General features: G+C 43.3%; 1 protein-coding gene across 2 annotated transcripts; it reads left to right on the forward strand.

The window, feature by feature from the left end:
- Positions 1-22,601: 22,601 nt before the first annotated feature.
- CA8 (carbonic anhydrase 8) lies at positions 22,602-108,924 on the forward strand. Of its 2 annotated transcripts, none has more exons than XM_006270727.3 (9): positions 22,602-22,811; positions 23,680-23,871; positions 28,874-28,998; positions 64,719-64,814; positions 68,261-68,323; positions 73,035-73,083; positions 78,009-78,121; positions 93,497-93,668; positions 94,860-108,356. In XM_006270727.3, the coding sequence occupies exons 1-8, from the start codon at positions 22,733-22,735 to the stop codon at positions 93,629-93,631; spliced, it is 852 nt and encodes a 283-aa protein (XP_006270789.1). In that variant the 5' UTR covers positions 22,602-22,732; the 3' UTR covers positions 93,632-93,668; positions 94,860-108,356. The 2 variants fall into 2 exon arrangements, with proteins under 2 accessions (XP_006270789.1, XP_019354216.1); XM_019498671.2 differs by lacking the exon at positions 94,860-108,356 and adding an exon at positions 108,363-108,924 and having other exon boundaries at positions 22,603-22,811.
- Positions 108,925-144,179: the final 35,255 nt, after the last annotated feature.

Here is a 144,179-nt window from a genome sequence, read left to right on the forward strand (position 1 = left end):
GGAAAGCTGCTCTATTCAAAATGCCCCGAATGACTAGGGAAGATGATCCCAAAGCTTATATTGAAGGTTTTGAGAGAACCGCTATCCAGACGGGGCTGGACTGTAGTCAGTGGGGTCATCACCTAAGGGCGCTAGTGATAGATCAGGCTCAAGCTGCCTACCGGGCCCTGTTGAGAGAGGAAGCCTGGGATTATGAGACAGTCAAGGCGGCAATCCTCTACAGGCTCAAGATTTCTCCAGAAAGTCACCAGCAGGCCTTCAGGGCCTGAATGCCCAGGGAGGCTAAGTGACCCTGGGGCTTGTTGCAAGCTTTAAAAGATTCGCTTAATAAATGGTTACCAGCAGGCAAGTTTGACTGGGAGGGGATGATGGACCAGATCCTACTAGAACAGTTCCTCTGGGATTTGGAGGAAGACACCCAGAGATGGGTACGAAGACACTAGCCGCAGTCCAGTGAAGAAGCACTCCGCTTGGCCGAGGCCTTCACTAATTCAGAAAAGGAAAGAGGACATGGGTGAGGCTCATGAGTCTCGAAGGAGGGGCAGCCAAATGAAGGGGAGAGGCAGACGGGCCTGAGACGAGGAGCACTGAGAGGGGTGGTGTGCTATCGCTGTGGGCAAACAGGACACATCTCCTGCGAATGCGGTATGGGCCTGAGCAAGTTGAGCCATACACCATCAGGCTATCCTCCGTCCCATGAAAGAGGCAAAGAAACGGAGAAGGTGGAGCCTATGGATTGCAGTTTTGGGTTTGCCACCCAAGAAGGTGGATGGAACCGACCCATAGTAACCTCCTGGATCAGAGGCAAGGCAGTCAAGGCAACGTTGGACACAGGGTGTTCCCAGTCGCTACTATGCGCAGACCTCGCCCCACAGACAGGACAGAAGAACGCAGAACCCCTGACGATAACCTGTATATTAGGGGGAGAGATGTGGTCCAGAGTTGTTACGTGCCATTCCGGGTGATGGAGTTGCTGCCCCGACCCTTGCTTGTGAGATGATCCTGGGGTGAGAATGGGGGCCATTCTACACCGTTCTCAAATGAGTGAGAGCGACGGAAGAAGAAAGGAAATGCTCAGGAGGGGAGAGGGATGGGCCGGCAAGGGCTTGGCCCATCCAAATGAAATAGTGCCAGGCAGCATCAACCTGGAGCAGCTGGTGAGCATGGCCCAATTCCGTAGGGCCCAAAATGAAGACCCAGAACTCCAGCGGCTATGGGACACAGACCCCGGGGGAGGATCGTCATGGAGTCATCCTGGCTTCGAGGTAATCGGGGGGTTATTATATTAGGTCCAACGGGGCGAGGAGGGCACCACAAAAGGGAGGCACTTAGTGGTCCCGTCTTCACTTCGCCGCGCGGTGTGGAGATTGGCTCATGACTTGCCATTTGGGATGCACTAAGACCCGGGCTAGGCTGGCCCAAGAATTCTTTTGGCCACGTCTCCAAGAGGATGTGGAAAGGTGGGGGGCCGTGTGCCCGGAGTGTCAGAGGGAGCAAGAGTGGAGACCCCCAAGGACACCCCTGAATCCCATGCCAATAATAGAGACACCGTTCTCACGAGTCGCACTGGATATAGTGGGCCCGCTCCTGAGGTTCCATAATGGATATCAATATATTTTGGTAATGGTGGATTGTGCCACTTGGTTCCCGGAAGCAGTTCCCCTGAGATCTATGACAGCTACGCGAATAGCGGAAGAGTTACTCAAATGGATAGCATGGGTGGGCATACCGTGGGAAATACTCGCAGACCAGGGGACGAACTTTATGTCTGGGGTGATGAAAGCCTTATGTAAAACCCTTGGCGTCACCCAGTTAAAGACCTCGGTCTATCATCCCCAAACCAACGGTTTTGTGGAAAGATTAAATGGAACCATCAAGTGTCTGTTCAGATGTTGCTCTCAGGAAGACCCCCGGAGGTGGGATACCATCTTGATGCCCTTGTTGTTTACCCTGAGGGACGCACCTCAAGAATTGACACAGTACTCTCTATTTCAGTTGGTGTACGGCCACAGTCCCAGGGGGCTGCTACAGGTCATCAGGGAAGAATGGGAGTGGCCGATTAGATTGGGAATATTGGCAGAAAGGTACCGCAAAGAGTTGCAAGAATGAATTACCAGGGCCCAACAGATTGCCAGTCAAAATCTGAGGAGCGCCCAAGATCAGCAGAAGACGCACTATAATGAAAAGGGAAGAATGCGAACCTTCCAGCTGGGAGAGAGGGTTTTGGTATCACTTCCAGTCTCTTCAAACAAACAGCTGGCAATGTGGCAGGGCCCGTTTACAGTTGCTAGACAAGTGGGGCCAGTGGATTACAAATTACTCAAACTGGGTCACCACCGAGAGCGCCAGATTTACCATGTGAACCTGCTTAAGGATTGGAAGACTCCACAGGGCTGGATGGCACAAGAAGAGGATATGGAGGAGGACCTGGGACCACTCTGCCCCAGGTTGGGGAGATCCCCAGAGGAGGGGTCGGTGCAAATAGGCAAGGAGCTGAATAGCCAACAACAACAGGAACTATTAGCCTTGATAGAAGATTTTCAGGCGGTGTTTCAAGAAGCCCCGGGACGGGTAACGGGAGTGGAATATGAGATCAGAACACCTCAGGGGGCCCTGGTTAGGGAAAGGTGGAGGCTGATACCCCAATGTTGGCAACAGGTAATAAGGCAGGAGATCACGAAGATGCAGGAACAGGGGATTATACGACCATCCCGTAGTCCTTGGCGGAGTCCCATAGTGCCCGTGGTCAAGCCAGATGGGTCACTGAGCATATATATAGAATACAGGAAGCTTAATGCCCTGACAACCTTTGATGCCTTCCCGATGCCACATGTCACTCACCTCGTTGGGAAGATCGGCAAAGCACAGTATATATCTACGCTTGATCTAGCAAAGGGGTATTGACAGATCCCTATGCACTCCATGGATGTGCCAAAACAGCCTTTGGAACCCCATGGGGCTTATTCGAGTTCACACAGATGCCCTTTGGCCTCAACGGCGCTGCCGTGATATTCCAAAGGTTGATGGATAACTTGTTGGCACCACATGCGGCATATGCAGCAGTGTACATCAATGATATCATTATATTTTCCCCCAGTTGGCAACAACATCTTAAAGCCCTGAGAGATGTCCCAGGAGAATTCCAAATGGCGGGGCTGACCGCCAACCCCAAGAAATGTAAGCTAGCAGCAAGAGAAACGGCATACCTGGGATTTCGAGTAGGCCGAGGGACAATTCGGCCCCTTACCAACAAGATTGAAGCCATAGGGCAATTTCAGGAACTGCGAACCCACAAACAACTGCATTCCTTCTTGGGGCTCGTCAACTATTATCGGCAGTTCATACCCTATTTCGCAACTCTCTCCGCACCTCTCGTGGACGCATTGGCTGGGGTGTCCGTAGCTCCTTTGAAATGAACACCAGAGATGCAGAGGAGCTTCCAAGTCTTGAAAGACGCAATGCATCATGATGTTATCGTGCACACCCCTAACTTTAATGCCCCTTTCATTTTACAGACAGATGCATCAGGCTGGGCCCTGGGAGCAGTATTATTCCAGAAATGTGGGCAAGAAGAGAGCCCGATTGCGTTCGCCAGCCAAAAACTCAGCCGTACGGAGACCAGATATGCCACGGTTGAGATGGAGTGTCTGGCAATACGCTGGGCAATAGAATACTTTAAGTACTACCTAATGGGGAGGGAATTTGTGGTAGTGACGGACCACACCCCACTACAGTGGTTGACACAGAAACAAAGCATGAATGCGCGGATCACCCACTAGGCCTTGGCATTGCAGCCATTCAAGTTCACTGTGGTACACCGTCCGGGCAAAGTAACTTTGTGCAGATATTTTGTCCAGATGGGAAGGCCTGGACAAGCCAGAAGAAGGATTGGGTCACATTCATGGGGAGGAGCATCAGGTGTTACAAGCCATCGCACGAGAGAACCAGACGCCACGAGGCAACTTAAGGGGGGAGGTCTGTGGCAGCGAGGCACCACCACAGGCTCTCAAGGGGGAGAGAATAAACCCCATGGGCCCCATACCCTGAGAACAGGCCCCCAGCAGAGCTAACTCACCTCCCACAGGGCAGCCACAGCAGGAGCCACAGCCACGGCCGCAGCCGCAGCCACGTGAACCAGCATTACGCTGGCCATTGAATCAGCTGTTTCCTGTGCCGGAAACAGCTGAGCCAGTCCCAGTGGCCGTGCCGGCCACTGCGGGAAAGTTTAAAAGCCCCACCAGATCTGAGGCGGAGGGAGAGACAGAGAGAGAGAGAGTGGGCTGGCAGCTCGTTAGGTGGGCTCCGACATGGGGAGGAAGCAACCCACCCTGCGTGGCTCTCTCAGGCAGCACCAGGGAAAGCTTTAAGCCTCCTGTAGGAGGCAAAGCAGGGGCACCCCCACAGCCCCTGGAAGAAGCTGAGACTGAGAAGGCAGGGGAGCTCCCTGCTTACAGTAGGAGGGAAGAGGCATCTGAGATCCCTACAGGGGGCTGGGATAAGGAAGGCAGGCCGGCAGTCCCCTCCTACTCAGAGGAATATTTTCTTTGAAGTAAAATGACTCCCGAGAGGGGAGAAAGAGCGACTGGAACCCGGTAGACAGGCCCTTGGCCATCCTACAGGGCCAGAGATCATCATCAACACATCAACTGGTTGGCAAGTGGATGGGGTGTAGGGGAGGCGGAGACCCATGGAACATCGCGTCCGACGATCATAAGTACCGCTGTCCATCGGGAGGGCCCACCCAGGAAAGATCTCCACTGAAGACCCCTCTTATAGTAAGTTTAACATCAAAGTCGTGGCAGACGAGTTGAGGCGAGGGGCCACATCCTGACAGGCCGGGCAGCCAGAAGGGTGCAAGACGTCACAGGGTGCTTCAACTAAAGCTTGTTTGACGAGTTTCATTTAAAGTACCCCCACTGCCATTTTTCAGCACGGGGACGCTGGTACACGTGATGCTCTGGGTACTTTTATTAGAGAAGCTCTCAGAGCAGCTTTAATTAATGTGTCCCCCACTACCTCCTGAAGCATGTGTATAAACACCCTTTGTCTTGCTTTCCTGCTGGTTTGCTACACTGCATGGAAATTAATTTTTTTTAACTCTTAATAGCATATTTAAAAGCATACATTTCTTCATAGCAACACCATTGTAAATACTAGGGAACATGGAAGCAACAACAAAAACATTTTCCATGGAGATGATGGTAGTTTATCTTTCCATTAATATCTCCTTAATAGTTTTCAACATTTTTCACATGATCCAATGCTTATTTAACTCAAAAGCAAAGCTCCCTCTGTTTTATACGAGCTAGGGCTAGTCCTTCACATGGGAGGTGCTACCTGTGGGTTGCTGACAGAACCTTGGTGAGCTGACTTAATCCAGGGTTAACCCAGCTCACCCTGTGACATACTGGGCATGTTTACACAAGATGCTTAAAGGTGCAGTAGACTAATTCTACTGAGGATTAGCATGTCATGGCAAAAGCCTTGTTAATGTGTTCATGCACAGCTGAATTAGTCTACTGCACATTAATGTCACTAAAAATGTGTGCACTGTTACTACTGCACAGTAGTGCCATTTACTGTGCATAGAGTTAGTACCTGTAATAACAAGTACTAAACTTAATGTGCTGTAATGACGGTGCATTAATGTACATATAGACATTCCTACTGGGTACTAAGAATATACATTTTTAGTTGAATTCAACAAAAATATAATAACAATGAAGAAAAGGAAAGCATTGGTATAAAGCAGGGATTGGACTACAATGATAGGGCAGATTCTGTATTTGTGATGCAGGTTTCATTTTTTTTCTCTGGTAGGCTTTATTTAGTCTACCATTTTCAGGCACCAACTGTGATTAGTGCCACGAATAAACTGGAAGAAAAGGAAACTGTAGGCAAAAAGTATTTTGAGGTTTTATATGCTCTAGAAAGCACATATTTTATTTGGACATATTGAGATACATTTAATAAGAGTGGTTTGAGGTGTAATCAGGACTGATGACACCTCTTTATATAAAGGCAATGTATCAAGTAAGAAATCAATTATGACTTTCAAAAGGAAACCGGTTGATCATGCTTTGGCAGAAAACATATGTAAAAAACAAGATTTTAGATAAATTCTTAGCTGGTTACGTGTGGCAGAGATTTTTTGTAAAAAAAAAGAAAAGTCCCATTTATTCTGGGGTGAATTAGATTTTAGTGTTGTTCTGCCATTTCTCTTAAGTTCATTAATGCTTCACTGAACTGCTTTAATACCATTAGACTGGGCCAGGTCACATGTGTTCTGGCTATGAATAGTTTCTTTGTCTCCACTGCTGGAGTGGAAAAAAAAAGGCACTAGAGTAGAGCTGATTTTCCATGCTGAGTATCCCTGTGATGGTGAATAAAAGTACTGCTCACTTTAACATCCATTGATTTTTTTTTCCTGTTTAGAAACTACTGTAAATATAAGGAAAAAGCAGATGTGAGGTATCTACTGAAGTTGCTGTGTGAAATGAAAGAATACAGTGCTATTGGGGAGGGTAGTACATGTTCTATATATACACAATTTAAAAGTGGGAATGTTTATAGCATCTACGTATTTATTTCTGAAGGATTATTTAAAAGGAAATGTTTTGGTAACTGTTAAAATCACTTGTTAGATTATCAGAAAGACCAATTATAAGAATAAACCCATTTCCATATATGTTTATATTACCTATGAAAAAGCTGCATTTCTAGAACTTCATTAAGATTTCAAACTCATCAGTCAACAGTTAGCAGATGCCAGGGTTAGTTGCATGTGCACTGTGTGTCAAGCTGCCTTCTATAAACCCACAACAGCTCTCAGTGTGAACACACCTATTTGTGTAAATGTCCTGTTGACTCTGGAATCTAACAATGACAGCACAATCACTGATAACTATTTAATTGCTGATTAATTAAGTAGCTATATCTACTTACTATGAGAAATTAATTAGCTTGCATTTTGGATGAAATATTTTACCAATTGCGAGTCCAACCGTTCACAAAGATATTTCAGATGTGAAGAGTGGTTTACATAGTCTCTGACATTAAACTAATCAAAATATGCTTTTTTTCCCCAACAGTGTGCTATTCCCCTTCCCCCCTGCCACACACACACACACACACACACACACACACACACACACAAAAGGTTCTAAAGCCTATTTTAACATGATTTAGGTGAAAAGTTAATGCTCCTACATATATGAGAGACAAGTTTGGGGACTATCACGCTACCAAGCCAGCTGCTGCGGCTACACCAGCCACTGCTGCTGCCCAGGGCACAAGAACTGCTTGCTATGGCTCCGAGTAGAAAGATGCCTTATTTAGTATGGAATTGCCACTTCATAGGATTGTAGGACCATAGGAAATTAGGGTGGAAGGGACTTGCAAGATCATCCAGTCCAGCCATCTACTCAATGCAGGATCATCCCTGACTGAACCATCCCAGCCAAATGTTTATCATGTAATAGTTCATTTAAAACACACTACTGCAGTGACTTCTCAGAAAGGTGGTAGGCTTTTAATGAAGGATCAGATTTTTCTTCTTTGTAAATGTCTTCAATGCCACAGCCTGCATTCATTGAGGACTCGGACACTAACATCATTTTCCTTCCTACAGTAGAAAAAACTAAATATGTAGACACATGGCAGCTGCTCCAGATACTGTATGTCAGCAATAAGCTATACAAATAAGCCTGGAATTTTCTACACTTTTATTTTGCATACACTTTTCATTTTCACTTTCAATTTTATGTTGCATAAGTATGAGTATGAGTTTTGTCCCAGGATGGTCTCTAGCAAAGTTCAGCATCAAATAAAAACAGTAATGAAGTGAAGACAGAACAGAGAACTAGTTGTTGCAACAGAGGCTGGGAACAGAAGTTACACATGAACTGTTATAAGTTATCAGAAACCAGTTCAAATCTGTAACACGAGAAGTTCAGGGTACATAAACTGCTTTCAAAATGGCTGAAACTAGTTCAAGATAAACCTGGATGGATGTAGTGTCAGAATTAACTGATTTAGGTGAAATAAATTTATTGAACTTCTGTCCCAGATCCTCTCCAGATTCAAGTTGACTCATAATCCCCCAGCATCCCAAGTTGTTTTGCACCTCCCCTGAAAGTCCCCCATAGGATAGGCAGGCTAGCCTGCTGTTTGCTGCAGCCAAGCAGGAAGGTGTGCTATAGTGCCCCCTGGTTTCTGGCCTAAGCTACTGCAGGCATGTGGCTGCATTTCCGGAATCAAAAGCAAATGCCCGTTTACTTGCTTATTGATTCAATCTGTGTAGCTTAGACTAACCTGCAAAGATTGAATTGATTCAGCCTCAGGTTTTTAGACTGTCTATACTTAGCCATAGAGAGGTTTTACTTCTAAACACTCCACAGGTTCTTAGATTTGGGGAAATCAGTTCTATTGCTAAAGGTGCACCTTGGAGTGCCATGCACAGTATATTTCAGATACAGAAAACTTCAGAAACTGATAGTTGCCAATATTTATGTCTTTCTTTCCCCCTCCATATTCTCCATAACCTGAACCTTAAAACAGTTCAGACAGGCCTCAGGTACATTAACATCCAAAGGAACAAAGCACCTTGCAAGGAGCTTTCAGAATCCCTTTGAAGGATCAGGCCTCTGCTGAACAAACTACTGGTGAACCAAAATTAACAGGTAAAAGAGTATAATGGAAAAATCAGAGAACATTTGGCAAATTGTCTTACCAATTGGGATGGCAACGGGGGATGACATGGTAGGAGACTTACAGATCGGTGGTCACCTGGGGGACAGTGATCACCTAATAATAGAATTCGTCATAAGACGTTGAGTGGGTAAGGTAACTAGTAGGGTGAAAGTGCTAGACTTTAGGAAAGCAGATTTTAATGAACTCAGGCGTTTAGTCAAGGACGCAGTGCAGAGTAAGAGTTTTGAAGAGATGGGAGCCCAGGAAGGGTGGCTGTGCCTTAAGGAAATGATCCTTAGGGCACAGAGGGAGATGATCCCGATGCGGGGAAAAAGGGGGAAAGGGGCCAAGAGGCTTCCTTGGCTGACTAGAGAAATCCAGAGCAGCCTATGGGCAAAAAGGGGGGCATATAAAAAGTGGAAACGGGGAGAGATTACTAAAGAGGAATATACCTCCTCTGCTCGCGCTTGTAGGGAGGCAGTTAGATGGGCCAAAGCTACCATGGAGCTGAGGATGGCATCCCAAGTAAAGGATAACAAAAAATTGTTCTTTAGATATATAGGGAGTAAAAGGAAGGCCCAGGGTGGAATAGGACCTCTACTAAATGGGCATAAGCAATTGGTGACGGACAGGGGGGACAAGGCTGAACTCCTCAATGAGTTCTTTGCCTTGGTGTTCCTAAACGAGGGGCAAGACAAGTCTCTCACTGGGATTGTAGAGAGGCAGTAGCAGGGCGCCAGACTACTAAGCGTAGACCCTGAGACGGTGCAGAGGCACTTGGAGGAACTGGATGCATTTAAGTCGGCAGGCCGGATGACCTCCACCCGAGGATACTGAAGGCACTGGCTGATGTCATTGCGCAGCCACTGGCAGGAATATTTGAACACTCATGGTGCACGAGCCAGGTCCCAGAGGACTGGAAAAGGTCAATGTGGTCCCCATTTTCAAGAAGGGGAGGAAGGAGGACCCAGGCAACTATAGGCCAGTCAATCTTACCTCCATCCTTGGCAAAGTGTTTGAAAAAATTATCAAGGCTCACATTTGCGAGAGCCCAGCAAGAAAAATTATGCTTAGGGGAAACCAGCACGGGTTCGTAGCAGGTAGATCATGCCTGACTAATCTAGTCTCTTTTTATGACCAGGTTACAAAACACCTGGATGCAGGAGTAGGGGTTGACGTCGTTTACTTAGACTTCAGGAAGGCCTTCGATACGATATCCCACACCATGCTAGTGAACAAGTTAAGAGGCTGTGACTTGGATGACTACACAGACCAGTGGGTGGCGAAATGGCTAGAGGGTCATACCCAGAGAGTCGTAGTGGATGGGTCAGTATCGACCTGGAAGGGTGTGGGCAGTGGGGTCCCGCAGGGCTCAGTCCTTGGACCAATACTCTTCAATGTCTTCATCAGCGACTTGGACGAGGGAGTGAAGTGTACTCTGTCCAAGTTTGCAGATGACACAAAACTGTGGGGAGAAGTGGACACACCAGAGGGCAGGGAACAACTACAAGCAGACTGGACAGGTTGGACATATGGGCAGAAAACAACAGGATGCAATTCAACAAGGAGAAATGCAAAGTGCTGCATCTAGGGAGGAAAAATATCCAGCATACCTACTGCCTAGGAAATGACCTGCTTGGTGGCACAGAAGCAGAAAGGGATCTTGGAGTCCTACTGGACTCCAAGATGAACATGAGTTGGCAGTGTGACGAAGTCATCAGAAAAGCTAATGGCACTTTATCGTGCATCAGCAGATGCATGACGAATAGGTCCAAGGAGGTGATACTTCCCCTCTATTGGGCGCTGGTCAGACCGCAGTTGGAGTATTGCGTGCAATTTTGGGCGCTGCAGTTCAAGAGGGATGTGGATAACCTGGAGAGGGTCCAGAGAAGGGCCGCTCGTATGGTTAAGGGCTTGCAGACCAAGCCCTACAAGGAGAGACTAGGGCACCTGGACCCCTTCAGCCTCTGCAAAAGAAGGTTGAGAGGCGACCTTGTGGCTGCCTATAAGTTCATCACTGGGGCACAGAAGGGAATTGGTGAGGATTTACTCACCAAGGCGCCCCTGGGGGTTACAAGAAATAATGACCATAAGCTAGCAGAGAGCAGATTTAGACTGGACATTAGGAAGAACTTCTTTACAGTTAGAGTGGCCAAAGTCTGGAATGGGCTCCCAAGGGAGGTGGTGCTCTCCCCTACCCTGGGGGTCTTCAAGAGGAGGTTAGATAGGCATCTAGCCGGGGTCATCTAATCCCAGCACTCTTTCCTGCCTATGCAGGGGGTCAGACTCAATGATCTATTGAGGTCCCTTCTGACCCTAACATCTATGTATCTATGAATCTATGAATGCTGATTCCAGACCTAAAGGTATACTGGAGAGAAAAGCAGGAGACACAGACTCACTGCTGTGAAATAACTAAGAATAGAATTTAGAAATCCTGACTCTCAGTTCCCTGCTCTAAATACTGGATCATACTACTCTCTCACACACACAGTCAGGAGCCAAAAGTAGGGTATCTTTAAGAGCCACATGCATTTGTAGGACATGGGAGGCAAGAGGCAGTGGAGGAGGCTTGACAAACGTCAAGGGTGTGTCCACACATGCAAGCACGTGCGCTTGCAGCAGCTCAAATAGAAGCAGTGCAAATTTGAGCTGGGGCTTCTTGGCTCAGTCCACATGCTCAGATGTGTACTTTGTTGTGGAGAAAATTGTGCCACTTGGGGCAAAATAACCCTGCCTGGCTCCTCCTGGATCTGTAGCCAGGGGGAGCTATGGCCCGGGGCCAGCACCTGTGCTGTCCCCAGCAGTATAAAAAGCTGCCCTGTCCTGGCCCCATTAGTATGAAAAGCTGCCCTGTCAAATAGCTCAGGGCTACTCACTCTCCAGAACTTCTGGGGCTCAGCCACTTGGTATCTGGGGACACTACCCCTTGTGCCAGCTGGACGGCTGCAGCACCATCCCAAATCCATTTTTTAAAATATCCCCAAATCCATGTTTTTCCACAATTAACACAAAAGACCACTCTACATACACACACACACACGCACACACACACACAAATATATATATCTAGAGAGAGAGAGACAGAGAGACAGAGAGAGAGAGAGAGAGAACAATCAGTTGGACAGTACTTTATTGGTATATTTACAATATTAAAACTATGTGGAAGCCTACCAGTGTGTATCGTCATGATAAAATAAATTCTAAATACCCATATGTGTTGATTTGTACTTTTGGTTTTCTTCACACATGATGGGTGTGGATGGGGGGATGTGGTGTTTGCAGGAAGGGGTGGGAAGGAGTGTGGGGGAAGGTGGATGGGTGTATGGAGGGATGTGGGTTGGTGTGTGGGTAGGTGTGGGATGATTGCTGTGGGGACTGTGGAGGACCTTCTGGGGGGGCTGCTCAGGAAGGGTGGGTCCCTTGGCCCCCACAGGGTACAGCCCCCCCCGCAGCACATGGAATTCCCCCCTGCAGGGCCCCAGCTCCTCCCTAGAGGGCCACAGCCCCTATGCCCCACAGGGCCCCAGCCTCACCGCCCAGGGTCCAAGGCACCCTGGAGGGCCTCAGCTGCCCTGCCCAGGGCCTATAACTTACCTTTAGCAGCAGCAGTGGGAGTAGGGCACTCTGAGCCATGGTGGCAAGACCCAGTGCGGCATGCAGGGACAGTGCACCGGGCCCAGCCGGGTCCTGGGTCCTGTCTGCTGCCAGGCTGGGCCCTTGGTGGAAGGACCTGCCACCCTCAGGGCCCCTCTGCCGCCTGGCCGGGCTTGGTTCTTGTTGGCAGAACCCGGCACGGTGTGTGGGGACCATGTGCCCTGCCCAGCTGGGTTCTGCCAGCCCTGGGGTCCCTGTGATACCCAACCGGCCCTCAGCCAGTCCTCCCTCATGGCTGTTCTCCCCAGCTCCCTTCCCGGAGGGTTGCTGTAGGCTCCAGGAGGGAGCAGCAGGCTGCAGGCCCCTGGGTGGACTTGAAGCAGGCTCCATCCACTCCACGCGGCTGCACTTCCCAGGCCTGGGTGCCTGGGGGTAGGCACCTTCCGGGCCCTGCCACCCCGGGCTGCCTCAGGCAAGCCCCCAGCCTGATCCCTGCCCAGCCCCTCCTTCCGCTAGTGTCCCAGACCTCTCCGATCTCTGCCCAGCTGGGTCCTGCCACCCTTGGGGCCCTTGCTCCACCTGGCCGGGCCGGGCCAGGCCCAGGGCAGCAGGACCCAGCGTGGTATGCGGGAACTGCACGCCATGCCCAGATGGGTCCTGCTGGCTCTGGAGCTGCTCCTGCTGGGTGGGGACCACGCACCCCACCAGGTCCTGCTGCCCTGGGCTGGGCCTGGCCTGGCTGGGCGGCCCAGGGCCCCAGGGCCCAGCTGGGCAGGGATTGGGGGGATCTGGGGGGCTAGCGGGGGGAGGGGCTGGGAAGGGATTGGGGGGCTGGGGGACTGGCAGGGGGAGGGGAGGGGCCAGACAGGGCTTGGGGGGGCTGGGGGAGTGGGCGGGGCCAGCAGGGGTTCCCTCCATGGTCCCCTCTCCCCTCTGACCCCTTACTCACCAGCACTGGAGCCCTGGTTTCAGCATCAGGGCAAGGGACCAACCACTCTGGCAGCCAGAGCATCTCCCTGGAGGACCCAGCCTCCGGTTGTCTTAGGGCACAGTACGGGACCGTGCCCTGCCCCGCTTTTTTTTGTTTTGTTTTTTTTAGACCCCTGCATATCCAGGGGTCTAATTTTCTCCCTGTGCTGCAAACTTGCAGTGCAGGGAACATTTTTTTGTTCCTGTACATGCCTCTTGCCCCGCCTCAAAGGATTTTGAGGCGGGGCAAGAGGCGTGTGTGCACTCGTCTGGACATATCCCAAGAGTCTTTTTTTGTTCATCTGAGACTGCTCTCATTTCTGGAACCATAACAATATCTTGTTATCCCTTGGCAACAGCCCTCTATCCCTTCTCCAAACGGGGACGGTCCCAGTTTATCTGCTTAGCTGATGCAGAAACACTAAAGCATACAGTTCTACTAACTAAACTCCCTTCCTGTTGAACGAGCAGGAAAATAGTATAAAACCACCCATCTTGTAGATTCAGTGTAACACAGAAAAAAAGCTGTTGCTATTTTTCTGTAAGAAGTTTTACTCAAGACACTTTTTCCTTTATGCTTTTAACTTTTTATAACTTTTTATAGTTTTGTACCTTTCATCAGTAATAGAGAGCTTATGGATTTTATTTTTTATAGAAAAGTAAAATATGCTTTGGCAAACCCTCCTCTTTTTCTTTTACTATTTCCTGGTTAAAGCGGTCACTGCCTGTCCTTCAGCCTAGTGTAATGTGGAATGTGGAGGTATGAACCATTTTGAGTTTTTTTAAGTGGTAGCTTTTCACAGATGCTCAGAGGCCAGAAAAGTTGGAAGCACTTCCTCTGAACTCCTGAATTTCTGTAAGTGGAGAATCAGGGTTTTTAGAACTTTGGTACATTGGATTAAAAATGTAAGTTCTTTTTACTGCAAATCTTATTTTAGTGCAGGTATTAACACCCCATAGTTCTATGGCATTGTGGCATTAAAACCATATTAATTTAAGTAAGCTGTTCCTAATCCCAATCATGGAAATGAGAATAAAAATTAACAGCTTCTCCTGACTTCTCCAAATTAAACTATGACCAAGTTAAAATAAAGGCTAAGCCCAGACAGAATGTTAGTCAAACAATTCTTAGCACTCTGTCTTCAATACAGCTATTCTGATTTATACTAACTGATGATATTCTCCATTTTTCTTTGCAATAGCATTACACTGATCCCATACAATCTGCTATCCTACTCCTACCTGGTCATTCTATGGAGGTTTCCCCTTTCAGAGTTATTACTTACAATTGCCTGGTGGACATTTATAGATACAGATCTATAAACACTGCTTGCTGTATCTGATTATTCCTATACATTTCTCTTGCTTATGCTGAATGCTTCAAAGAGCTAATTTCCTGAAGCAGAGGAAGTTATGAGAAAAATTATTGGGCAAAAAAAAAAATTGACAAATTTGAATGAGCGCTGGGAATTTCAAAAGGTGAGTTTATTAGTTGGCAAAAAACCCCAACAATTTTCCATTCAGTAATGGAACAAGTTTGGCTAAAAATCCATGCTGGATCAATGACAAAGTAAAGACAGTCCTTAGAAAAAAATGTAAAGTAGGAGCTGTACAGTATAAAAATTTAAAAGGAAAACAATAAAATTTCAGGGAAAAATCACTGACTGGCATGGCCAAGTATAATAATAAGTAGTTTTACAAACATGTAGAATCAAAATCTCTTAAGGACAAAAGAAATCTTAGATAGGTTAAATGGATAGAAATGATAAAACTGTATAAACAGAAAGGCAGTGAATAGGAGCATGGAGGTGATTTTATGTCTGCATATAACATTGTTAAGGTCAGTACTAGAATACTATGTACAGTTCTGATATCCACATTTTGAAAAATTGGAGAAAGCACAATTTTTTCACGTGCTGGAGAAAATGTCATTCAGTGAGAGGCATAGAAAGCTCACCTGGTATAATGTGTCAAAAAGAAGATTCAGAGATGACTATATTGCAAGATATAAATATGATCATAGAGACAACATACTGAAGGAGTCTTTATTCTAGTAGAGAAAGGATTCAATTTCCAGGTCTTGGTTCTTGTTAAGCGAGGCAAATTCAGTATAGAAATAGGATTTTTTTGTACTGGAATGAACTTCCAAGGATGGAAGTGAAATTTCCATTTCTTGTTTTTTTCCAGATCAAAACTGTATCCCTTTCTAGAAGATATGTTTTAGTCAAACACAAGTTATTAGACTTAATAGAGAGATAATTAGTTAAAAATTGAGTGGCAGATGATGTATAGAAGGAAGGACTGTATAATCCTCTGGCCTTAAACTCTATGAATGTATGAAACCATTGCTTCTTTTTATATCTATCTATTTATATATAGATATAGATATATAAATACATATATATAAATTAGATGGCTATATATAAAAGATATACAGAAAATGTTTGGAGTGGACACCATGTGCTGTCTTCTCTTCAGGTGCTTCAAAGGTGGATTCCTTTAATAAAGCAACATCTGGTCACCCTTCTCACATGAAAATTTCAGTGACACTTTTCCTTTTTAGTATGGTCAAAATTTCACTCCTTACTGCACCTTATTTTTAAGATCTGCCAAACATAATTGTTACTACTTCCATTTTTTTTTTGCCATGGAGTGATTCAATGCCTACTGAATTCAGTGTGAAGACTCAACTTGCCTTCAGTGGACATTGGATGAGGATCATGCCTAGTCTTAAGGATTTGGGTTGGTTAAAGTTAAATGAAAACTTTTTTCTTTTTTTTTTTTCTTCTTTATCAATTCCCTGGTCTCACCTCCAAGACCTGTTAGAAACCCCAGGCCCTCAGCTCTGGGCATTCCTCGCAGTGGGCCCCTGGCCCTTTTGACTTTTCTGGTCCTGGCTTCAGCATTGACCAGTTGAGGGTATTTTGAGTCAGGCCTCTGAGCTTCCAGCCCACTCTCTCTCCTGGGTCCACTTTCTTGGCCCTACTAAGTGTAACCCACCCAGTTGTGGGAGCTGGGGTTATTAAGGTGCCCCAACACACCTTTCACCGAGGTGGTAACTGGCCTGGTATTTCCTGGAGGCTCCTGTGCCACTGGGAGCCCCACCAGGCAGGGTGCAGTTTTAGGTCATACCCAGGACCAGGATCCTCCAAACCATCCCCTACAGCTCCTGCCCTTACCTCCAGGATATTGCAATCAGCCTTACAGCCAGGCAATGTCACTGCCTGCCTGCCAGCACCTAACTGCTCTGTTTTTATAGGCGGCCAGAGATCTAAAATGGCCACCGCAGTCAAGCACCTGCTGGCTGCTTGGCTCGGCCCTTAAAGTGGCAGGCACCAACAGTGCCCTGCCATACTCTACTATAGTCTACAGGATTCTGCTGTATTTTTAAACATCTCTTATTTTTTTTCTACAGTTCTTGGTGATAGTTATGCATTTTGCTTTTGATATTACTTCTGATATATTTTCCCTAAATCTAGGGCCAGATTCAATGCTAAATCACATCAGTATAAATACTCTCATGAGCTTCAGTGTACAGTGTTGGATCAGGCCCTTAAATTCTTTATTATACCTCCTTTCACCCATGTTTTATTTTATTATTATTTATCATGGTTTGTCAAGGATGATCCTGTCTTGAACATGGGGTTGGACTAGATGACTTGAGGTTCATTTGATCCCTACTATTCTATGATTCTATGGTTTCCTTTTGGTTACAATTATCCCTGTTCAGATTGTTTCTTTTTGGTCCTAATATTTAGTTGCCTCTCACCTTTTTTTAAAGCATATATGACTCCTCCTCTCTCAGGTATATTGTTTTGTAGTTGCATGTGTGATCTCTAATTGGTAACACAGTCCTATTATTATTCCCCTTTGAACATATGACTCTCATATCCATTAGGTTAGCAATGTCAGTCGTTTAGCATTTATCTTCCTCTGCCTATAGAGTCTTGACAGGGATGGTTTACACATAGGAGCATTTATGCCTGGATCTTAGAAATGTATATGTTCAAGTGATTGCAGGATGCAGGCCCTTAATTCTGTTGGTTGGTAAAGACGTCTTACTCTCTACCTGCAGGTCCAAACAACATTAGCAATAGATACCCAAGTTCACATAGGAAAACAGGGCTGAAGATTAATAGCAGTGATAATTCTACATGGTAACTGTTTTTAAGGTTAGCTTGCAGAACCAACATATCAAGGAAGTAACAGGCTTTCTCCTTCTTTCTCTAGAATGCAAAGCTTACACAAGATTACACCAAGAGCCTCAGTTGAAACCAATATTAATCTTTAACAATTTTGTTTATGCAGAGGAGAGGGGATAGGAATGTTTCTTTAAAATTTGAATCAGACAAGATGGTCCTGGAGCAGCAAAGATGAGGCAGAGAACAGCTTTAGGGATAATAAAGTTTTGCACATTTATAGAATCATAGAGTTCAAGGTTTACTTAGTCTAAGCCCCAGCACAGGCACAGGATTCACTATTCTAAGCCATCCCATTCCAGTGAAGAGGAACACATGAAAAAAGAACATTCCCTCTCTGCTGATCCCACCCTACCCTTTCCTCTGTAGGTCACTGTAATAGAAGAGGAGGAAGAGAAACCCTTGCAAGTTCAGCGTGCCTCTGCTTCCCTGGTGTTTGTTTCCTGAAGGATCCTCACCAGAGTTCAGAGCTCTACATTCTGTAAATTTGTGGACTGACAGCTATTTTTCTGAATCTCAGAAACAAATGCTTTGGCTCAGAATAGAAACAATAGGTGACATAGCTCTTAGCTTCACAGCCTTTAAAGTCAGTTGTATTAATCTGATGACCTGTAAACCTCTTTTATGTGTTTACTACAGAGATTGGCAGGAGGATTGCCCTATAGCTCAGCAGAACCAGTATGGATCTTTCTAATGAAGGTTTTCTTAACAATTTGTACTGCTCTCTCCATCAGCTTCTCCACTTGGCAGTTGTACAACCTGGAAGTAAAAGCTTGAAATTATACTTTCTTTCAAAGCTTGCAATTCAAATCTACAAAAAAAAAGTGTCTTGTTGACAGTTACAATTTACAGATCCAAACTTTCCAAAGTTATTTAGATCAAATGGTTTGGTTCATGGGCAACTGGTGCCTCCCGAGTCTGCAGCATCGTAGCATTCATGAGTTGCCTGCTACCTAGAGGTATGTAGAAAAAACATTTAATGTTGTGTCTATGTTCGAATTGCTGAATCTTTCTGAATCTCTCCAAATCGATTTGGAGGGTACCAATTCGATTCAGAGAGATTAAAGGGTTCTGTGATTCAACCTGGATTTAGAGATTTGGCTGCCGAATCTCCGTCAAATTAAATCAAGGACTGAAGCTTTGCACAGCCCTAATTGATAGCAGTTTAATAATACCGTAATTTCAGAAACTGAAAAGATTTTGAAGTACAATCCTTCAGGTAGCAAAAGCAAATATTAGATGAATGGAGACTCAGCTGCCTTTGGTCTAAATTTTCTGTACAGTTCTACGAAGTTCAAAAAATGAAATAGAAATATAAACCAGAGTTAGTCAGAGTTAGGTCATAGAGTTCATCATAGACCCTTTAATACTGATTTCAGCAAATAATTCTTTAATTCATCCAATCTGAGATAAGGTATCCAAGTTAGCTGCCTAGCTAGGATATTAGAAGACAGGATAGAACACTGGATTAGGACTCAGGAGACTAGAGTTCTATGTCTTACTGTATTAATGATCTCCCTGATACTAATGTATTCCTGTTTTTGCCCCTTTCTTATTTACAGGATGGAGGCCTATCTTTCATTTTGTTAACAGAGTAGCACATAAGATGCGGTACCAGTCCCAGGTGATCTAAGTTCTACTGTGACAAAAAATAAATAAATCAATGAACCATGGAACAAAATACCTCACAGCTTTTGCTACCATCATAATAGTATAATATTCACCTCACTTATTATGCTGATCTCATGTAATATTTATTCCTGCAGTCCCTGAGAAAAAATCCAGCTGAGATTCACTGGGTATTTTGACTAAGGATTGCAAAATCCACTTCTTTCATGGATAGTTATTATACTTTTATATTAAAGTCAACTACTCCCCTTCACCAATAATCGGGAATTCTAAAAATCTGTTAAATTGAAGATCAGTGCAAGGTGGGCTTAAGAGATGAGTGGCAGATGCCCAGCTGATACAAATCACTGGACGCCTATAAATAAAGTGAAGATAATAATTAAAGTAATAATTATAAATAATTATGTATATAAATAATTATAATTAAAGTGAAGATTCTGAATTTTGAAGAATAAAGTGATTGTCATGGGATAAAAATAATATTAGTTAATAGTGTAAAGTATGTTAATTTCTAGCTTGTGTAGAGCAATTTACAGGATATTTGCACTTCCTGCATATGGATGGTGTCACACTTACTAAATACAGTTAGAACATGAGCAGATGCACCTTCAAGTAGTTTAGCATGTGTTGAGGACCCTCATGGTGTTGCAAAGCTGTTTACTTTCATGGTGGTGGGGGAGGGGGGGAGGCATCTCCTAACATGTACTGATTTTAATGAATCACTATTCCAATGAGTTGCAACTGCTGTAAGTGAGTGTGTGACACAATCTTGTTATACATAGGTCAGAGAACTGAACTGGCTGTAGAGTGTAAAGTTGTAAAAAAATTAAAAATTACTTAGCTAAACCTAAATCCCATTGATTTTCAAGGTGACTTAGGACCCAAAGACACTTAAATCCTTTTGAAATTTTATCCAGCACCTTCAAATGATTCACAAATAATTTAACAGAAAAGGATTTAGGAGGTGCATGTATAGAATATCACAGTTCCTGGCAGCAGCCAACAAAGTAATAGGCTATTTGGATGTATGAAAAAACCCAAGTATGCAGTAGGGAAAAATGCAATGCCAATTATTCAATAAAACTTTGCCTACAGTGCTCAGTTTTTCAGAAAGCTATTGAAAAAAATGGAAAGGTAAAAGGAAGGGCAACAAATGTAAGTAGCTTAGTTCTTAATTTCAGTTATGAATGAGGACTTGGAAAACTACTCCTAGGTATTTATTACAAAACAGGAAAGTACAGATCCGATCATGCAGCTCTCCACCTGTGTAAGATTCTAGCACAGACTCCCTACAGGAAAACTACTGCAGGGGCAGACTTAATAAAGGACATGGATGAAGTATTGTATCTTTAAGACATAATGGAACGAGTCTAGACCCCACAGAATTATTTTTGATGTATTCCATTCTGGAAGGAAAGAGATGTGAATTTTCAGTCAGGGGGTCAAAAAGCAAAGATGATTGATGAGGAACTTGATTTTTCACTGGGCTGATTAATTTATGGAATGAATTGGCATAAACAGTAATAGAAATGATTAGGGTATATTAAAGAAATGCTTAAAGAGGAAAACAAACTACTAGGTATAGCCATTGGCATGTGAGAGAGACTTGCATGGATAACTTCTCAAGTGACAAAAGTTCCTGTTATATAATGTGCATATTTTCTTCAGCCTGCTTTCAAGTTGCCATTAGATGGTTTCTTTATAGACATTCTGTTTGCAAAACTATCCCTGTAGTCAAACAAAATGCCACCAAGCATGGCAAGAGTCCTTCATGTTATATTAAGAAGATAATAACCTCTTGGTTTAGAAAGAGTCTGGCAAGACTGTTACCAGATTTCTCACATACCATGCATAACTAAATAAGACCCTCACCTTGTTTTAGGGAAGGCAGAAAGAAGAAGAAAGCAGGGACAGAGCCTAATCTTCAGCTTGCTCACACTCCCTTTCCTGCTCAGGCAAATGCTACAGTTTAACCATTTCACAGCTGAACTGAGAGCAGCTCTTAGTTACTCAGCCAAAAGCTGAAACTATAGCTGCTGCTGAAGATTGGACTCCATGTATCCAGGATTTGGAAAAGAGCTAAAAACAGTCCAAAGGGCTGTGAAATAGGGGGAGAGACACCTTGAGTAGCTAATATACAGCAAAATTGCTGAAGAAAGCTTGATTAATGGAACATTAAAAGGAGAGTTGTTGATATCTGTAGACTGAAGAGCAATTAGCAAGAATCAGGTATAAAGAGCTATGAAGTCAGCCCTGCCTGAATAGAAATGCTATGGCTGCAGCCAGGCAGTTGGTTTTAAATTTGGGTGGCGCAGGAATCAAAGTGGGGTGCAACCATGCCACTGTACCCCTCTGGATCTGTCCCTGCTGGACTTTGCCTCCCCCTCCACATGGCTGCTAGAGGGAAGAGAAGTAATAGCCATCTTATACTGTGTCTTCATACTTCTATTTTGGGCAGAAAAATTATCTTCCTCACTTAAGATACATACCCACTGAAGATATACATGCTACAGGCAGTGTTTCCTGGTCCCAACCTGCTTTTAGCAATTTGACAGCAGTGGAGGGTGACCATATTAATCGCCACCACTCCCCCACTGCCAGATTTCCTGACTCTTGGGGAGCCCTGTGGGCTGGATGCCATGGCTCCATGGGCCAAATTTGGCTCATGGGCTAGAAGCACCCCGATCTACACTGTCTGTCTGTGCAGCCTACATGGTCTTTCTCCTCAGTGTTCCCCAAATACCAATTTCTGTAGTGCATAGCCACCCATAGCCTCTAGGCCAGCGGTTCTCAAACTGTGGGTCACGACCCGAAATAGGGTGACGTCAGCTGATGGGGTCACGGGGGTGGGGGGCTGTGGGTTGGGAGTGAGGGGCTATGCTGAGGAGACGGGGCCATCAAGGGGGTCATGCTGAGGCAAAGTTTGGGAAGCGCTGCTCTAGGCCAACGCTTCTCAACCTTTTTAGACTTGGAGGTGCCCCTTGTTCAACTCAATCTGCCCCTCAACGGATGTCAGCCTTTAGCCTCCACTCCTTTGGTGCCTGCAGAACAATGGTGGAGCAGTGGCTCCCAGGCGGTTGAGGTGGCAACATCAGTGGATGGGGGGCTGTGGGTTGGGAGTGAGGGGCCATGCTGAGGAAAGGAGGACCATCGGTGGGGTCATGCTGAGGAAGCAGGGCCAGCAATGGGGGTCATGCTGAGGACAAGTTTGGGAAGTGCTGTCCTCCTCTCCCAGCAGGTCTTTTCACTCTGCCCCTTTCTAGTTGAAGGCTCTGGGTTGCTCTTGCAGGGGTGTTGCCTGGTTCAGGACACAGGCAGGCAGCTGGGATAGCTTTCATTAGACCAGCTGAGTACTTGGAGAAAAAGTTCTCTGCGATGCCAGGTTGCTCTTGTGCTGCTGTCGGCGCACCTCCGGCCCGCCCGGGGTGTCGGGAGCCCCGGTCCCCGCCTGCGAGAGCCCGCCCGGGACTGCAGCCACACACCCCTCCTCGCTGCTACGTGTGTGTCACACACACACACACACACACACAGGCACGCGCCGGCTGAGCCTCCAGCGGCTGCCTGATCCGCACCGGACGCAGGGAGGGAGGGAGGCAGAGCGGCGCCCTTCCCGGCCACAGGCAGAGCCGAGAGCGGGGAGCCTGCCCATGGCTGACAAGAGCTTCATCGAGGAGTCCGAGCTATGCCCGCGGAAGGACGAGGCTCTGGAGTGGGGCTACGAGGAAGGTAAAGGCGGCGGCACTCGCCCCCGCCCGGGGCTTGCTCCGCAGCGCGGTCCCGCAGTGGCTCCGGCGCCCACCTGCAGGCTCCCGGGCGCGGGCAGCGGGCTGGCGCCGCTCCGCCGCCCGACCCGACCCGACCCGACCCGACCCCAGCTCCAGCTCCAGCTCCTCCTAAACGAGCCCCCACAGAAGGGAACCCGGCTTGTTTCAAGGTGCCCCCAGTGTCGCTGCGCCCAGGACCGGCCAGCCCAGCCCATGGCTTAGAGCACCAGAGCCACCCGACTTCCTAGTATGGCTGGAGGGATGGGTCTGCTTTGGGGAAGACCCCGCCGACAGCTTGCTAGATGCTTATTTCTCATCCGAGAACTTGATTTCTGGCTTGTCTTGCACAGGGGGAGGAATTTTCCTCACATTTTCTTTTGTGCAGAAGCAAACACTAGTGGTGGACTGTTGGGGCTGCAGTCGGTCTCCTAAATGGACCCTCCCATGTTTTGAAAACTTGTCTTTAGAAAGCCTGTGGGAGCAAGGGTGGCTTTAAAGAAATCCAATGTTTTAGGGTAGCGAAGCACTGGAGCAGGCCACCCTGAGAGGTTGTGGGATCTCCTTGGAGGTTTTTAAGACCCTGGTAGACAAAGCCTTGGCTAGGATGATGTACTTGGGGATGGTCTGGCTTTGAGCAGGAGGTTGAATAGATGACCTCTGGAGGTCCCTTCAAACCCTAATTTTCTATGAATCATTTGGGTTTGAGGCTGATACTGAGGGAAAGGACTCACGTGCCTGTCATTATTTGCCTTTGTCCTAATCCCCCTAAGATTGCATCTCCATCACGGCAAAGCTCTCTGAATTTATTTCCACATGATTACATGTTGCAGGAGTGGAGTGGGGACTGATCTTCCCTGATGCAAATGGGGAATACCAGTCTCCGATCAACCTGAATTCGAGAGAAGCCAATTATGACCCTTCTCTCCTGGAAGTGCACCTGACACCAAACTATGTTGTCTGCCGGGACTGCGAAGTCATTAACGATGGGCATTCGATTCAGATTGTCCTGAAGTCAAAATCAGGTATGCTCCAACAGGGTTTCCATCTTTCCTGCACAGAGCAAAACATCATTTTATGGTTTTTATTGGTGTATAAATGTGCAAGGTGTATTGTTCATGAAGCAATTGATCAGAGAAGCAACACTTCCTTCTGTGCAACTGGGAGGCTGATCATCGCTCATCCTGGCAGCCAATGGGAATTTTGCCCCTGACTTCAAAGAGAGCAGGTGGAAGTCTTGTGCATTGATTATAGCCCAAAACTGGACTTTCTTTTTGAGAACCTGTTAGAAATCAAATCATTCATCCTTAAGACAAGGACCTTTGTTGTCAGTTTGTTTCAGAGGATGATGCATTGCTGAAAATAGGCACTTCTGGCCTTGTGACCTAATTCCCTTCAGCTAACAAGTGCCTGTAGTTCAGAAATAGCCAAGAATATAACGAAGATGTTGTCCAACCTAAATTGTATCATGTAGTTTAGTTGATTAAGATCTGTGAACCTGACCTAAAGCCCATGTAAGTCAAGAGGAGTCTATATTAATTTAAATGAGTGCAGAATGAGACAATGTATGGATACTGTGGACTATGATTTGATCTAGCATAGATGATTTGGAATGAAACACTTACAGTGCTTCTGCTGAGAATATTGACAATGAACACATTTTCCAGATGCGAATGGATGTCAGTTGTAGTGGCATTGCACCACTATTTACCTCAGAATTAATTAGAAGGCAATAAAGGAAGCATTTCCAGGTGCAATTCTGGAAGAATTCCAGGGCCAGAACATTGACTCTGGATGAGTTGTCAGTTTTGCAGGACTTGAGGTTCAAGAAAGAAGGGGGAGAGAGGTAATTCTTTGTGCTTGTCCTATTAGTCAGGGGTCAATTCAGCTCATGTGTAATTCAAGGAGTCTTAGATTGGTTCTAACCTATGCTGGCTGATAAAGTGTGTTGTGGGGTCTGTTGTGTACCTGACAGTTGCCAGAGTACAAGATATTCCAGTAGTGCCTCCTCCTGGCACTATCAGGCTCCCTAGATGATATCTCCTGGTTTCCCATGCTGAGGAGATCTATAGGCACTCCTTGTAGGCAAAGAAAGATGACCAAAGGCACAACCTCTAGCCCTGATGCTTATGTTCTCCAATCCAATAATAGAGATGAGAGATTTGTATGTCAACAGAAACAGGTAAGCACTCTACATCTTTGATATGAGCTTTAGTATGTCGTGCTAGCATTAGGGATTAATGTTAATACCCAGAAAAGATAATATTGTTGGGGGTGTTTTCTGCTTTTTAATACAATTTAGCAGCTGGGAATAAAGATAAAAGCTAGCACTGTGTGTCAGCTCTCCACAGATCACTAGAAAGTGTTTGGAGGACCGTCCTAGGTACATGGGCCTCAGCTTGGAAACCTCTGCTGTACAGCAGTGTCTTTGCCTTAGAGGCAAAGATCTCAGGACATTCAGCCTTCTTGGGGGAAGTCTGTGTAACTAGGAGCTCTGGCTCTAGTTGGAACTTGGCTCCTGATTTCACAGGAAGAAGCTGAAGCTCTGAGGATCCTGGCTGGAATTGGAGTACTCCAAGCTTCTGTGCTCCTTGACAGAGACTGATGCTGAGATCCTAGGAGGCCTGAGAACCATAAATGAGCCAGGAGTCCTGCAGCTTGAGAGAAAAGCTCCCATATTTAATTTTGCTTTGAAGTTTTACAATGATCCTCCCCCACCAATTTTCCATTTCTTGATAAATTTAATTTTATTTGTCTATTTTAATTTATTTTTTAAACTTTTGGTCTGATTGAGACCACTTGTCCCCAGAAATTTGGAATATCCCACTAAATAGAAATTCTGACTTTTGACCATGATGAGGTGAGGCTTATGTACTTAGACGACGGGCCTGCCCTACACCTAGTTTGACAGGTTATAAAGTTACTTTGCATGGGAAACAAGAATGATCACAAACTTCACCGCTTGCATGTTTAAATGCAAAACTCACTTGAACCTAGTGTCCCCACAAAAGCAATTTTTAGCATTATAAAGAAAGAAGGGAGACACAAAAATCCCATATCCTGACATACATGCATATGTACACACATACATGCACATGTACACACATTCACCTTTTCATCTAAATGTGAAGAAAATCTTATTTTTTTAATTCTGAAGACAGTGTGAGCCTCGACTGATGACTGTTGCATAGAAAATAGCATGGAATAGAATAAAATAAAGGAGAAGGCGGGTGGCTTGTTATTTGGATACTGGATTAGGGTACAGTACCTCTCCATTTTCTTCCAGCTCTCCCGCAGCTTTCATAGCAATTAATCTCCCTGTTCTCCATCTGTAAAATTGGTGTAGCTGTTCCATTATAGGGGGAGGAGATGAGAGAAAAGAGTTAATAAGTTGTGCCTTATTCCTTAAGTGGGCCAAACCTTGACCTTGCTGGAACTCTTATAGCTTTTTACTTCACAGGGGTGTTTTGAGGACACTTAGCCTGATTTTCATAATGGGAACTGTTAAACTCTAGGTACTTTGGAAAATCCAGTTAATTAATGTATGAGAGGTAAACAGATACTGTGGTGATAATAGCCACAGAAAAGATTTTACAGCTGTATAAAATAGAATGATTTAATTTAAAACATATATTAAAAAATCAACTCATCATTAATGATAGTTTTTTAAATTCTTAATTAAGGATGTATATCTCAGATGAAATTTTGATTTGGCTTAGCCTTTAAAATGTTTAAAAATGAAAGGAATGCTTCTAGTTTGATCACTCTGGCTGTGTCTAAACGAGTGGCATACTGCGCAGTTATTACTGTGCTGTCACTTAGTGCTTGCATAACCAAGTACTAAATGAGTGCGCAATAACCGGTGTTATTGCACAGTAGCATCCCTGCACAGGTTTTTCTGATGCTGCTGCACAGTAGCTTGTTACTATAGTGCAGTAGCATTTTGTGTAGTCATGGCCTCTGTGTATGATGCCTTAGCTTAGGAAGGCTTGATTAACTTTGCAGTGGTGTAGAATATTTCCTAAACAACTGGAATATTGAGAAGTATTTTAGGAGATACTCTACTAACAAATGTTTCTCATGTGCTGGCAGTACAGGTCAAAGGGCCTCCATCATGACTTTTTTAATAAGATTTTCCAATGGGGATCACACTTTCCTGAGAAGTAAAACATGTTTTGATGATATTCTTGCTACATGTTGATTGTTGTGAATTAAGCCTCACAAATTCATGTGGTAATGGTCATATATTTCCAAAACAATATTTCTACACAGAGCATTTCTAAGCACACACAGAAGGTAGCAGTATTTAAAAAACACAGTAAAATATTTCACTTACTAAATAAATAATATTAATATGCACAGAATTTTCCTTTATCCTGGACACCTTGGTTTCCTTAAAGTTTAACAGATATGCAAAGCTGACAGCTAGCACTGGGTCTCTAGGGATGTAGTTAGGAATTCAAGATGCACATTTTAATGTATTTTAAGAGTGTTGCCTCATTTTAATTGTGTGTATATATAGCCTTTATCACCATAAGGATACTTATTAAAAATTGTGTTCTATCAGTGTGGAAGGAATACTTATCAGGATAGGTTACTTCGTCTTCTGCTTTAACTTATTACAGATATTTTAAATGATGAGTTTTACTCTGGACATTTTACAATTGCCTGTCCTAATTTTAATTTTTGTTGCTATTGTGTGACAAACTGGACAATACCATGTAGCTGGTGGATTTTACCACTATTTTGTCACAATGACTTCTTTAAACTGAAGGTGAGATCATATCTGGTTAACACACAAAAATGACTTAAAGCTGTGAATCTCTCTGTAAATACAGTGCCCTGTGCACATCCTTTTCAGCATCTGAGGTCTAGCTCATGAAAGCATATGCTATATATGTAGCTCTAATATGGTCTCTGCAAATTTACCCTGTTTTCTTATTGCATAAATCCCAATAAAATGTAATTGAGAAATATTTAATGGAATCCTGGAGGGTCTAATCCAAAGTCCATTGCAGGATATCAGAGACTTGAGTTTTAATGTGCTTTGTAGCAGGTGCATGAAACCCTAACCTTGAGGCAAAAATCTTCCACTGGTATGAACCCACAAAACATTTTGACTTTAGTGAAGGGATGCATGCATTTGCCAGAATGCAACATTTGATCCTAAGCAGCTTCAAGACTCACTGAACCAAATTCTTCTATAGAAGGAAGCAGGGCAGAGTTTTTAAATATGTACAACTAACTACAACTATGCACTATTTATGCTTGAAAAGATGAATTTAGGTAAAATATCCAATTTATCATTTATTATAATTGGAGCTGGATAGCTCTGTTTTACTTTTAAGACATTATCCCAAATTCACAGAAGTGGGTTTTAGAAAGTAGGAGAAAGAAAATGTTGGAAGGTGGGTGGTCTGTTCTGTACACAAATGAGGTATATTGCTACTATTTAGGTTTGATTAGTTTGAACATAAGGCCTTGCATATCTTGCAGCCTGATAGGTGGCTTATGACAAAATATCATGACTTAACAAAACACTGGCATCTAAGAGTTTCTATCCTATTTTTATTGATAAATTTCCTCACAACAAAGATAGGTGTTATAGTCTATGTATTTGCACAACCGGGAGGCAATTATTAGTGTTACACCAGAAGGAAACCTCATCATTTGGTTAGAACAGAGACCTACTGTTTGGTTATCAGTCTATAAACCTATTCACTCTCTGGAGTGATAAACATACAATGCTTTTTATCTTGCATTACGACTACCTGTTCTGCCTCATAAAATCAAGATTTCAGCATAATACAATTTCCATTGCAGTATATAATTGAGAATGAACTGGGGTTCTGCAGCTGGGTGATAATGCAGAAGAAAAGGTAGCAGGCATGCTAACGTTGCTTTGCTTCTCTCAGATGGCTCATAATAAAGAAGTTTTCAACAATCTCCCCATTGTTTGTAGAGAATGTATTCAGCAGCTTCTTTTCTTGGAAAGTTAAGTCTGTCACCATTTGTGTTCTTTTCCAGTGTTAGTAGGTGGGCCATTACCTCGGGGACATGAGTTTGAACTATATGATGTTCGATTTCACTGGGGAAGAGAAAACCAGCGTGGTTCTGAACACACTGTTAATTTTAAAGCTTTTCCCATGGAGGTAAGAGTGACACTGCATTGCACAATGCCTTTTAAATGCACAAGATGTTAAATCATTGCTCGAATACCTGGTAGTTCAAAAGACCTTCTATTTTAGCTCAACATTATATTGATTTATATTCAAATCAAAAAGTTTCTGGAGTGTACTTTAATGCTAGTAAATTGATATTTGTGTCTATAGTAAGATGCCTCTAGCACATATAGTATTGCATGATTAATTGGCCATAAAGTTAACTTGTAGAATTATTAACTTCTGTCTTAATAATATTAGCATTCTAACAAGATTTGCTATTTCAACACTCCCTATGTCACCTTGACAAATAGCTCTAGTTGAGGAAAAATAGCTGCAGGAAACCTTTTTGTGGTAAATAATAATCTGGGTTAGACTTGTTTAAGAAGCATAAATTATTTTGTTCATAAAAACTTTAAATATCTGAAAATTGAAGAATATGTGATATTCTTTAGCATTTGGTGAAATACCACTGTGAAAGTAGGGCAAAAGCATAACACAATTTGAAAACTTGAGCTGTACATTAGATATACAGCCTGTTGTCCTAGGACTGAATTTATGCAGCAGGTCATTCATTTTCTGTGCATTTCATAATTTACTTTGTCAAGAGTTTTTCCATTCTTTTCATAGGTTTAAAAAATTATTCCTTGTTAGTTATGGAAGCTTAAAACAGAATTTCATTTTTATTTGCACCCTCCTTGTAAAGCTCTAGGATACTTCTGGTTGTAGGGTTATTCATGAACTCCAGCTGGCTGGAATTGAGATGTGGTTAAAAAACCCCCAAACAAACCCCCTCCCTCCTCCAATGGATTAGAGCATTTGTTGTAAGAAATAATTAAAACAATTCACATGGACTTGTGAAATAGAAACAAATTTAAGAGGTAACTGATGAGGGTGCAGACAGAAGTGATAATTTTCACCCAATCTGGCCACAGGATGTGGTCTATAGCTATGGTCAATCACAAGTGCACAGCTGCTGACTGCTTCAAAATGGCTGATAGGGAAAAAATCTGAACCCTTATTGCATATGGGGTCAGATGAAGATGTTTCAAAACAGCGTCTTCTATAACTTCTGTCTGCGTTGCCTCCCAGCCTTCAAGCTGTTTTCAGAATGGGAGGGGGGGAAAGGGAGAGGAGGGAGTTCTGTGTGTGGTTTTTTTCAGGCCCCGCTGGAGGGTGGGGCAAATATATTGGAGCTCCCCGCAAGGTGGGGGACCTCTATTTCCCCCACGCCACCCTCCAGCATGAGCTGGGGAACCCCTACAATGAACTCCCTCTGCTCTCCCATTCTGAAAACAGCACGGCTGGGCAGGAAGGAGGGGCCATTGCAAGGGTAAACCAGCTGGGGGCTCAAAGCCAGCAGCTCAATCCCCCTCCCTCCTAGAACTTCTGTTTGGCCCAGGGGATCACTGTAACTCAGAACTACAAAAGTGTTCTGAGTTACTTTGGGGAGCTGCACTTCTGTCTGCACCCTGAAGTATTTGAGTTAAGAATGTGAGGTTAGATGTTGTACTCTGCTGTGGTTGCTTTGTACCAGTTCATCAGCACAAAGCCAGATGTAAAGGTAGTAGATTTGTTTCAGGATGCTGCAATAGCCCTCTTGAGGCAGTGGACAACTTGTGAAATACAAAGAAGGGCTGAGGCTGCTTAGAAGGCTTAGATCAACTGTAGTATCTAGAGGGAAACCCAGTACCCAGTGACCACACTAGAAGGGGTATAAGTGTGAGTTGTGTTAGGCACAGAAGGCATTTAACACATCAAAACTACCTTTACTGTTACGTTATTTATTAAGGGATACTTAGAGAACAGTACAGATGGTGTTTTGAACCTCCTTGCCTCACCAGTCAGAATTCCCAGAACACTCCCCCATCTCAATCCAAGGGTAGACTTACCTCTAAATGCTTGTGAACACTTAAAAAAGGCTGAACTTAAAAAAGAGGACAGAATTGAGATAGATCAGAATGCAACTCAGAGATTTGTCAGAGAAGCATCCAGAAATGGATCCAATGCTTCCCTCTTTTAAGGGCAGCACAACAAAATAGTTGAACATTTCTGACAGTGAGGGATGTCATGTAGCGAACAAAAGGCAATCTAGATCCTACCTTGCCTTTTACATTTTTGGCTATATCCCTATCCAGCAATCTTAATTACAGGTGATAACAGCATGGGTCTAGAGAGATGGAGATTTTTTTGGAAAAATATTTGAGTTCTTACATTCTGTAGGAGCAGTGTGAATGTGCAGATTTATGCAGGTGTGCAGATTATTTTTTTAGTAGAGGGGCAAGGGGGTGGTATAGTAGGAGCAGATATCACAAACATATATGTGGGCAGACTGGACCCCCTTGTCTTCTAATCCATCTCTTCCGTGCAAGAGATACCAAGGACAGCCTATGGAATTACTTCTTTGCATTTCTTTTGGGAAGATCAAAGTGCTGGAGGAGACACTTTGTGGAACACGCCTACTCTTTACTAATCTCTACTTTTGCGTTTCCTTGCCATATGCTTATCAAGTGGCTAGATTTTGGTTCAAATTGCATTTTATAAAGCCTGAGAAGGGTTAAAAGAGTTGTTTATGACCTCTTTTCTTCAATAGTCTGATCCATGTCAAAGCTTACAGAATACCAGATTCTATCTATCCTCTTCATTCCAGAGATTTCCCTAATTACTTTCACAGAAAACTTTGATCAGGAGAGCACAAAAGCTATTTTCTCACTTGTTACACTGGTGTTTTTTGGCAGTAGCTGGTAGTCAGCTTATCCATATTAGGACTGGTAATTGACAGTGATAGGTACCGTCTAAACCACGTGCATGCATATCCTCAGACTTTGTCCTTTCATTCTCAAATGCACCCATTGCATGTTCATAAATACACTGAAAAGCCCCAAGAGCTATGCCTGTTCATTCAACTAGTAGGGAACATCTGCGCTTGCTGATGATTTTTGCTTTACAAACTGGAAATATATTTCCATTAATAAAAAAACCGACTTTGAATAAGGCTTTGAGGAGGAAACAAACCAAGTGGCTGAATATTCAGATGAAAAATAAAACTGAAGACTGAGATAAGAAATTAAAACTATTAGCAATGCAAGAAACAGGTGACCAGATCATGCTGTATACTACATTATTATAAATCCTGCGTAATTCCATTGAAGCTGAGGTAGTTACTTGGATTTAAACTGATATTGCTGAGATAAATATCTGGCTACAAATGACGTGAGCAGCAGTTTGATTTTGAATGGACTCTATGATTCAGGGATCTGTTCTATAAACCTGTGTATTATTACATTGTGCCAGATATTTCCAGAATAGCTACAACATATTCATGTAATGACCCTTGTTAAGTACACCTTCTTTTAAAAGGAATGTTACTTCTCAAACTTGGAGAAGACATCTACCTAGTTCCTTCCTGCAGTTCTTGACCTTTGATATCACATTTTGATAGAAATTAAACAATATCCTCTATTTCTCAGTGTAATAACCCATTATTTACTCATTAAACAGCTGGGGATCTTGCACAAGGTTAGGACATTCAGGTTCATGGCTAACTAGACTGTGAATTAAGTTTATACCATGACCTTTGGCACAGCCACTTGAGATATTTTACACGGCTTTGAGAAAAATGCTGTTCGTGTGACTCGAAGGCCGAGTTCATTGCTATTGTTATTATCTGAAATTCATTAAAACCTGTTTGGAATCTTCCCTGACTGAAGAAATCAAAATGCTGAAGTTAATATACACATTATCAGTGTTATTGAAACATTTGTAGTTGCCATTGTACTGAAAAGCCGGGCAGAGCAGTAAACATTACATTTTGTAACACCTTAAAAAAAAAAAAAGAAAAATATATATGAACTGTACATGTTGTTACAATCCTCTTTTCTTTGTTCCAAGAAAAAAGTACAACACCCAATTTTGCCTTTCAAGCAAAAAATTGGGAAGAGTCAACTTGTGCAGCCTTTTTCAGAAATAATTTATAGTGAATACTTTTGCGTAGAGAGAATGCTGCTTTACCTTTTGGCTCCTGCTGCTTCTGTTCCATTTTTAACAATGGACTCAAAAATAAAAGATAGTTTTGTGCAAGGAAATAGAATCAGATACTGAGAGTTAGGCTGCAGCATATAGTATGTTTGCACAAAGACATTAGGGGTGGACTAGTGGGGCAAAAGCTGCAGGTGCAAAGTAAGTGGGATGTTTGAGGGGAGGTGAGGGGTTGTCTGACAGAGGCAGGGGTGATAAAGGTTCTGGCCATAGGAAATGGGGGCTAGAGTCTTCTCATCAACCTCACCTCTCCCCTCCATTTCCTCCTACCACAAGAGATGCTTGGAGGGAGAAGTTGGTGCAGCCAGGGGGTTAACTCTCTTGTCTGTTCAATAGATCTTTTTCTTACTGTCAAATTTAAGGATTCCACAGGGCTGCTTATTATGGAAATCAGTGGTGGTTGTCATGTTTACCCTGTAGCTACTGGCTTTGCCAATTGACAGCACCCCTCCCCTTCCCCCCCCGCCCCGCAGCAGTAGTTAATCTCCGTCGGCTCAGGGTGCCAAACCTAACACCTCTGCAGAGGGGTAAACCCCCCTGGGAGTTCCCCACACCTGATCCTGGGTGTAGAAAAAGTAACTGGGGTGCATCAACCTTACTATTCTCTTCTGTGAAGGTGAGTGGGGAATGGGAAAATAGTGCTGGGGAAAGGATGGGGCCTTGATTCTCCCTGCTTCTATTTGCTGCTCAGTGCAGGGATAGGGACTAGCAATTTACTGCTTATACAGACCACAGCAGCAAAATACCATAACCATCACCAGGAATAATCTGCCTAATGGACAACCGAGCAAATTGCTCAATTGTTCTGGGCACTCTAAAAGCACAGAGTAGTAGAGGGTCCCAGCCCAAGGGGTTCAAGGGGTTTACAACGTAAATAGACAAGACAGATGAGGGGTGAGGGGCACGACATATAAGAAACACAAACAGTGTGATGACAACAAACTTAATATTAGTTCCATTTCCTTGGCTTTTGGTACCCTCCTAAAGGAAGGGGGAAGCATGGAGGAAATTGTAACTCTATGAAATGTTTTCTTCCTCTAGGTTATTTCTAGGGTGGGTAGTTAAAGGCAAAGTCTAAATTAAAGGGAAAGGTTATTTTTCAGAGTTAAACTCAGAAAGTGCCTATAAAATAAAATGGAAGCTGAGCAAACATGGTTCGTGTCAGTGATGATCACTTGAGTAGGAGGAGAAAGGAGATTTATGTATAATCCAGTCCCTTAAACTGTTGGCTGATGTTAGCGCCAAACCTTGTGAAAATTTTCAGTGGAGGGGAATAAGCTGCTAACCACTAAGAGACCTTTCCCAGATACACAGGAAGAGAAAAACTTGTTATTATCTCTCATGTGATTTTTCATATGAACAAAATAACGCCCCAAACTGCCTGCTACAGTCTGAAAAAAAAATGCATAAGACGTTCTCTGTCTAGTTAAATAATGGCATTTCCTTTTGCTCATCTGCAATAGTACCATTGAAGTACAGTGTTATGGTTTCAGATTTATATTGTGATATAATATTTCTCTACCCCCAGTCATCTTCACAATCTGTTTAACAATACATAGTGTGTGACTAGACTTTTTAATATGCACATCTTTAAAAACAGATGTTTATGCTGTGCAAGTCTATTTTGGGGAAATCTTCATGCTTTCAGCCTGCCAAGTTTGTATTGAACTTTAAATTAAATATGAAAAAAGCAGAATAGCAGAATTATTTTTTGTGAAAGCATTTTGGACCAAATCCTGTTCACCTTGATTGTAATGAATATCCTTATTTTCATGGCTTGCTTGGCAACGTCAAAACAGGCAAAATGCATCAAATAGTAACCTAGGTCCTGGAAATTTCCAGTTACCTCAGTGCCTACACAAATCCTATTCACCTTACTAAAATAAGTGCTCCCATTAACTTCATTACTAATTAGGTGAGGAAAGCAAACAGGGTTTGGCCTATAACATTACTTGTTCCCAAGATTAGAAACCAGTCCCTTACAACAGAAGTTAATGGGAGTTTTACCATTAACTTTAATGGGATCATGATATGAGCAATAAAACCTAAAGGGAATGTTTTACACAAAAGACTAAATCCTCTTCACCTCATTGATCTCATTGCCTTCTTCCTTGTAAAGACAGAATTGACTCCCTGGTGCAGAGGCAACACTAGGCCCATGAACTATGTAAGTCTCTGTAAATTAAAACAAAGGGGTGCTTGTTGTTTAAGGTGAGGAAGAAGTGGTTAAAAATTGCTTTTATCACTGCTTAATTTGGAAATTATGCTCAGAAATTATTAAAAGACTTTAAAAACTTTTAAAACTAAAACAACATAATATTGAAATACTGAATGGCTATTTATCAGAATTGCTACTGACAAAGAACTTGGATAAAACTTAGAGTAATGTTTGTAGTATAAGCTATAGTTTTATTTAGATCCACCTTCAAACCAGCAGTGATTATAAATAATCTTATAAAGACTGCAATTTTAATAATAATTAGCTTTAATAAAATACTTTAAAAGGCATATTACTTTCTAATACAAATTCAGAGCCATCATTAGAATTACATTGGACACATACCCAGCCTTATTATCTACAATGAAGTGCTCAGATACTACAAAGCCTAAAATATTTAAGAACTCTGGATAAATGAAAATCACTCCTGAGTCCCAGTCTGGCACCTAAAGACAAACAGACCATCTAAAACAGATGCATAATACTGTTACTCAATACTAATGCAGTATGCAAATCTGCAGTTCAGCAGAATGCTATGAAGGATACACATGCAGATTATTAATTTGATGGAAACTTGGCTAGCATTAAGAAAAAATGTTCTCTGAGTTTCTGTAGTGCACAATATTAAAGAGTTATTGCTCATTGGAGAGAAGTCAATTATTATGTTTGTAAGACAACATATTCCTTCCTACTGCTGCTCCACATCCATTTAGGAGGAACCTTAGCTCACCTCACTTCAGCACAATTATGAAGCCATAGGATTCAAGCCAACTTTCTATGAGAATGAAATAAATCAGATGCAGGATGACAAAATGATTATTCTCTTTCATCACATGAATCTATTTAAGAGTATAAAATCAGTGCAATTGAGGAACCCACCCTACTGCTTTCATTTGCTCTTCATGTGAATAGTTAAAACTGATGTTGGCCAGAGTTTGGGCAGGAGCTCCCAAGCATATCAAAGGTGACTACAGGGCTCTGCAAGGGGTTGGGGGCTCAGGTTGTGTTCTTGTTGATCCTTCTGGTCAAGGGAAAGAACCCAGGCAGGAGCAAGTGCATCCTGCAGATCAACACCTGGATGCTCAAGTAGTGTCTTCAGCAGGGCTTTGGCTTCTTTGACTATGGGTTGTTCTTCCAAAAAGAAGGATTTATGGGAAGAGATGGTATTTACCTGATGAAGAGAGGGAAGAGTGTCTTCACAGACAAGCTCGCTAACCTAATGAGGAAGGGTTTAAACTAGGTTTACTGGGGGATGGAAACCAAAGCCCTGAGGTAAGTGAGGAAGTGGGAGACCTGGAGGAAAAGCAAGCACGAGGGGGCAACAGGAGGGAGCAATTTCTCATATTTCCTGAGAAATCAGGGCAGTCAACTACTTACCTCAGGTGCCTGTACACAAATGCATGGAGCTTGGGAAACAAGAAAGAATTGGAAGTCCTTGCAAAGTCATAGAACTATGACATGATTGGAATAACAGAGACTTGGTGGGATAGCTTGCATGACTGGAGTACTGTCATGGATAGGTAAAAACTGTTCAGGAAGGACAGGCGGGGGAGAAGAGGAGGAGGAGTTGCACTTTACATAAAAGCCATATGATTGCTCAGAGCTCTAGTCTGAAACTGGAGATAGGCCTGTTGAGAATCTCTGGGTTAGGGTCAGAGGGGAGAGCAACAAGGATGATGTCATGGTGGGGGTCTATAGACCACCAGACCAGGAGGAAGTGGTGGATGAGGCTCTCTTCAAACAGCTAGTGGAAGTTTCCCAATCACAGGCTTTGGCTCTCATGGGGGACTTCAATCACATTGACATCTGCTGTGAGGGCTATATAGCATAGATTCTTAGAGTCATAGATTTTGGGGTCGGAAGGGACCTCAGCGGATCATCAAGTCCAACCCCCTGCCCTGGGCAGGAAAGAGTGCTGGGGTCAGGTGACCAAAGCCAAGTGCTTGTCCAGTCTCCTCTTAAAGACCCCCCAAGGTAGGGGAGAGCGCTGCCTCCCTTGGAAGCCTATTCCAGATTCTGACAACCCTTACCATAAAGAAGTTCTTCCTGATGTCTAGCCTGAATCTGCTGTTTGTCAGTTTGTGCCCATTATTTCTAGTTACTCCAAGGGGTGCCCTGGCAAACAAAGCATCTCCTACCCCTTGCTGTCCCCTTTGATGAATTTGTAGAAGGTCACTTCTCATCCTTCTCTTGCAGAGGCTGAAGAGATTCATGTCCCTCAATCTCTCCTAGGAGGGCCTTAGCTGCAGGCCCCAAACCATATGAGTAGCCCTCCTCTGGACCCTTTCAAGGTTATCCACATCCCTCTTGAAGTACAGCACCCAAAACTGGATGCAGTACTCCAGCTGCAACATCACCAGTGCCGCATGGAGGGGAAGTATCACATCCCTGGACCTGTTTGTGATGCACCTGCTAATGCATGATGAAGTGTGGTTAGTTTTACTGATCACTGATTCATGTTCATCTTGGAGTCACCTATGACTCTGAGATCCCTTTCTACTACAGTGCTGCTGAGAGGGTCATCCCCCAGCCTGTAAGTGTGCTGGTGATTCCTTCTCCCTAGGTGCAGCACTTTGCATTTGTCTTTGTTGAACTGCATCCTATTTTGTTCTCCCCACTTTTCCAACCTGTCCAGATCTGCCTGGATTTGTTCCCTGCCCACTAGTGTATTTACTTTACCCCATAATTTGGCGTCATCCACGAATTTGGATAGAGTGCTCTCCATGCCCTCATCCAAGTCACTGATAGAGTCATTGAATAGCACTAGTCCAAGGACTCAACCTTGGGGAACTCCATTGCTTGCATCTTTCCAGGTCAATGCTGACCCGTCCACCACCACTCTCTCGGTGTATCCCATTAGCCAATATGCCACCCCTCCTGACTCTGTAATCATCTATATCACAGCCGCTCAGTTTATTTATGAGAATAGGATGAGATACCGTATCGAAGACCTTCTTAAAATCCAGGTACATGACATCTATCTTGTCCCCTGAATTTAAGCATTTTGTGACCCGGTCATAAAAAGAAACAAGTTAGTCATGCAGGATCTACCTGCTATGAACCCGTGCTGGTTGCCCTTCAACATTATTTTTCCTGCTGGACTCCCACAAATATGAGCCTTAATAATTTTTTCAAAAGTTTTCCCAAGGATAGAGGTGAGGCTAACTGGCTTACAGTTATCCGGATCCTCCTTCCTCTCCTTCTTGAAAATAGGGACCACATAAGCTCTATTCCAATCCTCTGGGACCTGACCTGAGCACTATGAGTGCTCATACAACCATGCCAGTGGTTCTGCTGTGACACCAGCCAATTCTTTCAGCATCCTTGCATGAAGATCATCTGGGCCTCCTGACTTAAATACATCCAGCCCCTCCAAGTGTCTCTTCACTAAGTCAGTGCTAATAGTTGGCAGGCTGGTTTCTCTCCTATGCTCATCTATAATCCAATTGGGAGATTTGGCTTGATCTGTGTTCAGGAATATGAAAGCAAAAAACTCATTGAAGAGCTCAGCAGTGCACACGCAACCCAGGAAGTTTTTGGAGAGTGTTGAGGACAACTTCCTGGTGCAAATGCTGGAGCAGCCAACTAGGGGCCATGGTCTTCTTGATCTGCTGCTCACAAACTGGAATGAATTGGTGGGAGATATAGTAGTAAATGTCAACTGGGGCAGCAGTGACCACAAGAAGATAGAATTCAGAATCCTGAGGAAAGGAAGGATGGAGAGCAGCAGAGCAAGGACCCTGGACTTCAGAAAAGCAGACTTTGACTCATTCAGGGAACTCATGGGCAGGATCCTCTGGGAAGCTGGACTGAGGGGGAGAGGAGTCCTGGAGAGCTGGCTTTACTTTAAAGAAACCTTACTGAGGGTGCAGGAACAAACTATCCTGATGTGCAGAAAGACTAGCAAGTATGGCAGAAGACCAGTTTGGCTTAGCGGGGAGCTTGTCAGTAAACTAAATCACAAAAAGGAAGCTTATAAGAGTGGAAAGTATGGGCTGGATGAATGGACTGTAAGGTGGATAGAAAACTGGCTGGAGCATTAGGTACAGAGGGTAGTAATCAATGGCTCACTGTCTAGCTGGCAGTTGGTATCAAGTGGACTGCCCCATGGTCAGTCCTAGGGCCAGTTTTGTTTAATGTCTTCATCAACCACATGGAGGATGGCTTAAAGTGCACCCTCAGCAATACTGCAGATGATACCTAGCTGGTGGGAGTAGTAGATATGCTGGAGGGTAGAGCTAGGATTCAGAGTTACCTAGACAAATTAGAGGAATGGGCCAAAAGAAATCTCATGAGATTCAACAAAGGCAGGTGCAAAGTCCTGCACTTACGATGGAATAATCCTATGCACCAGTACAGGCTGGGGGCAAACCAGCTGGACAGCAGCTCTGCAGAAAAAGACTTGGGAATTACAGTGGACAATAAGCTGAATATGAGCCAGCAGTGTGTCCTTGTTGCCAAGAAAGCTAACGGCATACGGGGCTGCATTGGTAGGTGTGTTTCTGGTAGGTCAAAGGAAATGATTCTTCCCCTCTATTCAGCACTGCTGAGGCCACATCTGGAGTACCATGTTCAGTTTTGGGCCCCCTGCTACAGAAAGGATGTGAACAAATCGGAGAGAATCCAGCAGAGAGCAACAAAAAATGGTGAGGGGGCTAGGGCACATGACTTGCGAGGAGAAGCTGAGGGAACTGGGCTATTTAAGTCTAGAGAACAGAAGACTGAGAGGGTATTTAATAGCAACCTTCAACTACTTGAATGGTAGTTTGGACAAAAGAGGATGGAGCTAGACTGTTCTCAGTGGTGGCAGATGACAGAACAAAGAGTAATGATATCAAGTTGCAGCAAGGGAAGTTAAGGTTAGATATTAGGTAGAATTTTCTCATGAGGAGGGGAGCAAAGCACTAGAACAGGTTACCCAGAGAGGTGATGGAATCTCTATCCTTGGAGGTTTTTAAGACTCGGCTAGACAAAGCTTTAGCTGGGATGACCTAGTTGGGGATGGTCCAGCTTTGAGCAGGGGGTTAGACTAGATGACCTCCTGAGATCCCTTCTAACCCTAGTTTTCTATGATTCTATGATTGGGTCCATTGATTTGAGCTGGGAAGCAAGTCATATGAATAGGATATTCAGAATTAGTTAATAAAACCATGCCACTTCATGGTTTCTTGGGTGCCTGGAAACATTGCCAACACACAATGTGGTTGGCTCCTGAAAACACAGTATACCTGTAGGTATTAATCCCTTGTATGGCTCCTTTTCTCCTTCCAGGTTTTGCTCTCACTTAAAAATAGCGTAGCAGTACACTTGTACATGCAAACATATGTAGAGTCTTTTAATGGAATCCATTGCCCTATTCTTAACTAACCCAATTTAAGAACAGGGAGGTGTGGCAACTGTAGTATACTATCCTTCATCTATCTCCAGCTGGAGGATGATCCCCTGAGGAATGATGTCAGCTGGCACAAATTAAAGCAGCCCTGGTGGGTGGCTTACTTTACATAGATAGGCTGGGGCTAGGTAGAGTATCAGGGAGCAAGTTATTGTCCTTTAATGTTCCTTGCCCTTTTGTGCCAGACTCCTGGCACAGAATCTAACCTATAACTTAGACCAGTGCTTCTCAAAGTGGTGGTCCGCGGACTGGTGCCAGTCGGTCCGTGAGCCACCGGTCGTCGGCCCGCAGCGAGTTGCCAGGAAAGAAAGAAATATATTCGCCGGTCCGCAGCTAGTTGCCAGGAAAGAAAGAAATATATTTTCAGAAGCATAACATTGATATGTCATAGTGCCACAGTTCGTATGTTCCAACACTCCAGGTAACATCACGTCATGCAAGGTGAGGAAAGAAAAAGAAACAGCCAGTCGCGCATTTGTGTAGCACTGTTACACGCAGTTGCTGCCACTGGCTGAACCGGGCACTGGTCCCTGGCCCACTGGAAAAAAAAATTGCCGGTCCGCCACATCAGATAGTTTGAGAAGCACTGACTTAGACCATAGGAACCAAACAACTTTACTTTCCTGTTGGCTAGCTTGGTATCAAAGCATAAAAATTTGGGGATGAGAACATCTCTGAAGGTTTCTTGTTTTTGCTGTTTTTCCCCCCTTTTCTGAGTATGTAAAATATTTACTGAGACTGGAAACTGTTTTTGTTTTGGGATGATTCCTGTTTTCATTTTATAGCTCCTGCATGGGGAAGGTGAAAAGTTGAAAATCTGGAAATAGTACAGTTTGGACTTGTAAACAGGAAGAAAATTAAATATGAACAAATTTTGTGTATAGCTCATCTTGTGCTTAGTCTTGTGCATCTTTCATGCACAGTTTCCTACACAACCCTCTTTCTCTCCCAACCCAGTTTTTAAACTTAATAATACGTTTTTGAGTCTTCAAGTCCGAAACTGATACTGTAGTTGAAAATATTTATTTAATTTTTGATAAATTGCCAATATTATTCATAAAATACTTTCTGACTATATGTTGATATGGTTGGATAATTAAAACATTTATTCATTAAAAGTGCACACATTTGGGAGAGTTATGATCAGCTTGTGGACAGTCTGTAACTAGAAACATTCAAATAAAATTAATTGAATTAATTATTTATTATGAGCTATCTGCCAAGTTCTTTAAATATGCCCCATGCAGTACACTCCAAAATCCTCTTATTGCATGCTTTCTATTTACACAATTATAGGCCAAAATTTATTCTTTTCCACCAGTAAGAAACAGGTTACCTTCTGGAACTTAGGCAGGTGTTCAACTTACTTCCTGGCAAATCTTTAAACAATGGCACAAATGAGATGAGAGAACTTATGTCCCATCTGAAAAATTGCACCTCTTGCCATGCCAGATGTCTGGGATGGGGTATAACATTTCATTTGCTGCTGCCATCACTGCTGAGCTGCCACCAGCCTGATTCTGCAGATCTGGCTGGTGGCAGCTCTGTCCTAGACCCAGGGCTGAGCACAGCTCCCTGCAGATTCTAGACCCAGGGCTGTTGGGACTGGGTCCAACCATCAGTTTACTGTAGGACTGGTCCTGATGGATTTGAGACTTTGCCTGTTAGGGCTGGGTCTGAAGATGAGCTGACTGTCAGACCCAGCCTCAATGGTCCTAGGTGGGTTCCAGACTTGGGGTTGTTGGGGCAGGGTCTGACAATCAGCTGATTATTGCACCCAACCCTTGTAGCCATAGGTTGGTTCAAGATGTGGGGCTGTTTGGCTGGGTCTGACAATCAGCTGATTGTCAGACATGACTCCAACAGTCCTGGGTCCAGTTCAAGACCTGGCATTGTCAGGGATGGGTTCTAACAGTCAGCTAATAGTTCGCCCAGCCTCAGTGCTGCCCAGCTGCCTGCATGGTTTTAGACTTCCCGTGGTACTGGAACCTTGGGATCAGGAAGCCTCTTCTCCCTCCTGGGACTATTTATGCCTTGGGACATCTAAAAAGTGTGGGTTGAGCCTAGCTTCCTTGAAACCAGCATTTTTAAGTGCCTTGCCCAGCAGGCTGCATGGAGGCTGAAGGGCAAGGCAGAAAAGCCAGCTGGGTTCAGGGATTGCCAGCCTTGTGACCTGCTCTCTGGCAGCTGATTTTTGGCATTTGGACCAGCCCAATACCAGTTGGGTTGATCCCAATACCAACCCCTATCCTAGTGTTAATTGTGACAATTAGCTGATTTTGATATCACTTTATGGCACCATAAATCAGCTGACCATGTAGCACTGTTACTGTTTGTGCTGTGATTAACACGTTAATTGCACCATAAGTGTAGCATGTACCAGGCTCTGTAATAGTGTGCCAAACCCTTAGTGTGTTCTTTGGTAGCATAACTGCAGATGCTTATTTCCTTTAACAATCCAATATTCTATGGTAGACAGCTTTGTATGTGAATCACTGGGTTATGCCTTAACCTACCATGCAAAACCTGAATGAAAAGGCTTCATGTACAGCTTTGTAGGCGTTTTGTAGAGATAAAGTCCTCCTGTAAATGAGGGAGAAGAGTGGAGAACCTTGCAGCTTGGCTGTGGTAACAGCCAAGCTGCAAAGCCTATGGGCTTCATTAGCAACCGTTGCCTACTGCACCTAAGGCATATTGCTCATGGTCACATCTTACCACTCCCTTCTGGGGTGAGAAGGCCACTCTGGTATTTGGCTCTGTGTTATAACCTCACTTAATGTGGCCTGTTTGCTTCCTATCTGGGTGCACAGTGGAAAGGAAGACACAGCCCCTGTATGTCAGGAAATACGTAAATGGGATTTGACCCATGCTACCTAATTTATTTTTATTTTGTTTTTATTGTCTTAATTTTACTGAGTAAGCATTTTCTTGTATTATGGGTAGAGGTAAAGTGAAGCACTCAGCTTGGCCTTCTCTTTTTTTATATATCCTTTAGTCTTCTTTCAACTCTGCTCTAACTAGGTGTAGTCTTCTGAGCTGCTCTCATATGGGTACTTTTTCTGCTGTCATTCCCTTTTTCAAATGACCATCAGTATTTGTGCTGGGTCTTATATGAGATAAGGTGGCTTATGAATTCACTATTCAACACCTGGACATACCATTGGTTTGTATTAGACACTGCAGTATTTTTTAATCTGTCATACTTTACCTTTTTCTTAACTCAGCCTAATAGCATGGTTACTCAGACTACTGAGCACAATGACTCTTGGAGTTTTTTCCAGAGAGGTTTCAGCTAATTCAGAACTCATTAGCATAAGCAGACAGTTCTAGCTATTCCTTATCCTTTTAAAAATGTTGAATTTCACCTATTGGTATGCCACACAATTTTCTAGTTTCATTCTGGCTTATTGTTAGGTACCTTTTCAATTCTTTTTGCTGATGAATCTGGTGAATCTAAATTGCTTTATGTTTTCAGCAGATCTTCACACATCACCATTCAACCCTTTTTGCAAGTTGTTAATTTAACAACATCAGTTGGTATGGACTCTGGGCTGCCCCACTGTCCATCTCTGGCTACAGAACTAGCCATTTATTCTTATTCTGTACTTTGTACTTCTTAACTAACTGTTTCCTAAATGCCATCTAATTGATGTTTTATGCTCTTTGTTGTTTCCTCCTTGTCCTCTCTCATTTTAGAGACTTTTGGTCACAGATCAGCTTTCATTTTTGACTATGTACAATGCCTACTGCTCCTTTGTCCACATAGGTTAAATCTTTCAGTGGATGCTAACACTTCTTCTACTATATGTTTAGGTTTTTCCCTTCTTCATTCACTGAGGTGCCTTATAACTCTAATGATGTTGTTAGCTCTGTTCCCTGCTGTTGAACAGGGCCGCCCTTTGTGTTGTTTTCAAATATGGGCACAAAGCTCCTTTCACTTCTCAGATGTCACAGCCATGTTTGGGTGGGATTTTAAAACAGACACAAGGGAATTACGCACAAAAGTCTCAGTGAGATTTCAATACCAAACTTCCTTGGGTTTCTTTGAAAATCCCACCCTAGAATATTAAGCTGTATACTTTTGTTAATATTCCAGCATCAGCTTCCTTCAGCTGGAACACAGCAAGTAGCCTAGAAAAGTGATGCAAAGGATACAACTCCTTAGCTCAAGATCCCTGCAGACTGCTCTCCCTACTCCCAACAGAGCAGCAATTCCAGTATTATTACAACATTATTCACTTGTACTGGGGTAACACTAGAAGCTTCAGTCATGGAGCAGGGCCCTGTTGTACTGGACCCTGTACAGACACAGATTGATAAAAGGTGTCTCTAGCAAAGCTTCTGTACTCATGGGTGGGGAGCAAGTGCAAAAGGTATTTTTTTGCTAGACTTCACAGTCTGTTTAGTTGTTTTCACTTGGGCCAGGTTTTCAAGTTTAAATGATATATCTTTAGCGCTGCTGAGCTCTTGAACCTGGCTATTTAACCACCCAGGTATAGTTATATTACTTTTTGGCTTTTTTGATGTAATGTAATATATCTTCTACCTCTCCACTAAGGTGTTCTCATGCAGCCCCCATACTGATTCCATGAATTTTAATTTCCCAACCTTCCCCTTCAGGGTTTCAATAACTAACTTCCTTTTTAGAAGGAAAAAACCCCACTTCTCTTGAAATTAAGTGCCATAGAAATACCCCAGGTAGGATCCTCTGTGATTATGCTGACTTTAATTACTGTATATCATGGTCACTTGTAATGGCTTGGTTGCTTGCATTAAATTAAGTCATAAATTCTGATGCAATTTATTGATTATTGAATTTTTAAAATTATATTCTTGTGTGACTTTTTTCTAAGAATGCTGGTTAGTTGAAATTATCTACCAGTACTGTTTTACTCAACTGTGGCACCTTCCTGATTCTCATAAACTTCTGGGTTAGATCCTCAGCTTTTACTAAGTGCACTGCAGAAGTTGTAAAAGGAGTTGTATAACAGTTCCACCTGGGAGAATGATTCCTTTTTTGCTATCTTTTTCCTCCCCTTTTGATGCATGTTGGGGCTGAAGCCAAAGCACAATGAACTCTGTCAGTCAGGGTAATGACAGATGTGAACCCCTCCACCCCAATGCTTTACTGGAAGAGGAAGCACTCCAAGTTTGACCTGGCTTACCAGTGTCTGTATAGATCGGGTGTTCCAGTGGGGCTTTTTGGCCCTTTTATCTAATAGCTGATTCAATCAGCTATTAGATAAAAGCACCAAAAAACCCCTTTGAAGCATGCAATAATTATATAGATGTTGACTGAGCAGGATCAAAATAGCATGATGCCTCTTCTGGGTATGTGCTGTGCTTGATGCAGGGGTGTGCCAAGCTTAAAGTAAAGTGCCAGGTTTTTTTTTTTTCTGATGTCTGTAAGTAGCGTCAGTATCTAGAAAACTATATTAATTTTTGTAAATTAGAGCAATCTTTAGGGTACTCTAACTTCCATGGAAAAACTTAATTCGGGCCTAAAGTTACAATGTGGTGGAACACTGGCTGGAAACCACCTTTGCTTTTCACCACCATTATATCCATTGACTTCTTCACCTTTTGTCTAATATGAAACCTCACATGTACCTAGGTTTTTATACATGAGATCCATGCTGAGTCTACAGCATAAAAATTCTACCTTCCCAAGAAATGTTTTTGAAACCCTATGAATTCCTTTGTACAAAAGAGAGAAAGGGAAATACTGCTACCAAAGCCATTTTCCCAGTATATATTATAGCAAAAACTTAAGTTTCTAGCAATTTATTCACATCAAGCAAATACACAAAAGCCCTTATATTATTTCCAGCTCCTCTGTTGTTTTCATGCTTGATGCACTGATATGTAGTAGAATCACAGGATCATAGAAAGAAGGAACGGAAGGGACCTGTAAGATCTTCAAGTCTGGCCCCCTGCCATGGGCAGGAGGTAATTGGGCTCAAATGAACTCAACAAGGTGCTTGTTCAGCCTCCTCTTGAACACTGCCAGGGATGGTGACTGCATCACTTCTGCTGGAAGTGTGTTCCAGATTCTAGTTACCTATATGGAAAAGAAGTTTTTCCTTATGTCTACTGAAACTTTTCCTCACCTAGCTTGTGCCTATTGGTCCTTGTCCTCCCAGGGGTGCTTTTCTGAAAAGTTGGTCTCCCAGATCCTGGTGTTCCCCCTTTGGGGGTTATTATCTACAAATAATAATTGTTAGTGGCTATCAAGTCACCCCTCAGTCTTCTTTTACTTGCACTGAACAAACCCAGCTCCTGAGGTCTCTCCTCATAAGGCCTGTCCCCCAGGTCCTTGACCCACAGAAGGGTGGCCCTTCTCTGCACCCTTTCAAGCTTGTCCACATCCTTCTTGAAGTGCGGTGGTCAGAACTGGACATAGTACTCCAGCTGTGGCCTCACCAATGCCAAATAGAGGGGGAGGAGCACCTCTCTGGATCTATTGGCAACACATCTGCTGATGCATGCCAGAGTTCTATTTGCCCTGCTGGTGACCATCATCACACTGATGACTCATATTCATCCTCTGGTCGATCGTCACCCCCAGGTCCCTTCTGGATGCAGTGCCAGCCAGTGGACAACCACCCATTGTATAGATATGGTAAGGGTTCTTCCTGCCCAGATAAAGGACCTGGCACTTGTCCCTGTTGAACCTCATCTGATTACTTTCAGACCATAGGACCAGCCTGTCAAAGTCATCCTGGATCTTCGTCCTGTCCTCAGACATGCCTGATGGTCCCACAGCTTGGTATCATTGGCAAACTTAATCACTGCGCTTTTCACTCCTTCATTCAGGTCATCGATAAAGATGTTAAAGAGCATAGTCCCAAGCACTGATCCCTGGGGGCCATCACTGGAGATGACCCTCCAGGATGAGGCCACCCTATCAATTACCACCTGCTGGGATCAGTCACTGAGCCAGTTGCCAGCCCACATCACTGTAGCCTGGTCTAGGCCAGTACTTTCCAACTTAATTGAGAGAATTTCATGGGAAACAGTAGCAAAGCACCTTCTGTCCCATGTCCAGCTGGTTAGTTACCTGGTCATAAAAGGACACCAGGTTTGTTAGGCATGACCTCCCCTTGACAAAGCCATGCTGGCTGTTTCTCAGTACCCCACCAGTTGCGAGCTTGTAGTTGATGGCTTCCTTAACAATTTTTTCAAAGATTTTTCCCAGGACCAAAGTCCTTCCTCCTGTTCCACCCATTTCTCTTCCCATTTTGAGCTCTGCTGCTGTTTACTTCATTAGCATATAATTGCCTATGCATTTCCTTCATTTACATGCCCCTTTGCTAAGAGGGCTTGCGTAAAGCCATGAACCTGGCTACTCTCGGTCAATTACTGGTTCTTTCTAGTTTTCTGCTGACTTCAGCAGCTTCTCCAAGGTCTGGCTTCTACCTTATCTCCAAATGACAGCTGGTGGTCTACATCTTGTTCTTCTTTTGCCCAGTGATTTATTTATCCTGCATACTATTCCCTTTGTTAAAGAAACTACTTGCCTAAGCATCTGCAAGGTTATTTTTTTAGTATATCATTTTGCCTTGTGGTCAGCAATTTTGCCGAGACAGATTAAAGCCTTGTTCCACCTGCAGATCCAATGCTCCCCAAAAATCCAAATTATTGTCACCCTAACACCTAAAGAAAGATCTTTTGTTGTCTTTAATTCCGGTTGCCAGCTTGATTTCCATGAGTGCCTTGGCTTTCTTTGTCTCATGTCTGGAGAGCCTGGCCACATGAACATACTCTTCTCTGGATGCTGAACTGTTTTTCTATTGCATGTATGCTTCTTTTTTCTTTTTGAGAAGTTCCCTAATGTGTCTGTTGAGCCAGGTAGGTCTCTTGGCCCCTTTCCCTCTTTTTGACTGCGTGGGGATGTCCTCTTTTTGAGCAGTGAGAATAGCCTCTTTAAGGAAGCACCATACTTCATGAGCTCCCAGGTTGTCCAATCACTGGTTGTGAAGGGCCTTACCAACTAGATTCCTGAGTTTACCAAAGTCTGCCCATCTGAAGTCTAGGGCTTCTGTTCTGCTGGTAGAATTCCTAGCCTTTTGGTGGATGGTGAATCTAATAAAATAATTTCTTTCTTTGTAATGATATGCCTATCTATATTTACACCTTTATTCTGGAACTCTCATAATTAGTTGTTCTGGCTTCCTCTTTGTTCAGCATTACTTAGTGTTGGCCCCCTGATGCCCTCAGCTGTGAAGTGTAAAAGAAGGCAAGCAAGAGTAAAACAAGATCGAGAAGCCCTAGGTGTTTGTGATAGTCCTATACCTTTTGGGGACCCAGAAGATGCTCTTTTGTAACTGTGGTATATAGCAGGAAGGCTTTGCAAACCAAAGGGGGCAAATTCTAGGATTTGGGTGTTCCTCTCTGAACTGCATTGTTAGTCTGGCAGATATCTGGCTGGAAGTTAATGCTGATCATAGTAGCTGTAGTCAGAGGCAGATCCAGAGGGGGTACATTAGTACAGTTGCACCCCCCCCCCCCTCTTCAAACCATGATGTGGAAGCAGGGGACTTTTTTTTAAGTCCCTGAATTAGGCACAGATTTCCCCTTCCTTCCCCTCTGTGCTCATTAGCACATTCCTTCTCTGACTATACCCCCTCTTCCCTGCCTGCTGTCATTTCCCAGCTACTGCCACTATCCCTGCTGTCTCCAGCTGACCTGAGGGCAGGAGGAGCTCTAAAGCCACTCCTGCCCAACTCCAGCTGGATTGCACAGAGAGCTGGGCTCAGCTAGGGACAGCAGCAGTAGCTGAAGTGGCCTCCTCTCTGCCTGGTCCCCCTAGTGTTCCCTATCAGTCCAGGATCAGGCTCAGGGAGGAGGAACTTAGGCTGAGCCTGGATCCCCCAACAGCCTAGCTGTAGTTGGGCAGAAGTAATTATGGAGCTCTCCTTCCAGCCCTCCTGTGCCATAAGTCAGCTGCAGATAGTAGCAGCAGTGGGCAGGGGAGGCGCAAATGGGAAGGACAAGAACATGCTGCTAACTGTGGAGGGGAAGAGAGATGGTACCAAGAGCTGGGGCAGGGAAGCAGGATTCTTAATTGATTTGGGGACTTAAAGACCCCAGCTGCTACCTTTCCTGGTGTGGGGGCTGCTGAAGGCAGGGGGCCAACCCTGAAGCATCAGTTGCTGGTTCTGCACCCCACTTTGCAAAATCCTGGATCCATCCATGGTTGTAATGGTACTCTTCCAATTTAGGCTGGATATTAAAAGAGCATCAGAGCAGTGAGATTCTGGAAGAAAGCAAGTCTAACTACTTTTAAGTTGAAGCTTGATCAGTTTATGACAGGGATATTATAGTATGGCTGAATCTCATAGCTGAAGAACCTCTTCCAGTCCTAGGTTTGTTCCTATGTAACTTCCTCAGTATTCTTGTATTGCATTTTGTCCCTTTTCTGATAGCTAGGAACCTCCATAACTAGGTTCCTCTGCAGAGGAACCACAGTGGTAAAAATACAGGGAAGATCATATGCTTAAATACTAAAAAAAAAAGTGAATATTTTCCAGGATATTTTCCTCCCCATTTCCAGGCTATAAAGATTTCCAAGCTAATAGCTCCGGCTAGATTTTGTGATGTTCCATTCATTCAAAGAGAACCTTGGATTTTTTTTGAGAAACCATTGCTAATGGGAGGAGATGCCAGTTTTTGTCTCAAACTTTTAGAAACATTCTTTGTTGATAACAATTCTCAGCTAAAAGCTTCTTTAGGAGATTACAGGAGCTGGCTGCACAACAAACAGGAAACTTCTATATAACCTAGCTCTAACTGAGAAACAAACAGGCTCCCAGGGATTAATTTACATTTAACCTGCATACATACAAGAAGGGAGCCTTTATAATAATTAGCTCCTTAAGGAGAGTAAGCACCCAAGGTAATGGAAATAATGGAATACCTGATTGGAAAAGTGCATGCACATGCTAGTAACTGTAGCGAAGATGCTTCATGTTGCTCCAGTTTAAACGTTGGATCTGAAAAGCAATTCTTTAAGACTGACACCAGATTATTATACATGTCTCCTCCCCAAGGGCACAATCTGCACCTGCAGCTGTGTAATGCCAAAATGTCACCGGTGTGCCCCACTTTTGTCATGGGCTAGAAAACAGAACTGGAGGGGATATATGGGAATGGTGAGAGAAAGAGAGAGAGAGAGAGAAGGAGGAATCTACAGCCCACTGTGGATACAGCATTCACCCTCTGCTAAGTTTGAGGGTGACCACCAGGGTGTCACCAGTAGGTTCTTGACCAGAGCTAGTTCTTTGGGCCATATACCCATGAAAAAAGGATACAATGAACATCTACCAGTTGGTTCATTCCAGGTGTGTTGTTGCCATGTACAAAATTCATTCTCAGGGCCCAGTCTTTCTGTCACTCAGGTCAGCGGGTGTTTTGCCATTGATATCAAGCCTCATTTGACAGTGACTCCAGGAGGGAATAGAATCTAGCCTTAAGCTGCATTTCAACCACAGATACTGATAAAAGCATTGTTCCACTAGTGAAGTAGTTGTAGGAATTTCTGTTTGTCCATAGCCCAAATGAAGGCTACAGTAATTCCTCTCATAAACAAATAAAGAGAGTAAGAAAATTAAATACAATACTTTTTGTTGTAGAAAGGCCTGGTAAATAATTCTATATTTTGCATATTTGTGACAAAGTTATAGCATCAAGAGCACTCCTTAATCCTGGAACAATTTGTCTGTTCTTGTGCTGTTGATTATAGTTTCTTAGTTGGTAGGGTCAGAAGGGACCTGACCAGATCATCAAGTCCGACCCCCTGCCATGGCAGGAAAAAGTACTGGAGTCAAATGACCCCTGCAAGGTGTTCGTCTAGCCTCCTCTTAAAGACGCCCAGGGTAGGAGCCAGCACCACCTCGCTTGGAAGTTGGTTCCAGATCCTAGCCACCCTAACTGTGAAGTAGTGCCTCCTGATGTCTAGTCTGAATCTACCCTCTGCCAGCTTGTGACCGTTATTTCTAGTCACTCCTGGTAGCGCTCGGGGGAACAGGGACTCCCCCGATGCCTGCTGGTCCCCTCCGACTAGTTTGTAACAGGCCACTAGATCCCCCCTCAGCATCCTCTTATGGAGGCTGAACAGGTTCAGGTCCCTTAGCCACTCCTCGTAGGGCCTGCCCTGCTGGCCCTTGATCATGTGAGTGGCCCTCCTCTGGACCCGCTCCAAGTTGTCCACATCCCTCCTGAAGTGCAGCACCCAGAACTGGACACAGTACTCCAACTGCGGCCTGACCAATGCCACATAGAGGGGGAGGATCACCTCCTTGGACCTGCTTGAGATGCATCTGTGGATGCATGACAAGGTGTGGTTGGCCTTCCTGACTTCGTCCCCACACTGCTGGCCCATGTTCATTTTGGCATCAATAATGACTCCAAGATCCTTTTCTGCCTCTGTGCTGACGAGAAGGGAGTTCCCCAGCCTGTAGGTATGCTGCTGGTTCTTCCTCCCCAGGTGCAGCACTTTGCACTTGTCAGTGTTGAAACCCATCCTGTTCTTATCTGCCCACCTCTGTAACCTGTCTAGGTCTGATTGCAGCCTATTCCTCCCTTCTAGCGTGCCCACATCCCCCCACATCTTAGTGTCATCAGCAAATTTGAACAGGGTGCTTTTTACCCCCTTGTCCAAGTCACTGATGAAGACGTTGAACAGTGCAGGGCCGAGAACCGAGTCCTGGGGGACCCCACTGCCCACATCCATCCAGGTCAAATAAGACCCGTCCACCACCACTCTCTGAGTGCGGCCCTCCAGCCAGTTAGTGACCCATTTGACTGTGTAGTTGTCGACGCCACAGTCCCCTAGTTTTTTAATGAGAATAGGGTGAGAGACAGTGTTGAAGGCCTTCCTGAAGTCCAGAAAGACTACATCCACTGCTACACCTGTGTCTAAGGATTTTGTGACCTGGTCATAGAAGGCCACCAGGTTGGTCTGACAGGGCCTGCCTCTAATGAGCCCATGTTGGTTGCCTCTAAACATAACCCCTCGTGGACCTGCGCCAGGATAATTCTCTCAAAAAGCTTACCCAGAATCGAGGTAAGACTAACTGGCCTATAGTTTCCTGGGTCCTCCTTCCTCCCTTTTTTGAAAATGGGGACCACATTGGCCCTTTTCCAGTCCTCTGGCACCACACCAGAGCACCACGAGTGCTCATAAAGCTGTGCCAGGGGTCCCGCAATGACCTTTGCTAATTCCCTCAGCACTGTGGGGTGGAGATTGTCAAGACCAGCTGATTTAAATATATCCAGCCCCTCCAGAAGTTCCCTGGCTAGATCCTCACTGACCCTAGGTCTGGGTGCACCTCCCCTGGGGCCTGAGGGGGTCCCAGGGGGGTGGGCTGGTTCAGTCCCTGCTCAGGAAAATGGAGGCAAAGAAATTATAAAATAGGTTAGCTTTGTCGTCTGGTGTGATGACTAGATTTCCTAGCGTGTCTTGCAGAGGCCCCATGTTACCCGGTACCTTCTTTTTCCCCCTATGTATTTAAAAAAGGACTTCTTGTTGTCCTTGATCTGGGTAGCTAGTCCCAGTTCCATCTCCACTTTGGCCTTCCTGACCACCCCTCTGCAGCCCTGAGCAACCGAGGTATAGTCCTCCCTGGTGATGGCCCCTCCCTTCCATTGAGCATACGCCTCCCAATGGATTATGATTAATTAGACCTCTCACAACAAGAGATGGACTGTGATTCATTTCACAGGGAATTTTCCTCTAATAGATTGGTTTTCAACCTTTTTTTCATTTGTGGAACTCTAAAAAAATGAGAGTGGAGTTGTGGACTCCTTTGGAAATTTTGAATGGAAGTGTAGACCCCTTTGAATTGTGTTAGTATTTACATACTTTTGATTGATCATAGTCATCTTTCATAGACCCCGTAGACATAGTGTGTGGACCCCCAGGGGTCCATAAACCACAGGTTGAAAACCACTGTTCTAATGCATGATCTTGTCACATGTATGCTCTATCGCTGGAACGACAGATAGACATGGGTGTTAAGGCTGTGTGTAGCTTCAGTCCCTGATTCGATTTGGTGGAGATCTGGCTCAATTTGGTGGCCAAATCTCTGAATCCAAATCAAATCAGGAGACCCCAGTGCACTCGGCATCAGACCCACTTCTGGTTTTGCTGCTGAGCATGCGGGGTGTCCCCCCTCTCCCCCCTGCATTCCTGTGGGATGCTTCATCTGCCCCAGCATTACAGTATTCATGAGCCATGCCCGGTACCTTGAGGTATGTAGAAAAAACATTTAAAGCTGTGTCTAAGGCCGAAACATTGATTCTCCAAATCAGCATTGAATCTTCAGATTAGGATTCGGCTGAATCGAATTGGGGACAGTGATCTGAATCAATGAATCAAATTACTGTCCCCCAATTCAGACCAAATCCAAATCCAAATCAAATATAGCCCATTTCGCACACCCCTAATGGGTGTAGTAGGTTGGGCTAGTAGTGACTTCCTTGTCATTTCAGGAGCTAAGCCAGACATAGCTTAGAAGACTGAGAATGTCATGTTGCAATCCAGAATTCTCAGTGGTGGCTATCTGGGGCCAGTGCCGTGCCTAGTACACCACTGCTTGATTGGGTTTTTTGATGTGTGAGCTAGGGGCAGAAGAAGAAGGACTGACAACAAAGTGAATAGATGGCTCTTGTTTTCTGTGAACTCATGACCTCCTCATGAGGCCAAAGCACAGGCATTGCCTTAGTCAGAAGGAAGCTTTTGCAACATGGGCAACTGGTGCCACCTAAGTTGGGGTGGTATGTGCCCCCCAGTGGCCAGTCAGCGACTGGGGGGGGGGCACCACGGCCCCCCTGCAGCCAATTGCACTGATCAGGAGGGGGTGTCCTTGCGGCCAGTTGTGCCGACTGGGAAGAGCAAGCGGCGCTCCCAAAAGCAGCTGCGGTGCTCCCATAAGTGCCATTGGTGCTTCACCTGGTGCCCCCACTCCCCAGCTGGCGCTTGCAGGGGGGGCATCGGGGCTCCAGCCTGCCCCCTCTGCCCATTGCCTAAGTAGGGAGTGCTGCCTGTCAGGGGGTGCACCAGTGCTCTTAGGGAGTGCACGTGCACCCCCGTGCACTCCCTATGCATCACCATTGTTTTGCAAGATTCTGTAGGAGAAGCCATCTCCCAGAACTAAACCTGTTGGGCATACAGAGAATGCCTCTGATTTTTTGTTAGGCTCTACCATCACAGGGTTTCTTTTATCATCCAGACAAAAGTTTTGGGTCTGGCAGCCTGGAAACATGGTTTTCTAAATCTGTTTTACTCATTCACACATTTTGAAGTCACAAAAATATTACTAATATCGGGAAGAACCTCAGATCCTTACTCAGTTTGTACTCAACCGTGACTGTGGTAAACTTCTCGTTTGTATTAGTGGGTGAGACCAGTTTGCCCAAGGAAAGACATCAGGATTGGAATCAGTAAACATTTCACTTGAGTAAGAACTGAGTTAGATCATCAGGATTTAATCCAAGGAATCTTTCTGTTGGGTCCATTCTCTGGAATGATTTATTAGTGATGCTTATGACAAAACTTCTCTCTGACTGATGGCAGAATAAGCTGATGTCATCAGCACCATGTTATTTAGTTACCTTTTTAAAAACGTGAGTTCTTCTTTAAAGGAACTTTTTATGGTACTAACTTGCAATGCATACAGCCATAACAGGAATATTCAAATCCTATGAGTTATTTTTTCCTCCCAGAAAAATATTCTTTAACAGGAGAATCTTTCCCAGGTTTTAAAAATACTTTGTGAAAAGGTTGCCCTTCTGTGTTTGACTGGTATTATAGGACTATCACGATAATCAGTAACATTGGAGCTGGCTCCTTTTGGTTCCATAGAAACCTAACTACAGAGAATCAAAACATTAGCTAAGCAACTTGTACAGAACCTTTCTTGCTGTACTGACATGTTCAGTTTGTTTGCACTCTGACCTAACACCACATAATGGTAAACTGCCAGTACACTGCAGGCTATTATTTTAAGAGACATATGGCTGTACTCCTATCAGAGACTGGTACCACTTATGAATCTGTACTTTGTATGTAAGCACCTCAAATGAAGGTTAGCAAATATTGGGCATTAATCTGATAAGAAGTAAAAAAAATTGGTATAGTGCTCTTACACGGCTGAATATGAATTGCTTCTCATGTTATGTGAAAGTGCAGCTATCTAATTTACCATTTACTTCATAGTTTGAAAATTTGTAAAGGGGCTGAGACCTGTTCTTCCAAAGCACACATCTAATTTCAATGAATATTAACAGGAGTTGTATCGTTCTATCAAGTATGGAATGTAGCCTTCATGTTATGATCTTTGCTGCTAGATGTCTTTTTTTTCTTTCAATTATTCTTTCCCTAGAATATTTGATGTCTTTGCATGACCTTTGTATGCCTAATTGTATTACTGTAATGGGACCCTGTTCCATTACTGAGAAAGGGGAGGGAGTCCAAGGCCTGTGGGTCAGCCCAGCCCTGTGAACAGACTTGATGGGGGAAGGGATCTAAATTAGATGGCTGCCTGCCTCAGGGGCAGTGCTTGGGGTGGAAGTAGAGGGTCAGGTGACTCGGGGAGAGATTCAAAAGCCCAGGGCTGAGCCCAGAAGAGGCTGTGTGGCCATGGAAGCTGAAGGGAAAGAAGCCCTGCAGGGAGCTGCCTGCTGCTGGACTCTGAACCTGCTATGCCACAGAGTTGCAAGTAGAGGGCTAAGGGCTGGCAGGAGAGTGGAGTCAGGGTAAATGGCATTTGCTTTAAGGGGCTAGCAGGCTTAGAAAATTGAATTATTCATCCAGAGTGCTAAAATGGCTTATGTTTTGGTTTGCGTTGTAACTGTTGGTCTGGGATTGGGACTAGCAGTGGTGGTACAGAGGTCCTAGCTGTGTCTAAGGGCACAAGTGTCTGGAGTCCTGCCAGGGGTTTGGGGCTTGAGACATAGATCAGGCTTGAGCCTTATAGGGTGGCAGCCTAGGGAAGGACTGTAGCCAAATGCAACTCAAGCCAGACCAGGCCAGGGGGTCTAGAGGAGACAGAGCTGAAGCAGGCTTAGTGCTGAGAGCAGGACAGAGACAGGGCCAGGGTGCCCAGGACTAAAGTAACTCAGATAAGGGCTGGAGCCCAGAAGACAGGTCTAGAACATCAGGCCTTAGCTAAGGTACCAGAGTAGAGGGGCAGAAGCTGGGAAGGCTGAAGCCCCAACAAAGGAGTCTGAGGTGGACTGGTGGCTTTATGGGACCATCACTTAGATGTCCCACCTAAGTGATGGTACAGTGTCATCTGTGAGGCATGGGTGTGGTGTAAGAGGTGATCAGGGCATGAACGACGCATGCCCCCAGAGGCTGGGGGGGCACGGGGACTGCCCACAGGTGGCAGGAGTGGGGGTGGCAGTGGGGGCATGGTGGCAGTGAGCAGGGAGCTCCTGCAGGCAGCCACAGCAGTGTTGGTGGCAGGGGGTGGGGTTGGTGAGTGCCAAACGGAGGTTGTCAACCACCCACAGACCGACGGTGGCCAGCAGCGATCAGGGACCGCCCGCTGATGCCGCCAGCAGTGGCAAGCCAGGGGGTGCACTGCTAACCTTAGGGGGTGCACGTGCACCTGCGTGCACTCCCTACACATCATCAATGGATCGAGGCCATCTAATTAGTCCTTAAGGCATAACTGGTGCCATGGAAGAACTACCTGGCATTTGGATGAACTCAGGTTTGCCCTTGGACCTATTAGGAAGCCTCCCTTCCAACCAAACAACTGCATCAAAGGCGTGGTGGGCAAGTGAGAAGGAGACGGAACCCTAGGGCTGGAGTAGGGCAAGGGTAACGGGGCCTCCAAGGGCTGTTCTAGACACCCCTGTAGCGCAAGCCTGGTTATAATTACAAAAAGACAAGAAGCCAACAAAAGCCAAAACTCCTCCAGAGAACAATGTGCACGCATGCACACAAAAACACGTAAGTAAACTATAAATAATGGTTTAAACATAAGGCTCTTTTAGGGGAAGAATTGTCTTTTTGCTTGTTTTCTCATATCTTCCATTTTTAATTTCCTTTTGAGTTGACTGTCTACGTATTTAGCCCCATCAGTATAGAGTCTGAGCAACATCCAAAAATTTTACACTAGAAAGAAGAGTAAAAGCATTTCTCTGTTTCACTTCCTTCCTTCCTTCTCCTGTCTGTTTAAAAATTCTCTTAACATCACAGGAAAGTAGGGCTGGAAGGGACCTTACAAGGTCATCTAGTGCAGCCCCCTGCTCCAAGCAGGATCGTCTGCAACTAAACCATCCCAGCCAAGTGTCTGCATAACCTGACCTTGAAAATTTCGAAGGATGGAGATATTCTACAACTTCTCTAGGTAGCCTGTTCCAATGCTTGGCCATTGCTCCTAGTCTTGTCCCCTACAGCCACAGAGAGAAGCCCATCTCCATCCTTTCTAGACTCTACCCCTCAAGCATTTTAAGACTGGTATCTAATCCCACCTCAATTTTTTGTTCTTCAGGCTGAATAACCCTAGTTCTTTCAGGTAATCCTCAGATCATCCTTTCCAGGCCTCTAATAATTTCTGTTGCTTTGCATTGGACTCCTTCAAATCTGTCTACATTCTTCTTTGAAGTATAGGGCTCACTGGACATAGTACTCCCGGTGAGACATCACCAGTGCTGAGTAGAGTGGAAGAGTCATTTCTCTTGATTTGTAAGTGACACTCATGTTGATTAGGATTTGCTTTTTAAAAAAGGAATGGCCCACACCTGCACATTAAAATAAATATATTTAAACATTCATTTAAATATGTTTATTTTAACGTGCAGGTGCGGACTTCTCAGTGCTAATGTGAATGCACTGAGGTCTATTCTCATTTATTTATCAGTATGCAACCCATTTAAAGGCCAATTGTAAATTGCTAAGGAGAGGAACTTTGTACATGACATTCCACAGACAAGTAGGGACAATTTCTCCTAGAGCTCTCCCAGTACAGAGTGGAAGTACTTTCACTAGAATACCCTGATTTATTAAGAGCTAGAGCTCTGACCCTGCATTTTTCCTGCCACCCCAGCTACTGTTTGGTTAGCTTGTGAATGAGAAGTCACTAGCCAAATCTATATATTAAGATTTGTATTGCAGTAGATGCTTAATCATAGACCAAGATCTCACTACATGAGGTATAGTATAAAAAAGACAGGAAGGTTCTCTCTTCCATAAAGAACTTTCAACCTAAATCATGGCATCCATGACCAGACTTCTGGAGTTATAGAAATGTTTGGGTTGTAAAGTCTTATACGTGTTCCTGTCAGTACATTAGAGGGGTTGCTGCAAGATGAAAGCCTCACCTGAAGTATGGTGTCCAGTTGTAGGCAGCTCTCTTCAAGAAAGACATAGACAAATTGAGAAAAATAAATTCAAGGAAAGACAACAAAAATAATTAGAGGTCTAGAACACATGAGGAAAGGTTGGAAAATCTGTGATTATTTTTTGTAGTGAATGGAAAAATGAGGAGGGATTTGATAATGGTCTTCAATTACACAAATGGCTGGTACAAAGATGATGGCAATCAGTTGTTCTTTCTGTTTACAGGGGACTAGATGTAATGGGCTTAAATGGCAACAAGGAAAACTAGGTTAGCTATTAGAAAAAAAAAATGTATTAGTACAAGTGGCTAAGCACTGGAACAGATTAGTTAGAGAGGTTGTGGTATCTCCATCATTGGAATTTTTGAAGTCTGGGTTAAACAAACATTTTCTGGGATAATTTAAATAGGGATAAGCCTGCTTTGAACAGGTAGTTTTACTAGTTCATGTCAGCTGTAGTTTTCTATGATCTTATGATTACATTATAGCCAGTTCATACATCCCAGTAGTTTGCAGGACCTACTTTCTGGTATCAGTAGTTATGCACTGCATTCCCATTCAGAGCAGCAGGAAAGTAGTTTCCAGTATGTCTCCCCATATGGATTTCTGGAGTACCCCCTTGTTTCACTGGGATCACATGCAAGTGTTTGCATACCTAACAGAACTAATATAATGAGGCACCCTGTGGCACCCTTAAAAGGATCTCCTGGCACCTCAGGGTACCAAAACATCCTGGATGAGAATCACTGGTCTAAGTGGACAAGACCACTAAAGCATGGAAGGCATAGAGTAATTAAGTGACCTCCCCAAAGTTACACAACAATTCAGATCACAGGTCTACTTGGTCCTAATTCAGGACTCTGTGTTGGGACCCAACCTTTCTCTTGATGAGCAGATAATATTGCTGACATGTCAATAAAGGTCCCCTCATTTTTTTTCTCATTGGACATGTCTAAACCTGTATATATATATATATATGCCTAAATTGAATGCACATTAGCTTAATGCGCATTAAGCTGGTTTAGGCAAGCATCTGTTCATGTAGGTGTTAAAGCACATTAACGCTGTGTGTAGACTGACTTGGGACCAAAGTTAGTCTCAAGTCAGTTGACACACACAGTGTTAATGCACTTTAATGCATCTACATGTTCATTAATGTGCTTTAACTGTTTGCACCTAAATTTAATACCTGCATTTGCAGGTATCCAATTTAGGCACAAATAACCTAAATTCACCTTTCTTAATGCTCATTAAGAGCATGCACACATAGATGCATGCCCTTAATGTGCATTCATTTAGGCTAATGTGCATTAAAGCCTCATGTGTAGACACGCCCATTGAGGAACATATCAAGTAACTTATTTTTCTTTTCAAACTTCAGAAGTCAACTTCCAGCCACTTTGCTGTCAAAATGCAGAAAAATATCAGCTTACAAACATTACCTCTGTGAATGTAACATGCTGTTGAATGTCAGGGTGGCTTTCACTAAAATATGTCTGTTGACTTAGTCTCGCTAAACTTGGCTATCACTCTCAATACCATTGTTACAATCACAGAAGGGAAAGTTTACTTTGACATTTCAAACTAAATTAATATGCAGTATTGTTTCCTTCACTACAAAGGCCATTGCCATCACAACTGCAGTACTGGAACTTTATTCTTTTTGTGTGCCTGCATAGACTTGTTTATAGTAAGTAGATTTCTCTTTGTTAACGTTAGGATTTCATGCTTGTGATCATGGGACTGCATGAGCTCCCCCTAGTGGCTCATGAAATATCTGCAAATTCCCGTCAGTAATCAGAGCCCCTGTTTTTTTGGACAAGTTGGCTTCAGTTTAGAAGACAACACTATAATGCTGGGTTGTGTTAGTTTTACCTTTTTGTGGCTGAATTGTCATTATTAGATTTATTTTGAGAAACCTTTTAAAAGTAATGAGTGAGGATAGAGACTAATGCCATCTTCTGAATGATGCAAAAGTATGAAGGAGCAAAGTTACAAAAGGTTCCATTTAAAAATGAGGAAGTTCAGCAAGTTGCCAAATAGACTATTTTGCCTTTTCTCACTGAACTCCCAGATCAAGGTATGTGAATACAGGAATGAGGAGGAAGCAACTGAAATCTGTCATGTGTAAGGTGGTCACTTAGAGCCTTGTAACATGTTGCACTTTTTGCTGCTCAAATGTTGATCAGTGTTAGTGCTAGCTAGGGGTTTGGAGCAGTCTCACCTTAAGGCTAAAAACCACCTCTGACTGACTGTCCCCCACCTGCACAGCTTTGACTTGCCACTAGAGGACTGGTGAGCCAGAACAGGCTTCTATCCCTGCTCTAGGTGGGGACTGAGGGTGGAGGTAAACTTGGAGGGAGGTAGGAACATGAAGCTAGGAGGTAGAGACTTAATGGGTTGGTGGTATCTAATAAAATGGGAGGGGTGGGGAAGGGTAATGAAATGATGGAAGTCAGCCACTGAAGGGGAAAAAAAGAAGAAATAAAGAGTAAGTAAATTAAAGAAGATCTCATGTTTTAATAAGTTAGGATTGGGATAGAATGTGGGGGGTGCTGGTCATGCTCCTTGGGGTAATTGGGAGGTGGGAGTGGTGAGGTAAGGCACTTTTGAGGGAGCTACTGCCCTTGCCCTGGGAAGGAAGCCTGAGCTCATGAGGACCCAATCTGGTCCCTTACCTTGTTCCCCCCATGCCTCCTCGACCCCACTCCTAGATCTATGTATGCTCCATGACCTGGCTAGCTGGCATTTTTCCACAGGGTTGCACCCCACGTATGGGAAGGTCAAACCCCCAGGGCTAAAAGGGGGAGATGGTTCAGTGCCAGAACCACACGCTGGGCAGTAGAGTTCAGGGGGTGGAAAGTTTTTTAACATGGAGCAGAAGGGTGGGGGAAGGGACACTGCATTCTGGGAAGCTGGAGGACTGCAACTTGGGCAGCTCATCTGTGAGGAGTGGCCACACATTGATGGAACATGATCTGGGTAATACGGATTGGAGATAAACCTGCCCTGGATTAGTGTAACTTTGCCCAAAGTGTGCTTAAAATTATTTAAAGGTGTTAACATGTGGACAGTGCAGGGGTTGGGAGCTTCAGGAGCTGCCTAAAATTAAGATCCTTATATGCCTAGAACTTTTGTCGGTACAGAGAGGGCTTTTTGTATAAGCACTCTGACACAAATGGAATATTTATAGTATGGATTTACTTTTTACTGTCATAGATTCATAGATGTTAGGGTTGGAAGGGACCTCAATAGATCATCGAGTCCGACCCCCTGCATAGGCAGGAAAGAGTGCTGGGTCTAGATGACCCCAGCTAGATGCATATCCAACCTCCTCTTGAAGACCCCCAGGGTAGGGGAGAGCACCACCTCCCTTGGGAGCCCGTTCCAGACCTTGGCCACTAACTGTGAAGAAGTTCTTCCTAATGTCCAATCTAAATCTGCTCTCTGCTAGCTTGTGGCCATTATTTCTTGTAACCCCTGGGGGTGCCTTGGTGAATAAAACTTCACCAATTCCCTTCTGTGCCCCCGTGATGAACTTATAGGCAGCCACAAGGTCGCCTCTCAACCTTCTCTTGCAGAGGCTGAAAAGGTCCAGGTTCTCTAGTCTCTCCTTGTAGGGCTTGGCCTGCAAGCCCTTAACCATACGAGTGGCCCTTCTCTGGACCCTCTCCAGGTTATCCGCATCCCTCTTGAAGTGCGGTGCCCAGAATTGCACGCAGTACTCCAACTGCGGTCTGACCAGCACCCGATAGAGGGGAAGTATCACCTCCTTGGATCTATTCGTCATGCATCTGCTGATGCACGATAAAGTGCCATTAGCTTTTCTGATGGTTTTGTCACACTGCCGACTCATGTTCATCTTGCAGTCCACTAGGACTCCAAGATCCCTTTCCGCTTCCGTGCCACCCAGCAGGTCATTTCCTAGGCAGTAGGTATGCTGGACATTTTTCCTCCCTAGGTGCAGCACTTTGCATTTCTCCTTGTTGAATTGCATTCTGTTGTTTTCTGCCCACTTGTCCAACCTATCCAGGTCTGCTTGCAGCTGTTCCCTGCCCTGCAGCGTGTCCACTTCTCCCCACAGTTTTGTCCTTTCAATATTTTTGTTTAAACATAATTTTTTAACAAGTTTAGTGTACTGGGTTAATTTGGCTTATAGGAGGTGCACTTTCTAAATCTTCCTGGGCAGCTATAACCAATTACCAATAAAAACCTCACTTTTACCAGCCTGTGTCTACTGCCTCCCATTTACATGGTCATTTATTATCTCAGCCCCTGATTCAAGGAAATTGACTGGTTAAAAGCAAATAGATATTCTGCTGATACTCTAGGTTAAATGGCAAATTAAAACTCATTACACTCATCATTCTGTAGAGGCACTTTTTCTTTCTTTTACTGTTCCTCCCAATGGTGCCTCCATTTATTGTTCCCTGTTTAATTTTTTGCCAATCCATTGCATCCAGTGAACAAAGGGACATTTTGTTCTTCAGTGATAAGGGCCCAGCTATGCAGATTTGTGAGACGGTATATAAGTAGGGACCTACCTACTCAATTTGCGATTTGCAGACTTTGTGGGAACTGTGAAACCAGGCATTGTCTGTGAAATTGCTCAATATCCACAAAATACACACACACACACACACACACACACACACACACACAACTTACTAAAAATAAAATGCTGACTCCCCAGTGGGATCCAGAGGTCTGTATGGCTTCTACAGCTCCTGCCTGGGGGGGGGGGGGGGGGGGCAGGATGGCGTGAAGCCACTGGTGTGACGGGGAACAGCCAAGACAGCAGCCATCCCTTACCCCTCATTGCTGATTGGCTGAGAAGACTGCCCATTGCACATGGCCACATGACAGACAACCCTCTCAGCCAATCAGTGGTGAGGGATTGGGCCACCAGTCCCCTCGGCCAATTATAAGCATGCTGCGATGAAAATGATGGCCAGCTCCGTGATGGGCCTGCAAAACCCGCCACTTGCCTCCTCAATTTTCGTAGGTCTATGTATATGAGACCTGTGCAATCAGAAAGGCACAGTAAGAATCTCTTGATAGTCTGTGACTACAACCATGTTCTATTGTGACTTAGGGCTTAGGAAGAGAGCTAGCTGGCTGTGAGAGAGAATGCTGATGAGTTAGTAGACCTTTTTTTTTCTGTGCCCCAGAAGGACAGATTTTGATACAATTTGTAGCATGCTCTCAATATAATTTTCATGTCTTTTAGCAGATATTTAACAGTTGACTACAAAACATTTTTTTTCTGTGGACTTAGGATTATCAACCATACTCTGTGTCCATAGGGTAGAGAAGTAATAGGCTTAAACTGTAACAAGGAAAATTTAGATTGGATATTAGGAAGAACTTTCTAACTATGAAGGTGGTTAAGTGACAGGTTACCTAGAAAGGTTATAGAATCTCTATCACTGGAAGTTTTGACGTGAAAATTGGGCAGACATTAACTTGAGTTTAAATAAGGGTATTCCTGCCTGAAACACTGGGGCAGCCTAGACAACCTCCGGTGGTCACTTCAGTCCTATTTTTTTCTATGACTCTATATAGTACCTTCTTCCTCACCATGCTCATAATGACTGTAATGAGGTTCCATCTTTTATATAAATGTTACTCAAAATGACCTTTCTATTTCTTCATTATACATTATATTTGATATATGGGTGACATTCTGTCTGTATCATTTTGTTCCAGCTCCATCTAATGCATTGGAATTCTACACTATACAACAGTATTGAAGAGGCAGTTGGGAAAAAGCACGGAATAGCTATTATTGCTTTGTTTGTGCAGGTAAGTAATCACATATCATCATTTAACTTAGGTAAATGTATCCCCTTCTACTTTCTACTACTTCATAAAATAAAAGGAATCCACAGCTGCTAGTATTTATTATAACTACTGTTTTCTTGTAATATTTTTAGTGCATATGGTAACTAAATAGTACCTGATTAAAGAACAAACTGAAAACAATGCAGCTGAACAAATAGAAGGCATATAATAAAACTGCTTTGTGCTGTGGTCCTGTCATGTTAGACAAGCTAAATATCAGGGATATTGCTGTTTAATTTTCAGTGCTGAGATGGCATATTTTTAAGGACTTTAAAAAGTAAGTGGTTTGGGCAGTTGAGAAGGAGGCAGTTTGTGAAGTTGTGAAGTTTCACTCAGGAGTGAAAACTACCAGGTTAGGTAGTACTGTACTTTTGCAGGCACAAAAAAAATGAAGTACTGGTCACTTCACTGCTTATTAAGAATCTTATCATCTGGAATAAGAAACCGGCTGTTAAATTCAGTCCTGCCTCAATTTTCACTAGAGTAACATGGCCCACCTACTTTACATTTTCTCTGGTTTCAGCTGGAAAAATATATTCTTCAATTTTTGCCTTAAATTGTAGTGTGCTGCTGGATAAAGTCATGCACATTTGCAGCTACCCATTAATTGTGGCAATACTACACAGCCCTGGGCAGTCCTTGTTGGAACAAAAGAGATGTGTTCCATCTGGGTGTCATGCCTCCTGTAGCTTTTATGAGCACAGGTAATGTACCATCTTTGAAGTGTACTCTCTTCAACTCTTGGTTAGGTTTCTTGCTCAGAGCATAGGCTGTATACAGGGAAGGGAAGAGGCAAAGAGGAAAGGCGTATGTGTGGCTATGGCTCTGACTGTGGCCTGGCTCCTTAGCACAGGGTAGAGCTGTCAATGGGACTAGACCTGCAAAGCATGGGACACTATTATAATTTGGCTTCTGCACTAAAAACTGTAAAATGGAAAAGGCTCTCTGTATTCAGAGACGTCAAACAAGGTGTTGGTGGTTGCTGGTCACTAGGCAGGCCCTCAGAAGTGTCCTGGCTGAGGAGTTCCTGTGGTCTTTTGATGAGGATGAACAGGAATTTGAACTGTATGTTCATACTGTGTGAAGCCCATACCCTAAGTGACGCTGAAGGAACTTAGAAGACTGTGAACCTTATGAAAAACTCATTCTGTTTGAACCCAAAGCATCGATTTCACAGAGCCCCAATCACAAGCAGTGAACTGTTCCATTTAAGTATGTTTGAAGAAGAGAGTTATGATTTAATATTTAGATCAAATGGATTTCCTTTCACAGTTATATTGTTAATTTGTCTTCTTTTATAACAAGCTTGTGTGTGCCTTTGAGCTTTACTTCGATTTGAATTTAAAGGTGCATTAGTTACAGCTCCAATGTTGAGAAACTGTACTGTACAGCTAAGAAATAACTAAAAATTCTTAGTTCTCTTGGTTTTGTATCCTAGAGGGCCACAGTTAAATTGCTTATGTAAGAACCCTCTTCTTCCAGCAGAGGTAACCTTGGAGTTAGCTAGAAAGTTACATAAAATTCTTAAATAACTTTTTGAACTTAAATGATATCTTTTCCGTTTCTAGCCTCTTACCGTAGTCATGGCTCTTAAACATTCCAAGATGATTTCTCATTAGCCAAGAAAGACTCTATATAATTAAAATTTGATGAAGGAAGCATTATATTTAATGCTGCTAATTAATAGCACAGTGAGAAAACAAATTCAATCACAATATTCTTCACATCTATTAAAGAGGGACCTCATACAAATCCTGTGAAAGCAAATGAAAATCTTCCCACTGACTTCAGTGGAGGTTGGCTCAGGCTGTTGATTATTAAGTTAAAACAGCATAGTTAAATTATTTTCAGTTTGTTTAGATATTATTGTTTATAATCATTGATTGAAGACTAAGCTGAAGTCTGTTTCTGAGTATGTGTCCTACTAAACAACTTGCTCCCCAAACATCTGTGTCCCAGAAATTTTTTTTATTGAGTATAGAAGTCTCAGGTGCTTTAAGAAAATCTTGCCTGCATTCCTGAATACACAGAAAATTGCATTTGAAAAACAAATTAGAAAAAAAGGCTAATTTAAGTTGTCAGCACCCTCCCAAAGATAAAATCTGTCTGTGGCTGCTCTCACATGAGTATGTAAAGAGTAACTGCACTGAAATGTTCAGGGTGAGTGACATTAAAAACAAACCTGTAAAGTTTTATGAGATCCTGACTGTTAGAATGACATTTTCCAAAACACCAACTTAAAAGTATAAGTCTCAAAAGTACAAGTTCCATTAAGACTCAAGGGGACTTTTGCTCTTAAATTATTTGGGTGCCTTGAAAAATACTGTCACTGCTCTGTTCTATTCTATTTAAGTTTTCTATCCTTCCTGTCACCATAAAGTAATATGACTAGCATCTGTTATTTGTGGTTCATTTTCTCTTCTTCTCTTGGAATAATTGTGTGCTCATTTTAGTGATACATTTTGGCAGGCTCTCTTAAAACTTTTTATAAAGTATATGTGCATACTGCTCACATAGTACTTCTATAACTAGTTCTGCAACATATTGAATTTAAACAGTGACATCCAAGTGTGGTTTTGCCTATGCACATAAGCATGCCGCTCCCATTGAAATCAATGTCAGATGTGTGTGTGTGTTTGTCAGTATAGAGGTATTTCAAGGAAGAGTTTACCCGATTCTTTAAACATTTATTTTTAAACTTGCTTTCCTTATCAGCATTTTGTCTGCTTTACAAGGACATTCAGTAAAGACATGGGTGAAATCCTGCCCAGAAATGAATGAAAATCTTTTACCCTGAACTAAAATGAGGTCAGGATTTCATGTATGTAATTTAAAAAGAGGGTGTTTAACTATGATTCTGCACTTCTCACCTGAGCAAAAGTCCTATTGGCTTCAAGAAAAGGTAAAACTCAGTGTTGGAGTGTTGGGCCCTTGTTTTGCAATGTTGTAGGAACAAATTCAAAGGTTTCTGTCATAGTCGTACACTCAGTTCTTTTATGTGTACATTTCTAATACCAGCTAGTAAGGACAAATCATACATAGCCTTGGCATTTTTGTCACAACACTGCGTCATTTTGACCGTATGTGCATTACGTGCTACAATACTGATTGTTTATCGACTTTGATTTTTTAAAATGTTTTATCAGTTTGTGTCACAGCTTTTAAGTTATTTAAACCTTATTTCATTTTGGCCAATGACTCTTTTTTTGTATGTGATTTAATAGCTATTGTTTGAAGTTGCTATGTAATAGTATTTAGTTAATACAAGGTCACGTAACTTTACTACAAAGGAGTACTGATCTGGTTGTACTTGTTGCCCTGTTTCTTGCTTTACAATTTTTCAGAAACAACATAGCACCACCATTCACCTTTTGGGTTTGTTTGTTTGTTTGTTTGTGATGTCTTAGATAGGAAAGGAACATGCAGGCCTAAAGGCTGTCACCGAAGTTCTTCAGGACATCCAGTACAAGGTAAAGCATTGTCTGAGGGAAATATAAATACTTCCTTTGCTGACAGAGACAGACTAAATGGAAAAAGGGTAAATATGATAAAGTGAGGCAGAAAGAACAGGGTCAGAAATATTTGTATTACGATACCATATGGGAACTATTAGAAAGTCAATATTTAACAAGAGATACCACAGGGTTATTATGGTTATTTCCTCTTCTGACTGCAGGGAAAGTTTGATCTCTTACATTGGTAATTGTTGGCAAGTACTGACTTCTTTATGATAGTAATATGTTGTCAATATGAACACAACAACTAAGAAAAGATAAAGGATATACCATATGTACTCAGATATCAGAAGATCCTGAATCTAAGATGACCCCCCAATAATTAGATTCTATATCTGGAAAATTTATAAATTTATTAAAATTTTCCAGATATAGAATCTAGTGATTGGATGTTTGTCTTGAATTTGTCCCCCTCTCACTACTACAGCAGGGAAAATAAACCTGCGGGTGGGGGTAAGAGCAGGTGGCCCCTTTGCCCTCTTCTCCCCCCCCCCCGCCTCCCCAACCTCTTTTCCCTGTAGCTTCTTTTCCCCATCCCTTACCATTAGACCCTGCTTTATCTGAGCATATGGAAGTGAGGGACAAATTTTAAAACATTAATTGTAAAATAAATATACCTATACTTATTTGCATATAGACAAATTATTATAGATATCCATAGACATTTTACCCTTTTTTTCTAACTGCTGCAAGTTTTAGCACAAGTATGTCATAAACACACTTGTAAGTAGCACAGTTGTATCTACTTATATATAGGGGTCAATTAAACTTGAGGTGGCAGCCGACTTATTTTGTGGGCAGATCGTGGGGCTGGCCACCATTTTCACAGGCTTATCATGGTGGAGGCCCCCCATGCATCTGATTGACCAAGGAGCCCTGGTGGCCCTGCCCTTCACTGTTGATTGATGGAGAAAGCCATCCATCAAATGGCCCTGTCCCTTACTACTGACTGGATGAGAGAGCTGTCTGTGATGGGGCTCCACCACTCGTTGCTGACTGGAGAGGGGCAGGGCCCCATGACAGATACCCCTCTCAGTCAATCAGTGATGAGGGGTGGGGTGGCAGCCATATTGCCCGCTTGCTTTAAAGCCAGCAGCCCTTTTTGTGCCAGGCTGAACAGCTGGGAGGACTGCTGGCTCTCACTGAAGAGCTAGCACTTACTAAAAATAAGTAGGTTTTTTTTGCTGGAGAGTGCCTGATTTCATGATTTCCACAAAACCCACAAAATCATGATATGAGTAAGTCTCTACCTTTACATAGTACAAACTATGCATGATTTTAAGTCAAAGCCAAAAGGCTCATGATTCACTGTGTGGTTCATTGGGCTGGGCCCCAGCAGAGTCAACAACATTTAAAGCTATGATAACTGCACAGCCCAGCACTGCTTAGTATGTGTGTGTACTTCAGATAGACCTCACAAAGGATCCATGTACTAATTACCTGCCCCCCCCAACTCATGACTGGAATTGGGTGTTCTTAATACAAGTCTTGGGATCCTTCAAAAAGTTATAAGCAGATGAGGCACAGGGCCTCCTGGTCCAGCTTTATCTCATGGGAGGCAGAGCCATACTAATCACATGCCACAGGCCAAGGGAGGGGGCAACAGAGGTTTTCACTTACATGGACATTTGGAGGTATTTGCCAAACATTTAAGGCTGCTGAAGAATTGGGAATAATTGGAACTGGAAAAGAAAAATGCTCCTCTGCTGTGGGAGTGAAGAGGAAGTTGAGATGTATTCAATATAGTGCTTCAACATGAGTTGAAAAAGAGTCAGTGCTGAAAGGTACTGAACGCAATGGGTACTATGAGGTAGGCTTCATTAATATATCCTTGTTGTAGGTTCCCATCAGTATATTTGCCCCATATGGGCTGTATGTTTTATAGGCATGCTCAGTGTTGGGTGCATTTAATCAACTTCATAGCTGGTTTCTATTACTAAGAAATGCTGTTTCTGGAAGCAATTTAATGATAGACAGTATATTAAATAAAGCTTTCTTGTTTGTAAATGTAAGACAAGGGTTTTTTTCCCCATGCTGACTGGGGGGAAAAGTGTCTTATATTTGAGTAAATATGGTATGATGCATGTTCAGAGAATACCAGCATCTGTATCCCTTGGCCTGTGATGTTTCATATTATATAAGAACAGAATGTACAGATATAATACTTGCATAAACTTACAGCTGGACTTCAGCTATAGCACAGTGGAACCCTATTAAATTGCTTGAAGGAATCAGTGGACATCTCTACACAAGATGTTGCTGCGGAGTAGCAATGAGATATTGTGCAGTAGCTTGTTGCTACCGCACATAGCATTGCTGGGCACTAACTATGCGACGACGCTACTGTGCAGTAGTAATGAACTGCTGCACAGTAGTTTGTTGCTACTGCACAATAGCTTTGGAAAAAACTGTGTGACATTACTGCACAGTAATGCATAAGCAAGTACTAAATGACTGCATAGTAACAATTGCGCAGTCCGCTGCTCATGTAGATGCAGCCACTGCAGTGGGATTCTAGAGAGCTGGGTTGAAAGCTCTGATAATATTTGCTGTGTGACCTTGGGCAAACCACTTAATCTCTCTGCCTCATGATGTCCAGTTGTCAAATAGGACAATAATGTTTACCTTCCATTAAAAATGCTTTGTGATCTATGAATAAAAAGTGCTTCATAGGCATCAAAAAAGTACCAGTTAATTGAAATGGTCATGAAAATGTTGGAAAATTAGGATCTAATATCATTCTTTTTTCAATTAAACTGAATTCTAAATCTTGTTTTAGGTGAACAATACATCATGTGCTTCAGGTGTCATATTCATTTTTAGAAACTATCATCTTTTGCCTGTGTCTGGAAAAAGAAGAGAGAGTATAGAGAACTCTTTATGCCCTGATTATTGGAAGTAGAAATGAAAGTAGGAAGGTCATGAATGCCCACTTTAATGTTAGCATATTTTATTAATGACCTTCATAGAGTCAGGAAGATGCTCATTTTCTGCATATATACATTTAATTTGCATTAAGTATACTAAACTTGTCCTATAAGGTGCTATGCATGAAAGCCACATGTTGTCAAGACCAGGTATTAGACAAAGGTAGGATCCAGGGTTACAGTAATTAAATCAGGGTGTCCAGACCATGTATCCGAAGAGAAACAAGTTCAGGAGCTGTAATTTCTGGCTCAAGGATAGGCAATGTTGAGTTGACTACTGTTGCTTCTTTCTAACTCCCTTAAATGAGTGAGCAGTTTCCCACTTCCTGTGTGGTATGAACCAATGGGGATCAATGACAGAACAGCCAAACAGGCTGTAGTTGTGTAGACATAGATCCTCCTACCTGGTGAGCCATCAGCCTGCACATGAAGGTATCATCACAAATCCCATCTGAATTCTACTTTATTGTAATAAAGATAAACTATTAAGAAGTTTATGATTATTTTAAGCTAATTTAAAGTATTGGAATGTTACAGATATTCCCAGCAAATTTTACAATTCATGGAATTCATCATAAGGCTTCTTAATTTACAGGCTCAATTCAAAACTGATTGAAGTCAATGGAGATTTTTTTCAATGTATTCTGGATTGTGTTAAATCAGTGTTCCCAGAGTTTTTGGATTAGCAGACTGTTGTCAACCATCAACATGTCATGCAGATCAACATGCACCCTTATCTTCAAATTTTTAATTGAAGAAAGGGAAGCAACACAAACAAGGGGAGCAGCACAATCTACAGAACACTTACTATGGCCTTAAAGGCCACTAGTGGTCTGTTGACTACAACATGGGAACTGCTGTGTTACCAGAAATGCAAATCCATGCTCAGGTCTTGGGAAGTGTATGTAGGAGTGAACTGGTTTTCAAATGGTTGATTGAAAGATACACCTTTATTTAGTTAGATTTATTATATGTACTGGTAATCTCTCCTATTTAAAACAGGACAATACATCAGATATAAACCAAGGACAATTAAAAGGACCTCTATAGGTCTTTTGCAGCCCTACAGAGATACCATAGCTATGGTTTACTATTTATAAATACATATATAATATATAACAAAAGAGTCTTCTGTAATTTAAACCTCTGATTCTTTAGTAATTTTACATATAAAAAGTACTGCTGATGTTTTGATATCCTTTAAAAACAAATCTTTATAATTCACTTGTAAAAGTCAATTACATATACATGATAATGTTTATTCTGTCTTTGGGTGCACGCATGCTGCCATCCCTTGAATCGAAAGGGCCATATTAGTATTTGTCCAAGGGCAGAATATAGGCCTCAGAAATTCTGGAGAAAACAGGCAGTTTAGGCAAAAGTTCAGTTAGGTCCTAATCTGTAAATTCACTGTATATGGAATTCAGGAATCTTAAATTAGCAAATAAAGGGATGAAGAGCTTTTAGAGTATCTCAATCAAGAATGAGGGACTAAGCTAGCTGAGAGTTACCAAAATAGGCTATATATCCTTGGATCAAAAATACAAAGTAAAAATAAATAAAAAGATGTTTGTATAGCTGCAAGGACAAATGTAATGATGATTTGTGGAGGCTAATGACAGTGGATGACCTGAACAGAAATTCAAGGCTTACTATTATGCCAGTATTCAGAGTTTTTTATTTTCCCTTCAATCTCTGTTGAACTGGAGATGAGATGGATTTGCATTATTTTTTTTCAGGGGAAGTCCAAAACAATACCCTGTTTTAATCCCAACTCATTGTTACCAGGTAGGTGGTGTTTATATATATCTCAAACATTTTCTTACTAGTGTAAATTGACTGTTATGAAAGTTGCACTCTTGAACAGTTGACTGCCTCATGCCACTTCATAAAATCCCTATTGCAACTCATGCTGTTCTGGAAAGCAGCTTTAATGTGGCTGGATTACCAGATAAAACTGTCTGTATCTCTGGATGTGGACCACCCCTTAGAATAACAGTGAAGATGATTATAAGCAATTTACCCATTGAGAAGCCATCTTCTTCCTCGTGGTGATAGATCATTATTTTTAAAGACCTGCCACTGTGATATGGTTGATGAAATTCAAATGGAAGGAGGAAAACTGGTACTCATGTGTTGTCAGCAACAAGTATTTCTAGGCACTCTGGCATCTTAGAGGCACAGGCTAGGGTGACGTGGAACAGCTTCATTATAGTGGAAATTCTAGTATTTCTCTGAGCATTCCAGTGAGCTGCTTGAATGTGCATCCCTGCATCCCTTAAAATTGCACAGCATCCATTAGTCCCTGACCATCTATCTTGAGAATTTCCTATCCCTGTTGAGGAAGACTTTAGATCCCTTTAGGGTAGGGTTGTATGTTATCCTTGTCCCATACTCTGTACTTCAGCAGGCATCCAGGGACAGGTATTTATTTCTTATCCAGAAGTCTCACTTTCCAAATAACTACAAAGGTTTTTAATTGATATTTAAGACTCCCTTGACTTTTCACTAAGTTCAAAGACAAATCCTCCTTATACTATGATACCTTTATCAGCTAGACTGAAGATCTAGCTGTTCGGTAGATCAACGTTCACTTAGCAAATAAGTTTTAAATCAATGATGAGAAACAAATACAATCACTTCCAACTTATGGGTGCCAAAATGTCGAGCCTTAAAAATAATCCTCCAGAACAAGTCTTTTCCAGACAAGGGAGCATCTATGTTAAATTTCATGCCATAGCAGCAGTCTCTTTAAACCTATTATCACCATCCCTCTACCAAAAACTCCCACAAACTCATAACCTTGTGTTAAAGAAGGTCAAGCACTCAAATGTTGGGAAATACCAGAATTAAGTTGCCCGTGCAACCCCAAGGCAGGCCTCTTGTGCACTTCCATTATGAGATAGTCTTTAATTGCATGAGCATGTAACATCTTTTTCACAGAACCCGTGTCTCAGAACTCCCCTGTGTTGCTAGTCGAGTCATTTAAACCAGATTTTTTACAAGTGGTTACTAATTGCATGTTCCTCATTTTCTAGGTGCCTGACTTGTGACCTTGGGGTCTGATTTGCAGAAGTGCTCAGTGCTCACACCTGCAACTGAAGTCAATGGGAGCTGTGCTTTGAATGTATAAAGTGTTATGTAATGCGAAGTCCTCTGAAAATCAGGCTTTAGGCATCTCATATCAGTGGATAGTTCTGACCTTAATCTTGCTTGTTCCTCATCTGTAAAATGGTGATATTACTACCTGGTTCACCTTCCAGAGTTGTTGTAAGGGTAATTTATTTAATGCATGTAAAAAGTGCTCAGGTACAGGTGCCTATACACTTGGTCAAGGGGGGAGGAGGGAGGTGGCATTTTAATTAGAGTGGTTCCTGTTTAGCCTCTCTAAGTAAAATGGCTCACTATCATGTGTATTAACCCCTCCCTGCATTTCAAAATGGCCTCTGGGGTGCTTCAGCTGAAACTAATTTGATAATTCAACTAGGGGTTAGTTGAATTAAGGTTTTATAGACAACCCTATTTAAGGTATTTCCTGACTTTTGAGTGTTTCACTCTGCAACTGTCATAATCTTCTTGTAATTAAGGGAAGCATCATTTGATCTCCTCTCTACCCTTACTGGCTCTTAATCCTGGCATCTCATTTTCCTTCCTGATTCTCAGTCCCAGTTTTCTTGCCCAGCTAGGCAGAGTTTTTTTGTCCCAACTCCTAGGGTCTTGGAGAGAGAGAGTTCGTGTATTTTACTATCACCCCTAGTTTTCCTATAGGTTTGATTCTTGTACAGTCTGCATTTAAATCAAGCAGCTTCCTCTTCCAAGGTTCCTGAGTCCAGCAGGGGATCAGTCAAATTAGTCTTTCTGTTCTCCCATCAGATGCCCATACTTGGCATGGCCCAGAGCAGCTAATAGTTGTGGGTACAGGGATAGGCTTTCTGAATCCCAGCCTGGGACATACATACTGTGCATAGAATATTTGTTAAAATCTAACAAAAAAATTAAGCAAGTGTGAACTGAGACTAAAAATTTGTCTAGATTTTGACAGATTTTCAGGGATAGCAAAACCTACTTTTCTTAACTTCTTTCTCAGAAATGGCATTTACCATTTTATCCGAGTATTTTCCATAAAGTTCAATGTGAGGCAGACACAGCATATAAAATTTCTGCCCAAATGGTTAACATCTGGTAAAATTCTAAGCCACTGAAAACAGGTCTTATAATGGGAAGCATTGGCTGTTGGCACTGCATTTATGACCCAGATACCTTGTTCCAGGTGGACCCAAACCCTTAGACCTACCACAACCTCTCCATTCAATAATAGGTGAATGTTATTGATACACAGTGATAGCAGATAAGAATAATGCAAACAATTCTATATCTAGCAGTCCTACAGCTGTTATCAGAGAGAAGGTACGTCTGGCCAGTATGCAAGCTTCACTCTGAGGTTCTCTCTTGAATTCAGATGCCAGCAGCCTGGAGGTTGGAGGCCAAGGCCCACCCTCCCGCTCTCCCCTCCAGTGGGGTGGGTAAGACAGGTTGGTGGTGTGCCCTCTGTCCCTGGTGACCTTGGGTACCTCTCTTGGGGACCCTTTACTGCTGGAAAATTCCTCCTTTAGTATCTTTTTCCCTCTGCAATGACTCTTCATCTTTGGGCCATCACTGATTGGTCTAAATTGCAGCAGTGGGTTTTTAAAAACACCACTTCAATTTAGGGCCCTTTAAACCCCTGTGCCATGCACACACCTGAACTTGCCTGCCTTTCCAGTGGTGGGGAGGGGAGGGCAAGCTGCCAGCGGGCAGAACGGTCCCTGGGTTGTGGGGGAGGGAAATGGGGTGGGGGGAGGCTGGTGTTTCCTTCCGTGGCAGCGGCAGCCCCCCCCCAGGCAGCACCTGCCCACAGGCACCCAGCTTGGTGGTCCCAGGGGGCACCACAGCTGCAGAGGCTAGCACTGGTCAGCTCAGGCAGGCAGGCAGGGTCCAGGGAAAAAGTGGAAAAAAGATCAGGTTCACCTCTTTTCTTTTCTTTTCTTTTCTTTTCTTTTCTTTTCTTTTCTTTTCTTTTCTTTTGTGGAGCCTGCCTCCCTGGGCTGATTCCAGGCTGCCTTCATGGGCTTTCTGCAGAACCTTTGAGCTGCACAGAGCCTGGTGCTTTGCTCCGTGGCCGTAGGGCAGCAAACTAAAACTCCTGTGAGGAGTTTAATGCCCCAAGTCATTCAAGGTGCATTATGCTGCTGAATTTGCTACAGTGGCTGGAATTACTATGCAATATACCACCAACACATGCAAACACCAATAACGTTAAAGCGGTGCAAAAGCATTTAACTTGCTTTAAAGTGTTGTGTACACATGCCCCTCATTTTGTCTACTCATGGCCTCAGTGGTCATCTTACTGTCCATGATCTGTCCTGTCAGTATATTCCTTTGTTTCACAAAACCATCCCATTCATACATCCTAATTTGGGCTTTATGGATCTTCTCCGAATTTGGTCTGTCCCCCAAAATCTCAGGGGTCTACACTTGGGCATGTGACCTGGTGCCACCTTATCTCATGTTACGGAACAGTGTAGTACATGGCTTCAATTTCCAACCGGTGTGTCTGGCCACAGCTTGCCTGTTGGACACAGTGAGCCTTGAAGAAACTTTGTCACAGACACGCTTTTTAGAAACCAATTAACCGTTGCTGTTTCCCTGGATCATTATTCTAATGCATATCTACCTTACCTATAAACCAATTTCCAAAAACAAACTTCTAAATATCATTTTCTAGCCATCATTGGCAACCTTTGTGATGTGGTGCTGTCTGTTGTGCCTATAATTCAGAAATGGATTGTGGTTTTAAAATATTGTTTGTGTTGGGTGAGGATGAAGAAGGATTGTGTAATGGAGCTGTCTCTGGCAGAACATGTACACTAGCATCTTTGTAGGGTTCTCTCCCTCATGCTGGTAAAGTTGTACTGAGGAAATATTGAGAAAGTGCATAACCACAGCCCTCCTCCTCCTACACTGGGCTTCTTTTGCTCTCTCTATACTAGTGTCTTTTGTCCCTGATGAGTTTACAAGATTTTAGGCCTCAGTCCAGCAAAGAGTTCTGAACTTCTTGAAAGGCTGGGCTCTGAGAGAGTCTGGTCTCCCCTGGCCAAGGCTTGAAGAAGAAAGCTATTTTCTCCATTCTCTTTCTCCAACATGCAGGACTAGGCAGGGGCTAACTTCAAGGGAAGCAGCATTTACTAATGGTTAGAGGAGAGAACCAGGATTCAGGAAATCTGGCATCTGTTTTACAATCTGCCTCAGTGTGACCTTAAGGACTTGAATATACCTCCTTTTCCTGATCCCTAAAATAGTGGTAATACTTGTTAAGGCAAAAGACACTTCCCTGGCACCGAGTGCAGCCATCTGCCAAACTTCAGGTACCTGTTCCAAAGCTTTGTGGGGCTAAGACAAATTCTTAATGTGGTCAAACTTAAAGATTTTTCCTAGGCAAGTTACAAAGGAGTAAGTTAGCTATCCTATATGCTGTACTAATGTTCTTTCAAAATGGAGACAGCTACATTTCACTTACTCCAAGGACTCCTCTACTAAATAAACCCATTAGCTTACTGTTCTGTGGCTTCTCATATAGACAAGCCCTTAGCCACTTTTGTCAAGCATTGATTTTTGAATATTATGTGTGTAAAGTATTAATCACTATAAAAATTATATATATTTTTTAATTGTAGATCCTCTTCTACGTGATTATTGGGTTTATGAAGGCTCTCTCACCATTCCGCCCTGCAGTGAAGGTGTTACCTGGATATTGTTTAGATATCCATTGACTCTGTCCCAACTGCAGGTAATAGCTATGCTTAAGGTAACCTTAAAATGTGATTGTGAGCTAAAGGTCATAGTGTGCAAATAGATATCAGGACATTAAACGTGCTTTTGCTTGAAGATCCCATTAGATCAGTACATAGCTTTTCAAGTAAAGGTTAAACCTTTTGAGTCAGTCAAAGCAATAGAAAGGTCAGAGATGAAAATTCCTTGTTATCATTTATCATCTGCATTTAAAATAATTCTATACTAAAGAAAAAGAAAGAAAAAAGGAGGAAAGAAATCAGTGAGGAAAGAAATTCAGTCCTTTGTAATTGCAAGCTTTCAGATATCACTTCTTTTTGATGCTGAAGGAACGAAGACACACGAGGAGACACTATATCCTGCAGAAAGAAAATTGTTAATCGTGCAGGATAACTATATTGGGTTGAACTATATTGAATATATCTTCTCAGTTTCACATTTTATAATTGGAAAATGAACGCTGGCAACTTAAATTTGGCCTCAACTTTAGGTTTTTAAAAAGCATGCATTTAATTATATATTTCTCTATAAACAAACAAACAAACAAATAAACAAACACATGCACAATCCAAATAAAAACATTTGACAGAAAGGTGCTGAAAACCAAAGACATAGGCATCACTAGTGTTGTGGAAACACACACAGAGTATTTTTGGGTCAGGTCAGCAGAAGCTTTTATTTAAAAGAAACTATAGCTGTAGGGGGAGTTCCAAAGTGACATGGATTTTCCAAGCACTTGGAAGGGGTCCCCCCCCAAGAGCAAAATCAGGAGGCTTATATACTTTTTAACAGTCGCTTATAACTCACGTGATCATATAGGGAAATTAGCATGAAAAGCGGCTATAATATTACTTTATTATTTCTTTGCTGTAATCAGGATGGGAATTTATGGGGGAGGCGAGGTTAGTTCACAAACCTCCTTCTTGTACCTGGAAATCTACTTTGTACATACTTTTTTTCTACCTTCAAGGCCGCGGTGAGCGAAACAGTTGCAGAAGAGTTATAAAGAACAAACACTTGTCCTTATCTGTTCTACTGTACAGAGCCAGCAATTCTACACAAAGCGGTTATGTCATCTTATAACTAAAATAATCAAAGTTTAAGGCATAAATTTTTTCTGATTCCACACTAGTAATCCAACTGAAGCTAACTACACTACTGAGCCAAAATACATTTATTTTAATTGTCCAAGCTGTGTAAAGAGTGTAGAGAAAAAAGCATGTATGAGGATAAATTCAGGGGTTTTTTTTACTTGGCAATCTAAGATGTTGCTAATAACACCAATAGATAACTGTGTTAACAGCTTGTCATTTTATTCTGATAGTGGATCCTCTTAATATGAGCTATTTACACAGCATTGTAGTTCATTAATAAAAGGATAAAAACATTGGTTCCCAGTAAACATTTTTAAGTTAACAGACTATAACTTAAATTTATCTAATCATGAGCCTGACACTTATTTGCTTTCGAAAGGATAGGTCTTACGACATTTTAGCACTGATTGAAAAAAAACAAAACACAGATCTTTGGGTTTTAGAAGACTCAGAATAACTCTTAAAGGGAGAATGCATTTTGTAATAAGTCAGCTAATCATCCTAAGTATATTGTTCAATAAAAGGCTTTAAATACAAGTGTAAAAATGATATTATTACCGATTGAGTCAATTCTACTTTATATTATAGACAAATTAATACATAGTATAAATAACTGGAAAATTCAATTGAAAACATTTGCCAAACAGTTATTTCTCTGCATTGTTTGACAACAGACCTTGGGAATATTACTAATAGACCAAGTCAACCGACTAGTTGTTAGGTTTGTTTTATACTTATTTGCTCTTTTAGTCTATTTTCTCTGTTCTGATACAATCAGTAGCAATTTCTGGTATGTAAACACAGAGCCTTTAAAACCTAGGGAATACATCTACAAAAGTGTTAGATTTTTTAGGCTGCAGTGGACAGAAGTTTATCAGCTTCTCTTTTTCTATCACAGACATTCTTGTACTATTAATAGCAATATAGAGGCTATTCACGGTATACAATAAAAAAGGATTGAAGGACAAATTGATTTCCATAGCTCAGGCAGCCTTGTGTGCTGTTTGTCAGTCATGCTTATATTCAGCATATCATATCTGCAAACACAACAGAATCAGAAAACAGAATAAAGGATAATCTGCAGTGTAACTAGGGGTGGTTAAACAGTCACTAGTACCAGACACTGATTTAGAGGGGGCCATGGAACAGCAGGTCCCTGGGGAGTCTTTGCCCTGGCAGCAGCTCTGTACTGCAGCAGTAACAACACACCAACCACCCCATCCATCTCAGCTTTCTGGCATGCTTTTGCCCTGAGCAAAAAACTGTTAGTTACACCTCTGGGTACATTTAGTCTACCTAGTTACACTTGGAGATTCTTGATTAGCTAAAACTCAGAAGAAAAGATGCAGTTGCCATGGCCACTGCCATTAGTACATCTGCTGTATTCACAAGAGTGGCTGAAGTCAAACAAGTTATTAGAAGCATTACGAAGGGGATATAACTTAATATGGAATACATACAAACCCAGCCACCCATGAAAGCAAGTGCAAAATGTTCCACAGAATAATGGAAAAGTAGGGCTGGAAGGGACCATTGGAAGTCCTCTAGTCCAACCCCTTGACTGAGACAGGATCATCCCTATCCAAACCATCCCATACAGTCCTTGTCTAATTTGCTACTAAAACTACAAAAGTCAAGACTGTCACAGACTACAAGGTGTAGAACCCTAACTGGTCACAGATAAACAAACAGGAGACAATGGTGGTCAATACCCTGCTGCTGAAAGGATTGCTAAAACACACTCAAGAGATCCAAGGAAGAGGGAAAAACCTCTACAGTCCATACTAATCTGGCCATGGGGTAAAATTCCTTCCTAAACCCAAATACAGCTATTAGTCTGACCCTGAGTGGAAGAGCAAGATCTTCTAACCAAGAACCTTCTGCTTTTTGTCTCAGCAGGAGCATTGACACACTCCAGTTAAAATTCCCAACCTTGGCTACAGCCAACACCCAATACTTCTGAGGAAGGCAAAATCTTCACCCCCCGTCACCCCAATATACATAGCAACAAGAGGGGAAAAAAATCCTTCCTGGTCCCATGCAGCACTCAGCAAAGTCCAGAAGCATGGGAAATACTCCTAGAAAAACATAAGCATAGTTACTCCTAGATCATTCTTGACCAAAGCTTATCTAACCTCTACTTGAACACCTCCAATATTCAAGACCCACAACTTTCCTAGGAAGTCTATTCCACTGCCTCACTCTTCTAACTGAAAAGATTTTTTTCCCTATCTACTCTAAACTGACTTTGCTGCAACTTCTAGCTATTTGTCTACATCCTGCTTTCTGCAGCACGAGATAAAAGGTATTCTTTTTTTTTTCTTATGGCAGCCATTCATATATCTGAAGATTGCTATTATGTCCCCCTTTAATTACATTTTACACAAGCTGACCAAGCCTATTTCCTTCAGTCTCTCCTTGTATGATTTGCCTCCCAAGCCCTTTATCATTTTTGTCTCCTACCTCTGTATCCTCTCTAACTTCTTCATATCCTTTTTAAAATGTGGAAACCAACACTGAACACAATACCCTAGATGAGATCTAACCAGTGCTGAGTAAAGAGGCACTATTACCTCCTGTGTCTTGCACTTAATGCTCCTGTTGATGCCTCCCAAAATTGTATTCACCTTTTGTGCAACTGCATCACAATGCAAACTCATATTGAGGCTGCAATCTACCAGACTCCTAGATCCTTTTCCACTGTACTTCTATTCAGCCAGTTGTATTAGTGCATTTGATTATTCTTCCTGAGGTGTAGCACCTTGAATTTGTCAGCATTGAACTTCATCCTGTTAACTGCCACCCAACTTTCTAATGCATCAAGATTCTTCTGAACTGTGCTCCTGTCCACCACTGTATGTATGCATTCCTTCCTAGTTTCATTTGGTCTTCAAACTAGCTTAAACAGCTCTCTCTTCCAGCCTCCAAATCATTAATAAACAGGTTGAACAGCACGGGGCCCAGGACAGACTCCTGTGGGACTCCACTAAAAACCTCTTGCCATTCTGACATGGATCCATTTATAATTAATTACCCTTTCCTTGCAGCTATTGAGCCTGTTGTCTATCCACCTTATAGTAGTTTTGTTCAGCTCACATTACTCCAATTTGTTTAAAAAACCTGTCTGAAATCTAAATACACTATCTCCACTGTATTCCCTTCACCAAATTGATTATCTTGTCGAAAAAGGAGATCAAGTTTGTTTGGCATGGTTTGTTCATCCATACTATACCCATGTTGGAGGCTCATGATCATCATTTCCTTCTCCACATACTTGCAAATGGAATTCTTTATGATATGCTTTAGTAACTTCCTGAATATTGGGGTGAAGCTAACTGATCCATAGTTCCTGGGTTCTTCCTTTTAGCCTTTTTTAAGAGGGGCACTGTGTTGTCTGTTTTCTAGTCCTCTGGTACTTTGCCTGTCTCCTATGTCTTCATAAATAGTTTTGTCAATGTTTCTGAGATTTCCTCTGTCAGTTCTTTCAATATTCTGGGATGAAGTTCATCAGGTCCTGCTGACTTGAATTCATTCAGACTTATTTAAAGCTTACTGTTTCTTTTGTTATCTCATCACTCAGCTTGTCCCTTTTCTCATCAAAATAATTCTTATTAGGTGTTTGGTGGCAGCTTAATTTTTTTGTGAAGATTGAGACAAAAGTAGTTGTTGAGCAGCTCCACCTTCTTTGCATCCTCTGTTAATAATGTTCCCTGGCTATTTAACAGTGGACCCACAACTTCCTTGATCTTTCTTTCCTGCTAGGTGAAGTTAATTTTTTACCTTTGCTTTCCTGATTTTGTCCCTGCAAGTTCTTGCTGTTTCCCGGTATGCTTTCTTGGTGATCTTCACTTCTTTCCATTGCCTGTATTTTTTGAGGTAGTCTACTAGCTCCTTGAGCAGCCATTCCTCTTGTGCATCCATTGTGTTGGAATAGCTTCTTTTTGGGCTTTCAGTACTGTGCCCTTTAGAAGCTTCCAGTCATCTTGGGTGCCTTTATCATTCAGTCTGTCCTCACATGGCACCATGCCTATTGTGTCCTTTGTTTGGTTGACATATAACTTCTTGAAATCCAGTGTCTTAATTCTGCTGACATCATGCTTTTCCCATCTCAGGATCACAAATTCTATTATATTGTGATTGTTTCCTTCCATGTTTCCCATCAGCTTCACATTCTTCACTAGTTCTTCCCTATTGGTCAGGACAAGGTGCAAGATAAATGATCTGTCAGTTTATCTTCAACTTTCTGGAACAGAAAGTTGTTCTCCACACAAGTTACAAATTTGCTTGACATGTTATATTTGGCTGTATTATTATTCTAGCAGATGTCTGGAAAATTGAAGTCTCCTATCAGTCAATTCTATCTCATAACTTTCTGTTAATTTTGTTGCCTCCTTGAAGAGTGCCTCATCCACCTCTTCTTCCTGACTTGGTGGTCTATAATAAATCTCCACCATTCTGTCATTGCTGTATCTTTCACCTTTTATCTTCATCCAAATACATTCTGCTCTGCTACCTTTTTAGTCCTAAACTAGGGAATAAATATATATATTTCTGACATGCAACCAACTTTTCTTCCAAAGCCATCCTTCTGAAACATACTAAACCCTTCAATTTTGACATTCCAGTCATAACAGCTGTTCCACTAAGTCTGTGTGATATCAGGTAGATCATAGCTCTTTTCACAGGCTCTGCCTTCCAGCTCATCTTGTTTATTCTCCATATCCCTCTCATTTGTACACATATGTCAAATGTATTTTGCACTCTGACCTACTTGCTTCCTTTTTGCATCCTTTGTTGCTATCCTTTGGGGAGAAGTTAGGAACACTAGGACTATTTTCTATGGAAGGAAAATAAAAGGACATACGCTAAAGGTTAAATTCTGTATAGGTACAATTCTGCAGGAGCCAAAGGAGGCCCATAAAGATATTTTATATCATTATACTTTTCCATGATATGGAGGCACAGAAAATCAAAGCATTTTGAATGAATTAAAAGAACCACTATTTGCATAACGTAGCATTAACTTATAGAAGTGTCTTCTGCAGGATATTGTTGAAGAGAATAGTTTTACTAAAATTCCAAAATAGGATCAGATATTTATCTGAATAATAATAGCATCTTCAGTTATACCAGGTATGAGACAAATTATAAGGTTGTCTGTTTTCATGCTTCAGGGCATAATATGATCAGCTCTTGTTGTCAGAAATAAATTTCCCCTTTCTTGTACAGAGTTACAAAGATATGCATAATACAGGGCTTTTCAACATCTTTTGATGTATTTGGTGACCTGCTTTAGAGATACAATATTGGACAATATAAACTGCTGATCTGTTTTAATTTAACAATTCTTATATTCTTGTGATTAACACAGTAATACTGATTAGTAGTATAGTGCTGAAGGGAAATGGAAATAAAGCAACATAAGTTGATGTATTACAGCATATATATTACAGCACCTTCTCAACTTATACTTTATAATAAGGATAAAGAGGGGAGAGAAGTTATTTTAGAAGAGGCTGTGTAAGTATTGGTCAGGGATGATCTAGGAGTCACTATGCCTGGAGTGTGCTGTAGACCGCAACAGTGGGAAGCCCAGGAACCTTCCTGTCCTTCACGGATCACTGTAAGATAAGGAGAAAAGCAGCCTAGAGCAGATGGATATTGGAGATGACTATGCTTAGCAATAGGACAATGAACACAACTGGTGTCGTTATGGAAGAAGATCAAAGCAGCTGGAATAGGTTTATGGGGAGAACACAGAAAGGGGAGTTCTAGCTGTCCACTTAATGGGTGTGATGCGTGAAGTTGTTTTCTGTCCCTGTGTTGCAGAACAGAATGGAGAGTGTTTGGTTTTTCCATGCTTCTGGGCTTCGCTGGTTGCCGCATGGGTCAAGAAAGAAATGTTTTCTTTCTGTTCCTGCAGGGGTCAGAACTAATTTTTTTTTGCCTTCCTCAGAAGGGTGTTGGCTGCAGCTCAGGCTGGGTTTTTAATTGGAACATGCCAGTGTTCCTGCTGGGATTAAAACCAGGAGATTCAAATTTAGAGGGTCTTGCCACTCTACTTGGGGTCAGACTGACTCCTAGATCCTTTTCCACTGTACTTCTGTTCAGCCAGTTCATAGATTCAGAGATGTTAGGGTCGGAAGGGACCTCAACAGATCATCGAGTCCGACCCCCTGCATAGGCAGGAAAGAGTGCTGGGTCTAGATGACCCCAGCTAGATGCATATCCAACCTCCTCTTGAAGACCCCCAGGGTAGGGGAGAGCACCACCTCCCTTGGGAGCCCGTTCCAGACCTTGGCCACTAACTGTGAAGAAGTTCTTCCTAATGTCCAATCTAAATCTGCTCTCCGCTAGCTTGTGGCCATTATTTCTTGTAACCCCCGGGGGCGCCTTGGTGAATAAAACCTCACCAGTTCCCTTCTGTGCCCCTGTGATGAACTTATAGGCAGCCACAAGGTCGCCTCTCAACCTTCTCTTGCAGAGGCTGAAAAGGTCCAGGTTCTCTAGTCTCTCCTCGTAGGGCTTGGTCTGCAAGCCCTTAACCATACGAGTGGCCCTTCTCTGGACCCTCTCCAGGTTATCCGCATCCCTCTTGAAGTGCGGTGCCCAGAATTGCACGCAGTACTCCAACTGCAGTCTGACCAGCGCCCGATAGAGGGGAAGTATCACCTCTTTGGATCTATTCGTCATGCATCTGCTGATGCATGATAAAATGCCATTGGCTTTTCTGATGGCTTTGTCACACTGCCGACTCATGTTCATCTTGGAGTCTACTAGGACTCCAAGATCCCTTTCCAATTCCGTGCCACCCAGCAGGTCATTCCCTAGGCAGTAGGTGTGCTGGACATTTTTCCTCCCTAGGTGCAGCACTTCACATTTCTCCTTGTTGAACTGCATCCTGTTGTTTTCTGCCCACTTGTCCAACCTGTCCAGGTCTGCTTGCAGCTGTTCCCTGCCCTCCGGCGTGTCCACTTCTCCCCATAGCTTTGTGTCATCCACAAACTTGGACAGAGTACATTTCACTCTCTCGTCCAAGTTGCTGATGAAGACATTAAAGAGTATCGGTCCAAGGACCGAGCCCTGCGGGACCCCACTGCCCACACCCTTCCAGGTCGAAACCGACCCATCCACCACGACTCTCTGGGTGTGACCCTCTAGCCAATTCGCCACCCACCGGACTGTGTAGTCATCCAAGTCACAACCTCTTAACATGTTCACCAGTATGGGGTGGGATACCATATCTAAGGCCTTCCTGAAGTCTAAGTAAACGACATCCACCCCTCCTCCTGTGTCCAGGCGTTTTGTAACCTGGTCATAAAAAGAGACTAGATTAGTCAGGCACGATCTGCCTGATACGAACCTGTGCTGGTTTCCCCTCAGCATAATTTGTCCTGCCAAGGTCTCGCAAATGTGAGCCTTGATAATTTTTTCAAAGATTTTGCCAAGGATGGAGGTGAGACTGACTGGCCTATAGTTGCCCGGGTCTTCCTTCCTCCCCTTCTTGAAAATGGGGACCACATTGGCCCTTTTCCAGTCCTCCGGGACTCAGTTGTATTAGTGCATTTGATTATTCTTCCTGAGGTGTAGCACCTTGCATTTGTCAGCACTGAACTTCATCCTGTTAGCTGCCACCTGACTTCCTAATGCATCAAGATTCTTCTGAACTGTGTTCCTATCCACCACTGTGTGTGCATTCCTTCCCAGTTTCATATGGCTGCAGCTCAGGCTGGGGTTTTTAACTGGAACATGCCAGTGTTCCTGCTGGGATTAAAACCAGGAGATTTAAATATAGAGGGTCTTGCCACTCTACTTGGGGTCAGAATGATTGCCCCATTTAGTATCAGGAAGGAATTTTATTCCATGGTCAGACTGGTATGAACTGTATGGGTTTTTGCCTTCCTCTGCAACAGGGGGCATGGCTGTCTTACTTTGATCTCTTGAATGCATTTTAACAACCCTTGCAGTGCTGGATCACTGACGGCCCTTGCCTCCCTGCTTTATCTGTAGCAGGTTAGAATGCTTTTGGTGTCTTTGGTCAATATGGCTTGTAGTTGTGCAAGAGATCTGATTGTGCAGTTTTAGGAATAGGTTATACAAAGACTTGTATGGGATGATCCTTCTTTGAGCAGTGTGTTGGACTAGATGAGCTCCAGAAGCCCTTTCTTGCCCTACTTTTCTATAATTCCCTGATTCTAAAAATTAATTTGGTTTAGAAATTAGTATGGTAAAATGAGAAATATTCAGAACAGGGGCCTTGATTCTACTTGTACTGATAACTATTTTTTTATAATGGTGTGATTTCATTAGTTTAGATCAGAATGGATGAGCTGAAATGAGTATCTAAACAACAAAGAAGGAATGAAACCATCACGCTTTAAGGCTTGATTTTTCTCCCACTGAAGTCTGCTCAGCACAGTTTGTGAAATTCCTACTCTCTGGAGTCAACTGAGATCTGAAATAACTTGTGTACCCATAAGAGCAAAGACTTTACAATCTAGCTCTTGGAGCTTTGTCATTGGTTTCTGTGGGAAGAAATCTAGATTTTACTGGAAAAACACACCCTGATATTTCCAGCTTTCCCCATTGCAGTCCTTTTATAAGTTTATGAACCTCATGTGTTTCATGATAAGCTTGCTGTTTCCTCTCTAAGGATGAAGTGCATTGTTTTTTTTCTATGAGACACTGAGTATAATTCTGTGCGCTGGAGAAACACAACAACATCGTAATACTCTCCCTCATATTATCCTCATAAAGAAAATGAAAAATAGGAAAAGGTTGTTCATACATTTTCCCCACAATTTTTTTCAAACAGAACATTTATAAATAATTTTTGTGGTTCACTGAAGCATAAAACAAGTGCATCCTCTGAGCCAATTAGAAGGTTGCATTTTAACAATGATGCAGTCAGCAGCTGTCATTCTCCTGTACCCACTGCCATAGTTCGATGGCTTAGTACTGAATGGCAGGATTTCTGACCCCTTTGTGTATGTAGCTCATTCTATACTCATTTTTAAAGAACAGAAATATTCACTGGCATAGAGGGTTGTAATTGGAAATGTGCAAAATTGGTGCAGTACAATAAAGAACTACAAGGCATTTATGTTATTTCATTCCGTTATAGTCTATACCCATTTCCATAGACAGTAAAAGTAAGATGTAGAAAAAATTGAAACTGAAAAAAGCACCTTTTAAGTGACCTTCAGCCTGTTTTCCTAAAAAAGGTGACTTTTACCAAGGAAATGCATTAATGTTCTTTGTTTTTCATATTTAATTATGCGGAAAATAGACATTTATTTGCAACACTGCATTAAGCAAAAATGGAAGTTGGAAATGGGGGGGAAATAGAATAAAAGTTCCTGCAACATAAAAACCAATTTAATTTTTGGCTTCAGCTTTATGATGAGCTATGTGTAATATTCCAAAAAGCCTTATCCCATTTTGCTATTCTGCTGCATTGATGCTATGGATTTGATCCTTCTCTAGGAATAGGACAGAACCTGTTTCTAGAAGATAAGATCTGATAATAGAGGAAATATCTGTACATTGATCTCCCCGGTCTCCTGTGAAAGATACTAGTACTAAGTGCAAATAACTTCTGGGTCCTGCAGAGGACATTTCACAGTATCCATGGAAGGAGTCAGGAATGGACGTATGGAGGAGGGGACAGGCAGGCGTGAAAGTAAAAGTGTTGCTTGGGCAGTGGAGCACACATTTTCCCTCTTATTCACTCTAGTGATTATATGAAAAATATAATATAGCCTGGGTCTGTATTAGCTCTCACAGAACCACTTCTTCAGTGGGCATGTGCACATGAACAGTGGTCACAGTTGGTACAGCCTCTGGTTTTGTATCTGACCTACACTGGGCCTCAAAACCTGATGCTTCAGTTAATGCACAAGGGCTTCAATAATGACTATGAGCATTCTGGAGATCAAAGCACAGCTTGGCATGAATCCCATCCTCCTGATTTAACAGCATGGGAGCAACTTTAAGGAATATCTCCTGGAGAGGGAATTTACTGCAAGGAAAGCCAATCTCACCCAGCATACATTGCAGAGCACTTGAAGTTTGGATGGGTATTTCAGAAATACCGGCTTTACAGAGTCTTTTTTTGATTCACATTTATTTGAAGTCTCTAATTCTCAAGACATCAAACAAAAGCTGTTCTCTAGTGAAATACCTCGTCCCAAACTACAATGATTCCAGCCTGTTTCTGTGTTGATTCAGTTCAGCTCCAATGGAAGAGGCTACTTTCATGAAAGCTACTTAGTTTCCTACTGACAGACAAGGTTCTTTGGGTAAATCTGATACATTTTATTAGACTAACTAAAATAGTTGGAAATATTCTTCTTTGCAAGCTTTCGGGTACAAACACCCTTTTTCAGGCAGAAGGAGTGTCTGCAGTATCTACTAGTGCTTGATTAGCACTAGTTATCTACTAGCACTTGACTTCTGCAGGTTTCTTCAGTCCTAAAGCCTATCATATATTTGTTTTTAGGTGCAGTTTGAGATGAATAAACATAAAATAAATAGAAAAGTACATGGGTCTTCTTCAAAAGCATTTTAATTAAGAACTTCTCTGCTCTTCCTTCCTTTCATCTTTTTAGTACAAACTGCCCTTTCCATCTCAGCCTCCAAAGTCAGACCAATAGTGATTTCTAAATATTCTGCTTTCTGAAGAAAAAAAAGCAACAGAGCACAGCTAGACAGTAAATCAGATACATAAATCTGTATCTATATCATTTTGTCCATGATAAGAACAGTAATGACAGTTTATCTTCTGAGTTACATTAGGAAATAATTTCCCCACCCAATAGGAGGCTGGAAAATGCCACTCATCACCTTTTAGTATCTTACTCTCCTAAGATCTGGGACCCTGCAGAGCCTTATATTTTTACTTAAAGGGGTCTAGGGGTGCATACACATGTACTAACTTTCTGACTGTTAAGCTGACTTAACTTTTTAAAGTCAACTTAACTGTCAGAGTGTACATAAATATGTGGAACAGAGTCAACTTAAATGTGGAGCGAGATAATACACCTCTGATGTGTATTGTCTTGAGTCACATTAGTTAAATCAGTTTAGCTCACAAGGTGACTGCCACCATGTCAAGGAGCTGTATGCTCTGATGTGGCTTAACTTAAGTTGACTTAGTTAAGTTGCTTTATTTTAAGTTGACTTAGTATATATGTATACACCCTAGGCTGTCAGAGAGAGTGGAAAAGGATCATAGGGGGAGGGGAAGAATTCATAGATTTCATAGACATTAGGGCTGGAAGGGACCTCGGAAGATCATCGAGTCCAGCCCCCTGCCCAAAGGGCAGCAAGTCAGCTGGGGTCATAGGATCCCAGCAAGATGAGCATCCAGTTTGCTCTTGAAGGTGTTCAACGTGGGCGCTTGAACCACCTCCAGTGGCAGGCTGTTCCAGACCTTGGGGGCTCGGACAGTAAAGAAATTCTTCCTTATGTCCAGCCTGAAACGGTCTTGTAGTAGTTTATGACCATTCAACCTAGTCGTCATCCCTTGGGGCGCTCTGGTGAACAAACGTTCCCCCAGATACTGGTGGTCACCCCTGATAAACTTATAGGTGGCCATCAGATCACCCCCGAGCCTGTGCTTTTCCAGGCTAAAGAGCCCCAGGGCTCTCAGCCTGTCATCGTAGGGTCTGCTTCCCTGACCTCTGATCATGCGTGTGGCTCTTCTCTGGACTCTCTCAAGCTTCTCCACATCCTTTTTGAATTGTGGAGCCCAAAACTGGACGCAATACTCCAGCTGCAGCCTCACTAAGGCCAAGTACAAGGGGAGAATGACGTCCCGGGATTTGCTTGAGAAGCATCTATGGATGCAAGCCAGTGTTTTGGTCGCTTTACTAGCCACAGCATTGCACTACAGGCTCATGTTCATCTTGTGGTCAATGATGACCCCCAAGTCTCTTTCTTGCATAGTGTTGGCCAACATAGCACTGCTGAGCCTACAAGGATGCTGCGGATTTTTCTTCCCAAGGTGGAGAAGCTTGCATTTATCGGCGTTGAACACCATCAGATTCTCGTCCGCCCACTTGCTGAGCCTGTTCAGGTCAGCCTGGATCACCCGCCTGTCTTCTGGTGTGGATGCTTTTCCCCAAAGTTTGGTGTCATCAGCGAACTTGGCCAGTCCACTTCTGACTCCAGTGTCCACATCATTAATGAAGATGTTGAACAGTATGGGTCCAAGGACAGAGCCTTGGGGGACCCCACTGGTCACAGGACACCACGATGAGTGACTTCCATCAATTACTACCCTCTGGGTCCGACCCCAGAGCCAGTTTTCCAGCCAGTGGATCGTGGAGGACCCAAGGCGACAATTGGCCAGTTTCTCTAAGAGGTGATTATGGGAAACCAGGTCAAATGCTTTTTTGAAGTCAAGATATATGACATCAATCTCTTCTCCCTTGTCCAGGTGATAGGTCACCTGGTCGTAGAAGGAAATGAGATTGGTCAAGCAAGACCTACCCACAACAAACCTGTGCTGGCTATCCCTTAAGATGTTGGCGTCGGCCAGTCCCATTAAGCCTCTTTAATAAACTTTTCTAAGATCTTCCCCGGGATAGAAGTCAGGCTAATAGGCCTATAGTTAGCCGGATCCACTTTCCTCCCTTTCTTGAAGATAGGCACCACATTGGCCTTCTTCCAGTCTTCAGGCACTACACCAGAGCGCCAAGAGTTTTCAAAGATCCGCGCTAGAGGCTGGGCTATGATGCTCGCCAGCTCCTTGAGTACCCTGGGGTGAAGATTGTCAGGGCCAGTTGACTTGAAGGTATCCAGCTTCTCAAGATGTTCCTTCACGAAGTCAGCATCAATGGAGGGCAGGGGATCACCCTCACCCAGACTTCCCTGTCCCGTAGCGGGCATGGGTGTCCCATGGGACTGATGAAAGACCGATGCAAAGTACCTACTTTATAGGTTGGCTTTTTCCTGGGCATCAGTTGTCAGTTGCCTCATCTGGTTGGGTGGGCTGGGAGCATGACTTGGCAGGGTGACACGTCACCTCCCTCCTGGCCTCACAAAAGTTACTTAGAAAGGGTAATATAGCTATACACGCCATCATTTTTCTGTAGAGTTCCTCTCTGGGAGTTGGGTGTCACAAAGGCTTGGCATAGATGGCCAGCCCTTTAAATGGCTTTTTAAACATACACATAACTGCTTGTGAGAAGGAGTTGTTGCAGAAATACCCTTGCAAAAAACTTCTTCCATTGCTTTTATTCTGGGTTTGGGGAGAATTTTGTCTCTGAATTTTGCCACCATATCAAAGAAAAAAAACGCAAATGAAAACCAATTTTTTATTTTGATTTAGAACTTCGAAAAATTTTCTTGAAACAAAAACTCATTTTTGACTCCAAAAATGTCTCATTTAGAACATGCTGAAACGGGACATAGAACATTTATACATGTGCTCCAGGACTGGCAGGGGAGGTACTTTAATTAGAGCAGCTCCAAGAGCCACTCTAATTAAAGCACCTGGAGCATCTCATGTATCATCATCCCCGTGCTTCAAAATGGTGGCAGGGGCACTTTATCTAAAGCTCATGTAAGCTTTAATTAAAGCACCCCTGCTAATATTTTGAAGTGTAGGGACACTGATACACAAGATGTGGGAGGCTGCTGGAATGTGGTAATTGCCATGCTCCAGCAGACTTGATTAAATGAGTTAATTAATTGAGTCTGCTTCCATGTGCTGGAATTACAGTACATTGGAGCAACCTCCCTACTTGTGTATAGGCACACATGATGATGACCACCATGTTTTACAAATCGTTTCAGATCAAATGAATCCAATTTTCAGTGACTAAAGAAAGAACACAACACATAACCCATTCTAACGAATGGAGTTATTCCTAAATGACACTCACCTAACTTAGATCAGAATGAGCAGCGTGTGTCCCCGGTCTATTGTCTTATTGAATACATAGAAGCTAATCTTCAATAAAATGTTGGATAGGGAGGATAGAAGGAACAATAAGAAAATACGCAGAGAGAAACTTTCAAACCAAGCCCTGGTTTGGGCTACATTGCTATCTATCTTTTTTGTATGTGCAATTGTCATTTTGCAGTAAAACTGGAAGCACTTTTTTTTTTTTTTTTTAGAACTTTATCATAAAAATTTATATTTTTGGATATTTGGATACACAAACAATGCATAAATCTTAGAGGTTGGGTGAAGACTCCTTTTCTGTTGTTTTCCCCATAAAACAAATAAAATGTCTAAGAAATTCAATGTCATTTCTTTGCCTTTTCAGATAGAAGAGTTTCGAAGACTGAGGACCCATATTAAAGGTGCAGAACTTTTAGAAGGCTGTGATGGGATATTAGGAGATAACTTTAGACCAACCCAGCCACTTAGTGATAGAGTTATCAGGGCTGCCTTCCAGTAGCAGAAGAAGAACGGCAACAAAACAAATCTTTATACATGTAAGTGAAAGTTTTTTCCCTACCATGCTGAAAAGGAAACTGAAAAAATAGCAATTACACTTATTCAAATAAAATTTCAAAAAGCCTCAGTGAAGCAAATGGAGAACTCCTTTTTTACTCCAGTGAGGCAAGTGTTTCATCCGTCTGCCTTCTGACATTATATCATGGGTTTCATCCTCCAGTTCTGAGTGGTACAGTAAGCAAACAGCCAGCAGGTGGCTTTGAGTTACTGAGGAAAAAGCAGTTTTAGAAATGGATGGGTTATAAATTCTCTCTCTCTCCTTTTGCAATTATCTTTTATATACAGATAATATCACTTACAGAAACTGTTAAATAGACTTCAGTGCAATGGCTTAACATTCCTCCCTTTAAATATAGCATACATATTTTTTTCTATGTAGGTACTCTCAAGTATTTTATAACTGTGGGAAATTCAGGCCAAATAGATGTTAACAGTGAAAATGTAGGTCCTTGTGTTAACATTGCTTTCCTACTGCTTTATTTAATTTTTGGACACTACCTTAAGTTTAGTCATACATTGCTTAAATGGTGCTTTGTAGTCACAAAATGTTACCTCTTTAATCTTGAAATGGGTGATTCCAATCCAACCCAGATCCTGCATAAGAATTACTGGGATATTATCTCAGTAATATTCAAGTACATTTCAGGCCATTGTAGGTAATTCAATTCTTTGTACCAGTGACATTATTTGACATGCTTTCTTTGAATTTTAAGCACGAAAGTGTTTCCTTTACAGACGTTGGAAATGAAATATGAAAATGTTCCCCTTTTCTTTCATGTTTAAAATTTTATTACCTTTGTCAACACTTACAAATAATTGTTTTAAATAATCAGATTTATCTTGGCCATGCTTCAGAAAATAACTCACAATTTTGATTCCCAAAGGATGAAGTTTTACATGTAAAATGCTAATATCACTGTAGGACTGTGCTAAATTAAGGACCCTAAAGTACTGAATGAGATCTATGACTATGAGCATTGTGCAGGCCCACAGGAGACAGATTTTGACTGTCTGCACCCAGTTGAATTATTTGCCAGAGATGTTTTGTTTTTAGTGTTGGATATGTCAAACCAAATAGCACAGAGCAAATCAGTGCATTCTCTTTATAAAGTCTGTCTTTGAGGAATTCAGAGATTGTCTTGTAAGGACTAAAAACTGTCTTTCCACAGTGTGGCCTAAATCATCCCTTGTACAGAATAACAAAAAAGAAAGAAAGGAAGGAAATACTTACATTCCCTTTGTGGTATTGTCCTGGCACTGTCCACTGCTGGAAATGTTTGAGGGACTTCAGTCTTTTCGCAACACTAAAGGCTTCAAGGATCCATGGAGAAAGCACCTTTTCTGCTATGTGGAGCCAGGGAAACATTTTGCTTTGCATGTTCTTCACCTCAGTAAAAGTATGGCTTCAATAGGATCTTCCTGATACAGACTGAAACCCCCTGTCACTATTTAGTAGCAGCTGTGAAGGTAACAGAGTACCCAGCTATATTATCTCTCACATGCAAAAGTAGAGGATGGTGTTGGGGATGCTATCATTTCTACTGTCAGACTGTTTCCTGAAACAATGCCAGTACACCCAATAATTCATGGAGGGGCATCCATGTACTAGGCAGCTTACAGGTGTAAAAAAACCCCAGCACTTTAAACTCTGTGCACCCACACGCAGAGCACAATGCATGCTCAGAAGAAGCATCGCATTAGCTGGACCTGGCTCACCCAAAATTTGTATAGATTGGGTGTTTTAGTGAGGCGTTATGGTGCTTTTATTTAGTAGGTGATTGAATCAGCTTTAAATAAAAAAAATGCCAAAAAGCCCTGCTGAAGCACGCAATCTATACAAACCCTGCAGAGCTGGGTCAAACTAATGCGGGAGAGCTTTTTGGAGTTTTTATCTAAAGCCAATTCAATCAGCTACTAGATAAAAGCACCAAAAAAGCCAGTCTAACACACCCAAAATATACATATGTTGGGTGAGCCATGTCCATCTAAATGCGATGCTCTTTTGTGGTTCAACAACCTGCACATATTGCACATTAAACCACTCATGGCACTGCTAATTTGCAGCACAGGGGCAAAATTTGGTACTGGGATTTCCCAGTAGCAAAAAAGCAACCCCCCCGCAAAACCCAAAAACCCCTGGAAAAAAAAAGTGATGCAAAGCACACCAAAATAGTGTGCAGTGGGACAAACATGGAGACGGGGAAGCAGGCAGTCCATCTCTACATGCTGCTGTGGAGTCCCTACGGTGATGTAGACCACGCCCCTGTGAGCTGTGGACAGCTGGCTGGGGCACTGTGGGCCTCAGGACAGGGGAGTAGGCTGCCTGCTTCTGGGTCTCCACATGCCATTCCCTGGCTGGCTGGGGCACAGGGTGCCTCAATGAAGTGGCTACCTGCTGGCTAGCCCTGTACTGAGGCACTCTGTGCCCCAGCCAGCCCCTCCTTATAGCACATGGAGCAGCACACCGAGAGCTGGGAGGAGCTGGGCATGGGCAGTTTCCCACAGCGGGACAATGTGTTCTGCAACAAAGTACATATTCAGGGACATGCGCTATGGCACAATGTAGTGGCACAAATTTGTGCTGTTACAAGCTCATGCCCCTGATCATCTGCATGCAGCCTACATGTATAAAGGCTAGCAGACTGTTGATTCTCAGTGCTCCTATATATAGATAATATGACCATCTTCTGTTTTTCAAGTCAGCATAGTGCAGCTGTTTGGTAGCTGGTTTGCTGCCAATAAACATGGTAGAACCCTTCACAAATGTCAGAGTTCCCTTGACTTCATTGGTCTATCAGAGAAAAGCAGAAACAAATGATTAAGGGGAATGTGGTAGACAGACAGGAAGACTAGAGAGAAGTCAGAATGAAGCAGGATGTGGGCTCCATGTATGCCACATTCATAAATCTGCAGAACATCTGCTCCTCAGCACTGATTGAATCTCTTGCAGTGCTAAGCAAAACATTGTGTAATTATGAAACAATGTAATATAGTACAATGGCAATAGATTTTGGTAGTGCATTTAAAGAGCTCTAAAAAACGGAGGCTAAAATGACAAACAGATATTTTATTCAAAGTTTAAACAAACGAATAGTATCTTTTGCAGTCTCTCTATACAATCAGTATACGCACTAGTAAATCTATAAAGTAAAATTTAGAGACGTAGCATAACCTTTAGTGTCAACAGTCAGGCATTTTAAATGCTGAATTAATACTGATACCAATCAGTGTGAATATTAGAAATGGGAATTTTGTTATGCAGTGTTGGCTACTGGGATGATATTTCCAAAAGCATCTCTTCTACAACTTCTTTGCTAAAATGACAGAAAAAGACACAGCCTTAGGGTTTTCCAAATAAATATTATGAAACCACAGTTAACATGTCCAACAATATTTTTCTCTCCTTGTCCCTCCCACAACAGGGTTGATCTTTCTTTGAAAGATCGTCATGGGTCTTGTTACCTGCTAAAAAAACAACCTGTTCCTTTTGCTATTTCCAGCCTTTCTTGAACCTCTCCAGCCCACATCACAGGGCACCTATACATGTGATGAACTTCTGCTCTGACACGTGCTAATTAGCATATGTCAGGGCAAACTCAATTAATCAAGTCTGTGTCACGTGTATTCAGCATCCCTTTGTTTCAGGATGGCAGCAGGGGTGCTTTAACTACAGCTCATCAAACAAGCTTTAGTTAAAGCATGCCTGCTGCCATTTTGAAATGTGGGATGCTGAATACATGTGATGCTGCGGGCATCTGAGAGCTGCTCTAATTGAAGTGTCCCCCCTCCACCCCAGAGCATGTATATAGATGCCCACAGATCGCTGGCTTGAGTTGATTCACAACAGTCTAATAACCTAGTTGAGATGCATGAGGCTAAAACCTCTTATTTATTTTTTTTGCAGGGGGTGGGGGGGATGCGGTTAAATTCAACCATGCAAAGTTCAGTACAATAAGAATTGATTTTAGAAGAAGGTGATCAAGTGAAAATAGGAGCAGTGTCACAAACTCTTGTGATTTTATTGAGAGACATGCAATATTTTCCGTTTTTTGTAAAGCCTTTCAAGCTTGGATTAGGTCATTGCTCAATAAACTTGAGTTTTTATTTTTTCTGTGCAGAAAACCTCAAAAATGTGGATTTGAAATGCTTAAGATCTAGCAGGCAAATAAAGAGTACCTCAAATGTATTACATTTTTACAAATCCAATCTTGTGATATATTGGGACCCGACTCATTTATTTTTGAATGAGCAAAGTTGTCAATATTGCAGAAGTTTAACACACAAATGATCTTTTTGGGCTAAGCACATACTTATCTGATGTGTAGACAGGCACTTTTTCAATAGTGTATTTTTCATTGGAGATTGCACTGTGTATGATTTCCTATTGATCTATTACCCTCTACATAATCTTTGTCACTTTGCAGATAACAGACTTGATAGATGTGCCTCGTGCTCTGTTATATCAATGGAGCAGTCTTCAAATACCTACTAAATCCTTAATTCTGGAATATGCTGAACACTGGCTTTAAATCAGCAAGGAACTTAAACATGTCAAATTTTAGTCACAAGTAATTACATTAATTTCAGTGGCACTACACCTGCTTGAAGAGTAGATGCATGTTAAAGTACCTTGCAGAACTGAAATTGTTGAGCCTGATCCTACGTGCATTGTAGCTAATTGTAAAGCTTCCATAAATTTGAATGCTGCAGAATTAGGCTATAAATGCTAATTTCAAGGGTAAATGAAATCAAGGAGAATCTTTCCATTGACTGCAATGACTAGTTAAAATTATTGTTGGGGAAAAATATTTGCACTACTTTAAGGATACATTTTAATTTGTTTTTCCATTGGGGGGGGAAAAAAAAACAACTAAAGAATTGGTCTGCAATATATTATTCTTTTTTAAAAGTGCTTTGAATTACATAAAATATCTTTTAAAAAAATTTTGAGCCCTACATCAAATAGGTTATTTTATAGCCATGGCAATAGTTCCCCATCACCCCGAGACCTAACCTAAATCTGATGGTCATGACTGATTTTAAAACTCCCTACATTGTGGGCCATGTATATACATATATTTGTCTGCTCTGACATGCAGGAAGGCATTGAAGCAGACTCAGTCAAGTCTGCTCTGCACACAAGCTGACGCTGCATTGCATGTTTGTATAAGTGGTGAAATGTGCGTCACCGCTGAGAAAATGGTGGTGGTGCGCTTTTGAACTACCTTTGATGTACTTTATTTCAAAAAGCGCACCACCACCATTTTCTCAGTGCTGATGCACATTTCACCGTTTATACAAATGTAACTTGTTCAGAGAGGTATGAGCTTTCATAGGCTTTGTGAGATATATTTGACAAAGTAGATTGTAGGCTATGAAAACTTATGCCTCTTTGAATGAGTCGGTCTATAAAGGTACCACACTACCCTATCTTCTGCCTAATTTTAGACTGACAAGGCAAACTAACTTTCTCTTTCTGCTATGTCATGTAGCAGTGGGTCTGTGTAGTGCATGGGAATGAGCACTGTATTCATAAACATAATATTGTACACTTGTATGAAACTATGGAGTGTGAATGAAAGCCCAGATCCAGGTTGATACATACAGTTAAACATCGTCATTATGAGTCTGAATTAAGGATGCTGCAATTCTGTTTACTGCCTTTTCTTGGTGAACAGCCGAGACAGATTTCTGAGAACATGACATTTTTATGGAAGTTGACACTACCAATCAATATGTATTTTTCATCTGTGTTACCAGAAGCATTTGCAGTTCCTAAGGCTCACAAAGAAGTCACCCTGGGGAAATTTCAACACTTTGGGATTTTATCCTTTCCTGTTATGTTGATGCAGTAGCTGGAACAAGTTTCACCAGTCATTCATCATTATGATATTATTACCATTCTTCTCTTTTTCCTCGTTTCAAAAGCACTATCAACAGTGGCTTGTTAGAAATATAAATATTGTGGTTTTTTTTCTCTAGACATGAAAAAAGTAGGGTAATTTAAACATTTAAAAATGGTTCTGTTTCTCAACGAAGGGATTTTTCAGCCTAACCATTTCAATTCCTCTTCTTGTGTCTGCTGGTTCTGTGTTTAAGAGAGGATTGGCCTGACAGTTAATTCTCCCCATTTCATAAGACTCTACAGTATGTTGTCAGTAATGTTTAGCATTGTGCTTCCTTTTATAATGGCTGTTATATACCATCATGATGCTCCACAGTCTGTCCCCAAATCAGCAAGGGCCTGGATCCCCTGAATAGTTCTACTGAAATCAGTAGGAGTATTTACATGCTGCTGGATCAGAACACAAGTGCTTAGCACTAGAGATGACCAGGGTTCAAATGACACTCACTCTTGTTGGGGTCCGCACAAAAAAAAAAAATAAAAATATTAAACTGGCTCATAGATTAACAAGTCCACCTAAGTGAAGGAGCAATCTGATTGGAGATCCCCCTCCCCCAGGTTGATTTTCAAATATTATAGGGGGGCTCTCATTTCTTGTGGGGTGTTCAGCCCCCTGAGCTCCCCCTTAATTTGCACCCTGGGGATGATTGAGCCCATAGGGAACTTGTACACGTGATGAATGGCTGTTGTATATGTGATAAAATTGCCCCTTTTAGTGGTTTAATTGCCTAACAGTGTACATGTTTGGTGGCATTGCAATTAAATTTCACAACAGTGTACATCTGCAGCGGCACATTTTGATTTAACTGACTCTTTATGTACCAAGGAAAAACACATTTGAAGTATTTTGGTTTGCTGCTTAACAAATTACAGAGATATTTGTCATGTGTACAAGGGCCCACACATCTGGAGGTGGCAGCAGGGATGGTGCATGGGGTGCTGGAAGCCCAGGCATACTCTGGGAAATTCAGGCTTGGAGGGCTTCCAGTGCCCCATGCATGGTCCCTGCCACCTTCTCCAGCTGCCAGCACATCCAGTTGCCCTCCTGCCATGTTCCTTCACTGCCCCAGGGGCAAGCTTGCCCATTCCTGGATGGTCAGAAGCAGCAGGAAGGTGTCAGGGATGGTGCATGGGGTGCTGGAAGCCCACCAAGCCCAAGTTTCCCCGAGCATGCCTAGGCTTCTAGTGCCCCTTGCACCACTGGATCTAGTGGGTGCTAGCTATGTGGGCAGCACCCACACAGCTAGCACCCCACCTGAGCAGCTCCAAGGGGTGCCACCACCATGTAAGGAAGCACTGGGCCCCCCTGCAGCTCAGGGGCTGTGCAGCCCAGTGGCAACTTGTGTGGGCAGGCTCCACTGAGAAGAAAAAAAAAAAGTGGCAAGGGGCCTGATTTTTTTTTCCCCTTCCAGAGCCTGCCCATGTCTCCTGTAGCCAGAAAGTGAGCTGCCATTGGATTCCAAGGCCCCTCAGCTGTGAGGGGGCCCTGGTGCTTGCCTCCTGAGTGGCAGCACCCCCCAGGTGGTACCCGCCCAGTGGCACGCCATCCAGGCAGTCCCAGGTGGTGCCACTACTGCAGAGGGAAGCACCAGGGTCACCCACAGCTCAGGCAGTGCTCAGTCCACCAGCAACTTGCTCACATGGGCAGGCTCAGGAGTGGGGGAGGGGAAAGAAAAAAAAAAAAGGATCAGGCCCCTCACTGCTTCCCCCCCCCACCGCTTCAGCAGAGCCTGCCTGCAGCAAGGGTTTGGGGGGCATGAGATGCAGGGGCACTTCCACATGCCTTAGTGGGCCTTATGCCCAGCCCTACCCCCTCACCAGTTGTCTATCAGCACCTGCGGCCTGGGGGTAAGAGTGGGGGAAAGAGAGTCTCCCTGCCACACAGACCCAGCCTGGCTGGCTTGGGTCTTAGGGTGGGTGGGGCTGGGCCAGGTCCATTCCATGTGGCAGGGGGGCTCCCTTCCCTGCCACCCCCAGCCGCAATTTCTGGCACAGCAAAAAGCCCCATGCTGCAACTTCTAGCTGCCATTGTCAGGAGTGGTAGGGGAAGGAAGCCACACTACTGCAAGGGCCTCCCCATTGTGACGGTTCTCCTACAGCTTGTGGCTGGGGTCTTGCAGTGGGTGGGGGGAAGGTTCATGCTGCAGGGCGTCTCCTTTCCTCCCCTCCCCTCCCCCACTTGCCCTGAGTTTGGTGACAGCTATAATTAGAAGCTGCAGTGCAGGGCTGAGCTGCCTGGCCAAGTTTTTTCATGTGCTAGGAATTGCAGTAGGGGGAAAGGGAGCCTGTTTCCCCTGCCCCTGCCCCCGCCCCCCACCTCTGGCCACTCAGGGAGAAGACAACCTTTTCTGTTTCCTCTCTGTGAGAGCCTGGGGATGGGGCTGTGCTGGTGCTTCTCTATTCAGCCAAAGCTAGCAAGCCACTTAGCAAGTTGCCTAATTTGCAATGCCTTAACTCACGATGGATGTGGTACAGACATTTGATAAAACACTGTAACATAAAGTGCTTTAGTCTAATAGCACATCCATCAAGTATAACTTAGAATGGGGATCCACCATTTTTGAAGCACTTCACGTACCATGAAAGTCTGTTCTGTTATGGCTTTGAAGTGCTTTCTGTGCACTTAATGCACATTAAGTATAACATCTGCACCTAGCTTAAGATGATGTAGTAACTTTTTAATCAGCATATTGCAATACCACACAACAGGTAAGGAAAGAAATTAAATACACTGCTTTATTCAGCTAAGTGACAGAGGGGGAATTTAAGGAATTTCATAATGCAACCTAAGTGAAACTTAAATCCTGATGGTCACACCTCTACTCTTCAGTTTTTAATTAATCATTTTTATGTGGACTAATTTAATTAAAATTGAATGTATATTAAAATATATGTTAATGAATTAGAAGATACATCTGAAAAATGTACTGTTGACAACCAGGGAGGTATTCATTTTAGAAAACACAGCAAAACACTTATGATTTGTGATTCTAATTTTAGCTCAGAGTAATTGTTCTGTGTTATTACTAAATTCTTTATCAACATTTATGAGCTATAGAAAAATGTGTATAGTGCAGGGCTTATTAAATAAGTAATTATTTTTTCTATATTTTTATATAATCCACAACTTGGAATTAAACTTACTCATCTCTGGGTATTATCAATGACCTGCTGGCAAAATGCATACAATGGGGGTCTCATCATGGTGCATAGCACTTAACTCTGAACAGATAAGTAGTTTTGTTGCGTACTGTTGATTCCAATGGTAATAATCAATAATAAGATAGAATTCAACATAGGTAATATCACAATCTGGCCTTAAATAAATAAATCAGAAAATCATGGGAAAAAAATCTTAAGATGTTGCAGAAAAGTGAATTTTGCATCAGAGAACTCTTCTCTTCACATCTGAATCCATGCCCCAAACGTGGACTCAGAGGCTGTGTCCAAATGAGCACAAATGTGTACTATGTGGTGCTGCAGATCCGTCTGTGATGCCATACGCTGCATATGCAGATGTTCCCCATGCTACCTTGTAGTGCAGGGGTTGAGGTTTTTTTGTTTGTTTTTTTTGACACCAGGAGATCCCAGGGTCAAAAAATCCCATACCAAAAAAAAAAGCTGGGTTGGTGTACATGGCAGCAGTGTGCATCATCCAGAACTGGAGCCTGGCCAGCTGGAGCTAGCTGCCAGCCAGGCTCCCAGCTGCAGGACTGCCATGGCTGCAGCTCCCCAATGCCCCCAGGACCCCAGGTAAGGCTGCTGGGGCTAGCACAGTTGATGCCCCCCGCCTCCCTTATCCCACCTAGGGTAACCTGCTGTGCACCAGGGGGCGTGTAGCACGCGTGTTCTCTGGGGACAAGTAGCAGCAACACAGGGTGTGCTGATGCTACTTGTCCCAGGGAAACAAACATCCACCCTCATGTGGATGCAGCCAGCAGTACCGTCTGTTTTTACTCCACGATCATGATCATTTTGTAGCAAAATGTCAGAGTGGTTTTGCCACCCATTCTCCCTTGAAAAAGAAAAATTAAAATTTGGGGTGTGTTGTTATTGCTTGGTTGCAAGGACTTTTAAAAAATTTAAATTGAGATAAGACTTTAAATTGCGTAATATTGGAGAAGTGGAAAGAGATAATGGGAGGAAGCTGGAGTAATGGCAAGGGTGAGGTGGTGCAAGGTGCAGAAGGAGAGAAGCTTTACTAAAGAAGAATGAGGGGACTGAGAATGCCAACAAGTTAGGTCACTAGCCATTTCAGCAATGGGAAAATTCTTCTGATGCCCTGCAGGTGTCCTGGCCAGGGATTGCAGCCTTTATTCCTCTTCTGCCACCTTAACCAGCACACTCCCTTTACTCCTGGATGCCTCCCTAAAACCGTTAGAGATGCTTTACCTGAAACCGTTCTGACAGACTTGCTGGTGGTATACAAACACCTTTGAAAAACAGTTCATTAGATGAGTGTTTTATGACACCTCCCTAACTTTCTCTCTCTCCATGTCCTCTATCACCAATGGTTGTTTGTATGGTTTGTTACTTAAACAATAAATATATATCTGAATCTCTTTCTACTGCTATTTCTCTATGAAGTCATAGTCCTACGCTTAACAAAAACTACCCACAGGGGCAGATCACTATGATTTAAAAAAAAGTTTTGATCAAGAGGATTTTCTCTGAAGCAATAAATGCTTTTAGGCAAGTGGCCTTTGCAATAATATATTAGCAGAATTGCCTTGAAAACGGAACAGTTGTCAATTTTGTAATGAAAAAATCAGTAATTCTATACTGCTAATGAAATATGTCAATATTTATTTCTTTTACAATTGTTTTAAAGTGTGGTATGATGATAATAGGCCACCAAACTCCCCTGAGTAGAATGATTCAGCAAGCTGCTCTTTAGGAAAGAATGCTTCACCTGCCTTGTACCTCAAAGCCAACAGGGCTAGTTTTTGCGTGCAGGATTCCACACAAAACAGCTTGCAGGCTTAGAGGCATAAACTGCAAACCAACGTTGCATCTGGGAATTCTTCTAAATATGATTACACACACCTTTCCTAGAGGTATGTGAAGCAGATGTTTCATCGGATACACAGTTTTTGTCTACCTTCTGTGCTATCAAACAATACTCTATGGGATAAATATTACTACTTTTAGTTCACCAGCCAATATATGAAAATACATACTTTGGTTAGTTTATAAAGGTACAAATCTACCCTGCCTTCTTCTTTAGTTCAAAGGGAATTTAATTATGATGGTGAACTGAGACTAAAGGGTAAACATGAATAATACTGTAAATCTTCCAAATGAGTCTCTCATCATTCAGTACTTCTGGAAAAAATACAATGCAAAATCCTCACATTTGTTCATAATTAGACTCCTTTCCGTAAGCATTTCTTTTAATACAATAGTTGCCTAAATCCCAATTCAACTTAATTTCACTGACTTTGATTTCTGGACCAAAAGCATTAAGCTTGAACTCAGGGAAAAATGTATAATGTGTTCATTCAATTAAGGAGTAATTAGATACTCAATCACCCTTACATCACACTAGGGATTAGTCAAGAAAGAAGAGAGATACTACTCACTTCAGTGGATTGAACAGTTTTGTTAATTAGTTGAGTGCTAATTGAGATTGAGAAAGTGTCAGTGTGTCATAACATATGCTTGCTGACACTTAAGCCTTAAAAAGCAAAATTTCTGGTTGCTTTCGAGCACTCTGGATCAGTACTTGCAAACTGATCCAATGACTTACTTGAAAGTTAATAGGAGCTTCTTGTCTTCTATGGATTTGGAGTATGCCTCAAATATCTAAGCACCCGCAGATAACTGTGCCAACAATACTAATGATGTGTTTTTTATTATATGTAGTTATGTTATAGGTGGTGCAAAGTAGCCCATTAAGAATCTATTGTTCTGGGCATTATATAAAATCGGTAAGAGACAGCCATTTCCTGAAGACTTAACAGTGTTGGAACTTGCAAGAAAATGGCATTTGGCATCAGGAAGTTGACTTCACGTTCTTCAAATAAACCTGCCTCCAGCTCTAGGGCTTGGGAGAGACAGTACACTTAAACTGGTTTAAGTTATCAGAAACTGGTTCAAACCTGTAACAGAACACAAGTTCAGTGCACATAAACCAGTTTCAAAATGGCTGAAACTGGTTTGAGATAAACCTGGTTGAATGTAGTATCAGACATAACTGATTTGGGTCAAACCGGTTTATGCAACGTCTGTCCCAGACTCCTTCCTGGTTTAAATTAAACTAGTGTCCCTCAGCAAACTTTTCATTTGGCATCAGGAAGTTGACTTCACTTTCTTCAAATAAAACCTACCTCCAGCTCTAAGTGTTCCTTGAGAACCAATGATACTAGGGATAACATGCAAGTATGAGAACACCTGTAGTAGATTTGATTTAATCTTCATGTTAGATCTTCAGCTTCATGCAGCTATACTAACAGGGCAACTGCTTTCTAACCAGACTGTCCCTGGGCTACTGTATGAAAAAGCAGGAACACACCCAAGCAGAGGGGCTACAGCTTAATATCATATATTGTTTTAGATGAACACTTGCACCTCAGCCCTCACTATTCTGCATTGCATATTTAGATATAGTATATTTGACATTAAATTTACCTCAAAAGATTGAAAATGTTAGTACAGGGGTTTTCAACTGGGGGTATGCATACCCCTGGGGGTACTTCCTCCACTGCTGTTGGTTGGTACTTCCACTGACCCCCCCCACCTCAGGTCACCGATCAGTCACTGGGGGACTGCCCCCCAGACTGGCTGCTGCGGGGACTCCTTCCTTTTCAACCGGCCACCGGGGGTACACTGACCCAAAAAGGTTGAAAACCCTTGTGTTAATAAGTTAGGACGAAATGATCCATTATCACATTCACCTCATTCTGGCCTGGGAAAGGGTGCAGGAGAAACTTGGATAGCTGGTCTTCTGAGCTTTATACATCATTTGATTGGAATGCTATGGGTATGTGTAGAGCACCTAGCACAATGAGGTCCCAAGCTATGATTAGTGCTCCTACTTTCTGTCTTTATTAATAGAAAAATGGACACCAAGCACTACCTGCTAAACATCTCCTAGAACAGGGGTGACCAAGATACAGTACACAGGCTGGATCCAGCTTGCAGAGTTGTGTCAGCTGGTTTGCAGTGCTCTCCATGGATCCAGATTTTCGGTGGTGGGGGAGCAGCAGCAGCAGCTTTCTGCAGCTTCTCTTGTCACCACATTTCTGGACCCAGGGGGAGCCCCCTGGACTGGATAACATGAGCCCACAGATTCAGCCTGTGGACCAGCCCCACACCACTCACCCGGCTCACAGAAAGGCCTTGCACACTGGATTTAGCCTGCAGGGCTGAATCACTTTATCATGATATGGCCACCGCTGGGATGACCATGATGTTCCTAGGGCATTGTGACCATGCCAGCTCTGCCCTGTTGGTGCCTACTAATCTCTCCTGTTATGTCTTCCTGTTATAAGTTATGAATTGGGAGGCTGCCTTTGAGTTGCTGCCTGTCACTCCTCTAAACCCTATGGGTTGCTAGACCCCTTTATTGTTTCCCACACTCAGAAGGTGCCTTATGATTTAGGCCATAAGGCTTGGGGATATGCATGACTTCAAAACCACCCCTTTATCATGCCCCATGACTCACAGATGTTATGTAGAGGTTGTCTTCTTGTGTTGGGGTCAGCTCACTCCCTGTCACTGCACCCTTTCTGGTGCTGGGGTCTCCACACTGTAGTGTGCCCCAGTGAGTCCTCCTCCTCTCCAATAGCCTCATCCCGGTCCACCAATTTAAATAACAACAGAAAGCACAAGTCCCTGAGCTATAACACAATCATAACATAGGGTCCACGCTCTAACCTCTTTTAGAAAACAAACTTCTCTCTCACTTTACTGGGCCTCCCCCTCCCACCAGTATCTATGAGCTCCTATAGCCCCTTAATCCTACCAGAAGCAGAATAGGCAATCAAGCATCTCCAGTTAGCTTCCTCTATGAATGCACCTTCCCTCTTAGCTGTTGCCAGAGAACTAACGTTCTAGTCCCAGCCGTGGGATTTGTGTGCGCCCAGAGCCCTGCCTTCTTCCAGGCAGTTGACCAGGTGCAGGCTAATTCCCTCATGACCCTGCTGCCACAGTAACCTGCACCTGTGGGGTTTCTGCCTGACTGCTAGGGCTCTCTCTCTAGGCAGTTGCTGCCCTTAAGGGAGCAGGCACCTTAGTGCCCTGCGACAGACTTGAACACCACTGTCCCAGACGGTTCTCACCTGCAGACTGCAATGACATGTGGGGTGCATAATCCATTGCATAGTTTGCCTTATCTAATTTACCATTCGTAGTCTTCATGTTAGCAGCAGTTTACTATTTGGTCTAGAATGGCCCTTTTGAGATGTTATTGTAATGAAATGTTTCATCTTCTTGTGAGAACAGAGATAGCACTGCCAGAACATTCACATCAACAGATGCTTAATTTTCAATGGAAATCTTGTCCAGAAATATTTGTTGCTATATTTTTCTCCCTCACAACAGTTTTACTTCAGTGACCTCTGTGAGTTTCCTTCTGATTTACATTGACGAGAGAGAAGAATCAGGCCCATCATATCACTTGAAGGATATACCCTGAAACTCCCCCCACCTGCTGTCATGAAACTCCTGTTTTTAGTTTCCCCCGTCGCCCTGGCTAGAGATAAACAGTCTTTCAGACCCACTGTGGAGGAATTTCAGTAACATAATTGTTTCATTCTCTTTTCAGAGAGGGGGAAGACAATGCTCCCACAGTGCCCTTGGATGAGAAATGGAAACTTTTGAGGCTGCTGCTTCAGTTTAACCACAAAGCCTGTATTGTTTGCCTTCATCTAATTCAGTCTTGATAGACAGCTGTGACAGTTGGTCTGTCCACATGGTCCAGTGAAATTCTGGGAATGGGCTGTACATTAAAAGAAGAAAACGCGTTAAATCTTCCAACTCATTGCTGTTAACATTTCATAATTACTACCATTTATATCACAGTTTCTTTACCAGAACACCCTCTAGTTGTGTACAACTCAAATAATATTAGCGTTTAGTTTGGTGTGAATGAAAACATATATACACTCAAGGCAAATGCATCTTTCTTCTAGACTGTAGATTTTTTTTTTAATTTTGTAGTCTTAACTTCATGTTTTGTCACTAACCAAAAATTCTTTTGTGGAGAATAGTTGAAAATATGTTAATAAAATAATTGTTCGCTCACAGGGAAGATAATACAATTTTCAGGATGGATTCTCTCTTCCCCCTCCCTGCAACTATGGATTAAAATATCAACACAAAGTTTATTTGAATTGCAACGGAGTATCATTTGTATTCATAGGATTCTTTTAAAAATATGACAAAATTAACTGACATGTAAACAAGAAGAATTGTCTTGATGATTTTCTGCCCAGTGAATAATATAAATTTGCAGAGAAATATGCAATCCTGAAGTAGAAAACAGCAGGCCTTCATCCTTCTACATATTGTGCAGTGCACAAGAAAGAAAGGTTACAGATGAAGCTAGAAATTGATAAAAAGACTGAGTTACACTAGAACTGAACACTTTTGCTGCCCCTTAGCACAGTGTTCAGTAGTACAGGCAGTACACTATATTATTTGAACCCAGCTAAGGAGATAGTGGTTTTTGAAAAGGAAAATTTGTCTAGATCAATCCAACATACAGTCTACGGTCCCCTCAACAGCATATAGGTGCAAAAGACAAAAATATTTAAGGCTGTCAGAGGAAAACTTTGATCTACGTATGTAATGTTGTACGCTATATTATCAATGCTAGAATTAGGCACAGAGAGCACAGGTCTATGTGAGGTGACACACACTCAGTCACAGATGGCAAGCCCCAAGCAGGGTCACAACGGAGATGCAAACTAAACACGAGGCTCAGGAAGGAGAAGCTACCACAGAAGAGCACATTGGTGGGTCATCAATCATGGAGGCATCACCAGATGAGTGACCACAACATCACAGTGCATGTCTGATCCATGTTTTCAGCTCTATACGATGAGTGGTTGCAGCATAACCATTTTGCATCATTCTCACAATTATTCATCAGGGCAGCCAGGCACAGGTTGGATGTTACAGACACCATCACTTTCAGGTGGAGCGGCCTATTGATAAACAAAAGCTGTCCTTTATAGCATGCAATGCAATAAATGCAGAGAACATATACAACAAACTGCAGATAGGATACATGCCTAGAATGAAACTATTTTCAGGATAAAAGAGGTTGGTGCTTTAAAACTACTAACAGTGAGTGCTAAACTCCCTTTGAAAATCTCACCCTACAGGTTTAGGGGTAAATTTGATGTCACTGCCAGTTTATACCCGGTTTTAACAACTTTTCCTCTATGGCCAACTTTTATGTCATCTGGTCAGGGACCAAAATGATCAAGGCTGACAATTAGCATTCAAATAAAAGACATCAGATCACTGAGCATCCACTACCACCTCCCCAGTGACAAAAGAGCTGCTAAAAAGTGTCTGCTGCCTCCTCCTCTTTTCAGTAGCAACTCCCCCCACAACAGCAACCACAGCTAGAAAACATCCATAGCAACCGAAGGATTGCCTGTTCCACTGAGGAGCCTTTTCCTGAAAGAATGGAGGAGCCTTTGACTCCCTCTCTTGAAAAAAAGGTGGGGGGTTACCAGCCAAGAAGCACTGTCCAGCCAGCATGGATTAGACTGGATCGGCTGCATTTCTGGTCAATGACTTGGCATTTTCCTTGGTATCCTGCTTCAGAATCTCAACTTTCCTTTTACAGGGGCCAGACCTGAAATGAAGTAGCAGATTTCCTCCAGCAGAGGCTGTGTCCCCATGTTTTACTAGTGAAGGAAAACTCCAAAATGCAAAATCAAGCTGTGAACCCATTGAGTTACTGGGTCAGATGTAGCTGATTCAGAAGAGATCTGGTTGAAGACATTTTCTCATTTGCACATAACATATTAAAACCACTTAGTATTAGCTGAAAGAACTGCAGTTTTAATGTGGCAAATTGACCTTACAATGAAACTAGAACTATATTTGTTCTCTAAATAAAATGTGTTCCTTATCTTGGACTGTACTATATTTTGCTGACTCTGAAACAGGGGATATGTTGAAAAGCAAATGATGTAATGTCTCCCCTAAAAAAGTCAATTATTTCCTTTTCCTGTGCTCCCTTCCTGTGTTTACTGCACTTTCCAGCTCAGCTTTGTACACTGAAACCCAGAAGGCTAAAGAGTACTACAAATGAGAAAGGGAGGTAGCTTAGCCAATCTGTCCCTCCAACCTTTTTTTTCCTTTATATATTTTTCAAGGTTGTACTTAAAAAAACCCAAAAAAGTAAGAATGACTTAAAACTGTCAGTAGGACTTGGAGCTAGACATAATCCTAACAACAAAGCTGCTTATATAATATATTAATTTTAAGAAGGGGGAAATCACAGCAACTTCTTGGTGTAATGGGTATATAAAGTTAGATAAATCTTTCTGGCTGCAGTGGAAATTCTTTGTGGTGGGATTTGCAAAACTGAACCTCTGTGGTATTACTACCCTCAGTCTATACCCCGAGAGGCATAAGCACATGCATGCCTGTGAACTAGCTTCTATCAATAAAGTGAGGACTGTGTTCTCAATATATGCTTTCTATAAGCCCACTGATACACTATCTATGTGTGTGCCTATAAATATTCAAAGAAATAATAACAGAATAAATGTAAGATGAGGGGAATACATGGTTTTAAATTAGTGGTTTACTTTTTAAAATTAGTTATGTGAGTAATTTCCTGAATCAAATTGCCATTTAACATTTACAATATTTTAAAGTATAAATTGTTAATGTTTTATGTCCCATATAATTTTAAAGACTCCTTAGACACATGATTTAAAGATGCTGAGGCAGATACTGGGCACAGAATAATTGCATAGACAAAATATTTGCATTGCTGAGTGAAAGATTTGTAACATATCCATAAAAATATCCATGACTTTCTTGAGGGATATGCTTACTCTGTGCCCTTCAAGAATGATGTTAGTATTTCTGTTGATAACCCAAAGCCGTCCAACTGTACGTTCAGGGCTTGAGATGAAAGAAAACTTCTTCTATGGATGATATTCCTATCATTTGTGGCTTAAAAATTATTTCCACCAGCCTGTTCTATAGCCAGGAATTCTTGTATTTCCAGGACATTTAGACAGTATGATGACAAGCACAATATAACATTTTGAGAAAAGTGAAATTGTAGCAGGATAAAAGGACGGTCCCTGAGTGGGCCACAACCTGTCTGATAAGAACTATTTGTATTTTTGTGCACTCCAGCTCCCAGATGGTAACTGGAAACCCATTACGGTAGTAGAGTGTCCTGAGCCAACTTAGAAAAATTAATTATGAAGTATGCCAAGCTGACTTGAAACTGTGTAAGTGAACAACTAGAGAGAGTGAGCTCCAAATTTGACTGATCACATAGAAACCCCACACACCAACAATCTACATCAGCCAAACTCATTGGTCAATCATAGTTGAGATGCATGACACTGTTGCTTGCTAATTGTAGAAGCAATAGCTTTGTACAAATTAATCCTTTCATGGTTGTCACAAATGCCACAGTAGGAGGGAGGAAAGACTTCCCTCTCTGTAGAAATGATAGACTCCCTCACTGTCTAAAGCCAATGGAGGAGAAGGATAAGAGAAATCAGTACTTGGCTTAGGGACTGTGGCAAGAGGAAAAGCTTTGGTCTGATGAACAGCTTTCTCACTGGCTGAGTTCCACAATGGATCCATCAACCATCATTAAAGCAGCCAGGAAAGAACTGAAACCACATTTCATGATGTTGATGTGTGAAGTGTTTGCATGCAATGAACCTATCTATATACAAATTAATCCATTTAATTATTACATTTCTATTACATCACATACATGTATATAATCTACATCTATATAACAGTCAAAAACTAAACCAAAACCCTAAATTAGCCTGCATGGATGTGAATTGGAACATTCATAAATTCCAGACTTAAGGCTGCCTGTATCACCTTAATGCAGCCCCTTTATTTATATGCATTAAAATATTGCCATTAGTAATATAATCATGCACTATATTTAATGAGCAGCTATGTAATATTTTGATGTTGTCTTCATTGTTCAAATCATATGCATTATTTGCTGAATGTTATCCAAATCTTGCTGTGATGACAGAATTAATAATTTCCTCATGATTTTCACTCATGCTATTGCATTTGGGAGGGTCAGAAACATTAATGGATTTATATTCACATTAAGTCCTATGAACTGAGGAATTTCTCCATTTTATATGTGAAAAACAGAAGCATAGAGAAATGCAGGTCAAAAGCTTCCAGTAATATTGGGTTGCCATTTGAGCCACATGGAGAAAGACACTTTAGCGTGCTAAGCATTATATACCAGTCAAGTTCCAATTAAATTGAAGTGAAGCTGGGAGTGTGTAACAGAGAGCCTGGGGGCTCTTTGTTCCTTTAAGAGAACAAGCAGCCTAGCCAGGATGCCCTGCAGGCTAGGCAGAGTGCAGCAGCTGCATGTTGCCAGTGCAATAGGCTAATGGAGCAATTAGCAGGCACCTACTGGCAGTCAGCTGACTGGAGGTAGGCAGGGCTCTGGGAGCTTATAAAACCAAGGCTGGGGCTGGCATGAGGAGCCTTTTTCTGGCAGCTGCAGGGGAAGGAGCTTGTGTCCAGGAGAGCTGCCCAGGGACACTGGTCTGATTGCTTTGCTGCTTGCAGGAACGCTCAGACTTGGGTTGCTCACAAGAAGCTAGGCTGGGAGGTATGCTGGCTCAAGGAAGAAGAAAGGTTTGCCCTCTTAAAGGGGCAGAGGGCTACCTTCACTGCTGTGACTTAAGTCATAAGTCGGGGGCTTGTGTTTATACTGGAGGTTTGGGATGGGGCAGGCTTAAGCAGTTACTGTGCCCAAAGTGGGCAGAGAGTGCAAGGTGACAGTGAGATGGGGGCCTGGCACCAAAGGAGCGGAGACATCCAGGGGCCCAGCGACCAGAAAGGACAAGCAAGGGCTAGTGCCTCAAAGCCAGGTCCAATACAGTGGGCCCAGGCTAGAAGGCTTAACTAAAGAGGTGGAGGCTGAGGAAGCCGAAGCCCCAACAGAGGGAACAATGTTACAGTACCACCTGCAAGGCTTGGGTTGTGGTGTACAGGTGGTTTTGGAGCCATGTAAAGCCTTATGGCTTTGGGTGTCCTGCTGGGCACAGTTGAATGTAGAGGCCCAGTGAGGACTAGTAGGGTGCTGAGAGCCCCACTGGGGGTTCAGTGGAACTGGGCCATGCATAGGTCTGTGGGCAGCCTCCCTGTTTATCATTCTTCCATCAAGGGCTTGCAGGTGAGATGGGAAGGTGCTCGAGGGACAGAGCGGGGCATGGTAGCAGAGCCTGCAGGGGGCATCACGGCTGCTCCTGGGACCCCGACATGCTACAGAGTGTTCTGCAGTTCTGCAAATCAAACCTCTGGGTATCTAGTTAGGTGTCCCCAAAATAAGTAGTCACCCCCTTGTGACAAGTCACAAACACAAGTAGACAAAAGTTACAAATACAGGTCACCAAACATCTTGTGAAAAGTTTGCTCAGACTCGGAGTTTAAGTGACTTACCTAGCATCAAATGGAAACTCTTTGACAGGGATAGATCCAGTTTTCCATAGCAGCACTTAACTGCTTTCATTAGGAATCCCTCTTTCTTCTTCCTGAAATCCACTACCAACTTCCACAACAAATGAAGCTAGGATCCTACAGATAGCAGGTCTCTTTCTCTGTACAGCCCTGCTCTATTCCCAGTGTACACTTAACTCGGAGTGAGCAGGGTTTCTGCTGAAAAGATAATATGCAGCCTCATGTAAATGAAAAACTATAACATAATGTATATATATAAGGGAGCTGCATTAAAATTGCACAGGCAACCTGATGAAGCTGTTCATCTCTAACTTCTCTGATAAACTGAACAAGTTGACTTCCATATTCAACTCATTGTAAGACTTAGAGGTAGGCTGATCATATGGAAATCTGGGACATCATGTGGGAAATCTAGAACGCTGCCCCCCACCCCTCCTCTGTGCTCTCACAAGTCAGCAGGGGTGGGGCTGCTTTGCTGGGTAGGCAGCAGTGCCTGCCTGCAAGGTACTCTGTGCCACTCCACCTCCTGGCCAGACCACCTTGGCCCCGTGCCCCTGCATTTCAAGGACACCCATTATAATTCACATCAGCCAGCTGGGACACATCTCTGAAATCTGGCTCTGTTAATTTTATATAATGCAAGCTGTTAACATGAAGAATGTCATGTGTTACAGCAGCAAATGACCTGGAGAGGATCAAGTTACTATATTAACCCAGTTTTTTTTTTTTTTTTTATCAACCAAGCCTGTAATCCTGTCAAAAAGGATAGCAGGATTGTTTGGGTCACAGAAGTGCAGCACTGCAGTTAGGAAGAAACTCCTGCTCAGACTTGGAGCAGAAGTGCTGGGCATATATCATCTGCTCAGACAGAATCCTCAGATGCTTTAGCAGCTAAATTCTGAGAAGTCTGTACTGAGCATATGTGGTCTGTAATTTTTAAAAAGCTTATGCCATAGCTGTTTTTATGGAGATGTTAATGGTAATGACAAAAGACACATCTGTAGCTCAAAGGCTCCACCCTACCCATATTTAAAGTCCTTGTTGCAAGCACTGAATTTCAGAGCTTCTCAAATAAAAAAACACCAAAATTTAAAAGGTATTTTTCTTTAGGCTCCCCCTCAAAGGTGTCTGAGTCATCTTGATTTAAAAAAAAAGCCTGAGGCAGACACCCAGTATGGAAAATGTAATCTATGAATAACTGAAAACAGGGCTGTACAATGGGAAGTGCTATGTAACCTTAGTAGCAGGTTGTATGATCATCCTTAGCTATAGTAGATAGGTTACCAGAAGCTGTTCAAAATAGTAGGGGGAAAAAGGGTACTTTTAAAACATTTTTAAAACAAATTGAAGACTTTTTGTTGGCTGTTACCAGGCCCACTGGCCATTCACCGTTCCTTACTTTGTTTCCTCCAGCAAGACAATAAAGAAGTACTGTCATTGTACCCTGGAGCACTTGTGAACCAAAGAGCTTGCTAAGGATGGAGCTGCGGGAGTACAAGAGTATCTCACATGTTTATTTTAGAAGACATTTGTGTCTGTGGCAAGGACAAAGATATCTTAATTTCATGCAGAGGGAAACTCACTGCATTGCATCCCTTAGGCTTTAATATAAACATATGCTACAAATAGAGCTTTCTAAAGTGCCTCCTGTATAAACCTCTGACAGCAGTGAATATGGAAGAGAAAAAGATGATATTGGAGCAAGATACATACTGTACATTGCGTTGACAGTATTTTAAACGACATAAAAACAATTCTGAAAACGTGTTTAACTTGATTTTAAATGGGTGCCTATTTTTGATGGATTGAAAGTCATTGGGAAATGAATTACATGACTTTGGATTACCATTAGAGAAAGGTTTGACCTCTGGTTGAACAAACTTACAGGGCTAGTAAAAAAATAAAAAAAAATAGCAGAGGTAGGAAAAAGATTTATTTGGGCTTGAAAACTTGTAGTAACTCAGAGAGATAAGGAAATTACTCAAGAGACATCAAAAACAAAGAAGAATCCCAAAGGCAATGTGCTATTGGGAAAGTAGCCAATAAAGATTACCTATAGCATGAGGTTTAGAATGCAGTTACAGATTGCAATCTGGCAAGCGTACTGCATCATTCTGAACCCACTGATTTTGTGGCATTGAATGTTTTGGCCAATCTACGTATCACTGAATTATAAAAATGATCCTAGAAATTACAGCCACTAAGGGCTTTTCTATGCCATCTCTGCTGATCTGTGCAGGCCTCAGTAACACTCCCACTCCACATGTCAAATGCAGCAATGAACACCTTAGAGTGGCCCTCATCTTGTCCCAGCTCCACTCGCAGGCTCTCCGTCTCTGATGAATTTATCAGCATTAACAGAGGATTCCTCTAAGGGAAACTCACCCTAGGATGGATCTGGATTGTGGGACTCCTTGTGAGCTAGATCCAGACTTGGCAGAAGTGAGTCAAGTGGCAGTGGCATGAGTAATGCTGTGTCAGCACAGCTGTCACTCACTCCCTGCTGCCAAAAGCCCTTCCCCATGGGACTTGTAGCTCCAAATTCTGTGGTCCTTGGTAAATAGGGAAGACAGTTATGGAAATCAGTCTGCATCTGAAAATGCTAGCTGTTTTCTCTCACAAGTGCCTCTTTAAGAAGGATTCTGATGGGTCAGTACAGACTCCAAAAGGAATTTTATTATATGAAAAAAGGAGTGGAATCAGTGCAAAAGTTTCTCTCTCTACGACATATCTTTTTATAGAACAAATTCAGAAAGAGATGACTGCAATCAAATGGAAACTACAGACAGTTAGACCAAATTCCTATTAAGTAGATTGTACGGTTCCAAGAGGAAGTAGTAAACATAACAAAGACATCTGTACAGGAGCTTACATGGGAGTAATGGTAGACGCAATGTCACTGTTAACAAGGGGGTCTCCTAGAAGAAAGTGAGAGACTCAGCATGGGAAATAGGTAGGGTCACCACCCCACTGGCATAACAGGCTCCTGAGATCTGAGAACTCCAGTCATGACACAGGCATACCCTAGCAAGTAGCAGCAGGTAGTATAGCAACTGCAGCTGTGCAATTCTGGTGCCTCGGTGGGTGTTCCACATATTTCTTGCTTCTGGCATCTGTTTCCCTAGCAGCACTGTTCCTGCACTGGAGATCTTATTGTTGGGGTCTGTAGTAGGACTTCCACTCACTTTTAGTAGTGTCATGATTTCAGGAGTCATCTGTTTCAGGAATCTCAGGGGATTCTTGCTCTGCTTTTATGCCAGCAATTATTTTTGCTTAATGATAATATATTTATTTGACTTGTCCAGGGCAAATAAAGTGTTGAGCACTGTAAAAGACAAACTTAAATGCAGTCCTGGCCTAGCGATGTTTACTGAAGTGGTCAGAGTTGATGATGTCCAATGCTTCATAGAGCAAGAACTATGGGGAAGACAGAATGCCAGGTTATCTGAAGATCAAAATAATGCCTTTTTGTAATTGTTATTTACAATATGGGATCTTGATAATGTAATGAAGCTAACACATTTTTGGCCATGCCTTTCTTTTCTTTATATGATACAATACCCTGTCCCAAGTAAGAACTATTTAAGGACACCTTTGAAATACCTATTTTTCAAGTTACCTTTTCTTACTGACTTATCTAAAAATCAGAGAATCATATATTGCCCAGCACTTCTGCTCTAGGGGCTCACCATGTCAAGTTCCAAGAGTTTAGTCTAAAACAGCACAGGAGCTGGAAAAAGCATGTCACAGCCTTCACTGCAGCCCTGAAAAAAAACATTGCCCACAATCTGATACTGCAGAGGTCTCCATTGCCCAGATGTCACACACACATGCTGGAAGTGCTAATCACTAGCATATGCCAAGGCATGTTAGCCACAAATGTAAGTTCTTAACCTTTCTCCATTAAGAAGCTAACACCTGCACTGAAATAATAGGAACTAAGGATTGCAGATTTGTAGGTTAACGACAATCTCCTGAAACTCTTTAAGACCATACCAAATCCTGTCCTCAGTGGCTCTCATTGCTTATTTCACCCTGTTTTGTTTTATTTTTTTTTTCCAAGTTGTAGCCTCCTGTTTATCCTCCCATTCCTGATATTAGTTAGTGGGTTGATGCACAGTATTGTCTGGTTTTCTCTAGCATGTTAACAACTGTAATATTTCTAATTTCCATATAGATTTGACAGCTGAGGTATTTTGGCTTCCTCTGCTCCCTTACAGCTTTTGACTAATTAAATTTACCCCAATTCTGACCCCAGTTTCACTTTAACAGAAATCTAATTTAATACTGAGGAATCAATTCCTGTGTAAGTGTTGATGTCTATAATCTATGGTTGGAGCACCATCAAGATTTGAATTTTTTGATCAGGGAGAGGCTAATGAGCATTCTAAATGTTCATTTCACACCATGCATTTATTAAATGCACTGAGAGAAAAGAAAATTCCTTTTCCCCCTATGTGGTCACTAGTTCAGAGGTTTTTGTTAGCTTGATAACAGGAAGTATGAAACTTACCTTTCACCTAAATGAAGCTGAGAATTTTTTTCCAGTTAGTTTGGCCTTTCTTTTCAGGAGAAATTCCTTAAGAAGCAGAGTGCAACCTATCATCAGTAACTACCACTTCTTTGTTAAACCAGAGCAGTTGCATGAATTTCTTTTCCTTTTATGTGAGTGATAGACCATGCCTGGTTCACTGCCTTCCTTCATAGTGACATTTTTTTTTATGCACAAAAATCCTGAAATTATTGTGGGTGGATGAACTGTCTTAAAAGAAAAGCCTCCAATGTTTCCTAATCATAGAGTCACAATGATAGCATAGTCTGCATTAAACACTTTGCATTGGACGGAAGGATATCTTCCTTCATCTTCTCCTTTTTATCATTGCATGACATGTAGAGTTTCTGTTAGTGATGGAGATCTCATCATTCTTAAGTCATGCAAGAAAAAAATTTCTGTCTCTATTTGAGGTGGAACATGGTGAATACTGAAACACATACCAAATATGTGAGCAAATTACTGCAAAGATGACCCTATGTTTACAGATGAATATGAAAACTCAATGCATACCTCAAGCTTGCAAGCTATTTAATAGACATCCGTCTTTGCTCTTTGGTTATTCACCTTCTACATGGCTATTCAATAGCTCTGTTTTTAAGAAAGGTAATCCTACAACCTTTGTTTTTTTGTCAAGTAAGTGTTAAAAGAAAGGTTTACCCCCAACTGATGTAAACATGAATCCCTCACTTTAAAATGGGAGAAAACTGACAGCTTATATTATTTACAAATCACCTAAATTAATATTTAGGGTTCCAGAAGGGAAGCAACCAAAGTCCCATTAGGGTTTACATAGACTTTGTGTTTCTATTTTGCAAGCACACATCAAAATCAAGATTTGCTAATATGGTTCTAATAATTAGGCTCCCAAATCCATATGCAGCCATGAGGCTGTCAGGGCAGTGACTGCTGTTGGCATCCTTGAAGTGGCTTAACTGCTGTGTTATTGGAGCAGGTGGCCAGGACACCTGGGGAGGTGCCTTACCAGACATGCAGTGTGCATGGACCCTGAACTGAAATTCTGAGTTTAAACCAGATCTAAATCACAAGCTCTAGACCTTTCTTTTACCTAGGTCCTCCTTTAATTCAACCACTTTTCTAGATCATTTCTAGACTAGCCTTTTTTCTATTTTTAAAAATATTTTATTTGTACTGTAAAGTAACAACACATTAAATATTCTTTGAGCCATCTGTAATGCTAAGTAACAGCCATCTACATTTTGAAGAGGATAATGAAACATTTGATCTCATTTAAATTAATAAAAGCCTTGCAGACAAGAATAGCTCTAGCAGTAAAAGTGAAATTGTAGGTTCAGAATTTGAAATCTACCACTGCATCGTCTCATTGGGGATTGGATTTGATGTCACTTCCTATCTATGAAACTATTCAACAATCTGACACACACATTCTGTTAAGACCTAGGAAATACATACATAGCAAAATTTTAGGAATGTGGTACTTTGATAGCCACTTTATCTTTTACTCCTTCCCATTTTACATAGATGACTCAGACAGCCAAAAGCTCTATGTGTTGAAGGGATCAAAAGATAGTTGGAGATCTCTGGTTACATTCACTGTGCTATTAACAGGATGAGGAGTATGTGGGGACGCATAACTTTTACTCTGTCCACATGAGAGCATCTCTTACATTGATCCCCTTAACAAAAGGAACCATAGACTATCAAAATGGACAGGTCAATCCAAGACAGGAGGATCCAAGGTTAGAGTAAAACAAAAGTTCATGAATCAAGTCAGCTACCTAGTGATTTCTCTCTATTAACAATTAAATGTGGTTATTAACACCCTTTTATCTCCTTAGTTGTCCATAAAGTACTAGGTTTACCAGGGGATGGAGACAAATTCATTGAGGTAAGTGAGGAAGCAGATGACCCAGAGGAAGCACAGGCAGAAAGGGAGGAGGGGGCAACAGAAGGCCTTCTCATTCTTCCTGAGAAAATAGGGCAATTGGCTACTTCAGGTGTCTGTACACGAATCCATGGAGCCTGGGAAACAAGCAGAAAGAACTGGAAGTCCTTGCACAATCATGAAACTATGACTTGATTAGAATAACAGAGACTTGATGGGATAGCTCGGATGACTGCGGTACTGTCATGGATGGTATGAAGTGTTCAGGAAGGACAGGCAGGGAAGAAAAGTTGTGCGTTATGTACAAGAGCTGTATGACTGCTCAGAGCTTCAGTATGAAATTGGTGACAGGTCTTCTGAAAGTCTCTGGTTTAGAGTTAGAAGGGAGAGCAACAAAAGTGATGTTGTGGTGGGGGTTTTCTATAGACCACCAGAGCAGGAGGAGGTGGTGGATGAGGCTCTCTTCAAACAGCTAGCAGAAGTTTCCTGATCACAGGCCCTGGTTCTCATGGGGGACTTCAATCACCCTGACATCTGGGAGGGCAATAAAACAATGCACAGGCAATCCAGGAAGTTTTTGGAAAGTTTAGGGGACAACTTCCTGGTGCAAGTGTTGGAAAGGCGAACTAGGAGCACTTCTTCACCTGCTGCTCACAAACAAGGAAGAATTGGTGGGGAACATAGAATTGGATGGCAACTTGGGCAGTGGTGACCATGAGATAATTGAGGTCAGGATCCTGAGGAAAGGAAGGAAGGAAAGCAGCAAAGTAAGGACCCTGGACTTCAGAAAAGCAGACTCACTCAGGGAACTGATGGGAAGGATCCCCTGGGAGGCCATTCTGAGGGGGAAAGGAATCCATGAGAGCTGGCTGTAGTTTAAAGAAACGTTAACTGAGGGTGCAAGAACAAACCATCTGGATGCACAGAAAGACTAGGAAATATAGCAGAAGACCAGCTTGGCTTAGCATGGACCTCTTCGGTGAGCTAAAACACAAAAACGAAACTTACAAAAAGTGGAAACTTGGAAAATGACTATGGAGAAATATATGAGTGTTGCTTGGGCATGCAGGGATGAAATCAGGAAGGCCAAAGCAGAGTTGGACTTGTAGCTAGCAAGGGGTGTGAAGGATAATAATGTGACGGGCTAGCTGGCAGTGACCTAGCCCAGGGGTTTTGAAGGGGTAAAAGATGATTGGAGGACTTGGGATTCCCTTTCCTCACCAATCAGGCCCCAGAGATTCACCCCTCATGTCCCCTGATTGGCCCCTTGGGTCACCTGGAGGGGGATAAAAGGGGCAGCACGGCTGACTTAAGGGAGAGACCAGTGAGGGACTATGAGGAAGGAGCTTCAAAGAGCTGGCAAGAGCTGAGCCAGTAGGGCGGAAGCAGTTGCCCCAGAAGAGCCTGAAGGAGCAGGACCTGCAGGCAGCAGTTGGACCCTAAGCAGCACGGTGTGTGGCCGGCAGGATAGGCTTCCTGCTGGGCTCCAGGATCCCCTACGAGAGGCTGTGGCCAGCAGGAGGATCTGAGCAGCAACCTTAGGGGTTCCCAGCTTGGCTTCCAGCTCCTCAAATTAGAGACCAGGCAGCTCAACATGAGGTTGGGGATCCAGGAAGGTCAAGACCCCTAGCAACTTGGAGCATTACTAGCACTGGTGGCTGTGTGGCAGTGTTCCTGCCTACTATGTGGGAGATCTGAGTTCAAGTCCCAGCTTTGGTGACTTGGGATGAGTGAACTAACAAGGAGAAATTCCTTTTGCAGTAGAAAGGAGCCATTGTGTTTTTCACCTTTCTACCCCTCCAGGTACCTAGGCCCTATATTTCTTTGTCCTTTGACATTCTGTATTTGGTGCCCTTTTATATTTCCCCAACCAGTATTGTTTACTCTGCTGTTTGTGTTGTATATTTGGTTAACCCTGTCTTTTGTCAATGATTTTAAGTGTCTAACCTTTGTTGAATCCTGCCCCCTTGGGACATTGTAGTGTCCACTATACCCCCTGATTATGCTTGTTATGTTCCCAGTATTGTTCCCTCACTAAAAGGTATATGGTTAAGCCCCCAGTGGTGGTCTGGCTCTGCTCTATAGGGGGAGAAGAGTCCCTACACCTCCCACAGCGCTTGTGCACCTGCTTTGATCCCTTCAACTGGAGAGGGGGGTACCTTTTGGAGTACCGCCTGGATTACAATAATAAGGGTTTCTGTAAGTTTGTCATCAATAGGAGGAAGATCATTTAAGTCTATGGAGCCAGATACGATGCACCCAAAGGTGCTGAGGGAGTTGGCTGATGTAATTACAGAGCCGCTGGCCATTAATTTTGAAAACTCATGGAGGCCAGAAGTCCCAGATGGTTAGAAAAGCACAAAGATAGTGCCCATCTTTAAGAAAGGGAAGAGGGAGGATCTGGGGAGCTACAGACTGATCAACTTCTCCTTAGTCTCTGGAAAAATCATGGAGCAGGTCCTCAAGGAATCCATATCTAAGCACTTGGAGAAGAAGGTGGTTAGCAGCAGTCAGCATGGATTCACTAAGGGTGAATGGTCATGTCTGACCAACCTGATTGCCTTCTATGATATGATGACTGACTCTGTGGAAGTGGGGAGAGAAGTGGACATGATATACTTTGACTTTAGCAAGGCTTTTGATATGGTCTCCCTCAACATTCTCTCAGGCATGCTAAAGTATGGGCTGGATGAATGGACTCTCTGAACCTGATGCTCATCAAGTAGAGTGCCCCCAGGGGTCACTTCTGGGGCTCGTTCTGTTTAATATCTTCATCAATGGCCTGGAAGATAGCATAGAGTGCTCCATCAGCAAGTTTGCAGATGACACCAAGCTGGGGGGTGTAATGGATATTCTGGAGGGTATGGGTATAGAGATTCAGAGAGACCTTGACAAATTGAAAGATTGGACCAAAAAAAATCTCATGAGGTTCAACAAGAACAAATGCAAAATCCTGCACTTAGGATCAAACATCCCCATGCACTTGTACAGGCTGGGGACCAACTGATTGATTCTTCCCCTCTATTTGGCACTGGTGAGGCCACATTTGGAGTATTGTGTCCAGTTTTGGGCCCCCCACTACAGAAAAGATGTGGACAAATTGGAGAGAGTCTAGGAGAAAGCAACAAAAATGTTTAGAGGTCTGAGGCACATGATTTCTGATGACAGACTGAGGGAAATGGGCTTATTTAGTCTGGAGAAGAAAAGATTGAGAAGGCATTTAATAGCAGCCTTCAACTAGCTGAAAGGTGGTTACAAAAAGCATGGAGCTAGACCAGGGGTGGGCAATTATTTCAGCCGGTGGGCCACTTAATGAGTTTTGGTGAACTGTTGAGGGTTGTACACAAAATCTTTCAGAAGAAATCATTTTAACAAGTTATAGATAACAAAAATTCATATACTAAAAATCAAACATCTACTACAACACATTTTAATTTTATTAAAAAAATAATTGTTGCCCTCATTTATGTTTTTTGGCATAGTATATATAGAGGTGATTTTATAATAGCTCAAAATAAAATCTTACAGTATATTATGTGTGTTGGGGTAGGGTGTGGGTTGAGGGTGTGGGGGGCTGCCTTCAAGGAGCCTTTAATAGGAGCCTTTAAACTATCTGAAGGGTGGTTCTGAACAGGATGGGGCTAGACTATTCTTAGTGGTGGCAGATGACAGAATAAGGAGCAATGGGAAGTTACAGCAAGGGAAATTTAGGTTAGATATTAGGAAAAAAACTCTCTCACCAGGAGGGTAGTAAAGCACTGCAACAGGTTATCCAAAGAAGTTGTGGAATCTCTATCCTTGGAGGTTTATAAGACCAGGCTAAACAAATCCTTGGTTGGGATGATCTAGTTGGGGACAGATTTGCTTTGAGCAGGGGGTTGGACTAGATGACCTCCTGAGGTCCCTAATTTTCTATGATTTTATGAAATTATTTTTAATAGATTTCATAGTTATTATTCTATGATTTGAAGGCCAGAAGGGGTTATTAGAATTAGCTAGTCTGCTTTCCTGTTAGCCTGTTCAATTTGACCAAGAGAGTCATATGGCAAGTATGTGACATGTTTGAGCTAGAACTTACCTTTTAGAAGACATCAAAAGCCAGCTCTTATTCCCCCTTAGGCACTTAGGGCACTTTTACACATGCTTCGGGGGTGGAGGGGTTGCACTTTAATTAGAGTGGTTCCGAGACCCACTCTTATTAAAGAGCTGCTGCGTCTCTTAGATCAGTGTCCCTTCACTTAAAAATGGTGAGGGGCACTTGAACTAAAGCTCATTTAATGAGCTTTAGTTCAAGTACCCTGCTCCCATTTTGAGCACCAGAATGCTGATACAGGGGATGAAGGAAGATTCTGGAGCATGGCAATTGCATGCTCCAGCAGACCTGATTAATTGAGTCTGCTCCAGCATGCTGGAATTCCAGCACATCAGAGCAGCCTCAACAATTGTGTATAGGCACCTAGAGATACTATATTTATTGTGGTTTAACCAAAGCTCATTAATACATGTGTAGACACACCCCTAGGTGTGATCCTATTCCACCCTGAAAAATATTTAATGAAAAGAAAGGTGTGTCCTTCTTCTCACTGCTTCTTGTGACTTAGTCTTAAGGCAAAAATGGTGGCAAAATGAGGTTGATGTCATATACTTGGATTTCAAAAAACCTTTGACCTAGACGTAGTCTCCCATGATGTCTTCATAGTAAAATTGGGAAAACGTGGCCTCAACTACTTTATGGTCTGGTGGCTAGGTAACTGGCTCTGAGGTAGGACCCAGAGAGTAGTGATAGATGGAACTGAGTCAACATAGCAGAAGGTGACCAGTGGCATTCCTCAGGGTTCAATACGTGGACCAATGCTTTTCAACATGTTCATCAATGATTTGGATTTGGGTATTAAAAGCAAACTGGCAAAGTTTGTGGACAATACCAAATTATAGGGGAGCATGGTTACACTCAAGGACAGGCTGGCAATACAGGCTGACCTGGACAGGCTTGCGAGGTGGGCGGATCTCAACCTGTTGACATTTAATGTGGAGAAATGTAAAGTGCTCCATCTGAGGAGAAATATTCTGTAACACACTTATGGGTTCAGTTGTGTTATGCTTGCCAGTACCACAACTGAACGAGACTTGGGTGTCATAAAAGACCACAGAATGAACACGAGCCACCAAAGTGATGCTGTAGTTGGCAGAGCAAATCAAACATTGGCATGCATCTACCAAGGAATCTTGAACAAGGCTAAGGATAGCATCCTCCCACTCTACTCGGCCTTGGTGAGATCGCAGCTGGAGTACTGCATTCAGTTCTGGGCGCCACACTTCAGGAAGTATGTAGAGAAGCTTGAGAGAGTCCAGAGGAGGGCCACACACATGATAAGAGGTCTAGAGAGCAGGTCATAGGAGGAGAGGCTGAAAGACTTGGGACTCTTCAGCCTGGAGAAGAGAAGATTCAAAGGGGACTTGATGGCAGCCTATATGTATACTGGGATGTACATTATGGCCTGGGGGAGCATCTGTTCACCAAGGCCCCCCAGGGGAAGATCAGAAACAATGGGAACAAACCCATTGAAGATAGCTGCAGACTGAACATAAGGGAAAACTTCTTTACAAATTGAGTGCCGAGGGTCTGGAACAGGCTCCCCCCAGAGGTAGTACAGTAACCCACCCTGGCAATCTTCAAAAAGCACCTAGACGTTCACCTTGTTTGGACATTCTGACTCCAGCAGTCTTCCCTGCCCAAGGGCAGGGAGCCTGGACCTGATGATCTTGTAAGGTCCCTTCCAGCCCCTAACATCTATGAAATTATGAAGCATCAAGAAGTTTGCTTGGTACAGAGAGGAATCAAACTTGACTGTATTATGCATAGTAATTGTGTTTTGCTGTGTTTGCGGAATGTTAGTGCTGTAAGTGGTTGTGATATTAACTATGCTGAACAATGAAATGTAAGCAGAACTTCTTGATAGGCTATGAAATAGCTGTAGAGTGGCTACAGGAAATGGTGCATCATGTGGAGCATCGCCTCGAGGGCCTCAAAGAGTCTAGCTGTGCCAACAATCAAAAAGGCCGGATTGACTATTTGTTTTTATTATAATTCTTTTGTTTGTTTTCCTTTGATTGTTTTGTTTTGCTTTTGCTCGATATGTATTTTTAGCTTTTTACAGTAGAAATAGTAATGCAATGTAGCTTTATTAATTCCCAGAATTTGTGCAGAGATCTGGAACAAGAAATAGAATGGTGGGATCCTGATGGAAACCAGGCATGCTGCTTGTACAGGACGGGTCTGACCCTGGGCAGTTCTCCAGCCTCTGACAGAACGGAAGGAGCACTGGTAGTGCTATGATGGCACCAAGCATCCGGTTGTGATGACGACAAGGAAAGCATTGCCTATTGTCCAGGAGGGGTAAAATTGCCGGGAATAAGTTGGGTCCCCAACGATTCTGACTATGGGATGTTTATCTGATCTAAACAGCCATCCTGGCAATCAGATAAAGCACTGATTGCTGAACAGAAAGCTACCTGGAGTGCTGGCTAAAAGGTTTAATAGGCATCTTGGGCTGCACTTTCCCTAGCCCCGGCATGGAAGGCCTGTTTAAACCCAATTGGCTAGAAATCAGTTGCCAGGTTAGGGAATGCTGAGGCTAAAGGCCGAGTCAGAATGGGTATGGGTGACGTTTGGACAAAGGTTAAGTGTTCATCACAATGTCCAGACCATTGGAACAGCTGACCACAAATGCCATCATACTTATCCTGGGATGACTGGTGAAGGTCATGAACATTCCAGGTAATTCCCTTGATTATGCTCCATTTATGATGTGAAGCTGCAGACCTTCAAGGAGGGGATTGATGGCTAGATAATGGTAGCTAGAAGTTTGCTTTTGGGAAATGACTTGTAAGAAAAGTAGATATGCGTTAGAGCAGTGGTGCAGGGCAACAGCAAGATTTAATTGATTTCTAAAAGCCTGTTTGTGCCTTCAAGGCCCACTGTGTCTGACACTGGCAAGCAGCAAGCAGACACACAGGCTGGGAAATTGAAGGCATTTACCATGTTGTTTCATAACTTGAGATAAGGTGGCACCAGGTCACAGTGCCCAAGTGCAAAGCCCTTGGGATTTCTGGTTTTGGGGAACAGACCAAATTAAGAGAAGACTGGGAAAACCAAAATTAGTATGTGTGCATGTGATGGGCATGTGAAACAAAGCAATATGCTTACAGGACAGAACGTGGAGAGTATCACATCCACAGAGAGACCCATCAGTGTTGCCCAAGATAAAGAATTGTCACAGATAGGAAAAGGCACAAAAGAAGGTATTTCAGACCAGCGAAAGGTCCTTGGGAGGGGAACCCAAGGCCACTATGAACAGACAGCACATCACCAGTGTGTCTCACCCACCCCACTGTGCGGTAGGGGGAGATGGGCTTCGGCCTCCAACCTCCAGGCTGCTAATATCTGACATTGAAGAGAGTACCTCAGATTGAAGCTTGCATACTGGCCAGATGTACCTTAACCCTGTGCAGCTCTAGGACTGGTAGATATAGAATTGTTTGCATTAGTCTTATCTGCTATCACTGTGTATCAATAAAATTCACCTGTTATTGAATGAAGAGGTCGTGGTAGGTCTGAGGGTTTGGGTCCATCTGGAACAAGGTATTTGGCTCCTAAATTCAGTGCCAACACCTTCTTTTGGATCCTGTCTATCATGCACACATTCTTTCACTCATGCATTTCATTAACACAGTGGACCAAGTTCTGGTCGTAGTTACCCACATGTAAATGTAAATCAACTTTACTTAATAAATAAAATAATTAATTTTAAGTCCAGAAGAGATCATTAGAACTATTTAACTTGACCTCCTGAATAACACACGCCTTAGAATTTTACCCAGATTTTCCTAATAAAATCCAGTAATTGCTTTGATAGCCAAGTTCCAGGATACAAAATATTTTTTTAAGAACATGGCAGCATGTGGAGAACACCTTCAGAGCATGTCCCCTGCCACCAAATGTCCATGGGCTAGATCCAAATGTTCTTAGGGCTATAGGTTGCTGACTCCTATTTTAGGCTATTGTTATGAACTTCTATGTATATATGTATACGAGACTACAAGGGCAATTGCATGAAAGAACAATTTCTTAGAAGTCAGTGTATAGTCATTGACATTTCTTGGGATTTGTGGACAGAACTCAGTTCATATCTGGGATACTATTTAGACATTTTTTTCTCAAAGCAATCCAAAGTTCAATTGAAGAGTGGTTTCAGGGTAGCAATCTACAGTAGAATGTTGGCCACTGTGGCCTTTCTGCTTCACCCGTGGCAGGTTAGAGTGTCGTATCTTGAGGTTTTTTTATCAGGGTTGACTATAGTTCTGTTGAGAGGTTAGGCAATGAATTTGTATAGGATGGTTTGGATAGGGATGGTCTTGGCTCAGGCAGCAGGTTGGACTAGATCTCTGGGGCTCTGTCCAGATGAGCAGGAGCGTGCACTTGCAGTGGCAGAAATAGTAGTGGCACAAATTTGTGCTGTTACTTTGTACCATAGTGCACACCCCTGGACGTATACTTTGTTGTGGTGGGGAAACCGCCTGTATCCAGCTCCTCCTGGTTTCCAGCGTACTGCTCCAACTAGGCTCCATGTGCTGCAGGGGGTTGGCTGGGGTACAGGCTAGCCAGCAGGCAGTCCCTATGCTGAGGCACCCTGCATCCCAGCCAGCTGGGGAGCAGCATGTGGTGATGGGGGAGCAGGCAGCCTGGAGCTGCTTGCTCTCCCATCTTGATGCACACTGTGCCCCAGCCTGCCACAGAGCCACTACTTTGGTGTGCTTTGTGCTGGTCTTTTCCTGGGTTGTTTTTTTTTTTGCTACCAAGAAATCCTAGTTGCAAATTTTGCCTCTGTGCTGCAAATTAGCAGTGCCACGCACAGGCTAATGTGCAACGTAGGCAGTTTGTTGTCCCACAAACCACATTGCCTACATGTGTGGATGCAGCCTGGAGGTTCTTTCCAGCTCTATTTTTCTGACATTCTATGATTTGTCTAAATGACAGTTATTAATGGATATATGGACCCCCAAAATATCAGTAGTTTGCTTCATTACCACATCATTATTTTTAAATGGGCTCTCTAGTATTGCAAATGTTTTGTTTAATATACCCTTATACTTCCCCAAGTCAAACCGCAAGAAGAAATGTTTTTATTATTAATTAAATTATTATTAATTAAATGACATTTATTATTAAGTTTATTATTAAGCAAGTGCTTTCAATACTTCTACTTAAAATGAGGGATTTGTGAAATGCAGAAGAAACACAAGAATATTTTATTCCTCATGATTTTATGGATGGATTGTGTGGACATATGGATTGTATTTAAATTTTCACCTGCTTTTGAAAGGGTGTCAGAGTTCTTGTGCAGCAAAACCTGTAGTTCAACTGTCTAAAAGCATATGTGTTCCAAAGTGTGGAAGTGGGGAGGCAGATTAGGAGTTGGGACACCTGCACGTGGATTGTACGGACCCTGCATAATTTAGAGCCTAATACATTCAGGAATTCTAGGATGCCTCACACTGGGGAAAGGGAACTGAGTTATTTCTCTATCTGGCACACGATTTTGAACCAAATGCAGTAAGTCTCTAAGACATTGACTATGTAAAATTGGCAATTCTTACTCAACAGGTTCTCTCTCTCGCTCTATCTCTCTGTATTAAATCATTTTCACTCACATACCAAGAGTTTGTACAACTTCTTGGTCCTATTTATCTTGATTACCGTATCATAGGAGGGAAGATGAAGTGGAGTCCCTTGTGGCTCACTGAACAATAGGATTGTTAATTGTATTTTTAAGCAACATATGTCTCTTTTAGCCATTGCCATTTTTCTATTTGGGGATTGATGTGTGAGATCCACTTGGATTCAAAGGTTTTATGATGAATGTGGTAACACCACGAGCCTTTCCTTTTTTGAATCCCTGCTCAAGAGCCATCTTTCTTTTGAAACCCTAGGTAAACTATGGATGCACCTGGACAATGCCCAGAGAAACGGCCTGACAGCTATTCATTGGTCAGTCATCTTATTTTTATTATACACTTATTAATATTTGCAAGCTTATGTTTTTGTTGCTATCATAGAATCGTAGAAATGTAGGGCTGAAAAGGGTCTCCCTCAATCTATTATCTAACCCATTGCCTTGAGTTGAGGTGGGATCAAGTGTGGCAAGCATACCATAGCGATTGGTGACAGATGGCAAACTTATTCTTAAGAACCTCCAGTAAAGGGACTACACACCTTTCTCAGAAATCTCCATCCACTGCTTCATCACTTTTAACAGTTTAGTTTTCCCCGCCCCCTAATATCTTATCTATACCTTCTTTGCTGCAGTGTTTTTTGAGCAATCTCTAGTACATGATTACCATACACTTCATAACAACGTTTTGCATATTGAAGGATGTTATTATGTCTTCTACTAGTCTTCTCTTTGTTAGACTAGGCCACACTAATCATCATACAGTGAGGCCCCAACCCCAAATGGAAGTTTTAATCTAATGAAGTAAAAAGAACAAATAATAATATAACCTGCCATTCTGCTTGGAGGTTTTAAGGAAAAATAGCATCTTGGGGTAGCCAGACTCTAGACTGAGTTCTGTTGTTCTGCTTATTTGTTTGATTAGCTGTGCGTGCTCCCTCCATGTGTAGGGGGATCCATTGTATAGGCCTGTGTGCCCGCTTCTGCTCGACCAGGCACTCTCGGGCTGCTCTAGCCCGAGTGGCCATTCTCACTGGCCACGAGCTCACGAGAGGGCCCCGGGAGGTGCCTCAGGTGGTGACGGGAGGCCCCCTAACCTCGCCTACCACGACTTCGAATGTAACCTCAGTGGTGGGGGTCTCCGTTAATGCCGCCTCCTGGGGTCGTTGCGCCTTCAGCGGGCACTCACGGGACTCCGGCCTCCCCTACACCCCGGCCAATTGCCACCTGCTGCTGCTGGTCTTCTAGTGGCCTTCCTCTGGCAGCCCCGCCGCGTTTCCGGTCCTGAATCTCCCAGTGGTCCTTATCCTGGGGACCCAAGCTACCCAGGCTGGAATCTGCCTAGGGGTCTCACCCCCTCCTGGTTTCTCGGCTGCCCCTAGCCTGTATTGCCCCGAGGCCTCTGCAACACTACAACAACGAGCGAGCCAAAAGAAAACGAATACTGAAACTCAAACTCAAACTCTTTTATCACGCCTAGCCCAGGCTCTGACCCGGGTGCCTAAGCCCCGACCGATGAGCTCCCCCTGGCTACCAGCCTGTCAGAAGGCTTAAGGCCACTGACTTCCCCGGGTGCCTACTCTCCGGGCTCGTGGCTCCCTCTCTCTGGGAATCTTGTTTCTGACGTTCTCTCCCTCGCCGAGTCCACTGCTGGCTCCCCGCCGGCCTGTCTGCCACTTCTCTTGCGGGGTCCGCGCTCGGTTGCCTCACCGGCTCTGCCGCCTGCACTCCTGCTATGGCTGTAGCCAGTACCCTCTCCCATCGTGCTGCCGACGTCGTCTTCCTTTTTACCAGAGGCTCCTTTAAGAGCGCAGTTCTCACTGCTGTAGCCGCAGCTTCCTCTCCCAACTCCTTTAACGAGGCGGCTCTCCCTGCTGCTGTCGACGCTGTTATCGCCGCCGTTCTCACGGCAGCTGCTGCTGTTAGCGCCGCTGCCTCGGCTGGCCCCGTCGGGCTGGATACATGTGCCCTGCTGGCATGGGTCCCGCTCTCGGGGTTCCCTGCGGGCTTCCCCTGCCTCTCCTCCTGCCCTGCTTCTGGGGCTGCCTTTTATCTCTGCCAGGCGGTGTCTCCCGCCAATGTCGCCCGGCCCCAGCTGGATATAAGCGCGGCTTACAAACCGCGCCGGTGGTCTCCCCGCACACATGTCCTTGCTCGCTCCGGCCTCTGTGTGGGGTAAGTAGGTGGTCACTTCCCCCCTGGTCTGGCCCCAGGGTACCCTTCTAACCCCGGCATCCCTGGGACACAACCCCCCCCCACAAGATGCCTTGGGGCGCTTCTTCAGTCCCATTTCGGGTCGTACCTGCCAGGCTGGTCTGTCCATTTGGCTGGTCACCTCGGCTCCTGGTCTGGTCTTCCCCATCACACCTGGATAGGAAGTCTGCCACTGCATTATCCTTCCCTGGTCGGTGTGCTATGTAAAACTTATAAGGTTGGAGTGCCAAGGCCCACCGTGTTATTTGGGAGTTATTGGTCCTGGCCGTGCTCAGCCACCTTAGCGGAGCATTATCCGTCACCAATTTGAATTTTCTGCCCATCAGGTAATACCTGAAGTGGTCTACCGCCCACCGTATGGCTAAGCATTCCCGTTCTATGGTGGAGTACCTTCTCTCTGCCGGCAGCAGCTTGCGACTGGCTTACACCACGGGCCTCTCACTGCCCCAGTCCTCCTGGGTTAAGACGGCCCCCAGTGCGGTCTCCGAGGCATCCGTCTGTAAAACGAAGAGTTTCCTGAAGTCAGGAGTGTGTATTACCACTTCCTCGCAGAGGGCTTGTTTCAGCCTTTTGAAACTCCGCGTCATCTCTTCCATCCACCTGACTACCCCTGTTTTCCGCCCTCTGAGTGCCTCTGACAAAGGCGCGGACAATACTGAGAAGTGAGGTACAAACCGCCTATAATAATTGGTGAGCCCCAGGAATGATCGAAGCTGGCGGCAGTTTTGCGGGGGCGTAAAATTGCGGATAATCTCCACCTTATCGGCCAACGGTCTGATCCTGCCCCTGTCAACCAGAAACCCCAGATACTTTGTTTTCTTCTGGGCCAGGGCATATTTTAGAGGGTTGGCCGTTAGCCCTGCCCGTCTCAATTCCGTCAGGATGGCTTGAAGGGCTCTTTTGTGCTGTACCCACGTCTGGGTGTATATGACGATATTGTCTATATAGGCTGCGGCATACTCGGCATGTGGGGCCAGTATCCGATCCATCAGGCACTGAAACATCGCGGCGGCACTGTGTAACCCAAAGGGCATCCTGACAAACTCGTACAGCCCCCATGGGGTGCCAAATGCCGTTTTTGGCTGATCTTCTTTGGCCACCGGGATCTGCCAATACCCCTTTGCGAGGTCGAGGGTTGAGATATACTGGGTGTCCCCTATTCTTTTGACCAGCTCTGCCACATGGGGCATCGGGAATGCGTCGAACGTCGCCAAGGTATTTAATTGTCTATAGTCAACACAAAGCCTCAACGATCCATCGGGCTTACGCACTGGCACTAGTGGACTTCTCCAGGGGCTCCTTGACGGCCGAATGACCCCTAACCTCAGCATTGAGTCCACTTCTCTACGAACGGCTTCCAAGAGGTGGTGTGGGATGGGTCGCCACCTTTCCCTTACTATTGCTCCGGGGGGGGGGGGTCTTTATAGCATGAAAGGAGTCCTGAACCCACCCGGGTTCCTCATGGAATACGTCCCGGAATTCCTCTGCCAAATTTTGGGCCTCTTGCCTTTGTACGGGGCCCACCTCCTCCCCGATCCGGACCAAGGGGCCCCCTTTGGTAGGCCTGGCTTCTCTCCCCAACCCCTGGGGTCCGAGGTCCTCATTATCTGTTTCAGAAAAGGCCACCCACCCTTTGGGCTCCTTCCATTCTCGTAGGAGGTTCACGTGGTAGATTTGTTTTTCCCGATGGTGGCCGGGCCTATGGACCTCGTAATCTACCGGTCCAACTCGTTGGGGAATTTTGAATGGCCCCTGCCATTGGGTCAGGAGCCTGCTGGTGGACGTCGGAAGCAACACTAGAACCCTTTGGCCAGGTTTGAATTCCCGTTCTCGGGTGCGGCTGTCATACCTCTCCTTTTACCGGGCCTGGGCTTCCTTCATGTTTTTGCGAGCGAGGTCCTGGGCCACCTTAATCCTCTGCTGAAACTCTCTCTGGTATGTCTGTGGCTCTTGAGCGGAGCTCCCTTCCTGTTCCCAATCTTCTCTCAAGACCTGCAACAGGCCCCGTGGCCGGTGCCCTAACACCAGTTCGAACGGTGAGAACTTTGTCGAGTCTTGAGGGGTGTCCCTTAGGGTAAACAATACTAGAGGGAGGAGGAGATCCCACTTTCGGGGATCCCCCTGAATGCAGTGCCACAACACCCATTTTATTGTCCCGTTAAGGCGCTCCACTAGGCCATTGGTCTGGGGGTAGTAGACCGAGGTACGGAGTTGTTTTATTTGTAACGTTCGGCACACTGCTCTCAAGACTCCAGACATGAAATTCCTCCCTTGGTCTGTTAATATTTCTTGCGGGATCCCCATCCTGGAGATCCATTTTACTAACTCCTCTGCAATATACGGGGTGGTCACCGCTCACAAGGGGATGGCCTCTGGGTACCGGGTGGCGTAATCCACTATCACCAATATATATTGGTGACCTGAGCTACTACGGGGAAGAGGTCTGATGACATCTAGGGCTACCCGTGAGAATGGGGTGTCTATGACGGGCATAGGCTGGAGGGGTGCCCGTGCTGGATGCTCGGTTCTTGTCTTCTGGCACTCGGGGCAGGCTGCACACTGGTGGGCCACTTCCTCCCCCATCCCGGGCCAAAAGAACCACCGGCCTATCCTCGCGAGGGTCTTGTCCCGTCCAAGATGCACTCCCGTGGGGCTCACGTGTGCTAACCGCCAGATGGTTTGGCGGAATCGGGTGGGTACCACTAATTGGGAGCCTAAGGCCTCCCCCCGCCGCTCCCCCTGCACGCGGTAAAGGAGGCGGTTCCTTACCTCGAAGTAGGGAGGCCCTCCTGGCGGCGGTGATGGGACGTCTTGGGGGCCACAGGCATGCTCCTGCAGCTCCTGGATCTCTTGGTCCTCTGTCTGTGCCTCCCGGAACTGTAGACAGCTGGTGAAGTTGTTGAGGTCTAGCTTGCTTGCCTCGTCCGCCGATTCCTCACTCTCCTGCGTTTTGCCCAGCCAACCTTTGCAGTCTTGGATCTTCCTACGGGGTACCTCAGTGTCCCTTACCCTGTCCAAGACATCGTACACGGGCGCCCAATCTCGCCCTAATAACATCTCACACGCTAATCGCGGTACAACCCCAACTAGGAGTTCTCCTTGGTGTTCCATCACCCTTAGGCGAACCCACTGGCGCTCAACTAGTCGGGACTCCCCATGGAGGCAAGCTATCCTCACGGGGCGGGCCCCCTGCCGGCCCTGTGGCCCTACCAGATCTGACCTCACTAGTGACTGGGCACACCCTGAATCCAGGGTCGCTTGCACAGGGCGACCCTCCACCCAGGCCTTCACGACTGGGCGACTCCAGGCTGCGTTCTCCTCCCCGATTGCATAGCTGCAGTCCATTGGTTCACCTGATTCCGGACCCCTTCGTTTTTTGGTCGAGGTTCTTGACCTGTCGATAGGGATCCAGCGCTCCACCTCCTGGTTTGGGCATTCTCTAGAAAAATGGCCGTTACGCCTGTACCGGAAGCACACGGTTTCCCTGGTAGCCCCCCAACTCGGCAGCCTCCGGCGCTCCGGCTCTTTGGGGCTCACCAGGGAGTACCCTGGGCTCCGTCTCTCTCGAAGGTAGCTGGCCTCTGAGGCCGTGAACGCCTCCGCTAGCTTTAGGGCTTCATCGCAGGTGTGTGGGGTGTGTTGCCGGACCCAACATTGTGTCCGTTCTTCCAGATCATTTTGGAACTGTTCGAGCACAATTTGGTCTGCCAGGGCTTCTCGATCCAGTCCGGCTGGGCTCACCCACTTATCTAGCAGGTCCCTCAATAGTTGTAGCAACACTCTGGGTCGCCTCTCGTCAGACCCCTTTTTGGCCCGGAATAGGCAGCGGTAGTGCTCTGGGTTTATTTCCAGCCTGTATAGAATGGCTTGCTTCACTAGCTCATAGTCACGGGCATCCTCTCTCGAGAGGGCCCGATAGGCGGCATGGGCCTTGCGGACGACCAGGGCTCCCAACTGGCTAGCCCAATAGCTCTGGTCGAGCCCCGTCATAGGGGCGTGCCGCTCAAAGGCTTCGATGTATGCTTCCGGGTCGTCATCTTTGGTCATTTTGGGCATCTTAAAGGATGCTAGGCCATGTCGAAACGAATCTTGTTGCCTACCCATCATCTGTTGTTGGGAGTCCAGGATCTGAGCTAGAACCTGTAGGTTCTGCCCCAGGACATCGGCGGGGCCTGTAGCCGCGGGTTGCATGTTGGCATAGGGAGCCAAGTTGGGGTCCTCCATGTTCCCGGCCAATGCACCAGGTTGTGCCCGCCTCCGCTCGACCAGGCGCTCTCGGGCTGCTCTAGCCCGAGTGGCCATTCTCACTGGCCACGAGCTCACGAGAGGGCCCCGGGAGGTGCCTCAGGTGGTGACGGGAGGCCCCCTAACCTCGCCTGCCATGACTTCGAATGTAACCTCAGTGGTGGGGGTCTCTGTTAATGCCACCTCCCGGGGTCATTGCACCTTCGGCGGGCACTCACGGGGCTCTGACCTCCCCTACACCCCGGCCAATTGCCACCTGCTGCTGCTGGTCTTCTAGTGGCCTTCCTTGGGCAGCCCCGCCGCGTTTCCAGTCCTGAATCTCCCAGTGGTCCTCATCCCGGGGACCCAAGCTACCCAGGCTGGAATCTGCCTAGGGGTCTCACCCCCTCCTGGTTTCTCGGCTGCCCCTAGCCTGTATTGCCCCGAGGCCTCCGCAACACTACAACAACGAGCGAGCCAAAAGAAAACGAATACTGAAACTCAAACTCTTTTATCATGCCTAGCCCAGGCTCTGACCCGGGTGCCTAAGCCCCGACCGATGAGCTCCCCCTGGCTACCGGCCTGTCAGGAGGCTTAAGGCCACCGACTTCCCCGGGTGCCTACTCTCCGGGCTCGTGGCTCCCTCTCTCTGGGAATCTTGTTTCTGGCATTCTCTCCATCGCCGAGTCCACTGCTGGCTCCCCGCCGGCCTGTCTGCCACTTCTCTTGCGGGGTCCGCGCTCGGTTGCCTCACCGGCTCCGCCACCCGCACTCCTGCTACGGCTGTAACCAGTTCCCTCTCCCGTCGTGCTGCTGACGTCGTCTTCCTTTTTACCAGAGGCTCCTTTAAGAGCGCAGTTCTCACTGCTGTAGCCGCAGCTTCCTCTCCCAACTCCTTTAACGAGGCGGCTCTCCCTGCTGCTGTCGACGCTGTTATTGCCGCCGTTCTCACGGCAGCTGCTGCTGTTAGCGCCGCTGCCTTGGCTGGCCCTGTTGGGCCGGATACATGTGCCCTGCTGGCACGGGTCCCGCTCTCTGGGTTCCCTGCGGGCTTCCCCCACCTCTCCTCCTGCCCTGCTTCCGGGGCCGCCTTTTATCTCTGCCGGGCGGCGTTTCCCGCCGACGTTGCCCAGCCCCAGCTGGATATAAGCACGGCTTACAAACCGCGCCGGTGGTCTCCCCGCACACGTGTCCTTGCTCGCTCCGGCCTCTGTGTGGGGTAAGTAGGTGGTCACTTCCCCCCTGGTCCGGCCCCAGGGTACCCTTCTAACCCCGGCGTCCCTGGGACAGTCTGAAAAGAGAAATTTGTCCTGTGTTACTTCAGTAGGCATTGGCAATGCCTCCCAAGAACACAATTTCTGGTTAAGTGATAATTAACCACTTCTTTCTCTTACAGTGGAAAGCAATACAACATTCTGAATATTTATAACTACTTAGACTAAAAATAAAGCAAAACAAAATCAACCTCTCCCCTAAACCTCCAATGTGATGATGGAAAAAACCCCACATCCTCCTGATCAGGATGTATGCTCTTTCTAAATACTGTTTAGACAATCTTGTATTCACCTATTTAAAATTAATATCACTTCACACCTATTTTAGCATACTTTTCTTTCCACACACTATTAATTAATAGTTGACACCTTACTTATCTTATTCCAAACTCCACTGTTACTGTTGTATACTGAATATTCAACATTTACTGTGGAAAACTATTTGTGCTTGGTTGGCATCTCTGATACAAAGCCATAAAAGATAAAGTTAGAAGTGAGAATGTCATATTACTGTTTCTAAGCAGTCAAACTGTCATAATGAGAGGAAACTGTTAAATTAGACTAGTTATCTTAGTGGAAAACTTCTTTAGTAATATTTATTCCCCTTTATATTGAAATATACAGAGAGGCAAGATTAAGACCACATTATTTTCAAAATTAGCTAATCACTTACATAGCAATTTTGCCCACCTTACTCACTTTGGATCATATTTACTCAGGAGGGTAGTGCTGCCTATGGACACTGTATCAGTATTAGCCCTAAGGGTGCAGAATCAGGACTGACAAAAGTTTGTCTCCCTTCCATTATAAAGTTACAGCTGCATTTCTAAATTTTATATACAACAACATACAAACTCAGACCTGTGGTGTGACAGTGCCATCAGCTGTTCTAAATCTATATAGCAAATAGCCACTTGAATACTTAACCTGCATCATGTCAGTGTATTGAGGGACTGTGGCTTTTCTGGTGCTTGTGTATATTGCTTGTGAAAATCTGTTTTACAGTCAGGGTTGTGTAAATAGTAAAAAGTACATCACATCTACCAAGACCATGAATCAAAATCAGTTCTTTACAGATCAAACTGATGTTTCCAAATGCTGCCACCAGAGGATGTACCAGGCACATTTTTGCTGGATCAACACATAAACAGATTAAAATAGCCAGACCTACCAGCAGAGGTAGCATAACTTCTCTAAAGACGTGGAAAATTTCATTGTAAACAACAGTTCAGGAAAAAGACAGAACATTTGTGAGGGACAAGGGGAAGATTAGGTACAACATTTTCTGATACCTTTATCCTAATAGCTTTTGAGTCATTAGCATGATATTGAACAGCAAATGAATATCTGATTTACCTCTTGAATACACTGTTAATAATGAAAATATCAATGAGAGACCACTTCTAGTCTTTATTGCAGCTTCTTACGGAGACAGCAGCCATTTTGCTGGTTGATTTTTTTTCCATTGCAGTAATTCATGTGGGTAGATCTGGGACAATCAGCAATTTAGGAAGGGAAAGAATGAGGGGTGTTCCAAGTAAGAGTAGTACAATGTTTAACAGACTGAAAAAGTGACTTACAGCCATTTGAAAAATGGTCACGATAAAAAGGATAGTAAGAGTATCAGCTACAGATAACATGACAGTGTTTAAAATTAGTATTTTAGAACAAGGTCTATTATCTCCTCAAAGAAATGTCAAAGAGTACTTAATGGTTATGGCCTATGTTAACAAAAAAGTATGCACTTTTTAGCTGGGAAAAAAACATATCTCCTCCTACTCATTTTTCCCCTTATTAAATAAACTGTATACTTCTAGAATACTACAGTGCAGTGGAAAATATATAGCAGGGCAGGTACAATCCATATACATTTCAGATATGCTTACTATGCATTAATCTTATTTTAACACCTCATTAACAGTCTGATCTTCCTTCCCCACAAGTCAATGGTAAAATTCTAATGGACTGGTGCAGGATCACCCTTATTTAGCTATTTTTTTCCCAAGAACATCAGATGTGCCAGCCACATGTTTTAGCTAAATGGATTTTTCATAGGACTTTACATTTATTCTAGACTAGGCAGCATAGGCGACTGGTAGGAGGAGCATGGGGGGGCAGGGGGGAACATGCACCCCCTGACAAGGCTATCCCCGCCACCAATGCCACCAGTGGCGTCTGCGGGTGCTCGATGTGCCATCCCCAACAGGGCCGTCCCTGTCACCGCCAGTGACATCTGTGGGAGCTCGCCAGCTCCGTCCCTGCCGTTGATGCTGCCGGTGGCTTCTTCAGGTGCCCCCCAAGACTCAGGAGGCACCAGTTGCCCATGCTGGGCAACATACCTGGTTTTATTTGATTCCTTCCTAGGCTGGATCATGTTTAACCACAAACTTCACCTTTTATCATGCACAGATTTGTCCTTAAAATAGCTTTTGTTAAAATATCTTTGCTAATATTTTGAAACACAACCTGTTTTTCTACTCCAGATATATCCTTTCTGTAGTATATTAAACAAACACTATATCAAACAGAATGCTTAAGCATTCAATGGCATGTCTTAAACAGGGTCTACAGAAAAAGTTATTGTAGATTTATTGCAAGGTGCAATTATCATTTATTTTAATGCATTTGCCAGTATAAAAATTGTTCCAATTATAGTATTACCAACAGCTGCAATTGCCATAGTAAAAATAGTGGATTAACAGATCCATCATCCACAGAGATAATATTAGAAATAAACCCATATTGTAAATACAATTTTTTTTAACTAACAGTAAAGTATTTTGCACTAGGATTTATTTGCAAACCCATCATAGACTTTATTTTTGGTAACCTCACGAGTCAATCATCCAATTTTGAACTCAGAATGCAGGTGGTAGGAAGCTTGATGCTACAACAAAAGAACCCACTTGTTTAATGAACAGCTAATTGTGAACATATATTGCTTTTACTTCATCTGCCTGATAAATAAACAATACAATAGAACCATTTTATCATGTACCAATATGCCTTTCCAATGCCAGCCGTAAGCTGTATATATGACCTGGTGTTCTGGGAAGATTCCCAATATGCAAGGAATACTACTGGCTCATTCTGAAAGTGGAAGGTAACTTCACACTGTGTCTTCTCTTGTAGCTGGACCAGATGGAGAGAGAACTGTCAGCTTTAGACTCTGTTCCTGTTTAGTCCTGTAAAAAAAAATCAATAAACCTGCTTCATAGAATTTCTGTAGTGCATCATGGGACATCTCGGTAGTTTATGTCTTGTTTTCCTTTCAGTTGCATTTATTTTTAAAAGATTTTTCTTTTTTTTTTTTATTATTCCTGCTCCTGCAGTGATGACTATGATAGGAGTCTTTGGGTGCAGCAATAGGGATACCAGTTATTTTTCATCAAGTATACTTCTCTTAATGCTACTAACAGCAATAAATCAATCTTTTTTGGACTGAACAATGGCTCAAGAAACTCCACTAGAGCCATATTCCTAATTTGGGGTCTAAGAAATTAAAATATAACAAGCCAGTTCACTTCTATGGTTATTTTCACAGCTCGCAAGCTCAGAAACCTTGGGAACATGGAAATACAAATATCTTTTATCTGGAGGGAAAGAGAAAGATAATATGGTTAGGAGATTATTTTCTTGTTTTCTATTTCCATACAGTTGAATGAGGACAACTAAATCAATATATCAGGCATTTGGCGAGGAGCACAGTTCGAAGTCTTAGTTGTCTTGTTTGCTGAGGCCCGGCATTTAGTTACAAAAACAATTTCCTAAAACCCAGTTCATCGATTTAGGGATCTCTGTAAAGGGCTTCACATGGGGGATGCTTTCAGCCTGTACACTCCATCCGAGAGAAGTTCACATTGCTAGGTCCTGCTTCAGTTGGCTGCTTTCCGTCCAGGTCTGTGTCATTAGCTGTGCTACTTCTGATTTAGTGGCACCTCCCTGCAAAACCTGCTTAGTTCTACTCCACCTACTGGGGCACTCTCATTCATTCAAGTCCTTGCTACCAAGTTAGCTGTGCGCAGCTGTCACTGATGTGGTCTGGTGTGATCCAGTTCAACAAAATCAGTCCAGTCAGCATTTAGAGTCTGTGTGGGCTGGTGAACCCAGTGAAGACAGAACCCTTTGAGTCTCCGCAATACAATAGAGTTGGTCTGCAGGGCAAAGGCATCTTTCCTTGCTAGGCATGATTTTTTATTCCTAAATTAGAGTCAACTTACACTAGACTATATTGTGCAAAAATCCTTTGTTCTTTCATGAACACAACAGTAACAACCTATCATTATTTGCTTATCTGGGTTTTATGTTCTGACAGTGTAAAAACAACCAAAATGAAAACCCTGCAATATATAGAGTGGTGGAGAAACATATTTTGTGTGCTGACCAGACCTAGCTTTTTTTCACTGCAGAAGGAACAGAAAGTTTTCTCCCTCGCAGCCTGTTAACTCTGGAGCTTGCATGTGTATTCCAGAACTGTATTTCTTCCATAACGGTGATGCCAGAAACCCCCAAAAGGTTTTGGTTTGGTTATATGTGGGAGCTTTCAGTTATTATTCATGTGATATTCTGCCTCTGCAATGGACATATCTGGAGCCAATTTCTATTGTGTAACTTAATCCACAACCTTTCTGAAATCACTAGCACTTCTGAACCTTCTCAGATGGGTGGCTGACAGGGAGCTGCCTAGTTACATGAGTTTTAACATATCTTTCAGCTAAGTCAGAGACCCAAATGCAAAATCTACTGTAGCATGCAGGGATATCATGTGGATTTGTGATACTTGCTTGAGGACTTTGGAGCTGTAAACCAATGAATGGATTACAATGAGATAAATACTGTATTTTCCTCTGACAAATGCAATTTTGTTTCAATGCTTTTCATGGGGTTGCTTGATTGAAAGCAGCACCCATTTTGCTCAACCCAGCAATTTGAAAGTTTAAAAGATAAGAAGCATTTCTCTGTGTGAATAAATTGTGAAATGTATTTGAAATAAAATGCTCAATCATGATAATGCTAAGCCTGCTTCCTTATGTTTGTGGATTTAAAGTCTCAAACCTAATAATATTCTTTCTTTGAATCTGGGCCAATCCTGCTTCACTTGAAGTCAATGGGAATTTTTCCAGTGATTTAAATGAGAGAAGGGTTGGGGCCTCTATATCAGTTTTAGGCTTTAAGGACTCCACAGGAGCCCAACACTTCCACTTTCTGGAAATTAAATATTTCCAACTCCACTGAGCTGACTGAAAACAACTTGCTGCTGTGTTGCCAGAAAAGCATTAAAAGAATACAAACAAGTGTGTCAGGGAAATACTTGGTGCCAGATTCTGAATTTTTAAAACCGTAACATGCTAATAAAACACCGCTTTACTAAAACACTATTTAAAATGGTAGCTTCTTCAAAACAAACAAACAAACAATTAGCTTCTCTCCAGGATATAGGCCCCAATCCTGCCAGTTACCTTATGTAGAAAGAAACCCTGAAGCTCAGGCTTTGCAGTTATCTTCAACTGAGCTACATGTAGCATGGGGAGGGGTGGGGAGCTGGTTACCTCCACAGAGTAACTTTCAGAGAGGTAGCTCTGACCAAGTATTTCTGGATGAAAAATATATTTTCCATTTTGTGGCATATGATCCATGGAGTAGGTGTGATGTTCTTTACTACATCACTCCTTTGATGATGTAGACATGGTCTAAAGGTTATGATTCTGTGAAAAGGAATCAGAATCCATGGTAGAGGTGGTATTTTTTTTTTATTAGACTAACTAGATTTTTGCAAAAAACCCCAAACTTTAATTGCAAGCTTTTGGGCATGATTCTGCAATATGTTTATGTATTGTTTGAAGTGTTCTCATTTTCTTGACTGAATGATTTTGGGCAAGCTGTCCTATCTATCATAATAAGCATAGACATCAACAAATTAGGCAGTTTCAATACCTGGGAACATTAATGACTAATGACAGTTCTCTGAAGGAGGAAATTAAGGCATAGGCACAGAGTGGGAATGCTTGTTACTTTTCTCTTCAGCAAGTTGTTAATTCAAATTGCTACTGAG

The sequence above is a fragment of the Alligator mississippiensis genome, chromosome 3 (assembly GCF_030867095.1).
Source record: "Alligator mississippiensis isolate rAllMis1 chromosome 3, rAllMis1, whole genome shotgun sequence".
Taxonomy (NCBI): domain Eukaryota; kingdom Metazoa; phylum Chordata; order Crocodylia; family Alligatoridae; genus Alligator; species Alligator mississippiensis.

Coding starts and splice junctions, on each gene's coding strand:
- CA8 (XM_006270727.3), top strand. CDS start 22,733: ATGGCTGACAAGAGCTTCATCGAGGAGTCCGAGCTATGCCCGCGGAAG. Junction 22,812..23,679: donor GGAGTGGGGCTACGAGGAAG/GTAAAGGCGGCG, acceptor TACATGTTGCAG/GAGTGGAGTGGGGACTGATC. Junction 68,324..73,034: donor TTCAGGACATCCAGTACAAG/GTAAAGCATTGT, acceptor ATTTTTTTTCAG/GGGAAGTCCAAAACAATACC.